This window comes from Lithobates pipiens, unplaced genomic scaffold, assembly GCF_037356315.1.
Source record: "Lithobates pipiens isolate NorthernLeopardFrog02 unplaced genomic scaffold, aLitPip1_a1.2 Scaffold_3, whole genome shotgun sequence".
Lineage (NCBI taxonomy): Eukaryota > Metazoa > Chordata > Amphibia > Anura > Ranidae > Lithobates > Lithobates pipiens.
In genome coordinates this window covers 133,834,240-133,978,418 of record NW_027507790.1, presented here as the reverse complement: position 1 = coordinate 133,978,418, position 144,179 = coordinate 133,834,240, and the positions used below count along the sequence as shown (strand labels likewise).

General features: G+C 43.2%; 1 protein-coding gene and 1 pseudogene across 4 annotated transcripts; one reads left to right on the top strand and one right to left on the bottom strand.

The window, feature by feature from the left end:
• Positions 1-18,964: 18,964 nt before the first annotated feature.
• On the top strand, positions 18,965-20,614 carry LOC143941245 (zinc finger BED domain-containing protein 4-like; annotated as a pseudogene).
• Positions 20,615-34,232: 13,618 nt separating this feature from the next.
• PJA2 (praja ring finger ubiquitin ligase 2) lies at positions 34,233-110,319 on the bottom strand. 4 transcript variants are annotated; one of them, XM_077462303.1, is made up of 9 exons: positions 110,185-110,319; positions 86,367-86,528; positions 71,991-73,020; positions 64,345-64,521; positions 53,070-53,255; positions 45,229-45,340; positions 42,566-42,680; positions 41,676-41,797; positions 34,233-35,000 (listed from the first exon to the last, which is right to left on the bottom strand). In XM_077462303.1, exons 2-9 carry the CDS (start codon positions 86,524-86,526, stop codon positions 34,875-34,877), a joined length of 2,028 nt encoding a protein of 675 aa, XP_077318429.1. In that variant the 5' UTR covers positions 86,527-86,528; positions 110,185-110,319; the 3' UTR covers positions 34,233-34,874. The 4 variants fall into 4 exon arrangements, with proteins under 4 accessions (XP_077318429.1, XP_077318428.1, XP_077318431.1 ...); XM_077462302.1 differs by having other exon boundaries at positions 86,322-86,528; positions 110,185-110,318; XM_077462305.1 differs by lacking the exon at positions 64,345-64,521 and having other exon boundaries at positions 86,322-86,528.
• Positions 110,320-144,179: the final 33,860 nt, after the last annotated feature.

Below are 144,179 nucleotides of genomic sequence, written 5' to 3'. Positions count from 1 at the left end.
ACACTCTACCCAAATGATTATCTCTTCCAAAATGTACCCGTAATAATCCATTCCTTTTATCTGGAATAGGGGACTATCTATAGTCAAGCACAAACTGCTTACACGCCCAAAACTACAGGGAGGCATGAGACTCCCTGAATATGAGCTTTACACAAAGGTACTCTCATGGCACACACTCTAGAGTGATTCCCATGTCCTTTTCAAAAGTCCTCAGTAATGGTCGAGCAGGACCTGGCTCCAGTCGACCTATGGGCTCTCCTCTGGGGTTACAAAGGTAGCTTTTCTTATCTATCCTGTGTCTCGCCTCTAACTACAGCTGTCCTTACACTTTGGTATCGGAGAGGGCTATACGAGGTTCTTTCCTCGGATCCCTCCCCTTATCCTCACTATTTGACAATCCAGCCTTTCCCCAGGGCATCGGGGCCCATACACTGGGCTCATCCCACCACTCCTCCTGGCCTTAGGCCCACAGTTTCATCCGCCTGGGACTCAGGACCCCGATCGTCCCTGAGGTGACACGCGATTGGCTCACATCCCTGCACCTGGCCTCCTTTGCAAGCACCTGTTCCTCTCATCTCAAATGCATTGTCCACTCTCTGAATTTGAACGTTTAAGCTCCCTCCAAGATATGCCCAGACATCTACTCTCAAACATTTATAGCTTAATCCAAGCCCTCATCCAGGATGACCTACCCACGTGTACCAGGATGTGGTCGGCAGACGTAGATAAAAACCTCTCAAGTAGATTGGCAGACTGCGTTCCACTTCACACACAAATCTTCTATCTCCTGTTACTCACAAGAGAAGAACTTCAAGATCCTTTCCAGGTGGTACAGGGACCACACTACACTACAAAAAATCTTCACATCTACCTTGTGCTCCTGTTGGCAATGCAATGCAGCCACGGGCACCTATCTTCATGTCCGGTGGCAGTGTGAACGGATACGACCCTTCTGGAAACAGGTATTTCAGGTATATAATGCTACATATGAGGAATCTTTACAGCTAACCCCTGAGATTGCACTTCTCTCCATGTTGCCGGGATCGATAGCCTCCCAGAAACGATGTCTCCTACGTTTCTTTCTGTCTGCGGCCCAACAACTTTTTTGAAAATCCACCACTACCCCCCCCCCCCCCCCCCCCACTATCTCTTTAGGTCTCCACAATGAATGACATCATGAGAATGGAGGAGATGCTGGCACTTGACAATAACACCTATGACAAACATAAACTTTTGTGGACTGTTTGGCTGCGCTTCTCCTCGCTAGATACCCTAGCTGGCATGCTCCCTGTCCCCTCAAGCTCAGCTCAACCTTTGCCATAATTCTCCCCCAAATGTATGACGATGATCCTCAACAGTTGAGTTATTGTCTTTCCAATCCAGGCTCTCCCAGCAGATCCCTTCCCTCCTCCCCCTTCACCCCTCCTCTCCCAATCTTTTCTTTGTCTATCTTTCTTTTTCCTTTCTTTCTTCCCCCTGTTCATTAATCGCTTGACATAATATGTATTTATGGATGTTTATGAAAATTTCAGGCACAAGCTCTGCTGTAGGCGATAGCCATTTGGCCCACTCGTTGCCGCTTTATTCTATTTGACGTATCAATAATATTTCTGTCATGCTGTTTATACTACCAATAAAAACATTTTCAACCATAACAAGACAAAAACATTTCATAATGGTCTGTCCAACTGCTATATACAGGTATATTTTCATTTTTGGACCTTATTTTAAAACCAGTAGTTACACAAGTTGTTATGCTTTAATCTACTGTAAGCAGAATTATTACTATAAGGTCCAATCATTCCAAAGAACATACATGATGTTCATTTGTGTTATGACTGCATATAGCTGTGCTGAGTATTTTCACTGCTATTCTAGCATATAGGTGTCTGAGTGCTTCATAGTGTTGCTCCTTCGTGGGCTGGATGAGCATGGCGTGGCCCCCATGCTGACAAAAATGCTCTAAAAATGACATCTCTCCTATTCAGCCAGCAAGACAGCAACTCTGGCCCGATGACAATTTTTTTTCCCTGTAAAGCTCTTGAATGCTTTCACAGTTCTTTTAATATCCAGATAAAACCTGTGACCAAGAAAATAAAATTTCAGGATGGTCTGTCCAACTGCTATATTTTATATAATCAATGTGGGTACAATTTAGCACTAATTACAGAACCGATGTAAATAGTGGTCACATCTAAAGATATGAGCTCAATTTTGGGCCTTACTCAGTCTAAGAACATTATGAACACAAGCACATTATTAAATTTTTGTCTGCTCAGAAGTAATACTGTAAGGTCCAACCATCCCGAAACAAGCAAATGATGTTCAGTCACATTTTAATTGCATGAGGCCGTGCAGAGTATCTTCACTGCTACGCCAATGTATATGAGTCTGAGCGCTTGAAACATCAGGCTTTAATTATAACTTTTCAGAAATATGTGTTGCTTTTACAATGCACTTTTCATATCTCATCAACAAGATTCCATACAGACTAGTGTGCATTCAAAATGATTCACAGTGCTTTTGGAAGAAATAAGCAGGAATATGTTACAGAAGCAGATGAAGCACTATATTATTCTCTGCTTCACAACTCTGATAGGCTGTTTGTTATTGTGAGCCTTTAAATGTGCTACTTCAGAAAATGTGCTTTATAGCCAGGCTTTCCCTTGAACAGGCATGTTAATTATTACAGCAATAAAGGACAGCTGATTATAAAAGTTTGGTATTGTAAATGTGTTTCCTGAGAAAAAGATCTTTGTGAAGAGTTCAGATGTTCATTTTCAAGGAGAATGGCATATAATGAATAATTCTGCTATATAGCATTGTAAATCCAAATGTGTGCTATCACAGTAATTCACATAATTAATATCTGAAAATAAAGCAGAAACTATACAGACATCAAAATAATAGTGCAGTCCACATTACAGTTTTATTAAACATATTTAGTTTTTATGCACAAAAAAGCACAAAATGGAAGGATGCTAAAAAGTTTGGGCTACAAAAGCATATTGACATTGATTTAGGCAATGCTTAACCAATTTACCTGCCATGTACCTGTACGTCCTCCCAGAACTGTTTCTCATTCGTGATCCTATGACCGCTGTGTCTACAGCATCATCGATCCAAGTACCAGGCAGCTGTACCATGTGATCGCTGTGACCAATCACAGTGATCACATGTCCAGTAGTAATGGCTGTAATTCATACAGCTTTTGAGAACTTTTGTGATCTCTGTACTTGGTCACAGTGATCACATGACACAGGGCCAATCCCAACAGCCCTGCACTATGTGAGAGCTGTGGCCAATCACAGCTATCATAGTAGTTTCCAATGGCTGCAGGAATGCAGGCGAGAACTGTCAGAGATTATTGCTTACAAAGTCATTATGGCTGTATAAGATACCACAATGGAAAGAAATCCCAATCAACTCCCTAGGGTAGTGCAGTTAAATATGGTAATGCTGCATTGGTCTGGTGACAGAATGTAAAATACAAAATTTTGAAAATTATAAAAAGAATCTTTAATGTAATAATCCACTTAAAAAAAATAAATGTTGTACATACTGTTACCAGGGTAAGTGTAGAGTGACTATGGCAGTGGTTCCTTGGTGTCAGTCTTGCATGGCTGGATGGCTTATCCAAGATGGCTGTCGATCCAGGTCCCAGGTACGGTGGCCTGACGTCAGCGTTTAGAGCTCCTCCCCACGTGTTTTGTGCACAAAAAATATAGGAAGCAGCACTACACACTGTCACGCCGCCATATCTGGGTTCAGGGCTGGACTGGGACAAAAATTTGGCCCTGGACTTCATCCAGACCGGCCCACTCCAATTTTGCAAACACGCACAAAAACAGTATGCTGCGCACATGCACGAGAGTGACGTCATCACGGCCCGGCTAGACACATAGCAGGAGTATGCAAACTCAGAAGCCGACAGCACACTGCTGGTGATCTTTTATTTTCCATGCTTATAATTAAAACCATTTTATCCAAACTATGTCCAAACTATGTCCTTGGTATTAAAGTGCAAAAAGAGTGCAAAAAGAGTGCAAAAAAGGGGGGGGGGGAATTTAATTATAAGCATGGTTTATATATTAATTTTTTGCTGAAAATATTTTTATGCACATTTTAATTTTAATTGACAGTTTTGGTGTTTAGCTATGTAGGATTTTGCATATTATTTTAACCATTATTTTCACCAAATGGATTTTTTATGTTATTTTATTTAGCACCACATCCTTTGCTATATACATATATATACATATATATATGTGTGTGTGTGTGTGTGTGTATATATATATATATATATATATATATATATATGTATGTATGTGTGTGTGTGTGTGTGTGTATATATATGTATGTGTGTGTGTGTGTGTGTATATACACAGCCATATTCTATATACAGCTATATACAGTATATATATATATATATATATATATATATATACACACACATACACAGCTATATACAGCCATATGCTATATACAGTGTATATATATATATATATATATATATATATATAGCCATATTCTATATACAGCTATATATATACACAATATATATATATATATATATATATATACACACACACAATATATATACTATATATATATATATATATATATATATATATATATGTGTATGTATATATATATATATATATATATATATATATCCATATGCTGTATTCAATGGCTGTGCTGGGACGGCCGGTTACCTGGATGGGTTCCTGCAGCATTGCAATCCTCCGGCCTCCCTCGTCTGCTCCGGGGACTTCTCAGCCTGTCGGCTGCTCTCAGGACATCACATGGCGGCCCCTGCTCATTTAACCTCACAGTGTCCGTTACCGCGGGGGCCGCCGGAGATAGCCGAGTTTTGTTTGCTGAAGAGCTGTCGGAGAGGAGCAGGGCGGGGGAAGCCGAGCGGTGGCGGAAAAGGACGACTGTGGGCCGGAGGTGGCCGAAGATGTGTGCAGTGCCAGTGTTCTGAGAGCGCCGAGTGGGGGCGGAAAGAGCTGAAGTGCGCTGCGCTGCGCTCAGAAGTACAGCGGTGCTCAAATGAATGGCTGCGCGAGTAGCACAGCCATTAATTTGGCAGGCTGTCACTGAAACCGGCCCACTGAGCCATCGGCCCACCGGGAATCTCCCGGTAGTCCCGATGGCCAGTACATGCCTGTCTGGGTTCTGGATCAGTAGCCATTTTGGATAAGCCATACAGCCATGCAGGATTGACAATGAGGAATGCATTGTGGGTATCAGGACAGAGATTCTATGAGATGGAAATGTTCAGGCTGATACTACTCATTGTTCTGGTGAGTGCATAGTGGTGGTGGAACCTGCACATTGTGGATGCACTTTGAGTTTAATTGCACTAAGAAGCACCCCTTCAGTGGAATATTCTGACGTGGATATCACTGTGGTCAATCTATGGATGATCTAACAAGCTTTAATAAGGGATTACTTTCTTAGAAACTTGATTATCATATTAACTGCTGCACTTTGCATTGCTTATATGTTGATGTTATTTTATGATATAATTTGTATGCACTGTGGCACTTTATAATTTTATATGAATTGGTGGAGAGCTGCAATATTTTGGATTTTGTGGTTTTGTGAGACTTGTCACCTTTCTGTGTGAGCAGCTCTTAAAGTGATTGTAAAATCTCATTTTTTATTCTATAAAAATATCAAACATGTTATACTTACCTCCTCTGTGTAATGGTTTTGCACAGAGCAGCCCAGACTGATCCTCCTCTTCTCGGGTCCCTCTTTGGCTCTCCTGGCCCCTTTCTTCTGCCGAGTGCCCCCACAGCAAGCAGCTTGCTATGGGGGAACCCAAGCCGAGTCACAGCTCCCTCTGTCCATACAGACATGGAGCCGTGGTTTGGTCTCACCTCCTCTCTCTCCTAATTGGCTAACTGCCAATGACAGCAGCGGGAACCAATGGTGCTACTGCTGTGTCTCAGCCAATCAGGAGAGAGAGTCCCAGACAGCCAAGGCACTCATGGAAATCACTGAGATGGGGCTCAGGTAAGTATTGGGGGGTTGCTACACACAGAAGGCTTTTTATCTTAATGCATAGAATGCATTAAGATAAAAAACCTTCTGCCTTTACAATCACTTTAACCTCATAGCGCTAATTTTCCTCTGCACTTAGATATATTACCTGACCACATGTAAAGAGGTGACCATTACAGTACATTTATTTTGATAGTATTGGTTGATTTGTGTGATACACAAAATACAATGTCCTGTATATTATTAGTACAAAAAGTCACATATGAGGTATCGTCATACGTGGGAAGTATGCAAATGCTGTTTGTGAGAAATATCTTATTCAAATTACAACTTTGTGTAAAAGAAAATAATTTTCATTTTCTTTCTGCATTTTCCAAAAACTTGTGGCAAAACAATAACTTCTTCAAAACATGCACTATGGCTCTTAAAAAAAATATCTTGGGCGTTTGCTTTCTAAAATGTTGTAATTGTGTGGGTGTTTCTACTGTCTTGGTGCTCCAGGGCCTCCAAAAAATGTGAAAGGTAGTCAAGAAGTTAGAATTGTAATTATTTTCCCTAGAATGCCTGAAGGTGCTCCTTGGATTTTGTACCCCCTAAGTGGCTAGGCCAGTGATGACGAACTACATTTCCCATGATTCTCATGCATGCTGCAGTGTAGTTCAGCATCATGGGAAATGTAGTTCCAAAACATCTGGGGCGCCAAGGTTCGCCATCACTGGGCTAGGCTGTAAAAAAGTTTCACATGTGATATTGCCATACTTGGAGGGAGTATCAGAATGCGTTTTGATGTGTAATTCTAAGTATGCCTATGATATGTGTTAGAACTATTTTGTTGAGGCTTTTGTATAAAAAATATAAATACAATTTAATTTTTTTTCCATTTTCCAAAAACTTGTGGCAAAAAAATAAAAATTTTAAAAGACACACTATGCCTTTCAGAAAATACCTTAGAGTGTTTGCCTTGCAAGATGGAGTCATATGAGGCCATTTTGGAGGCATTTCCACTGTCCTGGTTAGGGTTGCGTATCGGTGAAAATACCGAGCATTTACAGGAGTACATGTACTTGTGCAAATGCTCCCGATGCCTAGTCCGATACCTGGAAACTTAGGGATGATCGGTGCAGCAGCAGGGAAAGTTACAATCACCGATCTCCCTTTGTGACCTGCAATAAAACCTCTGACAGCTGCTTCTCCTCTTCTCCCCTTCACAGCTTTCAGCTGCTTTATTGAAAGCCACACGGGGAGATCAGGGATTATAACTTCCCCCACAGCCACACCAATCATTCCTGAGTGTCCCCTTTATTCTCCTCCGGCTCCCTTCTGTGTCCTCTTCTGTGCTCCTCTGGTCCACCCCGTCTTCCTCCAGTCCCCCTCCATGTTCTCCTCCGGTTCCCACCTGTCCTCCTCCAACCCCCCAGATCTTTCTGGATGGAGAGCGGAGGAAGGAGCCAGTAAATATTTCATTTACTGGCTCCTTCTTTTCCTGAATGGACAGAGTCATTGATTACTGGCTCTGTCCATTCATAACTGAGCATCGTAAATTGTGTTTACGATGTCTCAGTTTATGAATGGAGAGGAGCTGCTGTCTTCTGTCCATTCATGTTCAGTGCAGGGAGCTGAGGCTCCAGAGAAAGGGACTGGGGCATCTCTATCCTCAGTCCCTTTCCATGTCTCAAAGGGGAGATGTCAGGGGTCTGTTTTTTTATTACCCTTGAAATGTTTCTACAACTTGATTGGAGTCCGCCTATGGTAAATTCAGTTGATTGGACATAATTTGTAAAGGCACACATCTGTCTATATAATGTCCCACAGGTAACAGTGCATGTCAGAGCACAAACTAAGCAATGAAGTCCAAGGTATTGTCTGTAGCCCTATGAGACAGAATTGTATTGAGGCACAGATCTGGGGAAGGGAACAGAAAAATTCATGCAGCATTAAAGGTCCCAATGAGCACAGTAGCCTCCATGATCTGTAGATGAAAGAAGTTTGCAAGCACCAGGACTCTTCCTAGAGTGGGCCGCCCAGCAAACTGAGCAATCGGGGGAGAAGGGCCTTAGTCAGGGAGGTGACTAAGAACCCGATGGTCATTCTGACAGAGCTCCAGCATTTCTCTGTGAAGAGAGGAGAACACTGCAGAAAAATAACCATCTCTGTAGCACTCCACCAATTAGGCCTGTATGGTAGAGTGGCCAGGTAGAAGCCACTCCTCAGTAAAATGCATATGACAGCAAGCCTGGAGTTTTCCAAAAGGCACCCGAAGGACTCATAGACCATGAGAAACAAAATGTTCTGGTCTGATAAAACAAAGATTGAACTCTTTGGCCTGAATGGCAAGCATCATATCTAGAAGAAACCAAGCACTACTCATTACCTGGCCAATACCATCCCTACAGTGAACCTTATTCAGTGGGAATGATTTCCAGTGGCAGGAACTGGGAGTCTAGTCAGGAATGAGGGAAAGATGAATGCAGCAATGTGCTGAGAAAACCTTGATGAAAACCTGCTTCAGAGTGCTCTGGACTTCAGATTGGGACAAAGGTTCATCTTCCAACAGGACAATGACCCTAAGCACAAGGCCAAGATAACAAAGAAGTAGCTAGGGGACAACTCTGTGAATGTACTTGAGTGGTCCAACCAGAGCCAAGACTTGAATCAAATTGAACATCTCTGGAGAAATCTGAAAATGGCTGTGCACCGATGCTCCCCATCCAACCTTCTGGAGCTTGGGAGATCTTGCAAAGAAGAATGGGAGAAACTGTCCAAAAATAGGTGTGCAAAGCTTGTAACATCATACTCAAAAAGACTTGAGGCTGTAATTGGTGCCAAAGGTGCTTCAACAAAGTATTGAGCAAAGGCCGTGAATGTTTAGTATATTTAGTATATTTAATATAAGGCTGTAACATAACAAAATGTTGAAAAAGTGAAGCGCTGAAAATACTTTCCAGATACATTGTGTGTGTGTGTGTGTGTGTGTGTGTGTGTATGTATGTGTATATATATATATATATATATATATATATATATATATATAGTCATGCTCAAAAGTTTGCATGCCCTGGCAGAAATTGTGAAATGTTGGCATTAATATGAAAATATGACTGATCATTCCAAAAAACTGTCTTTTATTTAACCACTTCAGCCCCGGACCAATTGTCAGCCTAAGGACCAGAGGTCTTTTTACAATTTCGCACTGCACTGCTTTAACTGGTAATTGCGCGGTCATGCAATGTTGTACCCAAATGAAATTTGCGTCCTTTTCTTCCCAAAAATAGAGCTTTCTTTTGATGGTATTTGATTGCCTCTGCGATTTTTATTTTTTGCGATATAAATGGAAAAAGACCGAAAATTTAGAGAGAAAAAAATATATTTTCTTTTTGTTATAAGAAAAATCGAATAAACTCAATTTTAGTCATACATTTAGGGCAAAATGTATTCAGCCACATGTCTTCAGTAAAAAAAAATGTCAAGAAGCGTATATTTATTGGTTTGCGCAAAAGTTATAGCGTCTACAAACTAGAGTACATTTTCTGTTATTTACACAGCTTTTAATTTATGACTGCCTATCTCATTTCTTGAGGTGCTAAAATGGAAGGGCAGTACAAACCCCCCCAAATGACCCCATTTTGGAAAGTAGACACCCCAAGGAAATTGCTGAGAGGCATGTTGAGCCCATTGAATATTTTTTTTTGTCCCAAGTGATTGAATAATGATACAAAAAGAAAAAAAGTTTACAAAAAGTTGTCACTAAATGATATATTGCTCACACATGCCATAGTTATATGTGGAATTGCACCCCAAAATATATTCTGCTGCTTCTCCTGAGTACGGGGATACCACATATGTGGAACTTTTTGGGAGTCTAGGCGCATACGGCACCCCGAAAACCAATCACTGCCTTCAGGATTTCAAAGGGAGCAAATTTTTGATTTCACTCCTCACTACCTATCACAGTTTCGAAGGCCATAAAATGCCAAAATAGCACAAAACCCCCCCAAATGACCCCATTTTGGAAAGTAGACACCCCAAGCTATTTATTGAGAGGCATGTTGAGTCCATGAAATATTTTATATTTTGCCACAAGTTGCAGGAATATTACTTTTTTTTTTTTCCTGCACAAAGTTGTCACTAAATGATCTATTGCTCACACATGCTATGGGCATAAGTGAAATTACACCCCAAAATAAATTCTGCTGCTTCTCCCGAGTACAGGGATACCACATGTGGGGGACTTTTTGGGAGCCTAGCCACGTACAGGACCCCGAAAACCAAGCACTGCCTTCCGGATTTAAATATAAAACGCTACCAAAAAAAACTGTTAGCAATCGCAGGGATCAGGCCTGACTCTGCGATCGCTGCAGTTATGTGTTTAGTATTTTGTAAGTGACAGTGATCGATCGATACTGCACTTGGATGGGCTGGGCGGAGGGGCAAAACGCAGGTGCTAGCAGGTATCTGGGCTGATCCTGCTAACAATGTGTTTTTTTGGAACCCTAAACTGCTGGGGACGCTAGTATAGATCTGATCAGTCAGATATTGATCTGTTCAGATTCTATACCACTACGGGAGGTTTATGCTTTGTGCGTGGGTGTTGGCGGTACTGGCACTAACCTAGCGCTGCCTGGGGCAACGCAGACCCTGACCCTAAAACCTAATTGATATCCCCGCCGGGTGATCAGGGGGTTAAACCTTTATTGGGTAATAAATGGTGGGTGCCCTGATGCTATAAAAAGCAAACTAACTAACCAGAGTCACCCGTAACACTTATACAGTGATCACTGGTGAAAGGGTTAACTAGGGGCAATCAGGGGGTTAAAATCTTTATTAAGTAGTATATGGGGGTCCCTGGCGCTATATAAAAACCTGATGGGGAACCTAAATAACTAACTGGCTAACCAGCGTCACCAGTGACACTTATACGGTGATCGCTGGTGAAAGGGTTAACTAGGGGCAATCAGGGGGTTAAAACCATTATTGGGTAGTATATGGGGGTACCTAGCGCTATAAAAACCTGGCGGTGAACCTAAAAAAATAACTAGCTAGATGGGGGGGGGGGGGGTTTGGTTGCCTATGTGTGCCTACATGTCAGTGTAGTGTTGGTGCACACTTACTTTCACTGTTCTCCTCGTAGTCCGGTCAATAAGACCGCCCGAGGAGAATGACATCACTTCCTCCCTGCCTGTGTTTACTATACACAGCGGGGGAAGCTTCTCATTCGCCAGGAGCGATCGAGAGGGGATGGCCAGAAACCAACGGCCATCCCCTCATCCCGGATCACTCCTGAAGCTAAACGGACCGCCGCATCCGGCGGGAAGGGATCCGATAGGACCCCCCACCCGCTGGAAGGCGAGCACGTACATGTACATGCTTGTGCCTGTCGGTGCCCATGCACCGACGTACATTGCCATGCGGCGGTCCTTAAGTGGTTAAGGATAGCAATTACATGAAGCCATTTATTATCACATCATTTTTTGGATCCTTTTTAAATCATAATGATAACAGAAATCAAATGGCCCTGATCAAAAGTGTACATATCCTGGAATATTTGGCCTTGGTACAGACACAGAAGGTAGCACACACACAGGTTAAAATGGCAATTAAAGGTTAATTTCCCACATTTGTGGCTTTTTAAATCAGAAATAGTGTCTTTGTATAAATAGTCAATGGGTTTGTTAGCTCTCACATGGATGCACTAAGCAGACTAGACACTGAGCCATGAGGAGGTAGAAAAGAACAGTCAAAAGACCTGCGTAACAAGGTAATGAAACTTTACAAAGATGGAAAAGGATATAAAAAGATATCCAAAGCCTTGAATATGCCAGTGAGTACTGTTTAACCACTTATTAAGAAGTGGAAAATTAGGGGATCTTTTGATACCAAGCCAAGGTCAGGTAGACCAAGAAAGATTGCAGCCACAACTGGCTGAAGAATTGCTCAGGATACAAAGAAAAAAACACAGGTAACCGCAGGAGAAATACAGGCAGCTCTCCAAAAAGACGGTGTCGTTGTTTTTAAAGAGCACAATTCAATGATACCTTAACAAAAAAAGAGCTGCGTGGTTGAGCTGCCAGAAGGAAGCCTTTACTTTAGGGATGAGCCGAACAACCCCCCGGTTCGGTTCGCAGCAGAAAATGCAAACAAGCAAAAAATTTGTGCGAACACCGTTAAAGTCTATGTGACATGAACAATAAAAATTTAAAAGTGATAATTTTAAAGACTTACATGCAAGTTATTGCCATAAAAAGTGTATGGGGACCCAGGTACTGCCCCAGTGGAAATGTATCAATGCAAAAAAAAGTTTTAAAAATTGTGTTTTTTTCAGGAGCAGTGATTGTAATAATTGCCTAAAGTGAAACAATAAAAATGAAATATTCCTTTAAATATCGTGTATGGGGGTCCTCTTAGTCTGCCTGTAAAGTAGCACATCTTTCACATGTTCATAACTGTCCCACAGCAAAATGATATTTCTAAAGAATGTAATTTAAAATTGCCGTAATGAATGTACTGCAAGATCCCAGCAATATACATAAAAAAAATTGAAAAAAAACACGTGCCCTCCCAGCCAATTACCAGGCTCCTCGGGTCTAGTATGGACCCGAAGCCAAAATTTAAAAAAAATGGCATGGGGGGCCCCCAGGCACTATATACCCTGAACAGCAGTATATACACTATATGGTCTGCCCTATATACTCTGCAGAAAAATTGGGCCTTAGGTGTTGGTGGTGCCAGAACACTGTAATCCCTCGCAGTTACTCTTGTTGGATCCAGGAACGGGCCCTGCTGTTAAATATTATTTCAAAAATTGTAATTGCATGCCTCTGTTAAACAGGGGAAGAAAAATTGAACCTTTAGTTTTGATGGTGCCACAACACTGTAACCCTTCACAGTTACTCTTGTTGGGCACAGGAACAGACCCTGCTGTTAAATATTATATCAAAATTTTTAATTACATGCCCATGTTAAACAGGGGCAGAAAAATTGGGCCTTTGGTTTTGATGGTGCCACAAAACTGTAACCCCTTACAGTTACTCTTGTTGAGCACAGGAACAGGCCCCGCTGTTAAATATTATTTAAAAATTGTAATTACAGGCCCCTGGTAAACAAGGTCAGAAAAATTGGGCCTTGGGTGGTGGTGGTACCCTAAAACAAAAATATTGTTGGACGCTAGCATAATCATGATTGAGGGATAGGATAGGCAGCATAGCCATTCTTCAAGGGATCCCAGATCCATAGCAAATTCAGGGCCAGTTCACACCAGATGCAGTTACGTGCACTTTTTTTCTGCACTAAAAATGCCGCACAGTCTTTTCCATGTATTCCAATGGCTCTAGTTAACACCATGCAGTCAGCTTCTGGTGCAGAAACTGACCGTAAACTGACTGCATGGTGTGAACTAGAGCCATTGGAATACATGCAAAACACTGTGCATGCATTTTGTGCAGAAAAAGTGCATGGAACTGCATCTGGTGTGAGTTACATCAGCATCAGGTGCTTGATAGCTGCTGATCCAGGACTGATTCATTTTTATAAATGTGAGCCTATCAACAGAGTCTGTGGACATGTGCACTCTTTGATCTGTTACAAACCCTCTAGCAGCACTGAATGTGTGTTCAGAAAGCATGCTGAATGCAGGACAGATCAGTAGCTCAATTGCATATTGAGCAAGTTATGGTCAGTGGTCCATCCCCAAGACCCAGTAACTCAGTGAATGCTCTGTTGGAAAGGTCTCCAAGTCTGCTCTTGCCATACACCATATAATGCAGATGCTGGCAATGGTTGCTGGAACCTATCAGACCTTGGCGCTGAGGACTGCAAAACTGTAAGGCAAAAAAAGAGGCATCGGTAATCCGGCCACCTTCTCCACCGCTCTTCCTCTGACCAAACAAAGCCTCAGAAACACGTTGTCCAGCACCAGGAAATGATAACCTCCCAGGTTCTGGAAATGCATTACACAAACTTTTCTTCAAGGCCTCCTGTAGATGTTTCATCCTCTGCTCCCTCTGCGAAAGCAGGGTGGAGTTCTGCAACTTTACCCTTATCAAACACTATTAGATGAATGTATCTCACACAGAGTGGTGCTGTGGATACATGAAAATATAATATGTGCCACGTCCCAATTTCACATACCAACGAAAAGAGCTAGGGGCTTATGGACTTTTTAGGCACCATAGACAAAACAATAACCGTAAATAAAATTATAAACTTTATTTATTTAAAAAAATATATTATTTTCCATTGTAACATACAAAAAAGTTTTTTTAAAAACATAGTCACAGCAATACAAATAAACTCTATTCAACAGGTACAATATAAACTGCGACTAAACATTTTCAAAAATGTTTTTGAAAGTGAACAATAAACCTTGATACAATAATCATTATAAGTAAAGTTACTACTCGCGGTATAAGGTATGCTCATTGGAAAAGGAAGGCTCTACATGTTTCGTATGTATTCACATGCTTCTTCTGGAGCTTGTATAAATGTGACTAATAAAGCAATGAAAAGATAGAAACAATAATTAATTATACACATTAATAGCATAACAATTAGTACAAAAAATCAATTCAAAAGCATGGATCTACTAATAATATAATAACGTCTAGGCTTAGTAAAGCGTCAGGGGTCCATCAAACCAAAAAAAGGGAGGGGGGGGGTATGGGGCATAATGGTCACCATGGGGACATATATAACATAATACTTAAAGTATCAAGCATATAAAATTGATTAAGCGAACTTACTCTGAGAGATGCTTTCAAGAGGGGGCTTTCAAAAGCTGTATTAAACCACCAATAATTTAATAGTTGTTTACTTGTTTAGTTATGTACTTAGTTGTTAACTTTACCCTTATAACGTGGATCAAGAAGGGTTGCTGGCCAGTAATGATTCCTCTCCTTGATACCATGAATCCTAGGGTCCTTTCACAGGCTTTGCAGAATCAGGGAGGCCATACAGCGTAGTTCTGTAGAGGCATTCAATTCTGAGTGCTCTGGGTCACTAAGGATCACATTATCTGTAAATATCTCCTCCCAGCCACGTACAACTCTTTGGGTTTCTGAGGACTGAAAACCATCCCTTGACTACTGCATGTTATCCTCTACATCCATGCTAACACAATCCTCCTCCTCCTATAATTCCTGTGTATTTGGCAGGCTTGCAGGAGTGCTATCTGGATAAAGGGGGCCTTGAGAGGAAAGGACGTCCTCTTCTTCCTCTCGCTGTTCTGCCTCAAGTGCCCTGTCCATGATTCCACGAAGTGTGTGCTCCAGCAGGAAGACTAGAGGGACAGTGTCACTGCTGCATGCATTGTCACTGCTCACCATCCTTGTGGCCTCCTCAAATGGTAACTGGACAGTGTGTGCATCTTTTATCAGTAGCCACTGGCATGGCGAAAAGAAGCCCAGCTCCCCTGACCAAGTCCTGGTGCCATACTCGCACAGGTACTCATTGATGGCCATCTGCTGTGTGTGCAGCCACTGCAGCATTGCCAATGATGAGTTCAACCTGGTGGGCATGTCACAAAGGAGGTGTTTGGTGGGGAGGTTGTATTCCCTTTGAATGTCAGCCAGCCAAGCACTGGCATTGTATGACCAGTGCAGCCTCAGAGCAAGGATTGAAGTGCAAACAAGCACGTTTGAAGAGCGACTGCCCTCAGCTGCTATCAGCAAGGATGTATACGGCCCAGAACTTGGGAGCGTCATCTCGACATTTGTATACCATGCCTGTCACTTCCATCTAAATGTGAGTGCATCTATTATGAGATTAAAGCTGTTTCTTCAAAACGACTGCACCCAGAGGCGCTTCTCCACTTGTGTTTCTTTTTCTGTTTGCATTCTTTGGACGTTTTTACAACTTCCTCCAGCACTATTACATAGACTTTTTAGTCTGCGTATGCTATATTGACAATATAGACATTATAGAACATTTATTTTAATAACAGATTTGCATTGGGAGATGTATGAGTTGTTGTGCCTACACTTGTTACTCTGTATAAAAATGGTTGCAGTTCCTAAAATTTGTACTTGATATTATGTTCAACCCCTCAAATTAAAGTTGAAAGTCTGCACTTCAAATTCATTTGGATTGTTTCATTCTAATTTTATTCTAGTGGCATAGAGTCAAAAGCATGACAAAAACAGTGCGGTGATGCTGACGTGATACGTCAGAGGTAGGGGAGGGGCCTGACAATGACGACCGTGTGAGCAGATGGAGGCAACACAGGTGAACCAGCAGGAACAGTGCGGGGGTGAGAGACCGCACATGCCCCACCAGATGAGAGCCTCACAGCCCCCCCCCCCCAATAATTGATGATTTGAGTGGCCAGAGTAGGACAGTGCGGGAGGTCCGGCGTCAGAGGAAGGAGCTGCAGAGTGGCAGTCTGCAGCCTGCTCACTGAATTGCCGGGAACCTGCAGAGCCTGTTCAGCCCGTCCACCCATGATGTCCTCTCCTACTACCTCCTCCTCCTTATCTTAGGCTATTCCCATCTGATAACAGTGGGCAACAGTACAGCTGGCACTCTCTTAAGGAGTGCGAAGGTGAAGCAACAAGTGAACCAGGACGTCTCTGATGCTGAAGTATAATAAACACCACTTCATACCACCTTAAAGGACTGATAAGAGCAGTATCGTAGGACAGGAGTCAAAAGGTAGGAAGAGGATGTCGGGTTGGCCACCCCCTCCCCAGGTATGAACATTTGGTTTACTTAGTAAAGTTATTACAGATAAAAGAAAAAATTAGCCTGGAGGTGCTATAAAGGCTCCAAATCCTCACAGCGGCTTGCAGGACTTTTGGATGAAGCCTGAATGGACTGATTAACAACCAGAGGGAAGTGGAGACAAGTAGGGAGTGAAACAGGCTGTGATGTTGAGTGATAAATAAAGCTGCTTCCTCTGCTTTAAGTTTAAGTATATCATTTGATTTCTGAACTGTCTGCTGCATAATATATTGGGTCTGAAGATTGATGCAAACATTGAAAAGTATCACAGGATCAATACCTGAAAAAATATGATTATGGTGTAAAGTGAAGCAGCGGGGTATACTGTGGTCTATGGACTGAAATCAGAGACTCTAGTGAAATGTTTGTAGCCTAAAGGGAAGGAAAAAAATGGAAAAGTGTTCTGAGCTTCTCGAAGAACGATCTAAGTATTGGAACTGTTGTGCCTGTATTTTTCATTTTTTTTTCTTTTTTTTCCCCCTCAACGGTTTATCCTTTTTTTTTTTTTGATTGTGCAAGGGGTGCCCTTTCTCTGTCAGAGCTGGAGAAGAGAGAAAGAAGAGGAGAAAGGGAGCACAAAAGTGTAGTATTACCTGGGGAAGAAGTAATTTAAATAAATATGAGAGGGTGATCCCAGAGAGTGATGGAACATAAGACCCCAAAAGAGAGCTTAATAACAAGCGCAATCCAGAAATATCTTAAAGACGTCAGCCTAAAAAGCCCAGGAATGGAAAAAAAAGCAACAGGGGACTAAAGAGAAGAAGAAAGACCTGGAGAAACAAAAAGCAGAACGGGGATAAGTCTAGAGATTAAATTGACTTGGAGGGAGCGTACGGGACTTAAGTGAGACAGCAGAGCAAAGGAATATGGCGCAAATTCCAAAGAAAACGGAAATGTTTGCTAAATTAGAAAATTCGATTAAATCAAGGGGGGGGGGGGGGAGGAGATACGCCTTGCAGAAACTAGTAAAACACACGACCCAAAGGCAGCACCCATATACAAAGTCGCTTAGTTCCACTTGTGAATAATATAGAAGATGGAAATACATTTTTTTACATATAATGTTAAAGGTCTTAACTCTCTGGTTAAGAGACATAAGATATTAAGAGAACTTCAGCAGTACCAAGCAGAGGAGGTGTTCTTGCAAGAGACACACCTAACTCAGGAGACAAATATTAAAATATATTCTAAAGACTTCCCGACCTGGTATTATGGTGATTCTCCTACTAGGTGGGCTAAGGGGTGGCACTTGGGTTTGCAAAAAATATAAAATTTACGTTGCTAGATAGACTGATAGATTCTCAGGGGCGTTCCCTTTTTGTGACGGGTAGATTGGGAAAGAGGACATACACCTTGGCAAATCTTTATAGCCCCAATAAAAATCCGCCAAGATTCCTGAAGCAGGTGCTGGGCCAGTTAATGGATTTCAAGACAGGGGAGGTCATCCTAGCTGGAGATTTAAATTTTTGTATGGATCCTTCAGTTGATAGCACGTCACGATCACAGGGGATGAGTAAGGCTCAATTAAAAATGATAAAACTTAAGATGCATCAATGCCAAATTATAGACGTGTGGTGAGTACAACAGGCTAAATTCTAAGACTATACCTTTTTTTCCCCTGTGCATGGGACACATTCAAGATTAGATTATATATTGGTAAATCATAGACAGCTGGATCTTGTGAAGGTAACAAAGATAGAAATAACGACACTATCTGATCATGCCCATCTAATGCCCCATACACACGATCGGACTTTCCGTCAATAAAACCGTGGATTTTTGTTTGAAGGATGTTGGCTCAAACTTGTCTTGCATACACGCGGTCACATAAATATTGGCCAACAATCCCAAACATGGAAACGTGGTGATGTACGACAAAAAGGAAGTTCAATAGCCAGTATGGCTCCTTCTGCTGGATTCCAAGCATGCGTGAACTTTTGCGCGTCACACTTTTGTACACATGGTCGGAAATTCCGACAACAAAATTTTGTTAGCGGAAAATTTGAGAACATGCTAGCCAACATTTGTTGGCGGAAAGTCTGACAACAAATGTTCGATGGAGCATACACATGGTCGGACTTTCAGCCAACAAGCTCACATCCAACATTTGTTGTTGGAAAATCCGATCGTGTGTACGGGGCATAAGACTTCATCATGTTGAATTATATAATGAAGCACAGAGAAAAAAACTGAAACACAAAGTGAAATACCAATATCCCAGACAACAAAAAAAGATATGTTTCAGAAAAAAGCTAAGTGCCTAAATTTGGATGGAAGATCTCAACTGGTGGACAAAGCAATCACAGAGATGATGGTTACTGATATTCAGACATTTACCATGGTGTATGACTCTGGATTTAAGCTGTTGATGTCCATAGCTGAGCCAAGGTACACAATGAAGAGTGGAACATATTACAGAACCAAAATGCTGGGAAAGATTCACCAAAAGGTAGTTGAGAAAGTAAAGACTATGCTGCAACCAGAGAATGCTGGCAACTTACTCTCATTCAGGACCAACAGAGTCACTAATGAGTCTTACATGCCACTTCATTGACAGCGGATGGACAAAAAGGCAATTGGTGTTGAATACAAAAGTGATGCAAGGATACCACACTGGGGAGTACATTATGCCTTGTTTCCACTGAGCGGATCGTTTCGGTACGCTATTTTGAGTGTTTCCATTATGAAAGCGGCTCATACAACCAAACCATACCGCACCATTCAGGGTCCTGCTTCAGATGTGGGGCCATAGAAAATGGTCAGGTATGGTTAGGACGGAGCTACGATACATTCCACTGATTGGCGGATAGAAAAACATCTGCCAATCAGTGTTAAACCACACTAGGCATTTTTTCTAATCCCCGTATGGCCCCGGGTGGTCCGACTTGCAGTGGAAATGCTCACACCTGAATAGGCTGGACCATTCTAACCCTTCCAAATTGTACTGACCTGAACCGATCCACTCAGTGGAAATGAGGCATTCGAGAAATGTTTCTAGGAATGCTTGAAGACTGGAGAATAAACAAAGACAGAGTAATGCTTGTGCTTCAAGACAGTGGAGGAAACATGAAAGGAATGAGTCATGCTGAAGTGTCAGACTCCAGTTGCATGGCACACTTGTGTTAAATGATGGTCTGTCAAGCCAGAGAGCTTTGATTGATATAATTGGCATGCTGAAGAAGTGCACAGGCCATTTCCACCATTCAATCCTTGCCAAGCAGCAACTGAGGTGCATTCACCTTGGCCTACCCAAAAACAGCTTGATTCAGGCTGTTCCAACACAATGGAACTCAACGCTTTACATGCTGCAAAGAATGCTGGAACAGACGCGAGATCTTAACATCTATTTAGGTGAACATGGAGGATATTGTCCTACTGCTGATCAGTGGGATATTGTAGCCCAGTGATGGCAAACCTTGGCACCCCAGATGTTTTGGACTTACATTTCCCATGATGCTCAACTACACTGTAGAGTGCATGAGCATCATGGAAAATGTAGTTCCAAAACATCTGGGGTGCCAAGGTTTGCCATCACTGTTGCAGCCAATGTCATTGAGACCCTCCTCCCCATAGAGGAAGTGACACTAGAGGTGAGTCATTACGATTCATCCATCTTCTGTCATCCCATGTGTGAGAGTGCTAAAGATGCTTCTTCAAGAGAAGGAAGGACCCAACACATGTGGCATTAACACATTCAGGCAGGTCATAAGGGACAGCCTCACTAAATTCTTTGAAAAGCATAAAGGAGAATAAAAATGTGCTGGCATGTCATTTGGATCCTCAATACAAGAATCATGCTTTCTCTTTTGATGATGTACGACAGAAGATATTCAATAGGAGGTTCCTGCAGAAAGGTCAAGTCAGGAAGAGGATGTTACTAATCTAAACATCCAAAAAGACAATGGGCAGAAGAGAATCGTTGTGGTCAAATTGATGCCACATTCAGCATGTTATGGGGCCTCATGTGGAGGATTCTTCTAAATCTGCAATAATCAGCCTGGATGATGAACATCATCTCTATTTGAAGGAAACAGTAATTGACAGAAGTGGTGATCTTCTTCAGTGGTGGAAAGAAAATGAGGCATGCTACAAAAGACTTGCCTCTCATGCTAGAAGATACTCCTCCTTCCTCTGTACCAAGTGAGCTTTTAGTGAAGTGGCAGCAATATATGAAAAAAAACCCATTTAACAGGTGAACATGCTGAAATGTTATGGTTTCTGCACTATAATATTGTTCTACTTAACTGAGAGCATTGAAGAAAATGTAGTGTGTCCACTGTCTAGTACAATGCAGTTTATAAGTATGCAATGTTTCTATGTTTTGGGAAGCCATTTAATAAATTATTATTTTTCAAGCACTTTATTTTTCCTAGTTGTTTACTTTTAGGCCTCGTTCATCACACCATGGTGCAGACAGACATGGAGTTCCACCCAGAAATGGAACTTCCGCTTATCTGGTTCCCTCCCCACCCTCCGGTGTCACATTTGGCCCCTCTCAGGGGGAGGAGATACCTGTCACTCCCTGATTCCATTACTTGACCCCTTAGCGCTGACCGTACACACATATGCAGCCTCAGGTTTAAGGGGTTATACTGGAATGATGCCAGCAGCTGCAGGCATCATCCCGGCACGGTTTTTTAGAGCGGGCGGTCGGCTCTTCAGGGATAACAACCAATGTGGCTAAAAGCCACTCGGCTGTTATCCCAGAGGAGCGGGAGGGGACACCCCCCTCTTGCCACCTTCCTCCACTCTTCCCGTCCCACCGGGAGACTCAATCCACGATCCGGCACTTCCGCCGGCTACATTGAGACTGGCAGGGAGCTGCAAATGGCTTCCTGCCAGTTTCCTATGTGTAAACATGGAAGCGATTTCACAACGCCACTTCCAGTTTACTCGGCTACTAATTAAAAAAATAAATAAATTGACAGTATTCAGAATTGCTGTTTTTGGCGATCTGAATACTTTTGAAGTGCAAAGGAGGGATTTAGGTTCTTTTAGACCCCCGATCCCACCATAAAGAGTACCTGTCACCACCTATTACTGTCAAAAGGGATGTTTACATTCCTTGTGATAACAATAAAAGTGATCATGATCTTTTTTTTTTTTTTTTAAAGAGACATGGTGAAAAATATATATATATATTTTAAAGTGCCCACCGCGAGCTTGCACAGCAAAGAAAACGCACACGTAAGTTGCACCCACATATGTAAACGGTGTTCAAATCACACATGAGGTATTGCCACGATCATCAGAGTGAGAGCAATAATTCTAGCACTAGACCTCCTCTGTAGCTCTAACCTGGTAACCGTTTTTTTTTTTTTTTAAAGAATCGCCTATGGTGATTTTTAGGTACCGTAGTTTGTCGCCATTCCACAAGTGTGCACAATTTCAACGCGTGACATGTTAGGTATCTATTTACTCGGCGTAACATCATCTTTCACATTGTACAAAAAAATTGGGCTAACATAACTGACTATTTTTTTTTCTTTAATTCATGAAAGTGTATTTTTTCCCAAAAAATTGTGTTTGAAAGACCGCTGCGCAAATACAGTGTGACAAAATATTGCAATAATCACAATTTTATTCTCTAGATTCTCTGCTAAAAAATATATATATAATCTTTGGGGGTTCTACGTAATTTTCTAGCAAAAAATATTGATTTTAACTTGTAAGCAACAAATGTCAGAAATAGGCTTAGGCATGAAAGGGTTAAAATGCCGACGCCTCCACCTGGTCGGCTTCGGGTGAGGACATTGCGGGCGCCCTGGACAGGTAAGTGTCCTTATTTTAAAAGTCAGCAGATGCAGTATTTGTAGCTGCTGACTTATATATATATTTTTTTTTTGCAGGCAGAACGCCGCTTTAATGTTTAAAATGTGAATAAACATTAACATGTTCATGTCCAGATTTGTGTAGAAAATGTTGATTTTTCAAAACTTTAAATGTACAAAATATCGGCACCTGATATCGGCTATAGGCCAGAAAGGAGGCCGACAAAACGGCATTGGTACTGAAAAAAAACGGTATCGGTCGAGCCCTAATATATATACACATACATAAACAAGTGGCAATTACACACCGCCAAAGGAAAGCTCTAGCTGTCTAGAAAAAAAGACAATTAATTTGCGTACAGTGTTGCATGCCTGAGTAATTGATATTCAATGTGCGAGATAACTGAAAGATGAAAATTGGCCAGGGCAGGAAGGGGATGAAAGTGTCCAGTTTTGAGGTGGTTATACCAACTATGTATCCATTTCTAGTTAGGTAGTATTGCTCATGTTTCTTTTTCCACAAACTTTGAATTTTGACCTGCCAGTAAATCCTATATATCTTGGAGTACAGTAAAGAACAGGAAGTCATAGAACACAGGTTATATGCTGTTACATTAAGGGGACACTGGCAAAAGCTTTTCAGGTAATGCCCCTAGTGCACCTTCATATACCCACACCCAATCCATGGGACTCCAGTTTTGAAGGAAAAAGAGGAGAGGGACCTGTGTCCTGTACGCCAAGATATGGAATTTACTGGTCAAAACTCCCTTTATATTAATTGAACAGTACAAGGTCAGTGGACCCACCATATTGAAGCGTCTTGCATTTGAAATCAGAATCAATACCTACCTAGTAAAAAGTATGAACAGAAGGCCAGGTGTCGGCCTTGCAAACCAGATGGTTGATTCTGAAAGTCCCAAGAAACACTGGCAGATCTGCTGGAACAGGCCCCAATAGGGAAAGGAATCCATTCCTTGAGGGAGTTAAGTCTCATACACACGATCGGATTTTCCACAGACAAAACCGCTGACTTTTGTCCAAAGGATGTTGGCCAAAAACTTGTCTTGCATACAAATGGCACACAATTGTTGGCCAACAAACACAAATGTATTGATGTACTACCTGTTTTTTCAGATCTTTAGCGCCTGGGCTTCTTCTGCTAATCTCATGTTACTAGAAGTTTGGTGAGTGTTGATTTGCGCTTTTCATTTCACACTTTTCAGTTCGTTTCTGGAGAGAGGTTGGTTGGTATAGAAATGCCCGGGCAGCTGCTCACACTGACCCTCAAACACTTTTAACCAACAAGGCAACAGATTTGGACTATACCGGTAATAGGTAATTAACAAAACAAACTATTTAAAATAAATACAATTTAATAAAGGCAAAAAAGAACAATTACAGACAAAAGTACATTAAAACATTCTCATATGTACACCATAATTCATTAATTCCTAACAGGTCAGTCCCGAGAAAATTTCAGAGGAAAGGGGGTGCACGGAGTTTCCTCGACTAGTTTCACGGGGGAGCCCGCTTCATCGGGAGGAGGATGATCTATCCTCTATCATACCTCACTTTCCCCCTTCATTTTCCCTTGCCCCCCCCCTCTTTTCTTCCCATTCTCCCCCTTATCCCCTTGTTCCCCCCCCCTTTTTCAGTTTTGGTTCCTCCCCTTCTTTGTCATCACGTTCACTTATTGGTGTTGGGCCACTTAGTTCCATCATGTTGTAAATCTTTACCGACACAGCATGTGTATACTATTACTTTTAATAAAGAGTAATTTTTTTCAATTAGAGCTTGTCCAACTAATCCCCTGTGTCCGCCACCAGGGGAAATAATGGGTCCTCCTGCCTGCATCCTGTTTCTATTATGGGGGAAACTGATTTCCTTATCTTTCATAAAAATGTCTGTGTATTGTAAATGAACCTTTCCGATGATATTCTGCTCCGTTTTTTTGTATGATTTATTTATTTATTACTAGTCGAGGAAACTCCGTGCACCCCCTTTCCTCTGAAATTCTCGGGACTGACCCGTTAGGAATTCATGAATTGTGGTGTACATATGGAGTATATTTTAATGAATTTTTGTCTGTAAATTGTATTAATTTTAACTAGTTTGTTTTGTTAATTGCCTAGTACCAGTAGTCCAAATCTGTTGCCTTGTTGGTTAAAAGTGTTTGAGGGCCAGTGTGAGCAGCTGCCCGGGCATTTCTCTACCAACCAACCTCTCTCCATTATGAACTCAGGATGATGGTACCCGTATTTCATTTCTAATTACTGGTAACTTGAGGCTATACTCACCTATTGTCAGTTAGTTTCTGAATGGCCATTAGTCAACCAGCCATGTTGCGGAATCAGAAGAGATAACATTTTATTATTGGTCTTGGAGTTATTGCTTTGACCCAAGTCCAGTCCAGGAACAGGAGGAGGAGGAGGAGGATTACTTGGACCAAAAATTGGTTGCTTTATTAATTGTGACCAATTATGTAATATACCTTTGTTGCGGGAACTCCAAGAGAATAATCCAGATGATTTTCGGAATTATCTCTGGATGACAGACCCCTGATTTCACCAACTCTTGGCATTGTCAACCCCCTATATTAAGAAGCAGGACACATGCATGAGGCTTTGATTTTATTTTTTGGTTGAATAACGATTTTATTTCGTATATTTTCTATATTTTTGGATGCATAAATGCACTTTTTTGTTAAGTTCTATTGGCAGATAGCATGTCTAATTTTGTTTACTTTTTTAATGCACAATAAAAAAAACAATTGTGTAGAATGATACTTGGCTAGGTGTTTTACTTCAAAATGACAGTTTGGGAGTAGGCAGTTACATTTGTAAATGTAAAATTAACAAGGGACACCAACATAGTTGTATCTTTGATCTTAAAAACTATGGGATAATGGTGTTGTGGTAACTTGCACCAAAAAAAAAAAAAAAAATCAAGCATAATATTCTTGATATCACTAGAAAATAAAAAGCCTCTGAAAATTTGTTTGCAATAACTCCAGCAAAGCAGCTTCCTTATTATCCCATTAAAGAAGAGAATGTGCGCTGCATTTCGAAATTTCACAATTTGCAGCATCACAAATGTTAATTCTCTATTACGAACGATAGCTTACATAACCGACTGCTTCTGGATCATCATTGCTTCTAAGCATGCGTTTGTACCTTGGACAACATACATTTGTCCACGGAAAATCCAACAATTGTTCGATGGAGCATACAAATGGTTGGATTTTCCGCCAAAAGCCTGTCATCGCACAATTCCCTTGGGAAAATCTGAGTGTGTGTACGAGGCTTAAGTCCAGGAAATGAGCAGCCTGAACCAGCAACAAATAGTGGAAAAGGAAGCAAGACTGCCCCTTCCAGGGACCTTCAGGGAAGGGGGGGGGGAGGTAGAAGGAAAATACTGTGGCTAGGTCCTAAGCCAAAAGGAAGGGAGGGCAATATTTCCAGGGAGGTCAAAGGAGGAGACTACCTTGGGGGGCCTTATTCCAATGCAAGAAAAGGCTTATTACCAGAAAGAGCTACCAACTTGAAGATATGCCTGCCATAATGGCCACCTTACCTGTGAGATCCCCCAATGGGATAACCCAAATTAGTTCAAGGACATAATTTTGAAGAACCAGTAGTGGCAGATTCACTTCCCAATGAGACACAGGAAGTCAGAGTGGTGGATTAATAGGAACAACTTTTTATATAAAGGTCTTGACGAATGCAAAGTCAAAGATTTCTAGAATAGACTGGATAAGGCAGAAACTCCAGCAAACATAAGACCTACAGGTGTGATGGTAGATCCTATGCGAGGTCGATTTTCTCAACTCAAGCAATTCGGGAATGGCAGATTCAGCAATGCTGCTTTCCTTAAGGACCTGGGTTTCAACAGCCATGCAGGAGAACAGAGGTCTGACAGGAGGTCTGGCTTGTTTGGGAGGGGCCAAGGCTTGTCCACTGGGAGTCAATGCATGTCTATGTACAAAGTTCTCCTGGGCCAATCTGGAGCAATGAAGATCACCAGAATCCATTGTATCTCTATCTTGAAGTGTAGTAGAGGGAGAATCTTTACTTGAAGAATTGCATACACCAGTCTAAATGGAGACCAAGGAATCACCAGGGCATCAACCAATCCCAAGGGATCCCAGGATTTGGTCAATAACCTGCACGGTATTTTTTTTTGGAATATGGAGGGCCATGATGTTTACATCTAGCATTCCCCATTTCTGAAATCGGGAAGATCACAGTAAGTCCACTTGCCAATTTTCCACTCCCAGTATGAAGATAGCGGAGAGAGTCAGAATGAGGTTGTCTGCCAGGAGACTGACGACTTCTGGTTCCCCCTTGGGTTTATGTAGGCGATAGCAGCAGTGATGTTCAACTACACCCTGACTGAGCATAGGAGAGAGGTCTGGTGCAGAAGAATCAGCATTATGGCTCACAGTTCCAGAACATCCAGTGGAAGCCAGGTTCCCTGGATAGTCCAGGAACTGCAGACCCCATTAGGCTTGTGCCCATCTTTACCACATTCCAACCATGGAAAATCCACGACTGGGAGATTTTCGCCTGCCTGAACAGCAGTAGTGGGCAATCAAGAGAAATAATCTGCTTGTCTCATATCATTGGAATGTTGAGCTGCAAAATGTCTTACATAGAACTGAGCAAAGGGCAACACCTCAAAAAGGAGGCCACCATGAGGCCCAGGACATTTATAAAGGAGTTAAGCCCCATACACATCAGATTTTCAGTCGATTTTTTTTTTTTCCTTCAGATTTACCAAAACCTTATAATATGGAGGTCAAACCTTAAGAGTTTCAATTTGTTTGCTATCAGGCAGACCCTTGCACTACATGGTTTAGTATCCAATATTTGTATCCAATATCAGCACCAAATAAAAAACTGGGGGCAGGCTTTTTGAAGTCAATCAGTCATCTGAACATTTGAGGGAACCGCCTGGTCTTTTGGATGTTGAAAGACAAGCTTGTGGCTGAGGAATATTTCTAACAGAAGGTTGTCCAGGTACCCCATGACATGAATGGCCTATGATCATAGCAGAGCAAGTACTTGAAGACTTTTGGTGCAGAGGTAGGGCAGGTGGAAATATTGTGAGTGTTGGTGCACGGGAAAGATAGATGGATGGATGGATGTACAGATAGGACTTCTGGGTAGGCTTTGATGGTTTTAGCATTCAAGGCTTGCTACAAAAAGGAAGCAGCTGCATTTGACTTGGAGAAGGAGGCCTAGGTGGAACAAAAGGACCCCTTTTAGGCAAGGTAGGAGTAGATAGTAGGCTTAGGCTCTTTTGTGGGCTAAAAGTAACTTCCTTAAATTTATCAAGGAAGAGCAGTGCCATTCAAGAGTGCACTTCACCAGGGCATCAACATAAGATAACAGTGCCAAAGGCATGAGCTGCAATTGTTCCAGCAGAGTCCTGGGTCCTCAGAGACAGAATCATGTTCACTATTAATTTGTCCAGCCAAATTAGCAACAGTCAGATGAACAGATAGAGCCAAAATAATATTTTTAAAGGCAGGACCAAAGAGAATAAAAAGGTGGTCTTTGATAGGGTTTCAATCAACAGAATTGGAAAGCGCAAGAGGTCCCAATTGCCCTGGTGGAATGGGCCATGACAGGAAAGGGGAGCACCTGCCCCTTCAAGGCATAAGCCTGGATCATAATCTGTCTGTGCCACCTGGAAATGGTGGCCAATGAGACCGCCATCCCTTTTTTCAGACCAGCTACTGAAGCGAACCGCGAGCCTGACTTCTGGAAGGGAGCCGTGGCAGACAGATATACCCTTAGAGCCCAGACCATGTCCTCCTTAGGATGTGTCAGTTTAGGACACAGAGATGGCAACACAATGTCTTCATTGAGGTGAAAAGCCGAAACCACCTTCGGTAGAAAAGAAGGTTGCGGACGCAACACCACCTCATTACCTTGTGGATAATGAGATAGGGTGACTTGCAAGACAAGGACACCAGCTCCAAGACCCTCCTGGCCAATGTAATGGCCACTAGGAAGACCACTTTCTGGGAAAGAGTAAACAAGGGAATTTCCCTGATGTTCTCAAACGGTGGTTTCTGAAGCGCCGATAGCACCAGGTTCAGATCCCACGGAGGCAAGGGTGGACGCACTGGATGGACTACATGCCAGTCCCCCTGGACAAAGGTGCTCACTAGAGAATGAAACGCCAGGGGTCGTTGGAAAAAGTCAGCCAAAGCTGATATCTGTCCCTTGATAGTGCTTAAAGACAGTTTCTGGTCTACTCCTCACTATAGGAACAGCAGGATCCTGGAAACCGAATAGGTGAGCGGACGCCACCCCATCTCCTCACACATGGAGATAAAAGCCTTCCACGTACGATGGTAAATCTTCTGAGAAGAAGATTTCTGTGCCCTCAACATAGTAGAAATCACAGAGTCAGACAGGCCTCGGTTCCTTAGCACCTAGCTTTCAGGGGGTGTACTGACTGGGAGTGGGAGAGGTCAGAACTTGCGGCCAACGTATGCATCAGAATGAGTTTAGAACCAAACTATAACTTTCTCTTACACGTAGAAAGAGTGTAAATTCCAATGATTACACTGCCGCCTGCAAAACTTTGTGGCCAAAACAAGCATCTGAAGATGGGCTCACATCAACTTTGTGAAAGTGTAAATGGACTACCAAGTCCCTGCCCTGATGGAATGGGCCCTGACAGAAAAGGTGGGCACCGGCCCCTTCAAGGCGTAAGCATGGACCACAATCTTTCTGATCCACTCTGAAATGGTGGTTGACGAGACTGCCAGCCTTTTTTTTCGGACCAACCACCGTAAACAAACAGTCTGACTTCCGGAAGGGAGCCGTGGCAGACATATACCCTTAAGGCCCAGACCACGTCCAGGGAATGGAGGGCCACCTCCTTAGGGTGTGTCGGCTTAGGACACAGGGATGGTAACACAATGTCCTCATTGAGATGAAAAGCTGAAACCACCTTTGGAAGAAGAGAAGTTTTTTTGCGGATGCAACACCACCTTATTCTTATGGAAAATCAGAAATGGTGACTTGCAAGACAAGGCCGCCAATTCAGAAACCCTCCTGGCAGACGTAATAGCTACTAGAAAGACTACTTTATGAGAAAGTCAATAAGGGAATTCCCCGATGTTCTCAAACTGTGGTTTCTGAAGCGCCGATAGCACCAGATTCAGATCCCACGGAGGTAGGGGTGGTCGGGGGGGACTACATGGCAAACTCCTTGCACAAAGGTGCTTACCAATTAGTGAGATGCCAGGGGTCGTTGGAAAAAGACAGCAAAGGCCAATATCTGTCCCTTGATGGTGCTTAACGCCAGTTTCTGGTCCACTCCTCACTGCAAGAATAGTAGGATCCTGGAAATAGAATAGGTGCGCGGACGCCACCCATCTCCTCACACAGAGATACAAGCCTTCCACGTACCATGCTATATCTTCCAAGAAGAAGATTTTCGTGCCCTCAGCATAGTGGAGATTACCGAGTCCGACAGACCTCGGTGCCTTAGCACCTGGCTTTCAACAACCATGCCGTTAAAACCAGCGACAGTAAAGCAGGATGGAGTATCGGACCTTGTGACAGAAGGTCTACTTGTATCGGCAACCGCCAAGGAGCATCTGCCACCAGGCATAGTAGGGACATCGGGGCCAACCTGGGGCGATCAGTATCACTGAAAGCCCCTCTGCCTCCACCCTGCGAAGCAACAGTTTGAGCTGAGGGAAGGTGTAAATCAGCCAGTACTGTTCCCATGGAGCCAGCAAGGCTTCTGACGCGTCCGCACAAGGATCTCTTATCCTGGACACAAATCTCTAACCTTTTGATTGAGCAGAGGCACCAGGAGATCCACATATGGTGTGCCCCACCACAGGAAAAGAAGCCTGAACACCTCCGGATGAAACAACCAACCAACCAACCAACCATTCTCCTGGCTTTAGCATCTGGCGACTTAAGTAGGCCGCCTGCCAGTTTTATACTCCCAGGATGTATACGGCCGACAGGGTGGGTACATGTAGCTCTGCCCACCAGAGGATGCGCGTGACCTCTTGTGCTGCCGCTGAGCTCCTTGTTCCTCCTTGATTATAGACATATGCCACTGCCGTGGCGTTGTCTTACTGGATCCTGATCGGACGTCCTCGTAGCCTTATCGACCAGGTGGGGAGATATAGCCATTTATAGCCAGATCACTGGAAGCTTGAGCACACTGATTGGTAGCTGGGATTTCACCTGCGACCAGAGGCCCTGGGTCGACTGTACCCCCAGCACACCACCCCAGCCGGTCAGGCTGGTGTCCATTGTGATCACTGTCCAATTAAGAGGCAGGACAAATTTCCCAGACCAAAGGGCCGGAGACCTCAGCCACCAGAGAAGAGAGTCCCTGACTAACTTGGCTCTCCCAAATCTGCCTATCCAGGGATAACGGATTTGTCCCATTTGGACAGTATTTCCCTCTGCAAGACTCTGGTGTGAAATTGGGCATACGGTACGGCCTCTAAAGGAGGCTACCATGAGGCCCAGAACTCACATGCAGAAACGCAACAACCACCTGCGGTTCATCAACAACTTCACTGTGGCTCGGAGAGTCTGCAGTTTGTCTGAGGGGAGAAACTCTCGCTTCCACAGAGTCCAGCAGTAAGCCTAGGTACTCCAGGCGCCGAGTCGGCACAAGTACAGACTTCCTGTGGTTCAACACCCACCCAAACTCCTGTAGAGTTTGCATGGCGATTACCAAATCCTCCCTTAATCCTGATGCAGAAGCTGCCCTCAGGAGGAGGTCGTCTAGGTAACCCACGATTGCGATCTCATGTTAATCGCAACAATGCCAAAATAGGAGCCAATACTTCGGTAAAGACTTGGGGTGCTGATGCCAGATCAAAGGGGAGAGCCAAAAAACTGGTAGTGCTCTTCCTCCCCCTGCAAATCGCAGAAACCTCTGATGCCCGAGGCATATGGGTATAGGCATGTACACGTCCTGGATATCCAGAGACGCCAGGAAGTCCCCCTGATGGAGTGCACCGATTCCATTCTGAACCTTTGTACTTTCACAAGGCAGTTGAGGGCTTTTAGGTCCAGAATTGGACATACCCCTTCCTTTTTGGGGACTACAAACAGATTGGAGTAGAATACCCGAAACTTTTCCAACTTTGGAACAGGTACTATCACCCCGCGTCTGAGCAGGTTCCTTACTGTTCCAAACAGGGCCGCCCGGCGAGCTGGGAGTAAAGGTATGCTGGAGGGGGAAAAAAAAAATAAAAAATCAGTTGGGTGGCCAAGAGAGGAACTCCATCTTGTAGACCGATTAAATCAGTTCGCAGACCCATTGGTTGGACAGGCGAGGCCCACCGAGCTGAAAACTCCCGAGTGTCGGGCAGGGGCAAACCTTCACACAGGGGCAGGCTTGTGAGACCAGGGACGGTTTTGTCCCTCAGCAGTCACCCTGTCGGACTGGGAGTGCTTACTTGACGTCTGGGGCGGACTAAAAATCCTTTCGAGTGGAAAATAGGGCCTTTGCCTGCAGCGTGGCTCCTTACCCTTCTTGGACTGTGGGAGCAATGTGCTCTTCCCACCTGTGACATTCTTAATAATGTCATCCAGCGAAGCTTCAAATAGTCGCTCGCCAAGGAAGGGCAAATCTGTCAGTTTTTTTTGATGCCTGGTCCGCAGACCAGCATTTTAGCCAGATCAGGCACCGTAGCACCACTGTGGATACCGATGCTCTGGAGAGCAGGGAAAGTGAATACAGGGCTGCATCCCAGACATATTTAAGGCCGTGTACCAGCAGGTCTGCTAGTTCTACGCACACTGGAGACTGCTGCTTCTCAACAACCGGGGGAGTCGACCATTTTTAAAGGAGGCTCTCTTCAAAGGGGTAATGCACCACCATCCTTTTTGGAACTGAAAAGGTCCGCTGAGGGGTTCCCCATTCCTTGAATATGAACTTATCAAAATAAGTCAGATACGGAAACACCTTAGGTGTACGGGCTGGTTTATGGGGGACAAGGTATAGGAGGAGGTGGTCAGAGACTGGGGACAAGGTATAGGAGGTGGTCAGACTGGAGACATGGTACAGGAGGAGGTGGTCAGAGACTGGGGACATGGTACAGGAGGTGGTCAGAGACTGGGGACATGGTAAAAGAGATAAGTGCAGCCAGTGTGTCCCCAGTAGTGCAGCCAGTGAAGGGAAGAGAGAGGAGAGCCGCCTGGTTGAACAGAGCGCTGGGAACATCACAGCTTTAAATTTCAATAGCTGTGTGTTCCCCGTCACACACAGCCTCTCCTCTTTGTCCAGGCACTTTGATAGACAGATCACCTGTCCAATCCTGGGATGGGTGATCGGTCTATCAAAGTTCCCTGGACAAGGGGCTGTATGTGACGGCACGCAACAGGGAACACACAGCTATTGAAATTAAAGCTGTGATGTTCCCGATGCTCTATTCAACCAGGCGGAGGATGGCTTTCCTGTGTTATACACCCCCTCATGATGGGCAGCAACAGTGGGGGGGGGGGCGAGTACCAAGTATCTGCTCACGCTTGATGGCTGGGATCTATATTTATCCAGCCAGCTGTTGATAGCAGATCAATATCTTGCGCAAAAGGCAAAAATCCCAGAAAAAAAATTCCCAGGACCAATTGTCCCAGCAGAGAGCCTAGGTCCTTCACTCAGCAGAAAAAAAAAACTGAGCTGCAGGAAGCAGGCTGAGGGGTTATAGCCAGAGGGATCACCACCTGGGCGGAACTGTACAGTTCTTTTGTTTTCACATGTATTACATGTTCTGCCTAGTTCTCTCCTGAAGGTGGCGTGATAACCTACGGTCAAGATTTAATGGAGCAGTGTTCGTCAATGAAAGAAATAAACGTTTCTTGGTTCCCTCCTAAAAAATTGTAGAGCCTTTTTGCTTAGGCACACTAGTGCCACAAGTCTCAGATCTCACGCTTCAGATATTCAGCTATAAAAAGGTATTGCTGTTTATCACTGCTAGGTTATTTGGAGTGAGAACCGTTGTCATTACTGTGCTCATCACTGTTCTGGCTGGAGATAGTTGTACCCAAGGTCCTGCGTCATTCAAATTGTAGATCTGTGCTTTCTACACCTCTTCTATTGTTGATTATTCCCTTCATCAGATCACCAGTCAGGGAAGCAGCTTTAGTATGTGGAAACAAAGCCCTACCTCTACCAAGATGGCCACCGCTACTCAAACGGTGTGGAAAAAGCCATAATAAATTCTGCAATAGAGAAATATCAGCCATAGAAAGACCATAGGCAAAACTGGTGACTAGTCACTTGCTCTCTACTTGCCTGTTATGTCACATCCTGTACATTTGAGGTCTACTTTAAATCAAGGATATCCTTCATTACAACCTTGACAGAAATCAGATCACATTTTAGAAGAAACTCAGATTTCTAGGACATTACAATCTTTTCCTCACTATATTCGCCATTGTTATATGGTAATGGTTTCCTACTAGAATGTTTATAAAAAACATTTTTGATTTTTTGCTAGCACATGGTGTTTAAATACTTGCAGTAATAAATCTCATTCAAGGGGATAAATTGAACATAAGAATGTTTTGCACACAGGCTGATACTTTTTGATGCAAGGCATCTTGACAGTCATTGTAATTACGTGCGGACATTGTGCACTGCTTCATAGTATCAGGTCAGCAGTTATTCTAATTTCTAATTGTGTTATAAAGCAAATATGAAAGTCGCCCCCCAAAAAAAAAAAAAAAAAAGTTTTAGTAATGTTTTAATTATGCACTTTATTTTTAGTGGAATAAACTATTGTTTTGCTTAAAGAACATCTTCACATTTGATGCAAACATGAAAGATCAGTTGATCAGTTACAAAAGTCAGTGGCACAGCAGCAACCTTTCATCATTAGAGGGCACTAGAACAAATTGCTCTGCAAGAAGTCTTTGACCCTATGTGAAGAAAATAAACAACTCAAAAATAAAACAAAAACAAGATTGTGTAGCTTCTGTAAAAGCACCTAACTGCATTGCAGTTGAGAAAGAAAGAAAGAAAGAAATAAAAAAAAAAAAAAAAAAAAAAAAAAAAAAACACAGAAAAAAATAAAACAAACAAACACACACAAAATATGCTGTGCCACAAAAAAAGGCAAGCTGAACACAAGTTAGAGCACATTGCATGACAATATCTTTTGCTGCAATTTTTTTTCAGATACTATTAGGCATTAGTTTAAAATACTCAACCAATGCCATAAACTAAACACGGCTTATAAATATTCTAGTCTCTTATAAACTAATACAGATCAGATTTCTTTTATTACTGTGTACAGATGTATGGTTACACTTTTGTTTTCTTACATATAGGTTACAAGGAAAACAAGCAACAGGAATCGCCATTGAAATTTTATCTTGTCCCTGCTGCATTGTGAATAGATGGAGGGCTGTCATGGTCAGACAGAAAGGAAGTGGCTGCTGCAGTTTCAGGAAACACAGATGTGAGGACATGACGGCACACGGGACATGTTCCGGACTGGAAAGAAGAAAGAAAACGTATAGTAAAACTTCTGTATAAAAAAGAAACACTTTTTATTTATGCAATTATTTTGGTATTTGAAATGTATTGCTTTATTTCAACACCATATAGTAACACTTCTATTGCAGTTTTTCTCGCTTTTTAATACATGCTGTATTAAAGGCTAAGTTCACCTTTAAAATAAAATGCACAGATTTGTAGAAAAATAAATAAATACAAAATAAAAAGTATTGTGGGGTTAGGGTTAGGATTGTCAGGTCCTGCAAACACTGGTTGATTTACTAAAGGAAAATAGACTGTGACCTTTGCAACTGCACTCCTTTTCCCAGCTTTGTGAATTTGGTGAAGCTTCGCTTTGCAAAAAATAACCAATGTAAAGGGCAAAAAAAAAAAGAGCAATTTTGCTTGCACATGATTAGATGAACTTCACCACATTCACAAAGCTTTGAGGAAAAGGAGTGTAACTGCACCTGCAAAGTGCACAGTCCATTTTCATTTAGCAAACCAACCCCATTGCCTTCCGCTTTTTTTCTCTCATAAACACCTTTGCAGTCCATTGGGAACTTGAAGCCATCTATTGCGGTGGCAGAAGTCTTGTAGCTTCTTAATTCACAGAATCCTGTAAATAAATAACGTGGCTGCGTGTCACATAGATAAGTGTTACAGCTGCTATGGGGAAGAACCACACCCCACCTGCTGTCAAATGACTGAGGGTGGTAGGAGAAAAGGGGGGATGTGGCTCCTGCTGTCAAAGGACTGAGGGTGGTAGGAGGAAAAACAGGTTACACCCTAAATATGGATGCAACATTAACAGATTCAAAAGGTGAACATCTTTTAAGATTCATTTTTTTCACTAGTGCCACAATAGACACTCCTGCTTCTGCGGTGGCTCCAGTTTGGATATGAGAACACATTCCGCTGCAGAGTATATTTTTGTGGGTAAACAGTAACCCATAACAATATGAACCACATAGCGTTTTAATAATTTAAATGCTCTTTAGGAAGGTGTGTCCTGCTTTTTCTTGCATACAGTATTAATGAGCATACAAACAACAAGCTACAAACTGGAATTGGAAGACTAAAAAAAAAACAAAAAAAAAAAAAAACACAACCACATGGATTATCTTGATTCACAAGTATCAAAAAAGGTGGATTTATAAACAGGTCACTTATCCATCTGAAGGAATACAGTAAGAAGAGGCAAGTCACCTGGACCTGACCTCATGCTTAACCACCTCGCACCCGCCCTATAGCCGAATGACGGCCGTAGAGAAGGCGCGTTCGTCCGGGTGGTCGTCCCTGGACGTCCTGATGTTTACTTCCGCAATGCTCGCCGCCGCGGGCGCGCATCGCGGAAGTTCTGTGTTCGCCGTGTCCCCCGGGGACGGGCAAACACAGATCGCTGTAAACGGCCAATCACAGCGGCCGTTTAGAGCGTGATCGGCGTGTCCAATGGGAGATGATCTCATATGTAAATATATGAGATCATCTCTCAGCGCCGCTCTCCCTCCTCGCACAGACAGTGTGAGAGGGGAGAGATGAACGGCTGCAGCGGCAGCCGTTCTGCCTCTAGTAAAAAAATAAAAAGTGCCACCCTCCCCCAGCAGTGCCATCCGCCCCAGTGCCATCTGCCCCAGTGCTACCTGCCCCCAGTGCCATCCACCCCAGTGCTACCTGCCCCCAGTGCCACCTGTCATCAGTGCCACGTATCAGTGCCATTTGTCATCAGTGCCACCTGTCAGTGTCACGTGCCATCTGTTGTCAGTGTCACGTGTCATCAATGCCACGTATTAGTGCCATCTGTCATCAGTGTCACGTGTCATCAATGCCACGTATTAGTGCCATCTGTCATCGGTGGCACGTATTAGTGCCACGTGTCATCAGTGCCACGTGTCATCAGTGCCACATTAGTGCCATCTGTCATCAGTGCCACATATTAGTGCCATCTGTCATCAGTGTCACATGTCATTGTCCTGGTGCTTCAAAAGTGTAATAAATAGTCAACAAGTTAGATGTGTAATTTATGTTCCTAGAACACATGATGGCGCTACCTGCATGTTGGGCCTCTCTATGTGGCCAGGCTGTGAAAAAGTCCCACACATGTGGTATTGTAATACTCAGGAGGAGTAGCAGAATTTTTTGGGGGGGGTGTCATTTGTGGTATACACATGCCACGTGAGAGAAATAACCTATTACAATGACAATTTTGTGGAGAAAAAAAAAAATAATGAAAAATCTTAATTTTGCAAAGAATTGTGGGAGAAAAATGACAACATCAAAAAGCTCACTATGCCTCTTACTAAATACCTTGGAATGTCTACTTTCCAAAAAGGGGTCATTTGGGGGGTATTTGTACTTTCCTGACTTGTTCGGGTCACAAGAAGCGAGATAGGCCACCAGTACATCAGATGTGATCAATTTTGTGCGATTCGCACCACACCTTGTAGACTCTCTAACTTTCACAAAGACCAAATATCCACTAATTTTGGTTATTTTTACCAAAGATATGGAGCAGTATAAATTGTGGCCAAAATTTATGAAGAAAAATTAATAATTTGCATAATTCTGTCACAGAAACAAAAAAATATGCGTTTTTTTCAAAATTTTCGGCCTTTTTTCATTTATAGCGCAAAAAATAAAAACCCCAGAGGTGATCAAATACCACCAAAAGAAAGCTCTATTTGTGGGAAAAAAAAGGACAAAAAATTCATTTGGGTACAGTGTTGCATGACTGAGTAATTGTCATTCAAATTGTGAGCACCGAAAGCTGAAAATTGGTCTGGGCAGGAAGGGTGTTTAAGTGCCCAGTAAGCAAGTGGTTAAAGTACATCTGTCAAATGAAAACAAAAATAATCCTCCAATTCTGGCCTCTCTAGCTGCTTACCTACCATGTTGATGTGTTGGCATCAATGATTTGAGTGACAGACCTAGGACAAATATAGAGATATGGAATGCCAACACTTTTGTGACATGCGTGTGTTGTAAGCATATTGCAGGTCTGACGCAAAAGTGTAAAAAAAAAAAAATAAAAAAAAAAAAAAAAAAAGACACAGCCAGGCAATTCGTAATTTAGGAACATGGCCAGAAATTGCAGCCTAAACACCAGTGCTCTCACTCTCTACAAGCTGAACTAAATGGTGTTATATACTTGGCTGTACTCTCTAAAAAAGGGGCTATGTGAATTTAAGGACCTGATGAGTAGAAATACAAATCTTTTAGCAGTTATAAGGGAGGTAACATCTCCCTTACCTGTATGTCATCTGTATATTTAGCGGTTTGCCTGGAGTTTAGCTTTAAAGATGAAAGGATATATAGGTATTGTACATCTACATATTCTAGATCAGGGGGTACTCTCAATCACAAAATGGATTTTTTTATAAAGTAAATACTGTAAACTACTTTAGTAGTGAGAAATTAACATCCTGCACTTTCACGCCTCAGATTAGGGGTGCACCAAATGGGTTTTTTGGTGCCGAAACATATACCGAAAATGAAAAATACACTAGGCCAAAAACGATACCGAAACCTATTTAAAAAAAATATATTTTTATACAGGAGATGGTCAGAGACTGGGGACGTGGTACAGGAGATGGTCAGAGACTGGGGACGTGGTACAGGAGATGGTCAGAGACTGGGGACGTGGTACAGGAGATGGTCAGAGACTGGGGACGTGGTACAGGAGATGGTCAGAGACTGGGGACGTGGTACAGGAGATGGTCAGAGACTGGGGACGTGGTACAGGAGATGGTCAGAGACTGGGGACGTGGTACAGGAGATGGTCAGAGACTGGGGACGTGGTACAGGAGATGGTCAGAGACTGGGGACGTGGTACAGGAGATGGTCAGAGACTGGGGACGTGGTACAGGAGATGGTCAGAGACTGGGGACGTGGTACAGGAGATGGTCAGAGACTGGGGACGTGGTACAGGAGATGGTCAGAGAGAGGACGGGGTACAGGAGGTGTCCCCCATTGCAGCCAGTGTGTGCCCCATTGCAGGCCAGTGTGCGTGTGCCCCATTGCAGGCCAGTGTGCGTGTGCCCCATTTTGCAGCCAGCCTGTGCAGGGAAGAGGAGAGCCGCCTGTTTGATCACAGCACCGGGAACCTCACAGCTTTCATTTCAATAGCTGTGTGTTCCCAGCTGCGCGCTGTCACACACAGCCCCTCCCCCTTGTCCGGGCACTTTGATAGACAGATCATCCGTCCAATCCTGTGGGTGATCTGTCCATCAAAGTGCCTGGACAAGGGGGAGGGGCTGTGTGTGACGGCACGGCCGGGAAAACACACAGCTATTGAAATGAAAGCTGTGATGTTCCCGGCACTGTGATTAAACAGGCGGCGGAGGCGGCTATCCTGCGCTATAGGACACCCCCATGATGGGTGGCACCAGGGGCCACGCCCCATTTTCGGCTCCATTATCGGCCGTTTTTCTCTTTCGGCAAATTTGCCGAAAAGGGCATTTTTGGCCGATATGTTTCGGCGGCCGAAATTTCGGTGCATCCCTACCTCAGATCAGCCCAAATTCCTGCACCTTCACACCTCAGATCACTGCGCCCCCCCTGCAAATCTGCCCCACCATTGTAACCCCCTGCACATCTGCCCCACCACTGTACCACCCTGCTCTTCTGTCCAACCACTGTACCGCCATGCACACCTGCTCCACCACTGAACCATTTTCTCATCTGTCCTAACACTGAACTTATGTGCTCATCTGCCACACCACTGTAACCCCCCTTTCTCATCTGCCGCACGACCATACCTCCTGCACATTTGCCCCACCTCTGTTCCCCCCGTTCTTCTGCCCCACCACTGTAACCCCCTGCTCATGTGCGCCACCAACGTACCTTCTTTCTCCTCTGCGCCACCACTGTAACCCCCTGCTCATCTGTCCCCCCAATTTACCTCCCTTTTCTTCTGCACCAACACTTAAACCCCCCCCCGCTCATCTGTCCCACCATTGCAAACCCCTATTCATCTGCACCATCCCTGTACTCCCCTGCTTTTATCTCACCGCTGAACCCCCTTTCTCATACTTCCCCTTGCTCTTCTGTTTCACCACTTTAACCCCCCTGCTCATCTGGTCAATCAATGTACGCCTTTTCTCATCTGTCCTATCAATGTACCCATTTCTCATCTGCCCCACCACTGTACCTCCCTGCATATCTGCTCCACCACCATATCCCCATGCTCTTCTGTCTCACTACTGAATCACCTTCTCATCTGCCCCAACACTGAACCCATCTGCCCCACCACTATAACCCGCTTTCTCAACTGCTCCACCAATTTACTTCCTGCGCACGTCTCACCTCTGTACCCACTTGTTCTTCTGCCCCACAAATACATCTCCTTTCACATCTGCCCCACTGCTCTACCCCTGCTTTTCTGCCCAAACATTGAACCCCCTGCTCATCTGGCCCATCACTGTACACCCCCTGCACAACTGGCCCACTTACTAAACTAAACCCCATTCTCTTCCAATACCGTGCCTCCCTGCACATCTCTGAACCCCTTCTGGTTATTTTCCCCACCGCTGTACCCTCCTGCTCATCTGCTCCACCACTGTACCCTCTTCTTAATGATATGCAGTGGTGAAAGTAAGCAGAGATAATACATCTACCTGTCATGGCACACGCCTGCTGATCCATCTCTCGCATCCAGCCCATGTGCTTGTATGTGATGTCACAAACAAGCATCTGGAATGGATGTGCAATAAGCTCAGGTCAAGGGCATTTTCTGAAAGCAGTGGGCCTGTGCAGGATCATAATTTGGGCCCCTGCAGCTGAGAAAAGTGGTTGGATGTGATTTTCATTGCGCTGAATACTGGCTGTGGCTTAATACTGGCGATGGCTTAAAGGGACACAGAGTGCAGGGGGTTCAGTATAATTGGCGCAAAGGCTCAGGAATAATTTCAAAGTTCCCAGTAATGCCACAAACGGTCAGCTGTTTGTGGTTCTCAATCACAGTGAAATCCCTTCTTTCTGAGATTGGTAGTAGTGACCAAGCGAGTCATCTTCCTCCAGATGGTGGACAGGGCTAGGAGGACTGTGAATGGCTTTAGAAGTAGCCAAGACAGTCCTCCTCCTGGAAACAGGGGCCGCCACCCCCCCCCCCCCAGCAGAACTGCACCCATTCCCACCCCCCCCACCATCACCAAAGCCAACGATTGAAGGTACAGCAAAGTTAGAGAACCAATGTTTACCATCTTTTACAATGTGTGTGGGCACAGTGCCTCCCCCTCGGTCTAAGTGCGGCATGGGGAACTCAAATTGTAATTCATTGGTATCTTACTAACACTACCTTGTGCTGCCCTGCTGATGGGGGAGGGAGTAGAGTGCAAGCAAGAGGCTTCAAGTGCCGCTTGTGGCACCAGCGACGGGGGTTGCCTTTCCCCTAGAACTGTAATTAGAAAACTGCAGTAAGGGACTGGCATGTACTGTAGAATGAGACTGCAAGGCAGGGTCGGTGTCTGTCTGTGTCCACTCCTTCAAAATAAGTTACAATCCCTGAAGCTTTTGATTGCTAAAGGATTACAATATGTAAAGTGGCAGAGGACTGCACCATGAAAACAGTTTTCGGTACCAAGCTGTAATACCCCTCTGGTGCATAGACATCAAAATGTTTACAGATATGACATAGGAGTAAACATAGGAGTATATTCATTTAAAGACACTTACTTTTTGTAGCCAAAGTGTAACACAAGACTTATGGAATATGTGATGACAAGGAAGTTCTGTTAATATTTCCTCTTTGATATACTCACTACAGCATATGGCACAGCATTGCTCTTGACCTACAACTTAAAAAAAAAAAAAAAAAGTTAGGGCATGGCATGTTCATGACAGGACTAATACACTTTCCCATCTCCAAAACAGAGTGGAAAGTTTTTGGTATACAGAGATCATTTGGCACCATAGAACTGACAAAGGTGCAGCACTGGATGAAGATTTCTGGGAAGATCAACAGGTATTTTCTTTTGCATTTATCACACAGATATTACAAAACACGGTCAATAAAGTGAGTTTAAATGATCACATTGTAAAACAACCCATTCAGTTTACAGTGAAAGGCAAAACATTTTCCCAGTGAATGGCTGTGGGGGGGGGGGGTGACAGGACAAGTCTGATCATTGGAGGAGAGCACAGAGTTCCCAGCATGGCTAGAGAACTGACCAGTGTGTTCTCCTGCTTAGTGTGGTCAGTTTCAGGGATTTCACATAAACAAAGCAATACAAAGAATAGGATATTTTCTCATACAAGTACATGGTATAGCAGGCACATATCAGGAATATGAAGTGTTGAGGTAACAAATGCTTTAACAGCTCAAAAGGGAGCAAATAAAACATTTAGGCCGGGTTCACATATATGCAGCCGCAGGTTTGTGCCTGGGGTCTGCTGTGTCTTTTCACAGGTTTCAATTGTAGACTGAACTCGCACCTGAATCGGACAGGACCCTTTTTGAACATGGACCAATAGGGTAGGTCTCTAAGAATTCAGCTACATTAACAGAGGTCAACCAGCATATGACCTGCCTAACACATAGAAACAATTTAAATTCAATAACTTACTTATGTGGTCATCTGTAAGAATTATCTGAGGAAGACAGTCAATGCTTTCTTTGGTAGCTGGAGGGTGAGCCTGTTCCACGTCTACAGCCAATGATTCCAAGTGAGCCAAAGCAGTCTGTTTAAAAGTAAAAGATTCACAAATTAAAAAACAAAATGCCACTTGATTTGAATCACAGTCTACATCCAGTGCATAGGAGGAAAAGTTCCCTAATTAAACACCTTGCCGCCGACCGTACACCTATATGCAGGCTCACTGAAGTTAATCTATTTTGTGAGGCTACATATATGTGTACATGTATTTGCGCTGGTGGCACACTGCATGGAGACTGGGATCTCACTGAGCACCAGGTCTCAATCTAACCATTGGGAACTGGGAAGTCTGGTTCCCGGTCACCTGATAGCGTGCATTTTTCCCTCTTGAATGTAGAGAAAGATGCATTGTACCTTTTTTCTACTCGCTAAAGAAAAATGTAAACTAAGTGTTTTTGGGCCAGTTTTCCTTTGGCAATATATAAAAATAAAAAATAAAACACACACCACACAAGAGATGCATTACCACCAAATAAAGGTCCAGTTTGCCCTTAAAAATAAAAAAAGTTATAATTCACCTGGATATGCCAAGTAATTGTGATGATATGTACAATTTTACTTACGCATGTCAAAGTTGCTAAATTTTTTTCAGGCGTTAGGATTTGTTTTACCCTCTCATCAAGGAGTTACATAGTTACACATAGTTATTATGTAATTATGGTCACTTTATAAGTATTCATTTATAATAGCCATTTGTGCTGTCGCATCAACTTAATAAAACAGGCAAAAGTGAAACCTTGCAGCTTCACTTTCTGGTTCCCACTGGTCCCTGCTGTAAGTGATGTAGATACCCGCAGGTGGCACGGTATCTATGCCCCGAAGTGGGAGCAAGATACCTGTATTAGAAAGGTATATGCTCCCGCCCCCCCCCGAAAGATGTCAACTGTGACACCGGAGGAGGGGGGGGTGGGAGGATTCCATTTTGTGTGGAACTCCGCTTTAACATGATTTAAAGCAGATGCTTTTTATTTTAAAAAAATTTTTTAGGGTTACAAACGCTTTGATAATCAAGACCAGTAAGGACCAAGAGAAACATTTTTGTTTTCATACCAGAAGATTGGGAATATTAACATTTCCAGCACAAAATGGCTCCCCTGTACAGCCACAGCCCGGCCTCCAAACAGTACCATCTTCCTGTAAAACACAAGCTCCCTGTGCACCTACTCCGCAGAGCCCCACACTATTCAAGCCCCCTCATGATGTTGTATTCCTAAATTAGAATAATGACCCTTTGGCAGGACACTCCCTGGCCTGCTGACAATGCACTGCAGCTTCTTATGTGGTACGCACAAAAGTCAGTCTGAGAAATGCTGGGCACAGTGCAAACACACACACACACACACACACACACACACTGCAGGAATTGAAAGTCAGTTCAGAGAGTATTCCATACAACTCCTGGGCAAGTATCAATTTCTAAAAGCAGCCTGGATTGTGATAATGACTTCCATCAGGTGACACAGTCTGCTGTAATGCCCATCTTAAAATTTGCTTGGTGCAAACAGGAGTATTATATGACCTTATAAAATGGGAAAGTCTATGCACGTGCAACCAGCTCCAATGAGATTTACGCAGCTGCTGTGATTCACTCATAAAATTCCTCTTGAATAACATTAATATAGAATCCAAGCTACCAAAATATTTTTGCAAATCAACAATGCAACCATCAGTTCCTCCCCTCGCTCCATGGTACTAAGTGTAATCCTAGACTCTGATTTGAGGCTGAAACAACAAGTCAATCGTTGTCCCCTTTTTAACAAATGAAACCACCAAGCTCCTCATTCACTCCCTCATTATCTCTTGCCTTGACTATTGCAACTCCTTTCTCATTGGCCTGCCTCTCCATAGGCTATTCCCTCTTCAGTCTATCATGAATGCTGCTGTCAGACTTATCCACCTTACCAACCACTCAGTGTCTACCAACCCTCTCCTCCAATCCCTACACTGGCTACCAATCGCCCAGTGAATTAAATTTAAAATACAAACCACAACATACAAAGCCATTCACAACTCTGCTCCGAGCTACATCACCAATCTGGTCTCCAAATATCACCCAAACTGTCCTCGCCACTCTTCTCAAGACCTCCTACTCTCAAGCTCCCTTGTCTCCTCCTCCTATGGTCGCCTCCAGAATTTCTCCAGAGCCTCTCCCATCCTCTGGAACTCGCTACCTCAACCTGTCCAGCTATCCCTACTCTTGCTACCTTCAGGCAAATCCCTGAAAATGCATCTCTTCAGAGAAGCCCATCATTGTTTCAACTAAACTTTTACCACTTCCATGAACTCATTCCCCACAGTTACAACCTTTTATACTACCTGCCCCATCCTATTAGATTGTAAGCTCTTCTGAGCAGGGCCCTCTTAATCCTCTTGTAATTTATTGCACTATAACTGTATTGTCTCCCTTTTTAGATTGTAAAGTGCTGCGTAAACTGTTGCCGCTATATAAATACTATAAATTTGCAGAACCATGTCAGTATATCTATGCATATTCCATTCAATTTGCAATTACTTGATTACAATTTAAAAAAAAGCAAAAAATAAAAAAAATAAAAGCAACAAACAAACACTACCTCCATTGCCTGAGCAAGACGCTCTTCAAGAGCCATATATGTAAGAAGGTGAGGATCCATGAAGGACATAGCTTGTGCTACACCAATACCTTCACCAAAGTCATCCAGCAATCTGTTAAAGGAAAAAAAAAATAAAAAAAAAGTTAAGTTTCATATTTTGGGAGTACAGTACAATACAGGAAGACCCTGGATTATAAGCTTGTACCTTCAGGCGATTGTCTTGAAAGCTTACCTGTGTCCAGCTAGAACCCTACCCCACTCTGAGCTCTCAGTTTTGCAGCAAGCAATGCAGAGTAACCATTTATCTTAATTGTACAGTACACATGCCGAGTATTCACAGACCCAGGGATGTCCAAAAGCAATGAATGTGAGGGGTGGGCAACTAGGCAAACAAAACTGTACCAACAGGCCCAGCAACAAGGGTCAAAAGGATCCAATTTGTGCCGCAGAAAGAACCTTGTGGTTGAAAGTTGCATCTGTAGTAGAAAAACTGAACATCCACCTGGCAGAACTTAGAAAAGGTATGAACAGAGGAACAGGTAGTGCCCTCACAAAGCTGGGCTACTAATACCTGGTGCCGGAATGCCTAGGAAACTCCCACTGATCTGGTGGCGTGGTAACATAAAAAGGGCAGGAGGAGATTTATCCTTGAGTGTAAAGCTCCAGCGATCAGATATTATATCCATTGAATGATGGTAGACCTGGAGTCCCTTGCGAGGTTCTAAGTATAGACAAATAGAGAATCTGTCTTTTGGATCAAAGCTGTTGCTTTGGAGGTAGATTTCTATGGCTTTGACTACGTCCAGCCAATGGAGAGCCATTTTCTTTAAGCGCTTTGGAGCAGTGCATAAGGATGGTAGGACTAGGTCTTTACTTATGTGGAACACTGACATCAGTGTGGGAAGGAAGGAGGGTCTTAGGTGTGGGTGTAAGATTACCTTGTCATTGTGAAGAAAGAGGAATAGTTCCTTACAAGAGATGCCAACACAGATACAGATACATCGGACAGACATGATAGCAAACAAAAAGACCACTTTGAACAAGAGGTCAACTAAGTAGATATCCCTGATGGGTTCAAAGGGTAGTTCCTGGTAGAGAACCAAGTTGAGTTCCCAAAAGGAAGCAAAGGGTGCTGCAAGGTGGACTTTATGAAAGATACACCTTGAATAAAAGGTTTTTTTACAATAGAGAACAAAGTCAGAGGTGTTTGAAATAGAATACATTGCCTTCAAAAGGGCAAACATGTGAGGCCTTTTTTTTTTTTTTTTTTTTTTAAACACACGCAGGAAGCTTCAGCAGTCCAGACTTTGAGCCAAAACATTCTGTGAATGAGGATTAGGGACAGTCCGGAAATTTCTATTATCCCATGTTCTAGGCATCCAAACAAAAGAGCAGAGCAGAGCAGAGCAGAAGGCGACTGCTGTAATTGCTCAGTTAAGGCATGGTCCTGGAATACAGGATTGTGTTGGTTGTGCTTTGTCCTAGTCCAGTTTCCTTCAGTAGGACATACTGAAATTGCTGCAAGAGCTGGCTGCATAATTGAGCCTGCCCCTGTAAAGAGCCTTTAAAGGCAAAACCCAGCTTTTGGTCACTTTAAAATAGTTGTTTTTGAAAGTAATTATTTGGATAAACTTGGTCCAAACAGATGTGTCTGCTGTGAGTTCTGTATGAACTGCCTGTAGCGTCAGCCACTTACAATATACAGCACTGTGTTCTGCCAGAGCTATGGGGAAATCCTGTCCCACTCCTGAAACAAAATCCAAGTTGGGCTGAGCACCGATAAGCTCTGTATTTTTTGAATGAGTACAAGGCTTCATCTGATTTTCTGGAGGTAGAGATTGTGACATCATCCGCCCACCTCAGCCAATCAGAGAAAGCCTTTTACTCGTTCAGAAAACACAAAAGCATCCTTTTTTTGTTCCAGGAGCAGAAGGCCAGTGTACTGCTCATGGAATACAGCGGTCTACTGTATTTAGCTGATGATGCATACAATTTATACAGCACTCATAGTAGGTGCATCGGTTTGTGAAGGCAAAATTTAATTTGGACCAGCTTGGTCCAAATAAACGATTTTAGAAAAGTGACAGAAAGAGTTAGAAAAGTTTGACATGCCCAATAGTTGATATTTATATTTGTAAGGATATTTCTCTAAATGTACCTGCTATTAGGACCTACAGAACATTTGTTCTGCTCAGACCAGGGATCTTATTTATTTAAAAGGCCTATAAATTAGGAAGTAATTTTAAAAAAGCTTTGTTGCTTGGTGCATGTAAACAGATAAGCCAATTGTACTCCATAAAGGTGACCCCACTGAGAACAGATGATATGTCACAACATATTGCAACAGTATTTTTATTTTTTGTGAAATATATATATTACAATACCTTTTAGCAAAAAAAAAAAAAAAAAAGTCAGACTGTGGCTACAAAGCATTTCATCAGCCTCCCCATTTTCAGTTACTGGGACTGTTGTAGCATTTTAACATTGTTGGTGCTCACAAGGTCAGTGGCAGCAGCCGGGAGCTTCCATGACAATATAGGACTACAATTCAGATACTGACATTTCCTGAACTGTGTAACGTATGGACTGGCTGCTTGTCTAGAAAGATGCCAACTTTGGATGCCTGAACAAATGTGACAAGGGCCTTCTCAAGAAAAAAGAATATAAAGGCATTCCCTGGATCAGCAAAATCTAACAGATAAGTAGTATTGCAAGCGTTACACTTAGGCTTCATTCACATGGGCATACTAAAGCATATAACCGTTTGAGGGCCATGTTTGCACACAAAGGCTACACGAGTGTTTTGTACATTTGCATGCAGGCAGTCCCATTTATGTCAACTGGGTCAGGTTTCCCAATTCGACATCTGTGTTGGTGCATATCCCCAAATAAAGACAGACAGTCGGATTGCCTGCACGCCAATGCACAAAAGCCTGTGCATCCTGTGCAGGCAAACATGGCTCTTACGCATATGTGTAAGGCTTTGTTCACACAGGTGCACTAAAATGCACATCATCAAGCAACCACTTATCTTGTTGGGTCATATTAAATTTTTTTATATACGTGTATGAGCTGTTCTACCTACCTAAAGATTTTGTACTCCTGTATATGCAGTCCTGAGATTTACATAAAACTCTGCTACACAGCATAGCCCTGGCTGTTAGTCAAGTAACACTTACAGGTCGTCTCCCTCCCCCAGCCTGTGATTGCATAGTACAGAAGAAGCTGACTGATGAATTTATCCCTCTGTTAGTGGGCACTATACCAGGCCAAATTCAAGTACTAACGATGCTTAGAGAAAAAGGGGGGGGGGGGGGGGGACAAAACACAGCACATAATTTCATGATGTATTAAAGCCGTAGTAAGCTCTCCCCCTCAGATGCAATTTTTTAACTATGCCATTATATTAAGTTATTCTAACACATTCTGCATCCTTATTCAGCCCCAATCACATTACTTTGTTCAAGAAGTTTACAAATGTGTGCCCCCTAGTATAAGCCAGCACCATCTTAAAGGGGTTGTAAAGGTAAATGTTTTTTCACCTTAATGCATTCTATGCATTAAAATGAAAAAAAAAAAACATCATCTCACAGTGCCGGCGCCCCCAGTCCCCCCGTTTTACTTACCTCACCCCTCGAAAGTCCCGCGCTCGCCCCCGTCGTCCTCTTAACCAATCAGCCTGGCCGCTGATTGGCTGGAGTGGATGGATGGAAGGCAGCGCATCCATTGGCTCATGCTGCTGTCAATCATATCCAATGACGCCACGTGTTGGGTGGGCGGGCCCGTGTGATACAGCGAGTGGCTATAGCTGCCAGCTGTATCACGGGAGCGCGCCCGCAGGTGATCTCACCATGCGAGGGAGCTCGCATGAACGTGAGAAGTACCTGCGGGAAGAAGCAGAGACAGCTGCCGAGGGACCCTAGAAGAGCAGGTTCGGGGCCACTCTGTGCAAAACGAGCTGCACAGTGGAGGCAAGTATAAAATGTTTGTAAAAAAAAAAAAAAAAAAAAAAAAAAAAAAGTACTTTACAATCCCTTTAACTATTGTGTTTTGAGTTTAGTCCAATACACTTCCACCCTTTCCTGTAGCCTGTTCTACAAGCTCACATATGTGCGATATTTCTTTGCAATGCCTGTATGCGGTGGCCGATTGCCGCTACAGTATGCTGTCCTATGCCGATGTTTAAGGTTTAAGGTCAAACTGTGTGTAGAAGGAAGGACAAGCTAATCAGCATTTTTTTCTCCAGGGAGCGGATATTATGTACACTTCTCGATGGACTGATGGCACAAAGAGCGTGCCATGAATCGGGAGAGAGATGTGCATGCGCCGATGTCAATACAAAGAATGGGACGGGTTACAAGGCAACAGAGCAAGTAAGGTGACATCTAATTACAGCAACGAGTAGCGTTTATGTTTATATGTGCAAAATGTAAAGTGAAAGTCCATGCAAAATCTAAAGTTCCAGCATCTAAAGACACCAGGGATCTAACACTAACCTCTCTAGCCCTGTAAAAAAAAAAAAAAAAAAAAAAAAAAAAAAAAAAAAATTGGAGTTACTGGTAACATCTTTTCCAGGAGTCTTTCAGGACAGACACCTATGAGACCTTGGCTCCTCCCTTCTGAGGAAACACCACCCAGCCTAGATTTAAAAAAGGCATGCTTCCCCACCGGCTCCTCAGTTCTTTAAGAGCAACTCCGGCCAGCTGGGGAGACAAGAACACATCATAAATTACTTTTTGATGGTTCCCAAGTCAGGAACCCAAAAGGAAAACAAGGGTGGATATACGGTGCTGTCCTGAAGGTCTCCTGGAAAAGACGTTATCCAGTAAGTAACTCTAATTTTCCCATATCGTCTTTCAGGACAGCCACCTTTGAGAGGATAAGCAAGCGCTTACCCTTAGGGTGGGACTACGGCTTACAGGACTCTGTGTCCAAAGAGCCTGATCCCTTTGCAGACAAGATCAGCCTCTAGTGTCAGGTAAAAGGTGGGAGAGCTGAATCAGGTTGTCGCTGCACAGATCTGACGCTGAGATCTCTCTACATTAAGGCTTGTTCGATTGTTAGGTAATGCCATCTTGCCCAGGTACTGCTAAAGATTTTAACTTTTACTTTAGTGCCTGCAAAACAACAAGGAAGGAAACCCCTTATTGGCACATGAACCGAAGTTCAAAAGGAATATCCCACTAGGGCCTACAAAAAGTAAAGTTTGGTCCTACTTGGGAGACTACAGACCTAAAACTGGTCCAGCTGCCGCAATGCCTCCAAATCTCAGGTAAGTGGAAAAATATAATCTTGAGGGATCCCTCTTAGTAGCCAGATCACCAGGTTCCCAGAGCCCTCAGGACAGAGAACTGTGGTCCCTATCAGAAGAGATTTCATTCTCCTGAGCATAGAATCCAACAATACCCCTCCGTCTCCCACGACTAGCCCTCCGAGTCTGGATCTCTGGGGGAAAAAAAACAAAACACCAGCCTCCTGTGCGACCTTTCTGGGTCCCCATCAGCAAAGCCTGGCCCGCCTTCAGCATCCGCGGCTGGAACTGGAAACCGTGGATCAAGGAGAGGTGCACACACTCCGTCAGAAGTCACCCAATTATTCTAATTTGGAAAAAGGGGCAGCCTAGAATAAGTTTGCAAACCTTGCAGCTGCCGCCTAAAGAGGGGGGTATCGCGGTTCCGCACCAGAGGTTGTATTTTTTGGCATCCCAGCTATAGCACTTAGCGGGATATACAACATCTAGTGGCAGCAACTCTAGTGGTAGGATGATGTTGAGGGGTACTCCGCTTAATACTTTGAGGCCCTAGAGGCAGACTCATTTACCTTGAGATCTCAAACGATAAAATTAATCATGAAAACACGGCAGACATCGAAGGCCATACTGGGATAGCAGGGAATATCAGAATTGGCACCCCTGTGGAACAATAAAAAGCTTCCAGAGTTAAGTAATATAACGAGATCCCAGGAATGGGAGAACCAGGGTATTAACCGAGTAAGTCAACTATACGTGGGCAACACCATGAAAACTTTTAGATTTGAAACAAATTAAATTTATCTAATAATTCCTTCTATAAATATCTCCAAATTAGACATGCTATCCAGACGCTGATCAGATCGCAAACAGTTGAATGGTCCCAGATCTCCACACTGGCACAGATAATGAATCTGGATTCAACTAAAGGGTTGATATCCCGACTATATACTAGATTACAAGCTAGAACTATAGATGGTGCAGGGCCCATCAAAAGTAAGGAGAGATGGGAGGGGGATGTTGGGCCATTGACTTATAGGAGAATGGGATCGGATCCTTACACAAGGGACATTGGTCTCAATCTCCCCTTCACAGAAGGTGTCCCATCTGTTCCTAATCCATAGAATATATCATACTCCCAAAAAAAAATTTTTTCAATTGGGTTGGCGGATGAATGACCAATGTCCCAGATGTGGAGCATCTGGTGATTTTATTCACATGATATGAAAATGCCCAAAATTATTCAGGTACTGGGTAGAGATTATTGAGATTTTAAATAAAATCTTTAACACTGAAAGAGACGACGGTTAAGACCTGCATACTGGGTCTCAGAGGGGAGAAATGCATCTACAGATACCGTCGAAGCAGTGTTAAGATGTCTATTTCAGGCAAGGAAACCGATTGCTTAACACTGGCAAGCACATAATCCCCCATCGGTAGAGAACTGGATCGCGAATTGTTAATTTAACAGTAGGAAACAAACGTGTGTTCTCTATCAGACAAGGTAATCAAAGTAAATTCAAGAAAATGTGGAGGCCTTGGTCAGACAAATTGGGGCTACCCTTATAAGATGGGAGGGATATTGAGCCCCCCCCTCCTCCGATGTTCTATATATTTGCCTTATGGGCCTCATACAATTTTCTCTCTTTACCTTGCTACGTCCCTTTTCGCCCCGCTTGTCCGTCTTAGATATAACATCAATACAGTGGCAATAAAAATGCTTGGTGTCCAATTGTAGCTCAGGTGGTATGGGGATAGAGGGGGTGGTGGGAGGGCAGGGGCAGCGAGTACATCAAGCTGGAAGTAGCAGTGAGTATGGTTTTATATTTTATACCATTGTTCATTATGATATATACTCTGATACTGTTTTCTTACTTGGACAATGTTAATCTTATTCACTAAGAAAAAATTAAAAAATAAAAAAGGTATATGGACATTTTGATCTAGCAAATATATTCATTACATTATGGCCAATTTCAGGACATTTTGTTAGTTTTTACCCTAGGTTGAAATCTTTGCATACTGTGTGGGCTGCATTTGCATGGGCATGGTAGCCCATTCAAATGACTGGGCTGCCATGCCTGCGTTTTTGCAAAAATAAAAAAAAGGCAGCCACAGGAAAAGGGCTTGGTCTTTTTGCACTGCGATTTTACTTGTGTGGGGATGTCATTTACAATGTATTTAGAATAGAGTGTCATTTAGAATAGAGTATCGATGTGGTTCCCGCACCCGAAGAGGTTTGAACATCCGTCATTGTTGATAGGGGATACCTTTTAGTTTTCAAGGATTGCACTTCAAATTACACTTTGTGTGGCCTGAAAAACCAAAACCGTTTTTAAAATCTTAGCAGCACAACAGCTGAATAAATGAAATATTTCTGCCCTTATATTTTACAGAGCAGATGCAGTAACTGTGGGGGAGGCTTAGCAAAGTACGCAACAACTAATTTGGTATGCTTCCAGATATACCAAATTTCTTGTCTCCGCCATCTAGAACTTATGCATCAGTCTGATATAAAACTACATGAATGTTAGACAGACCCAGAAGCCTATAATAATAATAAATAATAAGTAGGGAAATAGTAATGCTTTACCTCCATTCAACTTCTAAATCTTCACTCATACTTGAATCATCTTCTAAATTATTATTGCCGTCTAAAATAAAAAATCCTGGTGGTAAATGAGTGTTTCCAAGTTCATTTTCTTCATCTGTGCTGCTCTCTATGTCCTCGTGATAGTGTAACCAAGGAATTTCACCATCTTCTAAAGAGGTTTGTTCCCTATGGCAGGAGAAAAAAAATTAAAATAATATACTGCACAATGACAAACATTGGATGTAGCCATATACTGTATTTATAAACGCAAAGCAAGACAAAAATATAGAGAGACAGACACCTCCGTCTTAGGCCTCATTTACACTTGTGATTAAGGCCTTCAATTAATTTCTGCAGTTGGAACCACAGATGGCTGTGAACATCTGACTGGGAAGCCTTTACACAGCTATGACTGGCAACTGTCTGCTATGTCCCAACACATTCAGCGGTTACCTGTGGTTAGGAACTGAACAGTCCTAAATATCTGTGTCCAGGACCGATCGCCTGTATCACTGTAGGCGACAGCTGAATTATAGATACACATGAACAGCTGCAGCTCCTGTCAGCCTATAATTGCTTGGTAACAGCAGCCTGGCTGAAACTATTCACAACCAGTGATTCCAGTGGCAGGAATTTTCTGCCAGCCCAAAGTGTAAATCGTGTTTTTTTAAAACAATACTAGAATTATGTATAGTAATAGACCATACATATTAACATTATAAACATAAAAATACTGCATATTGTAAAAAGCGTTTCAACCTTTTAGGATCCAGATAGTTAAATAGTTAATAAGGTTGAATAAAGACCCCAGTCCATCTGGTTCAACCTGTGTGAGTGTTTACAATTGTCCCTATCCCTGTACATTGCACACTCGCAACGATCCCTACCCCCGCATGTCTTTGGAATGTGGGGGGAGGCCGGAGTGCCCAGGGGAGGCCCGTGCGGGCACAGGGAGAACATGCAAACTCTAGGCAGGTAGTGTCGTGGTTGGGATTTGAACCAGCGACCCTTTTTACTGCTAGGAGAGAGTGCTAACCACTACACCACTGTGCCAACCCCCTTCATTGAAACTAGAACTATTGGCAAAACTTATTTTCCCCCCCCCCATTATGGATAGAGTAAGGGAGAGTTAAAACCTCTGTCAGATTTTTTTTCCTGTCATTTGTGTGCAATTGCTGAGATTTTACTTTACTTCCTGTACCAGAACCAAACAGGAAGTGAGAGGAAATAACTGCAAATTAAGGGAATTCTTAGGGGCCCCTTGGTCATCAGAACTATTGTGACCATTGGAAGATTTCCCCACTAATACTTTTCTGAGGACAAGTCAAAATGTTGTATTTTCTTTTACCTTCACTGATAATGTTAAATCGGACAACTAGAGGGTGAATCTCCTGAACAGGAACACAGACAGCATTAAAAACTGACAAGCATTCTAAACCTTCACTATCCCCAAAAAAAAAAAAAAAAAAAAAAAATGTTTTGCCTTTAGTTATATTTTAAAGCGGACCAGGTCCGCTCATCTGATCTCCCCCCCCCCCCCCCCCCCGGTGCCACAATTGGCACCTTTCGGGGGGGGGGGTGGAGATACCTAGATAATCCCCGTATCTGCACCCACTTCTGGGACAAGCTAGCCACAGATGCCCCCGCCCCCCCCGTTGTGTTCTGGAAAACGCACAGTTGTCAGGACACAGCGGGGACCAGTGGGGAGGCGCAACGCGACTCGCGCATGCGCAGTAGGGAACCGGGCAGTGAAGCCGCAATGCTTCACTTCCCGATTCCCTGACAGAGGATGGCGGTGGAGACAGCCGTCATCTGCCGCCGACATCGCTGGACCCTGGGACAGGTAGGTGTCCATTTATTAAAAGTCAGCAGCTGCAATATTTGTAGCTGCTGGCTTTTAATATTTTTTTTTTTTTTTTTAAAAGGTGCAGCTCCTCTTTAAGAGTACTTTTTTCGTGGAGCACTGGATACAATAGCGGGCTGTTTTTGTATTCTCTATGGGCAATACTGCTCCAGCACTAACTAAAAGGATAATTTCTTCACCTTTAGAGGCAGCTATATATATATATATATATATATATATATATATATATATATATATATATATATATATATATATATACACACACACACACACACACACACACACACACATATCTCTCTTCTGCTGTAGACACTGGACTAAAAGTTTAATGATAAAAATGTAAAATAATAAACTGTAGATCCCCATATTTCTCCACGGTCGCGTTCCATATAAAATTTGATACCCTTATAAGTCAAGTATGCAAGAAAAAAAAAAAAAAAAAAAAAAAAAAAAAAAAAAAAAAAAAAAAAAAAAAAGGGTAATATTACATTATACAGGTTTTCATACCCATTTCAAATCTAAAAATAACATTTTACATAATCTTAGAAGGAATTCGGTCCTCGTTCACACTATGGTCCTGCTCCTGATTTTCTCAGCGCGATTCTCATGTGGAAACGTGTGCTGTGCCCTTTGCAATACTGTCACTCCAAGAAAGCACAAGGACCAAAATTTGGACCTGAGCTAGGAGCCATTTTGCATATGCGTTTTACTGCGATTATTGCAGGTTTCATCGCCTGACAATTGTGTCAAAATTTCCCTGCAATTGGAGTGGCATTCAAGATGAATTATTGTATTAACAGGGGCCCTCAGAAGAAAAATGTTATCAATTTTCAAAATACATCTAAAAGAGATCTTTACTTTACTAAAGTAGAGATCTGTTATCTCATAGGAACATCTATAAAATGTTAATAGTGCCCAAGAAAAAATAAAAAACGGCATATAGCTGTGTGTCACTACTGTGCCAATTACTGTTCTACTTTCTGGAGAAAAATATGCGATGCATGCATCTCCCTGGTTCTTCTTCATCCATTCTGTGTTTATTACATTTGATAGTGACCAAACACAGATCTGTAACATAAAATATAACAAGATTATTCCTTTTATTTATTTTTTTACTGGGTTGAATTTATGAATATAGACCTGTACTACCCTTGTATACCGCATTAAGGCTGGGTTCACACTGCTGCGGGGGGAGAACCGGATGTGATTCGCACAGCAAATCACATCCGATCTCCGTAGCGCTGCGAGTTCAGCCATACAGATAGTATGGCTGAACTCGCAGCGGTCCCGCAGCAAACTCGCACGGGACCCTTTTTTGGGTCCGCAACGGAATCGGATCGCATGGGGGTTCACACCATGCGATCCGATTCCTGTGCGAGTCGGCAGATCGCACTGCGATATGCCGACGGATCTGGGGGTGTCATTAACATAACATTGACACCCCCAGCCGTCCGCATAGGGCAGTGTGAACTGCTGGCGGGAGGTATGCGATGCGGGAAAACGCCGCGGATTCGCGGCGTTCCCGCATCGCAGCAATGTGAACCTAGCCTAAAGCGGAATTCCGAGAGAGAGAGAGAGAGAGAGAGAGAGAGAGAGAGAGAGAGAGAGAGAGAGAGAGAGAGAGAGAGAGAGAGAGAGAGAGAGAGAGAGAGAGAGAGAGAGAGAGAGAGAGAGAGAGAGAGAGAGAGAGAGAGAGAGAGAGAGAGAGAGAGAGAGAGAGAGAGAGAGAGAGAGAGAGAGAGAGAGAGAGAGAGAGAGAGAGAGAGAGAGAGAGAGAGAGAGAGAGAGAGAGAGAAATAATGTAGCTGCTGACGCAACCACTTAAGCCCCGGACCAATTTGCAGCCAAAAGAAGCAGGTCCTTTTTTGCGATTCGGCACTGCGTTGATTTAACTGACAATTGCGCGGTCGTGCGACATGGCTCCCAAATACAAAAATGTTTTCCCCCCACAAATAGAGCTATCTTTTGGTGGCATTTGATCACCTCTGGTTTTTATTTTTTGTGCTATAAACAAAAATAGAGCAACAATTTTGAAAGAAAAAATTCAAATATCTTTTACTTTTTGCTATAATAAATATTCCCCCCCCCAAATTTATATATATATATATATATATATATATATATATATATATATATATATATATATATATATATATATATATATATATATACACACACACACACACACACACACACACACATATACAGTGGTGTGAAAAAGTGTTTGCCCCCTTCCTCATTTCCTGTTCCTTTGCATGTTTGTCACACTTAAGTGTTTCGGAACATCAAACCAATTTAAACAATAGTCAAGGACAACACAAGTAAACAGAAAATGCAATTTGTAAATGAAGGTGTTTATTATTAAAGGTGAAAAAAAATCCAAACCATCATGGCCCTGTGTGAAAAAGTGATTGCCCCCTAAACCTAATAACTAGTTGGGCCACCCTTAGCAGCAACAACTGCAACCAAGCGTTTGCGATAACGTGCAATGAGGCTTTTACAGCGTCCTGGAGGAGTTTTGGCCCACTCATCTTTGCAGAATTGTCCTAATTCAGTTACATTAGAGGGTTTTCGAGCATGAACGGCCTTTTTAAGGTCATACCACAACATCTCAATAGGATTCAGGTCAGGACTTTGGCTAGGCCACTCCAAAGTCTTCATTTTGTTTTTCTTCAGCCATTCGGTGGTGGACTTGCTGGTGTGTTTAGGATCATTGTCCTGCTGCAGAACCCAAGTTCGTTTCAGCTTGAGTACACGAACAGATTGTCGGACATTCTCCTTCAGGATCTCTTGGTAGACAGCAGAATTCATAGTTCCTTTTATCACGGCAAGTCTTCCAGGTCCTAAAGCAGCAAAACAGCCCCAGACCAGCACACTACCACCACCATATTTTACTGTTGGTATAATGTTCTTTTTCTGAAGTGCAGTGTTCCTTCTACGCCAGATATACTTGGACACACACCTTCCAAAGAGTTCCACTTTTGTCTCATCGGTCCACATCGGTCCACATGTTGTCCCAAAAGTCTTGGGGGATCATCAAGATGTGTTGTGGAGAAATTGAGACGAGCTTTGATGTTCTTTTTGCTCAGCAGTGGTTTTCTCCTTGGAACTCTGCCATGCAGGCCATTTTTGCCCAGTCTTTTCCTGATGGTGGAGGCATGAACGCTGACCTTAACTGAGGCAAGTGAGGCCTGCAGTTCCTTGGACGTTGTTGTGGGGTCTTTTGTGACCTCTTGGATGAGTCGTCGCTGCGCTCTTGGGGTAATTTTGGGCGGCCGGCCACTCCTGGGAAGGTTCACCACTGTTCCATGTCTTCGCCATTTGTGGATAATGGCTCTCACTGTGGTTCGCTGGATTCCCAAGCTTTGGAAATGGCTTTATAACCCTTTCCAGACTGATAGATCTCAATTACTTTCTTTCTCAATTGTTCCTGAATTTCTTTGGGTCTCGGCATGATGTGTAGCTTTTAAGGATCTTCTGGTGGACCTTACTGTGTCAAGCAGCTCCTATTTAAGTGATGCCTTGATTGTGAACAGGTGTGGCAATAATCAGGCCTGGGTGTGGCTAGAGAAATTGAACTCAGGTGTGGACAACCACAGTTATAGTATGTTTTAACAAGGGGGGCAATCACTTTTTCACACAGGGCCATGATGGTTTGGTTTTTATTTCACCTTTAATAATAAACACCTTCATTTACAAATTGCATTTTGTGTTTACTTGTGTTGTCCTTGACTATTGTTTAAATTAGTTTGATGTTCCGAAACACTTAAGTGTGACAAACATGCAAAGGAACAGGAAATGAGGAAGGGGGCAAACACTTTTTCACACCACTGTATATATAGCTCAGTTTAGGCCGATACGTATTCTTCTACATTTTTTTTTAACCAAAAATAAATCGCGATTATCGATTGTTTGCGCAAAAGTAGCATTTACAAAATAGGGGTAGTTTTATAGCATTTTTTGTATTTTTTTTTTTTTACACTAGTAATGGCGGTGATCAGCAATTTTTACTGTGACTGCGACATTATGGCGGACACAGACATTTTTGACACATTTTTGGGACCATTGTCGTTTATACAGCAATCAGTGTTTTTTAAATGAACGGATTCCTGTGTAAATTACATTGGCAGTGAAGGAGTTAACCACTAGGGGGTGCGGAGTGGCTATGTGTAACATTGTGTGTTTTTTTTTTTATTGTAAGGGGGTGTGGCCTGGCATGTGACGTCACTGATCGTCTGTTCCCTGTTATAGAGAAAAACTCGGTGACAGCCACAGTAGGAAGCACAAGGAGAGGTTTGTTTACACTTACCTCTCCTCGTTCTTCAGCTCTGTGACCCAATCGTGGGACACCAACGGCAATCGGGTCTGTGGGTCCCACGGCCACGGAGTTCAGGGCCTACTTTCCATGCATTTTTGATGCAGAAAAAAAAAAAAAAAAAAAAAGGAAGAACAGGCTGCATGTTGTGTGAACTGGCCCTCAAGGTGAAATACATTTAGCACACTTAATCTCTTCATACAGCTGAAGTCTTCCAGGCCCTTATTAAAGTCCAGCTCCAGACAAAGCTAGTTTTAAGTTAATGTTCACAAATAAAACCCCCTTTTTTTTAACCACTTACTTTACTGACTTCCTGCTGCATCGGATTGGCGTCTACGAATGGTACCAATTTTGATGTGGTTCCTCCACCCCCTCCCTTGGCTGTGCCATTCGTAAAGCACAGCGATGACATTGTGGCTATGCTTTGTGAAAGGCACAACAGAGGGAAGAAGTGGAGGCACAAGGCTGGAAGTAGCTTTTTAAAAAGGTAAAATCCTGCATTATAGGGGACTATAAAGGACTAGCTCACATAAAGACGTTTGCAAAAAAAATAAAATAAAAAATAAAAAGATTCCTCAATATATTAAACAGGAAGTCTTCCATGCTGTAAAATTTTGCTTACTTTTCAAGCTGCTTTTTCCATCAAGCTCCCCTCTCTGTCCTGCCTAGATGGCAGAATGCGCTGACTGTAGGCTTTATATAGCGCCAATAGTTTGCGCAGCACTTCACAACACGAGGGCAGACAGTACAGTTACAATACAAGAGGAATCAGAGGGCCGTTCTGGTTAGAGCTTACATAACTTTATGTCACCATCTATATTGCATCCTGGTGGTGAGCATCACGGTTTCTCTTTATTTTCACTTGTGAAATGTCAATAGACAGTTAATGAAGAAAATATACTGCGGTACCTGCTGGAATGTAGTTGCCCTTCTCTGTACTCTGGTTTCATTCTGTTTTTTTGTTTTGTGTGAACTGGTGCCCAAAACTGAATTGCATATTCAAGATGAAATTTTATCAAGGCTTTGTATAAAGGGCAACATTACATCCCTTGAGTATTTGTTTTCAGCAGTAGGCACAAGGAGGCTTTTTTTTTTTTTTTTATTTGATGTAAAAATTTGTCTGAAAATAAGCTTGATTCTTAACTCATTTGTGGAGTGATGGAACAATGAATCGCATGTGTACTACTGTTCCTCAGGAAATACCTGCCTGCCAATGATTGTTGCCCGTTAAGAATATAAGTCAAAAGTCTACTGTGCCACAGTATGGTTTAAAGTGGAAAGTGAAGATTTAGGAGATTATTTTGAAACGAAGAAATAATCTGTAAATTAGCCCTGAAATGTTCACAGAGCGTTGCTGATTGCAATTGGGAGACACTGCAGTGCAGAATCACATCAATGCAATAAGAGTGCAGCTACTACAGGAACATTCAAGAATAAAAAATAAATCACTTTCAGTAGAGCTACTAAGCAGTCAAACCCACCTAGATAAGTCAAGTCATTAACTTTCTTTACAACAATAATAAAAGGCAAACATAATCAATCACATTACTCATACAGGAAATCTCAATAAAAAGCACATTTCCAAATGCTTCACTTTTAAAATGCAGTCATTTTAATAGATTATACTTCCATTTCCTCCTCGTTTTAAATTTAAATGTTTCCTAGTTTGGGAGGGGGAAATATTACCCCACTCAGATATAAAAGAGGCATTCTGTTTAAAAGCTCTGGCCATCTCACCAACCCTCCAAATAAATTATACATACACACAGCTGTTAGATATACCCAGAAATGTATGAGGTCACATGCACATTGACTTTTCTGTAAGTCACTGCATAAAATGAACATTGACCCTGCAGAGTTTGGCAAAAGAAAATGATGCCCTTCTTTTCTTCCAGAAATCTTAGTGTTCCTTCTCAGCAGGACAAAATATCCCCTCACTAGACGCTGGGATGATAGGAGGTGTACTCATCTTCGTTTTATTTCCTCTCTGCCTCAATCTTTTTTCTCCTCTCAAGCAGGCTCACAATGATAACTTCAATTGCACATCTCTATCTTTGTGATGACAAAACTACCCACAAAGAGCAAATGCCTGGGGTAAAACATTCAGCAAGGAATTTAGTACTGTGGGAGGGGGGGGGTCTGAAAACGCTGGTGCACCTGGACGCCCGTAATCACATTTACGAGAAACAATTAACTGCAGGAACCATTTCAACTTTTTAAAGTGCAGATGACTGGCATTTAGCTGCTGTCAGATACAAACATCCGTGTGAATGTAGCCCAAGAAACAGGCTTGTATAGGTATGTATTCATGCTGGTGAAGGCATAGGTCTACAGACACATCAGCTGGGGTGCATTTGCAAGGGCACAGCAGCCCCATCATTTGAATAGGCTGTACCCATTAAAAAAAAAAAAAAAAAAAAAAAAAAAAAAAAAAACACACACAGCCGCACAGAACCTAAACGTGTGCCATGTTTGCCAATGCGTGGGGGTGCCATTAAGAATTATTGGAACGCTGCATGTCTGCAATAAAGTGCTGCGTTTTTAGTTTAAATACAAAAAAAAAAAAAAACGCACACCACATATCACTATAAGTGACAAATACTAGAAGATGACCAAATAATATAGCTGCAATTGTGTATGAACTGATATCACAAAAAAATAAAAAAATAAAGTGTTTATATTTAGAATGTATAATGCGCCAATATTAACCTCCCACTATAACACGGTGTAACCTCCTAATGGTGAATCATGTGTAAAATAAGCAAATGGAGCCCAATATAAATAACATAACATCCTTTACCATAACAAAATCCTAATATGAAATATTAATGTGATGATAAATTATTAAAAACACAAAAAAAAAAAGGAAAATTAGATATAATATGTGATGAACTACAGTGCACAAATATCTCAATAGGACAGAATACCGCTGTGTAGAAGTGTAAGGTCTTTAGTGATTGATGAGTTTAGACAGGTTTCAATGAGTAACCCCAATGATAGAAATGCCTTGCTCATATATTCAGCTGCTCTTTAGCATGAACACTGAAGAAATCAGTTGTTTGGATGCTCTTTAGCATGTACTGGCTTCTAGCTTTTAAAGAACTTCCACAGTATGAAACAAAAGAAAACGACCATTGTGCAGATAGTTTACAGGGAATATTCAATATACTAAGAGTAAACTTCACACACTTTCCAGCAGAATGAATCACATATGGCAAGGTCAGTTGCCAACAGCTGGGATCTCCTTACACACCAACAGTGCACACAGCACTGCTCGTCACTGGCTCCTCACGGCTGGTTTCATCACTAGACACGTGGGCTTTTTCCCTTGCAGCACGCTGTGAGCCAGGGGATAGAGCAGCTGCGAGGATACTGCCAGTTGCGGTTGTCGCCCGGCTTTTCAGAGGAAGCGTTATTGCCAGGTCGTTGGCAAGAGGCCCTTGCAGTCATCATCTGTGGCTGTCACCAATTGCAGTGTTACAAAATGATTTGATTTTGTGTTGCAGTTTGGGCACTAGACCTCAAAAAAGGTTCGCCATCACTGTCATCTTCTCCTGAGGATTCAATTTTGTTTTCTTTTTACAGGTTGGGGAGTATTCACTTTTTATCTTTTTGTAATTAAGCTTAGTTGAAACCTACGACACCAAAGTTTGCGTTGATGAAGGCTCTATAGCTGAAACGTGTCAGGATTTACCCTCTATGTAGCAAATAAAGTACTTTTAAGAGCATGTTGAGTCGGCAGCCTGTCTGATTATTGCTACTACTTCAGAGTACTACTTCAGACTATTTCCCCCTTCCAAGCTAGTGAATAGCTGAATTGCACAGCAATTGTTGGGGTATTCCAGTGGATGAAAAGTAAAAGTTCCATACCATTTTTGCTTCATATCCCATTTGTATGCACTGAACAGGAAAAAATAGTTTTTTTTTCTTTTTTGCTTTTTTTTTTTTTAACCACTTTCAGACCGGACCAATTTGCTGGTCAAAGACCAGACCACTTTTTGCGATTTGGCACTGCGTCGCTTTAACTGACAATTGCGCGGTCGTGCGACGTGGCTCCCAAACAAAATTTACGTCCCTTTTTCCCCACAAATAGCGCTTTCTTTTGGTGGTATTTGATCACCCCTGCGGTTTTTATTTTTTGCGCTATAAACAAGAATAGAGCGACAATTTTGAAAAAAAACGCATTATTTTTTACTTTTTGTTATAATAAATATCCCCCAAAAATATATATAAAAAAAAAAAAAAAGTCAGTTTAGGCCGATACGTATTCTTCTACATATTTTTGGAAAAATAAAAAATAAAAAAATCGCAATAAGCGATTATTGATTGGTTTGCGCAAAAGTTATAGCATTTACAAAATAGGGATAGTTTTATAGCATTTTTATTAATAATTTTTTTATTATTTTTTTTTTACTAGTAATGGCGGCGATCAGCGATTTTTATTGTGACTGCGACATTGTGGGGGACCCATCAGACATTTTTGACACATTTTTGGGACCATTGTCATTTATACAGTAATCACTGCTATATAAATGCAGTGATTCCTGTGTAAATGACACTGGCAGTGAAGGGATTAACCAGTGGGTGGCAGTGTAGGGGTTAAGTGTTCCTAGGGGTGTGTTACTAACTGTAGGGGGGTTGGGCTTTCATTTAGTGAACACTGATCTCTGCTCCAATCACATGGAGCAGAGATCAGCGTCACTAGTTGCTAGGCAGAATGGAGAAATGCTGTTTACTTAGCATTTCCTCCATTCGGCCGCTCCGTGAGACGATCGCGGGGATGCCCACGGCGATCGAGTCCGCGGGTCCCGCGACCGGACTCACGGGGGTCCCGAACCAGCACGGGAGCGCTCCCGATGGCAGGGCGGCATTGAATATTGGACGTACCTGTACGCCAATATGCCTGCCCGTGCCATTCTGTCGACATACATCGTCGTGCGCTGGTCGGGAAGTGGTTAAATAAAAACACCATGCACAAACCATACCCACTTAATAGGATAAAAAAAAAAAAAAAAAAACACTTGAACGATACAATCAGTATTATTATTAAATATCTGCATAAATAGCAGAAAAAAAAAAAAAAAACAAACACTTACTCAACCTGGAAGCAAAAGTCAGAATTCTCCTCTTCCAAGCTGCTGCTATTACTCTGTACATCATGCTCTTCTTTTCCAGGCAAAGTCTCCCAGCTTTCATCACTAGAGGAATGATCTTTATCAGCAGAGAAATATGAGGGTAAACAGGTAGACCATTCCCCATCACTGCACTCAGAGCTGCAAAAAGGCATTACAAAAAAATAAAAAAAGTAAATACAAAAAAAGTAAATACAAAAAAAATTATATATATATACACACACACACACACACACACACACACAAACCTGAAAGATGCACTCTGGAACCTTATCACAGCATGTTTTGCAAAAGATAGGGATCGGCAAAGAAAAAGAAAAAATCCCCATTAGTACACCCCCCTAGCCCCTACATAAAACACTAAAAACAGTAATTACATTTGTGAAATTCCTTACCACTGAAGAGAAAAGTCTAATTGAATTTGCAGAAAGTCCTCTCTCTAAAAAAAAAAAAAATGCAGCATCTATTCTGCCAAGGAGGAGCTGTTAGAAGAACAGTGATCATATCTCCTCTCTCTACACTATAATCAAACTACACTTCCCATCATGCTTTCGGAATTGCAGTGAATGTAGGAGGGTACACAAGGCCTGTACATTTACATGAACAAACACACTTTAAAATAAATCACAGCCCTCATTCTGCAGCCAGCCACACTACTCAGTAACACACAGCAGGATAGGTAGATTACAGCCTTATAAAATGCAAAGCATGTTTGTCCTCCCCCCTCCAGCCACAACAGGAGATAAACATATTGCTCTTATTTTCTTTATGTAATCATTACCGAACTGTAGATACATGCCCAGAATTACACACACTGTACTCTGCTGTAATTCAGTTCCTCCTCCTCCTGCTGTAGCTTTGAGATCTTTCCAAAAGCAATCAGTGCTTGTATGCTGTATGTGAGCATATCTCTAGACGCAACACAGAAAGACAGCCACCTTGCGGCCGTCATATTACTATACGTGGCATGGGAAGTGGTTCAACTCTCTTCCGCAGAAAAGTTTTATGTCTACTGTGGAGTCACCAGTATAGTATTTGTAAACTAAAATCTTATCCCCTCTCAAGCATCTCTTTTCCAGAGAGAAATAGTTCAGTACTCGCAACCTTTCATAACCAATATCCTCCAGACCCTTTATTAGCTTTGTTGGCCTTCTCTGTACTCGCTCCATTTCCAGTACATCCTTCCTGAGGACTGGTGCCCAGAACTGGACAGCATACTCCAGGAGAGGCTGGACCAGAGTCTTGTAGAGCGGGAGAATTTTATCTCTGGAATTAATCCCCTTTTTAATGGATGCCAATATTCAGTTTGCTTTGTTAGCAGCAGCTTGGCATTGCATTCCATTGTTGAGCCTACCATCTACTAGGACCCTCAGCACCTTTTCCATCCTAGATTCCCCCAGAGGTACTCCCCCCAGTGTATAGATTGCGTTAATTTTTTTGCCACCCAAATGCATTATTTTAAATTTTTCCACATTAAACCTCATTTGCCATGTAGTTGCCCAACCCATTAATTTTGTTCAGATCTTCTTGCAAGGTTTCCACATCCCGTGGAGAAGTTATTGCCCTGCTTAGCTTAGTATCGTCTGCAAATAGAGATTGAACTGTTTATCCCATCCTCCAGGTCGTTTAGGAACAAATTAAATAGGATTGGTCCCAGCACAGAACCCTGGGGGACACCACTACCCACCCCTGACCATTCCGAGTACTCCCCATTTATCACCACCCTCTGAACTCGCTCTTGTAGCCAGTTCTCAAACCACGTACTCAATGGTCCATTCCAACGGACCTTACTTTGTACAGTAAACATTTATGGGGAACTGTGTCAAATGCTTTTGCAAAATCCAGATACACCACATCTACGGGCCTTCCTTTATCTAGATGGCAACTCACCTGCTAATAGAAGGTTAATAGATTGGTTTGGCAAGAATAATTCTTCATGAATCCATGCTGGACTACTGCTAATGATACGTTATTACTAAAATCTTGTAGATAGTCCTTATCCCCTCCAGGAGCTTGCATAGTATTGATGTTGGGCCAACTGGTCTAATTTCCAGGGATGCATTTTGGCCCTTTTTAAAAAATTGGTGCTACATTGGCTTTTCTGCAATCAGCTGGTACCATTCCCGTTAGTAGACTGCCAGTAAAAAATTTGGAACAATTGTCTGGCAATTACTTCGAGTTCCCTAAAGACCTTCGAGTGCAAGCCATCTGGCCCCGTTGACTTATTGATATTAAGTTTTCCAAGTCTATCTCAAATTATGTCCTCTGTTAGCCATGAGGGTGCTTCCTGTGGTATGCCATGAGGATAAACACTGCAGTTATAGTTACACACACCCCCGCCCCCCCCCCCCCCCACAGATCTTTTGTAGCCAGATTTCTTTCCTCATTCTTTATGGGGCAAATATGGCCTGTCCTCCCTTTTTTACCGTTTACATAAAGAATTTCTTGGGATTTTTATTTATTTTTAATTTTTTTTATGCTTTTCTCTGCCATGTGTCTTGTGTTACATCTTAGCCACCCTAATTGCAACCTTACATTTCTTGTTGCATTCCTTGTAAAGTCTGATATAAGTCTCGTCTTGTATCTTCTAGCAAGGTTCGTCGTTTAGGGAAGTTGGCTCTTTTGAAATTCAGTGTCTTTGTATTCCCCTTATGTTTCCTATTTGTGTGATTTATACTGAAGCTTTGTGACAGATTGCCCTCTCTGTCCTAAGAATTGAGTCCCCTACCACCAGAATCTTTCCTTTGCCTTCGCTCGCCACCGATCAACCCACGATAACATTATTTTGTAAAAGTAACATAAAAAGGTTCTATCACTAACCCCTCTTTTTAAAAATGCCAGTTGCCTGGCTGTCAAGCTGGCCTTGTGCTTCAATACTTTCACTCATTGATCCACAGCAACTTTGGGCTATTCTCTTACTTGAGCTGCATACTTGTTCTTGGTTAGAAATTTTTGTTCACCTTTGGAACAGGTTACAACAGGGGTAGGCAACCCCCAGCACTGGTGCCACAAGCGCCAGGACAGGTAGATGTGTCTCAGGTCTACTTCCTTGCACCACTCATTTTTTGCATATCATAGATAAGAGGATACAGCAGTGGAGCAGATGAGATTACAGGAGGTGCGGCAGATGTGCAGGGGGGTTAGCGGTGGGACAGAAGAGAGGTTAAAGTGATGGGGGCAAATGAGCCGGGGGGGGGGGGGGGGGGGGGGGGGGGTTCAGTGATGGGCCAGATAAGAAAGGGGATACACTGGTGGGGCAGAAAAGCAGAGGGGTACAGAGATGGGGGGGGGGGGGTACAGTGGCACGGCAGAGGAGAAAGGAGGTACGTTGGTGGAAAAGATGAGCAGGGTTACAGAGGTGGGACAGAAGCACGGGGGGGGGTACAGGGATCTGAGGTGTGAAGGTGCAAAAATTGAGGCCAATTTGAGGACTGAAGGTACAGGAATTGGGGCGGATTTAAGGCATGAGTGTGCAGGATGTTACCATTAGGCCCCTTTCACACTAACGTCCCGTTCAGGCCCGCCTGTCAGTTTTTCAGGCGGACCTGAACGGGTGCTCCATAGAGCTCTATGGAGCGTCGGATGTCAGCGGTGACATGTCCGCTGACATCCGACCCGCTCCGATCCGAAAAAGTGTGACGGAGGAAAAAGCTATTTTTCCATCCGTCTGCGGATCGGATCGGATGACGACGGGCACTGCGGTCCGTCGTCATCCGATCTCCCATAGGGGAGAGCGGCGCTGTGACAGGTCCGTCCTGCACAGTGTGCGGAGACAGACCTGTCATCTCCCTGCTCAGCGGGGATCGGCGGAGTGATCCCCGCTGAGCAAACGGACATCCACGGGGCGGATCAGAACTGATCCGCCCCGTGTGAAAGGACCCTTAGTCTAGTTTACAGCATTTACCTTATAAAAAAGGGAAGAAGAAGGTTGCCCTGGGTTATAATGTAATCATATTATTCCTGTATTTTAGATGGAATATGTTCCAAAACCCCCCCCCCCCCCCCCCCTGTGGCAGCAGGTGAGAGTTCCTAAACCCGTAGCCACATTTCAAAATTGCCACAGCTTTATGAGCGGAGCAGCTGCGTCATTCATTCACAGGGATTTGTGAATGAACAAACTGCAAGTCCCCTTTGCCACTGTGGCACAGAGCTTGTAGTTCTTAAATGGACTGCAAGAACATTGATTCCTTCCTGAATAAATGACCAGCTCCATTTATTCTATGGCTGACAAGACTGCAGGTGAGCACTGGATAGATACTGGCAACCAAAGAAGTACTGTTCTATTCATTTTATGGCCACCAACGTCCTTAATTGCATCAACTTAGGCTGTGTCTAATTGTTAGATTCAGACATCTTTAGTTACCATCAATAAAGTTGCATTTTTTGCCACTATGATGGAAACCCCGGTTTAGTAAATAACTATCAAATATTGCACTCTGTTAACGTAGTTAAAAGTTAAAGTGGTGGTAAAGGCTTTCTACAAACAAACACACATGCACACACACAAAACACACACCCCCCTCATACTTACCCGAGCCCATCTCTATCCAGCACGAGACTCTTTCACTGGCCGACACAATGGGGGGTGGGGGCAGGAGAGCTGAAGTGGGACCTGAGAAGCGGAGGATCTGGACTACTCTGTGCAAAAATCACTGCACATAGGAAGGAAGTTTAAACTGTTTTTTACCTAAAAATAACACAAAACTTTAGTATCACTTTACCTAGTTCAGGATTCTGGACATGCTACACATGGCCCAAAAAACACAATACACGGGGTGTGTGTAGAACAGCCCTCCTGCACTGTTGGTGTGACCCCCCCCCCCAAATTCTTGGCTCTAAATGATGAGATATCTATATATTATACACACACACACACACACACCTTTCAATAGCTGTCCTCCCCAAGCCCTCTCATGATCCAGTGCTGTGCCTGTCTGCAGCAACTCTTCTCCTCTCTTTTCACATAGAAGACTTGGCAACAGCAGGAGCAATTGGCTTCTGCTGCTGTCAGTCAAAGCCGGAGTGGAGTGGGGAGCTGAGCTGTGCATGTCTATGGATGCACACAGCCTGGCTCAAGAATGAGCCTGCATGTGCACCCGCATAACAAGTGGCTTGTTATGGTGGCACACACAGAAGAGGAGCCGAAAGTGCTGGCGGGATATGTCCGAAAAGGAGGTTCAGGCCACACTGTACAAACCCACGGCACAGAACAGGCAAGTATAAGATGTTTATTATTTTAATAGAACAAAAAAATAAGCTTTACAAACACTTTGTGTTAAAGACTTTAAAAATTGCTCTTGGCCATAGGGGGGGGGGGGGGGGGGGGGGGGGGGGGGGCATAGAGGTGTGAGGTGGTAAAGTAGTTAACTTATAAAATCATAATCAACACACCTCTATAAAATTTTTCTCTCTACATTTATATGCAGAAGTGCAATGCTACAGGTTGAAACTTCCATTGTAGGAGTGCCAACAGTAGTTACATATTTTATTATTATGTGAAGTCCCATTTCAAAAACACAGGACTAATAAAGTGGTTCTAAAGCCTAAGCATTCCTTGCATGAAGGTAAAGGTGGGGGTCGGTGGGTGCCTATACTTATCTATTCTGAAAAATCGCTCAGACCTTGTCACGCGATTTTCACCCCAGATTCAAACTTATCTGAACAAAAATATTACACATTCCAGTCAGTAAGTGCCAGTTCACAATTGTCAACCTGACAAGTCACGCTCCATTCAGTACAATGGAACCGATCTAATAGGAGCGACTCAAGTTCCTGTACTACTTACTTGGGGGGGCGACTTCAAAGCAGCTTACATTGACGTCTATACAGAAGTCGTTTTGAAAGTCACGCTGTACGGGGAAGCTTCAGAGGAGTCAGATGAGTGTAGGGCGACTTTAAAGCCGCCCCAGTGTGAACAAGCACTAATACACTCAAAAGATGGCAAAAAAGATGGCAAGCAAAGAATTTGAAAGCACTTGTTTAGTAACAAAATATGTTAATGTTTAGCATATTCAAATAAAATATAACCCCTGCATAACAGGCTAAGAAAACTATGCTTAAGACCTACAGGCAATAATGGAGTTTCAGGTTTAGAAAAGCTTTGCTCATTCTGGAAGTTGCTTATCCTAGAACAGTCATCCAACTTTAACTCCCACTAACCATGTTCAATAACATTTGAGAAAAGGAAATGCAAAACACATTCCAACTCCACACGATAGTTGGTGAATTGCTATGCTGTACAATCAGCTACTCACGCCAATAGCGGACAAGTATTGTGACATTCAAGCTTTTGTTAGTGTGAAAAATGATATGCACACAAAAAAAAAAAAATCAATCAAACATTATACCACACACAGCTTTTTTCCACTCGCTGTGATTTCTGAAAAGTGATCCACATTAGAGTCACTCTTCAGAGAACATTTGAGAAGCAGTGAGGTGGCATTGTATCGCCTTCTCATTGCCCGTTTTAGCCCCATAAACCTTGGGCTACCACTACATGCATTGTGCACAGATGCAGGAAGGTTACAGTGTGGCCCCATTCACTTAAATAGGTCAGACTTGGCAAGCAGCAGTGCCCACTAAGCGCAACAGAGGGTATAACTCCTGCTGTGGCATGTGTACACCCCCCACTGCTGCTTTCCCAGCTAAAGGAGCAGTTGATGGTGGTAAAAACTAAGCTCAACCACTGGGTTTTACTGCTCCTAAATGTAATCGAGCCCTTCCTGCAATATGGTTAAATTATTTTTAAATATTTTGTGAAACTTGACATTGGTTTCTGAATGATTCCATACTTAAAAGGTCTCTTCATCCTCAGGCCTGTGCATGCACTATTCAGCATATCAGACAAGTAATACACTTTGTCCCTTCAACATACAACAGCACGGATAGTTCACTAACGGCCATTACAGAAAACATTTTCAGTCAGTTTTTTTTTTTTTTTTACAAAAGTGAAGGCATACTTGGAGTTAATTCCAACAAGATACTTCATGGACTTATCCCCATTTACAACTGACAGATTACTAAAAACCCCTGAAGACAGACATCACTATTTCTGGGACCCCGATGTTGAACCTTCTGATCTCTGCATCTTCAACTGTAGAGCTGCTGCAGCTGCTATGCCCAACCCTCCCCTCCTATTGCCCAATCACAGAAGCCCTTGTAATATATGTGAGAGCATTCACAAAAATATACCGGCTTCTGTACTGCATAGGGGAGGGGCGGGCATAGCTGCTCTGTGTGTGCTCCTCTCCTCTCACAGCCCAGCGTGAGACCTCAGCAGAGCCGTAAACCTGACGGAATGTAAAACAATAAAGTCCACAATGTAGAAGTCCACTCATGCATCTCATTGGACTTAATTTATAGTGGGCCTGCACTTTTAACAAAGCGTCCGATTTCCTAGAATTCGGGTTAAAAGGGGTTTTTTCAGGGGCACCAGGAGCCGTATTTTTTTTTTTTTATTAATAATATATTTCATGCGCACCTTTAGTTATACCAAATCTGCATTTTAAAAACCGAGAAAAAAATAAATAAAACCACAAACACATGTGCACTTAAAAAAATAAAAAAAATCTTGCATTAGAGAAATAAAATGACAAAAACAGGAATCCTACCTGTCTTCCTCTTTCGCAGAGTCCATCATCTTCAAACCATAGACTTCAAAATCATCCCAAAATGTGTCATCCACCAATGGTTTACTGTCTGATGGAGTTAAAGTATCCTTGCTAGCACCCTTGATTTTCTTTTGTACTCCCTCAGCGCACACAGAGCCAGGCTCCGCTGCCGTGTTAACCTTTTCAGCTTTACTACATTTTTGTACATTGGCATGCAATTCCCTCTTTTCTCTTCTAGAGCTCCTGGCTTCCTTTCCATTCTCATCCGTTATTAGTGGGTCCTTTCCAGAAACTGTAGGATGCGTTTTTCGAATTTTAGGTCGGACAACTGGCTCGTTTGTTGGGTCAGTTTTAGCACCTCCTGTATTGTTTTCATTACAAATTCCAAGGCTATATTTCCCAATTAAGTCAGTTTTACTTTTGTTTTGTTGGGATTCATAAAGGTCTACACTTCCAACACCCGTACCTTCATCCTCTGATACAGAGCTAGCAGAAAAACTCCATGGTGCAGTGTATAGGTCCAGGGTCGAATGCTGGGATAATGAGGCGATACGCCCCGGAGATAAACTGTCCTGTGCACACGTGCGATTGTTGGTGAAGTCTGAAATTATTTCATTGGGAGAATCTTTTTGGAGTTCACATATTGTATTGCTAAGGAGATGTGGGTTTCCATCTGCCTCAGTTTTTAAAGAAACATCTTCATAAAGACTAACATTTTCTTCTCCATCACTGCTGTCTGGCTCAAACGAGTCTATAGTAACAAAACAGACATCATTTTGATGAGCGTGGTGTGGGTGATCCACTGGAGCATGCATGAAAGTTTTAGAGCTTTCCTCGAGGTCACTGTTATTTAATTTCTGCCAGCCTCTAGCATGTTCAGACATTGGCAAGGGGGGCAAAGCATGTTCCTCAGAGTCAGTAAACAGAGACAAACCAGCATTAGTATTCAGTGTTTTGCTCCCTTCTTGCAAATCAGTCGACAAAGCGCTACACATGCTGGAAAGTGACGAATCATGGCTTTCACTGGAAGCTAAAAATGAAAAAAAAAAATTTACATTGGAAAACCTGCTAAAAACAGTTAACAGCAATAAATGTTAAAAATACAAAAACGATCCAAATACCGTATATACTCGAGTATAAGCCGAGATTTTCAGCCTCTTTTTTGAGGCTGAAAGTGCCCCCCTCGGCTTATACTCGAGTCATCGCTGTCTGCCCGCTCGATCAGCGTGTCGAGCAGACAGACAGCGGCCATTCTATTCAAAAGCCGCGCCTCCGGCTCCGCCTTCGCCTGTGATAGGCGGAACACTGAATTTCCCAGCAGCCTGTGTTCCGCCTATCACGGACATCGTATCATCCTCGTACTACGGACGAGGATGATACGACGTCTGTGATAGGCGGAACACAGGCTGCTGGGAAATTCAGTGTTCCGCCTATCACAGGCGAAGGCGGCGGCGCAGCTTTTGAACTTTACAATGGCCGCCGACGAAGAGGGCACGGGACGGAGGCAAGGCAAGGCACGGCACGGCACGGGACGGGACGGGGGCAAGGCAAGGCACGACACGGGACGGAGGCAAGGAGGCAAGGCACGGCACGGGACGGAGGCAAGGAGGCAAGGCACGGGACGGAGGCTCGGGACAAAGGTAGGCTGGACACACACACACACACACACACACACACACACACACACACACACACACACAGGGATGGATGGATGGATGGAGACACACACACACAGGGATGGATGGATGGATGGAGACACACACACACAGGGATGGATGGATGGATGGAGACACACACACACAGGGATGGATGGATGGATGGATGGAGACACACACACACAGGGATGGATGGATGGACACACACACACACACAGGGATGGATGGACGGACACACAGGGATGGACGGACACACAGGGATGGACGGACACACAGGGATGGACGGACACACACACAGGGATGGACAGGCATGTCTCACCCTCGGCTTATACACGAGTCAATAAGTTTGCCAGTTTTTTGGGGGGTAAATTGGGGGCCTCGGCTTATATTCGGGTCGGCCTATACTCGAGTATATACGGTATTATATATTACTTTGGAACAATGAAATACTTCTAACAGAAAATTATCATAATATTTAGCTATTCTTTGGCAAATCTGTGCTAAATCTCTAAATCTAAACATACCAAAGCAGATCTTGCCCCAATAATGGAAGGCCTGTGTATTTTGTTCCTACAGTTAAAGTGTTACTAAACCAAGGACCCTGCATTCCCTATACCTGGTCTCTCACAGTACACAGAATGTGGAAATGCAATAGTTTTAGTAAATATAAACTGCTAAATACCTTTTTACATCAGCAGTTGGAGCATTCTTGCGACTTGTATCAGTGTCTGCTTAAAACTTGTAAGGAGGAGGAGGCATTTTTATTTCCCCTGACCTGCTGTCTGGACAGTGTCGATTAGCCCTGTACTGATCACATGCACTCTCTAGCAATATACAAACTGAGCATGTGCAGCCTGACTCAATGCTCTGTTCTACCAGTAGATGGGTTGGAGTCAGTTAAAGAAAAGGAGGATCAAAGAGAAAAAGATGACACAGCCTTTATACAGAATACTGACGATTAACCCCTTATGTTCCACAATGAGTATAAGTATGCTTTACTGCATATACAGACTTTGTTTCGGTTATAAAAATTAGAAAATAATTGTTCAGATTTAGGCCAAAATGTATTCTGCTACATTAGGAAAACAACCCAAATCAGTGTATATTAAACATTTTACTACTCTGGAGAAGTGATCAGGAACATTGATTGCTTATAGCAGGCATTTTGCTGAACAAAACTGATTTAGTTTGTTTTGTGGTGATTAGCTAGAGCTAACCACATGGTACAGATGGGCTGTGATTGACCAATCACAGCTAGCAACACAATTGTACACAATCGATGGCATGAAAGGAAGCCATCCATTGTTTACAAACGGATATGTGAGCTGCTGTCATTGGTCACAGAGGTCACATGGTACCAGCAGTGAGCCGGTACACCAGGGGACTCCAAACTATGGCCCTCCAGTTCGGGAGCTACAATTCCCATCATGCCTAGTCATGTCTGTGAATGTCAGTTTTACAATGCCTCATGGGACGTGTAGCTCCACCACAACTAGAGGGCCATAGTTTGGATACAGGCGCTAAATCAACAGCTGTATCCAGTGGACGCAACTGGTGACAGATCGTGCTGCTGCACCTACTGAGAGGACGTCCAGTCAGAAGGAGGAAGGGCTTATTCATATACCTACCATATCTCTTTCACATATACACAAGTATTCATAGCTTTTGCTCAATACTTTGGCACCAATTACAGCCTCAAGACTTTGAGTATGATGCTACCTACACACTTGGCACACCTATTTTTTTTGGCAGTTGCTCTCATTCTTCTTTGCAGGACCTCTCCGACTCCATCAGGTGGGATGGGGAGTGTTGTTGAACAGCCATTTTCAGATCTCTCCAGAGATGTTCATTTGGGTTCAAGTCTGGGCTACTCAAGGACATTCACAGAGTTGTCCCATATCCACTCCTTTGTTATCTTGGCTGTGTGCTCAGGGTCGTTGTCCTGTTGGAAGATAAACCTTTGCCCAGGAGCTCTCTAGAGCAGGGTTTCATCAAATGGGTCTCTGTACAATGCTGCATTCATCTTTCCCTTGATCCCGACTACCCCTGCCACTTGAAAACATCAACAGCAGGATGCTGCCACCACGCTTCACTGCAGGAATGTTATTGGCTAGGTGATGAGTGGTGCCTGGTTTCCTCCAGAAATGATGCTTGCCATTCAGGCCAAAGAGTTCAATCTGTTTCATCAGACCGGAGAATTTTGTTTCTCATGGTCTGAGAATCCCTGCCTTTTGGCAAACTCCAGGCGGGCTGTCATGTGCCTTTTACGAAGGAGCATCTTCCGTCTGGTGGCTAGCTGGAGAGATTGTTGTTCTTCTGGAAGGTTCGCCTCTCCAGAGAAAACGCTGGAGCTCTGAGTGACCATCTGGATCTTGGTCACCTCCCAGACCAAGGCCCTTCTTCCCTGATCGCTCAGTTTGGTCAGACAGCATGCTCTTGGAAGAGTTCTGGTGGTTTCAAACTTCTATTTAGGAATGATGGAGGTCACTGTGCTCATTGGGCACAGAAATGTTTTTGTACCCTTCCCCAGTTCAGTGTCACGATAAAATCCTATTTTGGAGGTCAGACAATTCCTTGGACTTCATGCTTGGTTTGTGCTCTGACATGGGCTGTTAACTGTGGGACCTTCCAAACCATCTCCAATCAACTGAATTTACCACAGGTGGCCTCCAATCAAGTTGTAAAAACATCTCAAGGATGATCAGTGGAAACAGGATGCACCTGAGCTTAATTTTAAGTGTCATGGCAAAGACTGTGAATACTTATGTACATGTGATTTTTTTTTTTTTGCAAAGATTTCAAAACAAACTTCTTTCTTGTTGTCATTATGGGGTATTGTTGGTAAATGTTGAAGTAAATAAATTTAATCCGTTTTGGAGTAAGGCTAAAATAACAAAAAATGTGGAAAAACTGAAGCACTGAATACTTTCCAAATGCATTGTATGTTAACTTTGATTCTACAGTGTTTTTTTTGTTTTTGTTTTTTTATTCTTTGCTGCAGTTGGGTATGGGTAAGCATAGTTAATAAGCAGCAGACCTTGTTTGAAACTTATAGACAGGCACCTTGAAGGATGCTAGAGATTAAACTGGACCTTGCACAAAGTTTAGGGTGCCTCAGGATATAAAAAACCCATAGTAATCAACCGTGCAAACTTAAAGCTGAACTCCAGGAATTCAGACACTTTTTAAAATGTACCAGACTACTATGGGTTAACACCAACGAGGTGCTTTATATGGCGCTTTAATTTACATTACTGTGTACTGGGAGCACAGCTATTGCTTCACTTCCAGCATTCCAATGCTGGACCTTCTGGTGTTCATTCCAGCAAATGCAGCTGCTCTGCCTGTCTTTTCCCTTTCCTCATGCCCAGTCACAGAGTTCTTGCGTTTTGTGTATGGGTTCATATAAAATACAAAGTCTTCTGTGAATGGAAACTGGAGAGGAGGGGCAGACAGAGCCACTGCTGTGTAAGAAAGCAGCATCTCTTTTAAAGTGCTGGGAGTATAGGGATAGCTGTACTCCACAAAATTGTCTGCTGTAAATAAAAATAAAAGCGATAAGTCCAAGAGGTGGCATGCGCCTTGTTGGACTTAACCACTTTCTAAAATATTCTTCCTTACTATGGGTTGACTGTCTGGAGTTCAGCTTTACCTCAAGCTAGGTGGAGGTGTAAAGGGGGTCCCAGCCTGACTTTTCCCAATATTAGAATCAATGTAACAGTTTACTTAGTGTTTTGGTGTCTCCACAGTCTTGTTTAGTAAATGTACACCAACAACCCACTGTCAACTGATGCGCACATATTAACACACATGGAACAGCATTCAATTTCTGCAGGCTGTTAATGAGCATCCAAACAACTAACATTTACCCAACTCTCTCCCCCTCTAACACCAGCAACATGTTTTGTTTCACATTTATAGGTTGTTGCCCAATAAAATAAAACACCCATATGCATAAATGTGACCAACATGCATTCTAACATGCGTGCATAGATTTGAAACTGGCCTAAGCGTTTCACCTTTAGACCCTAGGGATTTTATTCAAGGCAAACAAAATCTTTATGAAGTTGCTGAAAAGGTGAAATGTGACTAGTGCACCGTGTTTCTTTCTTCACGTTATAAGACCTAGGGCAGGGCAGCCAACCTTGGCACTCTAGTTGTGACTCTACAAATCCCATGAGGTATTGCAGGTCTCCAGCAATCAACAGGCATGACTCCCACAAGCAGGGGTATGATGAGATTTGTTTCACCACACCTGGAATGCGATCGATACCCATCCTGTACCTAGGTTTTCCAGGAACTTAAAGCTAACAAATAGTATAGTTAAAAAGGACCCCCTCAGAGAATGCAGATCGGGCTTGTTATTTTCTGAGCCACTGACAGAAAACAGGCATGCAACCACCAGATTGAAGTCATCTACTGATCCAAACGCTTATTTTGGGTCACTAACCTACAGAAGCCAGAGTCAGAATGACCATAAAGGGAATCAATTTTGGGAAGAGCATTGGCAGGCTGTTTTTTTTCTACACGACTAAGTGGAGAATGGTTTAGCCTGTCAAGTCTTGTCATCAAGGTCCCTACTGGGGCAATTTCCCCTCAGTTCCTCTTAGAATAGGAAGAAATTTAAAACCACTCCACTCGTTCATCAAAAAAAGAAAAAAGGAAGAAGTAGTAGGAAAGTGTTACAACTTCTGACAAAGGACCTTCCTATTAGTGTCAACCACATGCTCAATATCTTCTACGGGTGTCACAGGCACAGGTGATTAAGCAGCTTTCCCCAACAAAAGGTCAAAGACAGAAATAACAAACCTGACAAATGTAACTGTTCCCAATGCAATCAAAAACTAAAAAACAAACACACGCACACACCCTTTGGGTTATCCATGTACAATACAAGGATTTTTAAACGTAGCAGATCCCTACCTTTTGTTATTCTGAAGAGATCAGTGTTTCTTTGTGCCCATGTACTAATTGAGGCTAATGGGAGTGGTTTCATAATTATCAACCAGCTGCTGCACCTGCAGGGCTGTAATGAGGAAAATTGCAGGGTGTGCTTCCCTTTAGACGCGATTTCCTGATGTATGTTACCAAAAATTACATTTTTGTTGCAGGGGATGCCAAAAATCCAACTTGTACCTTAGTGCAGAGTTCTGGGAAAAAAACAGTGAGCCAAATCACACAAGCAGGAAATTATGTTTTTTGGGGGGGCGTACAGTACACCATCAGTGTACAGAACACCTCCAGGTATTGCATATTACAGAGCTGCAGATTGGGGAAAAAAAAAAAAAAGGGAATTTTTTAATAACATCCACTTTCAATATGACTGTCGCACATTGTATATTATGAGAGAAAAAAAAAAAATGTATATATGTATATATATATATATATATATATATATATATATATATATATATATATAATTTTATTATATACACATATGCAGACACACATGCAGGGCAGTGATGCAGTGCCGTAGCGCCAAAAGTGGCCTGGTCATTAAGGGAGGAAAATGTCCTGGTCTGCAAGTGGTTACGGCGATCAACTTGTCAACCAGACAACAAATCACAACACCACACACACTGGGGTGGATTTACTAAAACCGGGGAGTGCCAAATCTAGTGCAGCTCTGCATGGTAGCCAATCAGCTTTTAACTTCAATTTGTTAAAATTAAGCCTTGTCAAAAGACAGTGAAAGCTAAATGGTTTCTACGCAGAGATACCCAGATCAGGCACACCTCAGTTTTTAGCAAATTTGAGTTACTACCATTAGTAACCAAATCAAGTTTTATTATTTTACAGAAACCTTCATTGCTATGGACAATAAGTCTGTTCTCCATTTTATGTTATCAGTTCTATTCACTATAAATGAACATATGCACAACCCAAATTTCAAAAAAGTTGGAGGGTGTATAAAATCCATGCGACAATTTCCAAATCTCACTTTTCACCGGCCGAACACATTTAGACGGCCCTGTGTAAATAAAATTACCATGCAGACAGCATGCTCCCAGTACAGTAAACGGTGGGTACTGGAAAGCTCCCGATGCATACTTGAGATTGGGAGCTATCCGATTAAGTGATCTGAATGTTCATCTCCACCTTCCGCCATTTAGAACCTCTTAAAGGGCTGGGAAGTGTTGACGGGAGGTGGGTTAAGCCATATTTTATTTACAACAGCAGAAAACAAAATGTTTAAAAGGGCAACTCCACTTACATGGGAGTATGTATGAGAATTTTTTATATTATATATATATATATATATATATATATATATATATATATATATATATATATATATATATATACACACACACATACATACACATATATATATATATATATATATACACATACATATATATATATATATATATATATATATATATATATACACACACACACACACACACACACACACACACATATACATATATACACACATATATACATATACACACACATATATACATATATACACACATATATACATATACACACACATATATACACATATACACACACACACACACACACGTTATATTTTAACTGAATCTTAAAAAAAAAAAAAAAAACACCTTTCCTTTTCAATCTGCAGCTCTGTAATTCTCCCCCCCAGAAAGATAGTTTTATTGTAATTGTAATTTTTGGTGAGATACTGCCAAGGGTAATCTCTTAAAAAAAAAAAAGTATACAAATCCTGCAGCAGCTGACTGATAATTATGAGACTGCTACCATTCATTCACTTTGCACATGGACACAGGCCAACAAACAGCTCTATCTTAACCACTTCAGCTCCGGACCAATAAATACCTTAAGGACCAGAGGTCTTTTTGCAATTTCGCACTGCGCTGCTTTAACTGGTAATTGCGCGGTCATGCAATATTGCACCCAAACGAAATTTGCGTCCTTTTCTTCCCACAAATAGAGCTTTCTTTTGATGGTATTTGATCGCCTCTGCGATTTTTTTTTTTTTGCGATATAAATGGAAAAAGAGCGAAAATTTTGAAAAAAAAAGATATTTTCTTCTTTTTGTTATAAGAAAAATCGAATAAACTAAATTTTAGTCATACATTGAGGGCAAAATTTATTCAGCCACATGTCTTTAGTAAAAAAAATGTCAATAAGCGTATATTTTTTGGTTTGCGCAAAAGTTATAGCGTCTACAAACTAGAGTACATTTTCTGGAATTTACACAGCTTTTAATTTATGACTGCCGATCTCATTTCTTGAGGTGCTAAAATGGCAGGGCAGTACAAATCCCCCCCAAATGACCCCATTTTGGAAAGTAGACACCCCAAGGAAATTGCTGATGGGTATGTTGAGCCCATTGAATATTTATTTTTTTTGTCCTAAGGGATTGAATAATGACAAAAAAAAATAAAAAAATTTTTTTACAAAAAGTTGTCACTAAATGATATATTGCTCACACATGCCATGGTTATATGTGGAATTGCACCCCAAAATATATTCCGCTACTTCTCCCGAGTATGGGGATACCACATGTGTGGGACTTTTTGGGAGTCTAGTCGCGCACGGCACCCCGAAAACCAATCACCACCTTCAGGATTTCTAAGGGTGCAAATTTTTGATTTAACTCCTCACTACCTATCACAGTGTCGAAGGCCATAAAATGCCAAAATAGCACAAAACCCCCCAAAATGACCCCATTTTGGAAAGTAGACACCCCAAGCCATTTACTGAGAGGCATGTTGAGTCCATGGAATATTTTATATTTTGCCACAAGTTGCGGGAATATTACAAACTTTTTTTTTTTTGGCACCAAGTTGTCACTAAATGATATATTGCTCACACATGCTATGGGCATATGTGAAATGACACCCCAAAATACATTCTGCTGCTTCTCCTGAGTACGGGGATACCACATGTGTGGGACTTTTTGGGAGTCTAGTCGCGCACGGCACCCCGAAAACCAATCACCACCTTCAGGATTTCTAAGGGTGCAAATTTTTGATTTAACTCCTCACTACCTATCACAGTTTCGAAGTCCATAAAATGCCAAAATAGCACAAAACCCCCCCAAATGACCCCATTTTGGAAAGTAGACACCCCAAGCTATTTACTGAGAGGCATGTTGAGTCCATGGAATATTTTATATTTTGCCAAAAGTTGCGGGAATATTACAAACTTTTTTTTTTTTTGCACAAAGTTGTCACTAAATGATATATTGCTCACACATGCTATGGGCAGAAGTCAAATTACACCCCAAAATAAATTCTGCTGCTTCTTCCGAGTACGGGGATACCACATGTGGGGGACTTTTTGGGAGCCTAGCCACGTACGGGACCCCGAAAACCAAGCACTGCCTTCCGGATTTGAATATAAAATGCTACCAAAAAACCTGTTAGCGATGGCAGGGATCAGGCCTGACTCTGCGATCGCTGCAGTTATGCGTTTAGTGTTTTGTAAGTGACAGTGATCGATCGATACTGCACTTGGGTGGGCTGGGCAGAGGGGCAAAACGCAGGTGCCAGCAGGTATTTGGGCTGATCCCGCTAACAATGCGTTTTTTTGGAACCCTAAACTGCTGGGGACGCTAGTATAGATCTGATCAGATCAGATATTGATCTGTTCAGATTCTATACCACTACGGGAGGTGTATGCTTTGTGTGTGGGTGTTAGCGGTACTGGCACTAACCTAGCGCTGCCTGGGGCGACGCAGACCCTGACCCTAAAACCTAGTTGATATCACCCGCCGGGTGATCAGGGGGTTAAACCTTTATTGGGTAATAAATGGTGGGTGCCCTGATGCTATAAAAAACAAACTAACCAGAGTCACCCGTAACACTTATACGGTGATCAGTGGTGAAAGGGTTAACTAGGAGCAATCAGGGGGTTCAAATTTTTATTAGGTAGTATATGGGGGTCCCCGGCGCTATATAAAAACCTGACGGGGAACCTAAATAACTAACTGGCTAACCAGCGTCACCAGTGACACTTATACTGTGATCGCTGGTGAAAGGGGGTGAAAGGGTTAACTAGCAGCAATCAGGGGGTTAAAACCATTATTGGGTAGTATATCGGGGTACCTAGCGCTATAAAAACCTGGCGGTGAACCTAAAAAAATAACTAGCTACCTAGCGACACTAGCGACACTGATGCAGCGTTCAGAAAAATTATCGCTTAGTGACACTGGCAAAAGGGGGTGAAAGGGTTAACTAGCGGAAATCAGGGGGTTAAAACCATTATTGGGTAGTATATCGGGGTACCTAGCGATATAAAAACCTGGCGGTGAACCTAAAAAAATAACTAGCTACCTAGCGACACATGCAGCGATCAGAAAAATGATCGCTTAGTGACACTGGCAAAAGGGGGTGAAAGGGTTAACTCTAGGGGCAATCAGGGGGTTAAATCTTTATTGGGGGGTGATAGGGGGCTACCCTGGACCTAACACTAACTGTCCTGACAGTTTTTACTGTCACAACTGACACTGAATGCATTGATCAGTAAAGAAATGATCAATGCAATCAGTGACACTGACTGGGGGGGGAGGGGGGGCGGGGGGCGATCGGGGGGGTTTGTGTGCCTGTGTGTACCTACATGTCAGTGTAGTGTTGGTGCACACTTACTTTTACTCTTCTCCTCGTAGTCCGGTCAAAAAGACCGCCCCGAGGAGAATGACATCACTTCCTCCTTCCTGTGTAAACAATACACAGGGGAGGAAGCTTCTCATTGGCCAGGAGCGATCCAGAGGGGGTGGCCGAAAACCAACGGCCATCCCCTCATCACGGAGCGCTCCTGGACCGAATCGGACCGCCGTAACCAGCGGGAGGGGGTCCGACCGGACCCCCCACCCGCTGGAAGGCAATCACGTAGATGTACGTGATTGTGCCTGCCTGTGCCATTGTGCTGACGTACATTGGCAATACGGCGGTCCTGAAGTGGTTAAGAACAAAAAGGTAAGAATCTACAGCAATGTGTTAAAATCTCTGCAATGTACATAGATCACTCAGAGAATAATGTCCCCCCCACCCCCCCCCCCCCCAACAAAAGTGAAGAAAATTCACAATTTTAAGAAAAAAAAATAATGCAATTTTGAAAATCGAAGGCAGCAACATGCCTCAAAGTTATTTGAAATTGGGGGGTTGTATTAGCTCAGCTAAGTCTTCTAAACAAATATTCAGTCAGTCATTCACAGATCACGATTAAACACAAAAAAAAAAAAAGAAGATGCATTTGAAGAATTACTTTACAATCTATCAAATGATAATTAGATCCCAGTACAGATTTTTTGGAAGCAGCGTACAAGAAATGAATTAGATTAATGCTTATAAGCTTTCTCCCTGAAGAGCAATAACACAGTTTGCTTGATCTCAATGAGCAGGAAGGTGCTCTTGTTCATCTAAAATCTCAACCAGAGATACTTGTCCCCCACAGATTTCTACTCAAGGGTTTATGGGGGTACTGCTTGTTAAAGTACAATTTATCATACTTTCTTCACCGTGTTGCAGCCCATGGGAAGCCCTTGCCCCACTGAAAAGCACAACTGTTTACAAATTAACCAATAAATCATAGAAAAAGAAAAAATATTTTACTTTAATGCAATGTTATTTAATTTATTTTTACACATGGTATACTGCCAATAATGCACAAATGCCAAAGGGTTAACAAAAAGCCATACTTTGTAAATATTGGCTTTTTCTAAAAAGGGGTACATAGAGTGACCAAAAAAAAAAAAAAACTCATCAGATCCCCTACAGATTGTTAGTTTGCCCACTTACAAAGAAATGGAGGGTGTATAATTTATCATAGGTATATTTTAAATGATAAAAACATAATATCAACCAAGAATCCAGAAAAAAAAAAAAAAAACATGTTATATTTACCTCTATGCAAGGGTTTTGCACAGAGCAGCCCCGATCCTTCTCTTCTGGGGCCTCCTGGCAGGGCTGCCTACTCCTCATCAAGTGCCCCCATGGTGAGCCGCATTGTGTGGGGACACTCCAGTCCTGCTGTGTGTTAATTGAGCAGCAGCAGGACTCGGCCCCACCGCCCGTGTCACTGGATTTGACTGACAGCAGTGGGAGCCAATAACTCCTGCTGCCATCAATCTATCCAAAGAGGTCCTGAGACAGCGGCTGGAGCTGCTGGGCTCTGTCTCAGTGCTGGAAAGATTGGGTTCAGGTAAAGGGGGCAGAATGCATTAAGGTGAAAAATCAAGACTTCAACTCCTTTAAGGTCTAGAAACTGGCTAGGCCACACCATGACCTTAATATGCTTCTTCCTAAGGCACGCCTTTGTTGCCTTAGAGGTATGTTTTCAGTCATTGTTATGCTGGAAGACCCATCTTCCGTGTTCTGGCTGAAGGAAGAAGTTTCTCATCCAAGATTTTACAATACATGGCCCCTCCATGCGGCAAAGTCTGCCTGTACCTTTAGCAGAAAAACAGCTCCAAAGTATAATGTTTCCACTTCCACAGCACTTTCTCCCATTCATTTAGATGTTCATTAGCAAACTTCAGATGGGCCTGTACATGTGCCTTCTTGAGGGGGACCTTGCGGGCACTGGAGGATTTCAATCCATGGTGGCATATTGGGTTACTAATGGTTTGTTTGGTGACTGTAGTCCCAACTGCCTTGAGATCATTCACAAGCGCCTCTCGTGTAGTTCTGGTCTGATCCCTCACTTTCTCATGATCATCCTTACCCCACGAGGCGAAATCTTGCATGGAGCTCCAGACCGAGGGCTATTGATGGTTATTTTGTATTAGTTCCATTTTCGGATAATTGCTCCAACGGTTGTCTCCTCACCAAGTTTCTTGCTGATGGTCTTGTAGCCCATTCCAGCCCGTGTGCAGGTCTACACAGTCTTGTCCCCGACATCCTTTGACAGCTCTTTGATCTTGTATTTGTATTTTATACACCTAACGAGTTGTTGTTAGAGCACCTTCTTAAATTGTCAGGACTAATCTGTGTAGCACATACTGTAGCGAATGCCCCCCCCCTCCCCCACACACAGCGTCACGTCCAGCTATATAATGACGCTGCCCGTCACACTGTCAGGATGACGTATTAGACGATGCCCAGGCTGAGCTCAGCACTGAAGTTTCTCAACACTGACATGGTCACTGGAACGGATCCTGGTCGGTAAGTGAGGAGTACCTGTATTTAGTGACCATATCCACCCCTTAATCTCCTCTTTTACCACTACAATATTTCTCCAATCTTAAATAAAAAAAGCCTTCAAAAGAAGTGACACCACCAAAAATACACATTTTTCTCTTTTGATATGTAGACATAAGAAATTATGAAGTAGAACATGAGTACTAGTTTTCACACAAATTATTTTTTCCACTATTTTTCCACTTTCAAAAAGAGGAACTCTTCTACCATGAGAATGTTTATTAGCTTGGGCTCTTTCTGACTCACTGCCTTTAAAACCGGGAATGAACTAATCTTTGACGTTAGCCATGCAGTCACTTGATTCCTGGGGTAACAGATGTACTGCAAAGCCTTCCAGCCTCCCTAAAGGAGCTGATAAGGACACACTCATTGCACACCTTGCCATTACTTCCATATAGAGGAACTTTTCCCTTTTCCACATGTATTGAAAAATGTTTTTTTTTTTTTTCTTGGCAAAGGCTGCTCTCTTATGCTTCCCCATATTCATTGTAGCAATAAATATGTTACATTCATAAGAAGAATAACATATCACACACTTAAATTGTTTTCCTTCTGCACACTGCCCAATTCCAGGCCTTCACCTTCACTCTCACTCTTCTGCCGAGCTGAAGATCTGTTAGGACTCTCTAGAGAGGGTCGGAAACTAATATATGCGTGTCTTCTTCCATATCTCCTCCCAGTGAGCGTCTGATATCCCCCAGAAGGTTTAGGCCAGGCAGTCTTACCAGCTTCCTGACCCATTCCTGCAATAAAATAATCATAATTAAATTGCAATTCCAAACAAGTAAAAGCAACAAAAGTCATTCAGCTAGCCAATAATGATATCCAGTAAAACAGCGGATGTGTTTATGGTCGTCTTCACTCAATTTACCTTAATCCATGTTCTGAGCAAGTAGTAAGTAACTCAATCCATAGTGAGTCAGTAAGAAAATTCTTCCTGGAGCCTGTGTCATGTACCTTACTTTTTCCCTCTGCTTTCAGCATCACAAATTACATTTACATTTTCAAGGCAGGTGTGAATCTAAGCGATCATTTCTTGTTTTTTTAAATATATATCAGGCTAGGAATTCCATAGATGTCTTAAAGTATAGCTAAAGCCAAAACGTTTTTGTTTAAAATTTAGATGAAATAGAAAATGGCAAAAATATTTTAGTGGAAATTGTGACGATTTCCCCTCATTTAGCAGAGAGGAAATTTCTTCAGATAGTACCCTTCCTAAAGCGTTGTCAACAGAACAAGTGTCTCAATTATATCCCTTTATTCTTGCTCTGGCGACAGCTCATTTTGAATATCCTCCTCACTTTCAGGTGTTCGTGACAGAGGTCACTAAAACAAAAGAGTAAATCTTCAAGATGGATGCAGACAGTGATCAAAGTAGTTGTAAACTGTTACACCACTTGTATGTACAGGTAAGCCTATAACAAGGCTTACCTGTAGGTACTGTGAATATCTCCTAAACTTGTACAGTGTAGGAGATATTCAGATAGCATAGAGCCGATGACATTGGCGCATGCACTCTGAAGGGCTGGCTTACAGTGCCGAACCTTGTGCGCATGAGTGACGTCATCGTGGCTCCGGAGCCTGCAAACCCAGAAGAAACACGGGGGGCTAACGTCAGCCATCTAAGCGGTGGACAGGCGCGCTAGAAGGGCTTCGGTCCAAGGTTTTTTTTTTTTAACATATATACACATACAGTGGGGCAAAAAAGTTCTCCCACTTAAAAAAAAAAAAAAAAAAAAAAGGAGGAGAAGCCTGTAATTATCATAGGTATACCTCAACTATGAGACAAAATGTGGAAACAAATCCATACAGACGACAATTACATTCTCTGATTTTTGAAAGAATTTGCAAATTATGGTGGAATATAAGTATTTTGTCAATATCAAAAGTTCATCTCAATACTTTGTTATATATCCTTTGTTGGCAATGACAGAGGTCAAACGTTTTCTGTAAGTCTTCACAAGGTTGTCAAACTGTTGCTGGCATGTTGGCCCATTCCTCCATGCAGATCTCCTCTAGAGCAGGGATGTTGTTTCGGGGCTGTCGCTGGGCAACACGGACTTTCAACTCCCTCCAAAAGGTTTTCTATGGGGTTGAGATCTAGAGACTGGCTAGGCCACTGCAGGACTTTGAAATGCTTCTTACAAAGCCATTCCTTCATTGCCCGGCCGATGTGTTTGGGATCATCGTCATGCTGAAACACCCAGCCACGTTTCATCTTCAATGCCCTTGCTGATGGGAGGAGGTTTGCATTCAAAATCTACACGGATCAGTCGTCATGTTCCCTTTGCAGAGAAACAGCCCTAAAGCATGATGTTGCCACCCCCATGCTTCAAAGTAGGTATGGTGTTCTTTGGTTGTAACTCAGCATCATCTCTCCTCCAAAACACGACGAGTGGTGTTTCTACCAAACAGTTCTACTTTGGTTTTATCGGACCATAACATTCTCCCAATCCTCTTCTGTATCATCCAAATGCTCTCTAGCAAACCTCAGACGGGCCCGTCTGTACTGTCTTAAGCAGGGGGGCACGTCTGGCACTGCAGGATCTGAGTCCCTGGTGGCGTAGTGTGTTTCTGGGATTTTTGCTCACCGTTCTTGTGATCATTTTGACCCCACTGGGTGAGCTCTTGCATGGAGCCCCAGATCGAGGAAGATCAATGGTCTTGTATGTCTTCCATTTTCTAATTATTGCTCCCATAGTCGATTTCTTCACACCAAGCTGTTTGCCTATTGCAGGTCTACAATTTTGTTTCTGGTGTCCTTCGAAAGCTCTTTGGTCTTCACAATAGTGGAGTTTGCAGTGTGACTGTTTGAGGTTGTGAACAGGTGTCTTTTATACTGATAACAAGTGCCATTAATACAGGTGATGAGTGGAGGACAGAGGAGCCTCTTAAATATGATACAGGTCTGTGAGGGCCAGAAATCTTGTTTGTAGGTGACCAAATACTTAAATTTTCCACCATAATTTGCAAAAAAAATAAATCAGACAGACAATGTGATTGTCTGGATTTGCTTCCACATTTTGTTGCTCATAGTTGAGGTATACCTATGATGACAATTACAGGCCTCTCTCATCTTTTAAGTGCGAGAACTTGCACAATTGGTGCCTGACTAAATACTTTTTTGTCCCAGAGTGCGTGTGTAAAATTATATATTTTACACACACAAAAAACATTAAAGTTAACCCAATTTTTTTTGTATAATGTGAAACATGTTACATCTTGATCTTTATTCCAAGCAAAAAAAAAAAAAAAAAAAAAAATTGTCATTCTCATTTTATCCAGAATCGTGCAGCTCTCTAGAACAGATAGCTGACTTTGGTATTCTAAATGAGTCTAATTTCCCCTGAGGAAGATACATTATACAGTGGTGTGAAAAAGTGTTTGCCCCCTTCCTCATTTCCTGTTCCTTTGCATGTTTGTCACACTTTAGTGTTCCTGAACATCAAACCAATTTAAACAATAGTCAAGGACAACACAAGTAAACACAAAATGCAATTTGTAAATGAAGGTGTTTATTATTAAAGGTGAAAAAAAATCCAAACCATCATGGCCCTGTGTGAAAAAGTGATTGCCCCCTAAACCCAATAACTGGTTGGGCCACCCTTAGCAGCAACAACTGCAACCAAGCGTTTGCGATAACGTGCAATGAGGCTTTTACAGCGTCCTGGAAGAATTTTGGCCCACTCATCTTTGCAGAATTGTCCTAATTCAGTTACATTAGAGGGTTTTCGAGCATGAACGGCCTTTTTAAAGGTCATACCACAACATCGCAATAGGATTCAGGTCAGGACTTTGGCTAGGCCACTCCAAAGTCTTCATTTTGTTTTTCTTCAGCCATTCGGTGGTGGACTTGCTGGTGTGTTTAGGATCATTGTCCTGCTGCAGAACCCAAGTTCGTTTCAGCTTGAGTACACGAACAGATGGTCGGACATTAGAGGTCGACCGATATGGGTTTTTCTCTGGCCGATGCCGATATTTAGAAATCATGGCGGCCGATAGCCGATATATGATGCCGATTTTTTTGGGCCGATATGTTAGGCCGATTTTATTTTATTTCTTTATTTTTTTCCTTTTTTTATATATATATATATTATTATTATTTTTTAAATCCCCCTTGATCTAACACACCTTTCCCACTGGGGCGTTTTTCAGGCGCTTTTGGGCTAAAAATAGCGCCTGTAAAGTGCCTGCAAAATGGCTCCCCTGCAGTCTGTGTGAAAGACAGAGTGCTTTCACACTGAGGCGATGCGCTGGCAGGATCTTAAAAAAAGTCCTGCAAGCAGCACGTTTGGAGTGGTGTATACCGCTCCTCCACCACTCCTGCCCATTGATATGAATGGGCACCACTGCCGAAGCGCATGCAATGCGTTTTGGCAGCAGTGCTTCATGGGCGCATTTAACCTCTTCCTTGGCCGCTAGCTGGGTTATATGTGCCCCACTAGCAGCCAAATAGCGCCGCTAAAATGATGGTAAAGAGCCGCTAAAACTTGCGTTTTACCATCAACACCTGCCCGCTCCAGTGTGAAAGCAGCCTTCATAAGTGATACAGAAAATTTCTTACATTTAAACATTTATTAAACAAAACAAACCTCCAATCAGTTTACTTGTATGTATGATTTAGATAAAAAAAAAAAAAAACCTATGTATTAAATAAAAACAGGTAGTCAAAACTTTTTTTTTTTTTTTTTGTCCAAAAAAGGGCTAACTTTACTGTTTTTATTTTATTTTTATTTTTTAAATAGTGTATTTTTCCCCCAAAAAATGCATTTGAAAGACCTCTGTGCAAATGCCGTGTGACATAAAATATTGCAACAACCGCTATTTTATTCCCTAGGATCTCTGCTAAAAAAATATATTATAATAATTTTTGGGGGGTCTAAGTGATTTTCTGGCAGAAAATACTGGATTTTTACTTGTAAGCAACAAGTGTCAGAAAAGATTTAGTCTTTAAATGGTTAAACTGAGAACTTCTACACACTGAGATGACTTCATTCATTCACATGTAAACATTGTATCATTTAGTTCTTTTCTTGGCAGCCTGCCCAGAGAGGAGGAAGACGTTTCTATGGCAACTTACACTGACTTCTATACAGAAGTCATTTCAAAGTCCCGCTGCAGTTCTATATCGGCTTTTTACCAGCACAATCGGCCGATGCCGATTAATTAAAAAACGGCAAATATCAGCCGATATATCGGCCGGCCGATATATCGGTCGACCTCTATCGGACATTCTCCTTCAGGATCTCTTGGTAGACAGCAGAATTCATAGTTCCTTTTATCACGGCAAGTCTTCCAGGTCCTGAAGCAGCAAAACAGCCCCAGACCATCACACTACCACCACCATATATTTTACTGTTGGTATAATGTTCTTTTTATGAAATGCAGTGTTCCTTCTACGCCAGATATACTTGGACACACACCTTCCAAAGAGTTCCACTTTTGTCTCATCGGTCCACAGAATGTTGTCCCAAAAGTCTTGGGGATCATCAAGATGTGTTGTGGAGAAATTGAGACGAGCTTTGATGTTCTTTTTGCTCAGCAGTGGTTTTCTCCATGGAACTCTGCCATGCAGGCCATTTTTGCCCAGTCTTTTCCTGATGGTGGAGGCATGAACGCTGACCTTAACTGAGGCAAGTGAGGCCTGCAGTTCCTTGGACGTTGTTGTGGGGTCTTTTGTGACCTCTTGGATGAGTAGTCGCTGCGCTCTTGGGGTAATTTTGGGCGGCCGGCCACTCCTGGGAAGGTTCACCACTGTTCCATGTCTTCGCCATTTGTGGATAATGGCTCTCACTGTGGTTCGCTGGATTCCCAAAACTTTGGAAATGGCTTTATAACCCTTTCCAGACTGATAGATCTCAATTACTTTCTTTCTTTCTTTCTCAATTGTTTCTGAATTTCTTTGGGTCTCAGCATGATGTGTAGCTTTTAAGGATCTTCTGGTGGACCTTACTGTGTCAAGCAGCTCCTATTTAAGTGATGCCTTGATTGTGAACAGGTGTGGCAATAATCAGGCCTGGGTGTGGCTAGAGAAATTGAACTCAGGTGTGGACAACCACAGTTATAGTATGTTTTAACAAGGTGGGGAATCACTTTTTCACACAGGGCCATGATGGTTTGGATTTTTTTTCACCTTTAATAATAAACACCTTCATTTACAAATTGCATTTTGTGTTTACTTGTGTTGTCCTTGACTATTGTTTAAATTGGTTTGATGTTCCGAAACACTTAAGTGTGACAAACATGCAAAGGAACAGGAAATGAGGAAGGGGGCAAACACTTTTTCACACCACTGTATTCTCGGTATCGAGACGCATTGGGGAGGGGACAGGATGGTGTGGGAGACAGAAAAAGGGTCTCAGCGCGGAAAGGACACATCAGCTCAGCAATGAATAATGGCTTCCAGCAGTTGGCTAGAGTAGTGCACTGTAGCACCCACTAAATTCCAATGAATTGCCTGTTTGTGCTGCTTGAAGGTGGCTGAAAATTTGTCTGTTCATCCAGTAGGTAGAAAACCGGACAGAATTATATGATCCCAGCATTCCAAGCTACTGTGATGCATACAGAAAGCGTGAGGCATGGATTGAAATATGTGAACTGGTCTGTGCAAACAGTTGGTAAATTTAATCTCCCCCTCTTTTGGAGAAGATTCACAAGAAGCCACACCTTACTTTTGTTTTGTTTCCTGTAATATCATTTGCCTTTAAAAAAAACACAAAAGAACAAACAGGATTTTTATAACCGCTTACCTGTAAAATCCTTTTCTTTGATGTACATCAGGGGACACAGAGCCATAGTAGTTACTATGTGGGTTATAGGGCCACTGATATGGACACTGGCAAGAAGCGTATTCCCTATATAACCCACTACTTGGAGTCCTCAGTTTTGTAGCCAAGCAATACAAGTGTATACCAAGAAGGGAAGGGACCTCTGTGTCCCCTGATGTACAAAGAAAAGGATTTTTCTTTGATCAGGGGACACAGAGCCATAGTAGTTACTATGTGGGATGTCCCATAGCAATGGCCACTGAAGGGAGGGAGATACAACAAAAAAGTAGGGCAAAAAGGTGGCCAGAGGACTCCTACTGCAGCATATGGCTCTTTACAAGACAGAGCCGCTAGTTCAGATACTTTTCTAGCAGAAGAAACGGCAACCAGAAAGATTAGCTTTCTTGTCAAAAGAACCAAGGGAATTTCTCGTAAAGGTTTAAATGGCTGATTCAGCAAAGGCAAGAAGACCAAAAAATTTTAATTCCAAGGATTTAGAGGTGCCTTGATAAGGGGATAAGCTACGCACCAAGATTTGGAAGCAAGAGGCCACTGAAAAAAAATACTGACAAGGCCGGGATCTGGCCCTTGATAGAAGTCAAGGCCAACTTCATTTCAGATCCCATTTGCAGGAAGTCAGGGATCCTGCCTATGACATACTTCCTGGGGTGCCAACCCTTGGATCCACACCAAGAAACATATGCCTTCCAGACTCTATAGTAAATTATTCTGGAAGCCGGCTTCCTGGCATTAATCAAAGTAGACACTACCGAAGGGGATCACGCACGATCCTTTATAAACCAGGAATTCAACAGTCAAACCTGTTAAATTTTTCGTCCATAAGGTAGGATGGAATACCAGACCTTGAGGCAAGAAGGTCTGGCTATAATGGCAGACTCCTACTGCCATCTTTATGATCTCGGTAAATCAAAAATCTTCTGGGACCCGCCAGAATCACCTCTTATTCCTGCGGAGAATGCACGGAAGTAGAACTGGAGGAAACGCATAGATCAGTAAAAAACTGATCCCGTGGGAATACTAATGCGTCTGTTCCGCCTGCTAGGGGATCCCTTGTTTTTTTACACAAAGTTGTCGACTTTGTTGTTGAATCTGGATGCGAATAGGTCCATGTCCGGAATACCCCATCTCTGACATATCACTAGGAAGATGTCGGGGTCCCGGAAATAATTGTTGGCGACACAAGTAGTCCGCCTGCCAATTCTCTATTCCTGGAATGAAAATTGCCGATGGGCAGAACACAACATTCCTTGCCTAAGCTAGAACATTATTCACCTCTTTTTGGGCTGCATGACTTCTCGTACCCCCCTGATTGATGCAAGCCACAGCCGTGGCCATGTCAGACTAAAACCTGACAGGACAGTCCCGTAATCTGAACGTCCAAGATTCTAGGGCCAGACGTACTGCCCGAATCTTACAAAATGTTGATAGGCAAGGTCCTCTAACCTGGACCATCTGCCCTGGACAGAATCTTCTTCTAGGGCTGCTCCTCAACCTAGAAGGCTGGCATATGTTGTTAACACTTTCCAGGATACAGGTAGAAAAGATTTTCCCTTTTGCTGGATAACCACCAATTTAGGCTCCGACTACGTCAGAAGGCAAGGGTATTTGGAAAAGGCCTGAATATTTTTAATCCAGACCGACAGGATGGTGTTTTGATGCAGTCTTGAGTAAAAACTACACATAAGGGACAGCCTCGAAGGAGGCCACCATTTCCCCTAATGATCTCATGCACAGCCGAACGGAAGGATTTTTCTTTGTTTTGATAAGCTGAATTAGTCCTACAATGGAACCGATTCTTGTTTGGGGTAAGAATACCTTCTTCTGTACGGTATGTATAACCAGCTCCAAGTACTGTAAGGACCGTTATACCTTGAGCCCTTAATCTGGGTAAGAGGTGCCAGAATCTTTCAGAACACCCGGGGTGCTGTGGTTAAACCGAATGGCAGGGCCCCAACTGAAAATTATGATTTTCTATTTCAAAGTGCAGAAATTTCTGGTGAGTGGGAAATATTGGCACATGGAGATATGCATCTTTGATATCGACCAAAGCCAAAAACTCCCGTCCTTGCAGGATGGGCACAACCAATCGAGGAGACGGAAACTTTTGGAACGCTAGTTGTAACCTAGAGAAAACTTCAGAAGCCTCCCATCTGTCTTGACATCGTTCCTCTGAGAATTGCAGGAGCCTACCTCCCCCCCCCCCCCGACCGAGCAGGAGGTGCCCCTTCATGAGGCGGCTTTAGCATCCTGCTTTGTGGTCTTTTTGCCCCAAGATCTCTTCTAACCCTGGTGCTGACCTTGGGGTCTTCCCCTTGAACCTGATGATTGAGGCCGTCGAGAGGCTGATGCCCCTGGCACAGGAAAGGCAGCACGATAAAAAAATAAAAAAAAGAAATATTTGAACTTCTTTACTGGTAAAAGAGAGCTTTTCCCATTAGAGGTCCTTTGGATGTATTTTATCCAGATTGTTTCCAAATAGCCATTCACCATGAAAAGGGAAATCTGGCTAGGAGCTTTTTACAGGGTGCTTCGGCTGACCAATTTTTTCAGCCATAGAACTCTGCGAGAATGCGCTAGTCCAAGCATAAGCCGCGAGGCTTAAAATGATAGAATCTTTCATAGCATCTGAAATTAAGGCTTCTGCGCTGTTTCCAGATGACACATTGGCATTACAGCATTATACACAGGAGAAATTCCTGAGAAAATCTCCCTTACCGTTCCTCGCAGCAGGATTATCTGAGATAAAACACAATCTTCACCCTTCACGGTGGGCTCCAAAACCTTCAGGAAACCTTCAGGAACAGGAGAACCTCAAGTTACCCATAATCCTGAACCTGCGACAGCACCCTGCCAGAAAAAAAAATCCTACACTTTATGGTCTTACTACCAAAAAGTACTGGATCCCAGGGTCCAGCTCTCTAAAAAAAAAAAAAAAAAAAAAAAAGAAGCGTTCGCAAGCAAAACCTTGTTTCTTCGGACACGAGGCCCGGGTACCATTCATTTAGCCCCTCAAAGGACATCAGAACGGATCCGGTCAGCATGGCTAGCCCCAGGAGGGAAGCTTCCAGTGGAGCTCAGCACAGCACATCTTTACTCATGACCAACACCTTAGACACTGGTGAAAAAACTGAGGACTTCCAGTAGCGGGAGGGGTTATATAGGGAGTACACTTCTTGCCTTAGGGCGTGCCAGTGTCCATCACCTATCAGTGGCCCTATAACCCACATAGTAACTACTATGGCTCTGTGTCTCCTGATGTAAGAAAAGAAAACAGCGTTTGTGGGGCAGTTTTAATGTGCAAACACATCAAAACAAAAGCGAGCGTTTTTAACTCCTCATTAATGCTTGTAAAATGCCAGTCTAACACCCATATTAAAGCTCATTGACGCCAATCGAATGCCCATACTAAAGTGTGTTAACACCGTAGGAGCGTTTGTTAAACATTAGAAATTTAGTCAAGTGTAAACAATCCCTTACATGTGTACCAGGCTTAAAGAGGAAGTAAACCCTGATGAGTTTACTTCCTCTTTCATTCCCTGCAAAGGCAAAGCATAATGGACTACTATGCATCGCATAGTAGCCCATTATGTGTCACTTACCTGACACAGGAGCCAGCGAAGTTGCGCTGTCCCCTGTAGTCCGCCGCATCCATCTTGCTGGTGGCGTCTCGCAGCTCCGCCGCTGTCATTCGGCGGAGCCGCGTTGACGTCACTCCCGCGCATGCGCACGGGAGCCGACACGCGCGGCAGATCCATTGTTGGAAATGCCGCGCTCAGTGCGCCTGTGCGTCGCTGTCTACAGCGCATGCGCCGTAGACAGCGGTGCCTGTCTTCAGGCAAATATCTCCTAAACCGTATAGGTTTAGGACATATTTCTTGGACCTACAGGTAAGCCTTAATCTAGGCTTACCTGTAGGTCAAAGTGGTTTGTAAGGGTTTACAACCACTTTAAAGCGTGCACCCGCAATAGACAAGAGGGTTGCATCCCTAGAAGCCCAAGTGATCTAAAGATTAACTGTCAATGTTAAAGTGCTTGTAAAGTTAGAAGGCGTTTTATCTTAATGAATTCTATGCATGAAGATAAAAAGCCTTCTGTATGCCGCAGCCCTTCTCAGTCCCCCCTAATACTTACATGAGGTACCTCTGTCCATGAGTGAACTGGCCATCCGGGACTCTCCTCCTGATTGGCTGAGATACAGCAGCGGTGCCATTCGCTTATGACTGACAGCAGGGGGAGCCAATCAGGAGAGGGGGCCGCAGCTAGAATGAACCCGGCCTAAAAGGCAAATTGTTTTGTTGCTCATCGTACCTGGTTAGATAGAAGCCAGGAGACATACAGTTAAAATTCCTATAAAGTAAACGCTCTTAGCAGACTTAAAAAAAACAGAATGCAGAGCAGGTTTCTCAAAGAGCCCTTTCACACTGGGGAGTTGGCGGTAAAGTGCTATTTTTTTAGCAGTGCCTTACCGTTGTTTTAGTGGTGCTTTAACCCACCCGGTGGCCGAAAAAAAAAAAAAAAAAAAAAAAAAAAAAAAAAAAGGTTAAAAGAGCATTGATTTCAATGGACAAGGGCACTTTAGGAGCGGTGTATACACCGCTCCTAAAGCACCTCAAAGTTGCTGCTTACAGACTTTTTTACGTCCTGCCAGAAAGCACTTGTGCTTTCACATTGGAGTGAGAGGAGAGGCGCTTTACAGGTGCTATAGAGCCTGAAAAGTGCCTCAGTGTGAAAGGGGTCTTAATAAACTCATTACATATGACCTCAAAAAAAAAAAAAATAAAAAAAAAAAAAAATTGAAAACTGCAAGCGAGTTTTTAGAACCTAAAGAAACCTAGATAATGCCTGACATAACCTCCAACACACAAAGGCCAGATAATTCTCATGTTCGGAAGACAGCTTAAAATTAAAATTCTGGGGTAGCCGTCTTATTATTTAATTTACTTATATAGCGCCGTCAATTTACGCAGCGCTTTACATATACATTGCACATTCACATCAGTCCCTACCCTCAAAGAGCTTACAATCTAAGCTATTTATACTTAGTTTCTGTACTTCCCTCTTTGGTCACATCACCACAAACTCCTCTCTGAAGCAGAGATCATGTCAGCAATACTTGGATCCTGTACACTTTGAATAAAGGGCATCACGGTTCACGGATGTTAAAATAAATGAATAAAACTGCAGCAGGTATAAGGCCCTAATATCATGGCCGGATCTCTCCCCTCAATCTTCTGTAACATGTCACAGGTCCCAGAAGATTGCCCGGCCACTAGAAGAGTGCAGCATGACTCGCACATGCGCAGAGTGAGCCTGGCTGTTACGCTGCAAGCTGTAACAGCTGGGCGCCCACAATTATAATGACGGCGCTGTGGAGGGGGGGGGGGGGCGCAAAGGCTTTGGGCAGCCACATGCAGGACAGGCAAGTGTCTGTTTAGTAAAAAAAAGTCAGCAGCTACACTTTTTGTAGCTGCTGACTTAAACTGAAAAGAAGACTGGAACTCCGCTTTAAACTCAGATTTAAGAAAGCCCAAACACCACTTTTCAGCCAGTAAAATGGCCTTTGCCAGATTTAAAAAAAAAATTTTTTGGCACTGGTTTCGGTAGATTTGTCAATACGTGTGGCTGATTTACAAAGTTCTTTTACAAAGTGGTGCTATTACTGCACCAGATTTAAAAATAATTACCTCCAGTTTGTAGAGGACCAAACTGGAGGTAATTAAGGCCAACTGTACGTTGGCATACCGAGACAGCAAAGGGCCCGTTTCGGTATGCTTCCACCTCTACCTGTCACAGGTATCTATTGGCTATGGATCCACCCACTGCTTGCTATAAATCATGATGGAAGTGGGAATGCGTTGAAAACTAGTGTCTCAGCTTCCTCCTCAGGCTCTGTAAAGGTTGTTTTTTTGTTTGTTTTTTAAATAAACAAAAGTGTCATACTTACCTCCTCTGTGCAAGGATTTTGCACAAAGTGGCCCCAATCCTCCTCTTCTGGGGTCCCTCAGCAGTGCGCCTGGCTCCTTCCAATGACCCGGAGAGCTGCATTCCATGGAGGCACTCGTGCGGGCACGCTCCCGAGTCCTGCTGCTGTGTCTATTGACACCCCCTATTGGCTCTGCCCCCGTGTCACTGGATTTGATTGACAGCAGTGGGAGCCAATGGCTCCTGCTGCTATCTATCCAATGATGACCCAAGACAGCGTCCAGAGGTGCTGTGCTCGTCCCCGTCAATGGAACGATCAGGCTCAGGTAAGTAAAAGGGTGGCTGCGGCATTACAGAAGATTTTACAACCCCTTTAAGTTTGACGTCAAATTTCGATTTCATTTTAGTCAGTTTTTCTACTAAAATGCCATTTTAGTTTTAGTTGTGTTTTAGTCATCTGAGTTGTTTTATTTGTACTTTAGTCAACTAAAATGTAATAGGTTTAGTTAACCGCTTGCTTACTGGGCAAAAAAAAAAAAAAAAGTTAGCAAAATTTTATAACAATGGGAGGAGGTAATTTTTCACCTTCATTGATGTGCACTAAATAGGCTGCAATGAGGAAGTTGCACTGGTGAGCATTGATAGGTGGCTCTGCTTAGCAGCAGTGGGTGTAGAGTGTGCGGGATTGATGTCCTGTTTATACAAGCTAGCAATCAGCTTTTTTTTCCCCCTCTCTTCGCACTGTCGGCATGAGGGTGAGAGTTTGAGACACAAGGGCAGGATGGATATAGATATAAAAAAACTAAAATAAAAATAAGGGAGAAGGATTTTTAGATTTAAATCAATTTTTTATTTAAATTCGATTTTTGTTCAATTTTAATAAAATGCTTTTGGGGTAAAAATCTATCCAAAGACAGTTTTCTATTGAAGATGCATTCATAAATTGTTTATTCACCATAAAATGGCTCTTCGTTATGTAGCAGAAGGCTGTATATTCTGCAATATTTACATTTCTGGTAAACTCATTCAATGAATCCAAGCTCTGCAAACTGAAATATGCACATGCACTGGATTGATGCATTGACACAATTTCACAGTAACTATGAGATAAAACAAAGTTCAGGAATATTCCTTTATCCCATTGTTTTGCACATGTACACTACAAAATGTATGATTGCTTGAAAAGACATGCATCTGTACCAGGCTCCAAGTGTGAGGAGGAAGGGCAAGCAGTAAACATGAAAGTGAAACCTAAGCAGCTTGTAAACCTTGTGATCTTTCTGCACGTAGCTTGAAGTGCTTTATTCCTCCCTTGAGGAGCAAAATGGCAGCAGAAAGTAAAAAAGACCCAGTTTGGGAATATTTTGAAGTTCCTCCATCCATTATGGGTAAAGCAGGTAATACAAGGTTATCGTTTTAATTAAATAAAATTTTAGGGCGCATGCGCGGCTTCCGTGGGTTCGGCCGCATGTCAGTGTAGCTCCGCGCTACACGCTCCATCTAGCCGGCTTCCTGGGGTCATATCACGGCAATCGTGACACCAACTACCGACAACACCCCCAGGATCAAGTTATGCGTGCCGAAGAGGAGAAAGAAAAAATAAATAAAAAAATAAAAAAGCATCGGGGACAGAGCAGAGATCGCTCACTAACCTTCTGCTGAAAGCACAGGAGAAATCCAGCATGGATCAAGATGGCGCCGGCAGCCCTCCCTCACAGCCTGCACAGGCTGATGCTGCACAACTACAGGACAGTGAGTACTCTGCCCCCCCTCACCAAACAGGATTTAGCCTTGAAACAATATATAGTAAAACAGCCACCAGATTTCAGACAGAGCTGAACAAAAGTACAAACACCCTGACTGAGGAGATAGCTGCACTTGGAGCCCGCACCGATCATTTAGAAACAAAACATGACGAGCTTAGCATGGCACAGAACGATCTTTCCAGGGAATATGAAGCCCTCACATCAACGTTTACTCAGCTACAGTCACAAGTCGAAGACCTCAACAACTAACTGCAGGAATAATCTTAGATTCAGAGAGATCCCTGAAACAAACACAGAATTGCTCCCCGCAGTATGCAAACTGTTTCAATCCCTATTGTCCGACCACGAGAAGGAGGCAGCTAGTGTTAGTGATCACCAGCTAGTGTTCTGAATTGCAATTCCCTCCGCATGGAGTTTTTTTTACTGGGTCCACTTTATAGCATACCCTGCATGGAATCCTTCCCAATATATTTCAGCTCTACGTCACATCCACGCAGAACACGGTTTGGATCTCTTCAGACATATTTGGGATCATTGACTCCTTATATGATGTACAAGGAACATTTAAAAAATAAATAAAAAAAAATGTTTCCCCCCCCTTCTTCAACTAGTGGGCATATCTCCTTGTAAGACATATACCAAGAGGGAATTGTATCTACCTCCAAATTTCACGTGGAGCCCTGCCTTTGTGCTCTGGATATGAACACTGACTGTAATTAGCTGCCATCAGTCCTTGGTTACACTCAATGGCAGCATGCACATATTACACCCATTTTTTATTCTTTAGTGGCTGGTTCGACGGATGTCGCCACCATGCTACCCCACTCCTCTTGCTTGGCGACTTCTATTCGAGGTTGCGGGGTGACTTCTGGAGTTAGGGGCGCTTTTGCCCCTTACTTAACCAATTTTCTCTGTTTCAGGTTTATGCTTTCCGCATCCTGACCCAATAATGTTTTACATGAGTATAGTTAAGCTGGTTAGCTTTTTTGTGGTTTCTTTGTTTGTGTTTTCCCGTTAATTTTTTTTTTCTTCCAGCACTGAAGCATCTTGTCCGAAATAAGCTCTGAAATATACCCAACACTGTGTATAATGAAGGGTACCCCCTGCCTGGCTTTCCTTTTGTGGTGGAGAATTCTGATGCGGAACAGCGACTCCTACAATTTTTCTCAGGAGAGCCCAAATGGTTGCTACTTGACCAATGGTAATTATGTGTATAACGCACAATGTGCAGGGCCTTAATTCTAACCACAAACGTAAAAAGGCCTTCACAACCTACAAAAAAACTGGGCGCCAAGATTGTGCTGCTGCAGGAGACCCATTTTGCTGCTAACAGACATCCTACTTTCTTTCTTAGAGAGTATAGGCAAGCATTTTTTACCCCGTATGATACAAAATCTAGAGGTGTTGCCATATTACTGCATAATACACTCCCATTAGAGGTTCAACATGTCTATAGAGACCCCGATAGTCAATTTTTAATAATCAAAAGGAGTGTCGACAGGGTGGGAGATAACCATTGCAAACGTGTATGCCCCCAATGTAGCACAAGCCGCCTTTTTTACCAATTTCTTTAAAACTCTAGAATGATACCAATCCCCTCATATGAATGCAAGTGGCGATTTTAACCTTGTAGCAAAACCTCAATTTGGTAGAAGCACAGCCACCCACGCCTCAGCTGCTTTCCCTAAATCTGTGTCCAATAGAAAAAAAACAAAAAAAAAAAAAACGAGGAGCTCAAAAGAGGGCATCTATGAGCAACCAAGGGGGGAAGAGGGGGGACTATTGCGGTACCAAAGGAATAGAATAATTTGAATAAATCTGTGTCCAAGTTGCTTCAAGCATTCCAATTAGCAGATGCATGGAGCTCACATAACATGGGGGCTAGGGATTATACATTTTATTCTCACCCCATAACTTTTGCCAGACTGGATTATATTTTTTTTGCACCCCTGTCATCTTAGCCAATTCAACCTCATCCGAAATCCTCACCTGCCCTTGGTCGGATCACGATATGGTGACCTTCACTACAACCCTGATAGGACTTGCCGATACCCCCTACTCATGGCACTTGAATGATTCCCTATTAGCACACCCTATTACACGACAGGAAATCTCCACATTTATACAAGAATACTTCACCCTAATACCCCCAAAATATCTCCCAGCTCGTTGTCAATGGCTCATAAAAGCAGTCTTGCGTGGCCACCTTATTAACATAGCAGCAAGGAAGAACAAGGTACGATGGCAATAAATCTACACTTTGACCACGGAATTAGACGATTTGCACAAAACACAAATAGGCAACCCAACATTGTCCAATGCCCAACTAGTTGCCCAGAAACGGCTTGAATTAGATACTCTATCCTCCAAAACAGAATAAGCCCTTTGCTGGTCTAAAGCCAAATTCCTTCTACATAGTAATTCGGCCTCCTCTATGATTGCCTGTAAATTGAAACAGTCCCTACATCCCCCTCACATTTATAAACTTCGCAACAGCTTCGGACACATGGTCTCGCACCCTAAAGAAGTCACGCAGGTGCTTGAAAACTTTTACTCTAACCTACTCTCCCACCCAACCCCTTTCCCATCCCAAGTAGCACAGGAATGGCTATCCTTTTTACCACTACCATCTTTAACATCCACTCAAATTGGGTCTCTAAATGCACCATTTACAGAAAATTAGCTCCTTAATGTAATTAAAACCCTTAAGAAAAATCGGTTGCCCCAGGCCCAGACGGTTTCACGGCTGGGTACTATAAAACACTATGCCTCACAGTTGACACCATATCTAACTGCCATGTTTAAAAATCTTCAAGGGAGAACATTTTCCGAAAGAACTAACATAGGCGAACATTTCCCTATTACCAAAGGCCACTCACTCCCGCAGAATTATAGACCGATATCAGTCAAAAATAATGACTTAAAAATCTTTAGTCGAGCCCTAGCTGATAGATTGGCTAACGTTATAGAAACCCTGACCTCCCCTGATCAATCTGGCTTCATCCCACACAGACTCATCACTGATAATATTTGCCTGGTCCTGAACATTCTACAAGATGCTAACAAAAAAGAGGTCCTACTACTGACCCTTGATGTCAATAAGGCCTTTGATAGTGTACTCTGGTCATATTTACTATCAGTCCTGCAACACCTAGGCTTTAAAGATGTGTTTTTACAGGCTACACAGGCTCTATACTATCATCCCAAAACAAGAATCAGGCTGCCAGGATGCAACTCAGACTTTTTCATACTGGGTAGAGGCACATGGCAGGGATGTCCTCTATCCCCTTTATTATTCACCTTAGCGTTGGAACCCCTCGCAATCAAACACCCAGATATAGCTGGCTACTCAATCGATTCGTCCCAATTCAAGCTCTGCATGTATGCAGATGACGTCATGATTTTCATGACTCATCCCCAGGTCTCCCTTCCCAACTTGTGTTCAATGCTGGCCAGATTTGCTTAGATCTCTGGCCTTACAGTGAATATTACTAAATCAACGGCGTTGCCGGTCAATTTTACCTCTGCCCAGTGTGATATACTCCGTAGTACATCCCCAATCAAATGGTCAAATGACAAGATCCCCTACCTCGGTATCTAGATTACACAACTTTCTCATCCATTTTTGAGGCTAACTACCCAACATATAAATACAGAAAAAATCAGCGCAGTACAACCCCTTTACGAAAAGCTGCTGGACACCAAGGATCAATTACCAAATCCCAAAATACAATATATCAAACAGATGGTACAGCGCTCTAACTAAAATAAAATGATTACTAACATATTAAAATTAATAAAAAGTCCAAAGATAGCTTTTGAGTCAAAAAGTCCACGTGAGGAATCTTCAGTGGTATACAGTCAGTTCATGCATAAAGTGACTTAGTGCCAAGGGGGGGGACCACCACCAATGGTAAAATTGGCTGCTCACCTCATCGTATGGACCCTTTAAATTACAGAGGGTCGTATGCACTTAAATATCAACTCATCCAATCGCTGTACTCCTCTCCGACAATATCCGACCAATTCACAAACGAGAACACAGCTTTCTCCTATTCAGAGTCAAATGAACTGACACGTTCGTGGAATACCCACACTGGATCGGTATATAGCAGTATTCAGAATTCCTCAGACCATGTGGATAGAAAGACAGGCCATAGTGCTCTCCATAGAAAAACGTTTTAATGATGAATATACATAAAAAACACACTTACAATAACGAAGCTTCATACGATCTTTAAAATGATCAATGACCGCGGGTGACGGACGGACGGAGATCACGTGACGTCACCCGCGGTCATTGATCATTTTAAAGATCTATGAAGCTTCGTTATTGTGTGTTTTTTATGTATATTCATCATTAAAACGTTTTTCTATGGAGAGCACTATGGCCTGTCTTTCTATCCACATGGTCTGAGGAATTGTGAATACTGCTATATACCGATCCAGTGTGGGTATTCCACGAACGTGTCAGTTCATTTGACTCTGAATAGGAGAAAGCTGTGTTCTCGTTTGTGAATTGGTCGGATATTGTCGGAGAGGAGTACAGCGATTGGATGAGTTGATATTTAAGTGCATACGACCCTCTGTAATTTAAAGGGTCCATACGATGAGGTGAGCAGCCAATTTTACCATTGGTGGTGGTCCCCCCCCTTGGCACTAAGTCACTTTATGCATGAACTGACTGTATACCACTGAAGATTCCTCACGTGGACTTTTTGACTCAAAAGCTATCTTTGGACTTTTTATTAATTTTAATATGTTAGTAATCATTTTATTTTAGTTAGAGCGCTGTACCATCTGTTTGATATAACTACCCAACATGCTTGTCTAAATTACGTATACTACTTAAAAGCTGGAAATCATATAGAATATCTTTTTTAGGAAGAGTCGCAGCTGTGAAAATGACCTTGCTACCAAAGCTCTTATTTATTCCGATCCCTCCCCGTCAATATGCCTAAAGCCTGTAATCGACAAACTTCAGAAAGACATCAATAAATTTATATGGGACAATAAACGCCCTAGACTTCCCAAACAGGTCCTCTGCAAATCACAGAATGCCGAAGGTCTAGGTCTCCCCAAACTTTGGGTCTACTTTCTAGCTGCACGAGTCTCTCAGATAGCACACTTGAACATTCCCGACTCTGCAGTTCCCTGGGTCAAATTTGAGGCCAATTCTATCAAACCCTATTGCCTTCTATCCATGTTCTGGTCACCCTCCAACTATACACACACACACACACACACACACACAAGCTTTCCTCCCTGAACTCCATAGTCTCCCACTCTCTCACACTTTGGCATCGCTATAAACATAAGCTCGGCCTAATTTCGCGCCCCCCCCCCCCCGGGCTCATCCTTCATGGGGGGGTCCTTTATTCACTATGGCATTTAAGCACCCTGAAAGTTTTGCATGGTGGAAATCCGATTCCCTGCTTACATTAGCAAGTCTGCAAATTAATAATATATTTGCCACACTCGATGACCTTCGTGTACAAAAACAAATACCACTTTGTCAACACTTTCACTACCTACAGATTAAGCACTTTTATATAACCTCACTCCCACAACCCAAGTGTATCTGCCATGAAGCCCCTAGAGGTAAGGGCCTCATGTCAGCCCTTTACAGAGTGGCACTGGCTGCGCATTTTCCCCCATATAGAAACAAATGGGAGACAGATTGTGAAGAACAGTTTACCCCAGAAGATTGGGATACCATGCTGGCAAATCTCCGTAAGGCCACCAAATCACTAGCAGTTAGAGAAACCACCTACAAAGTACTAACCAGGTGGTATTACACCCCCTCTAGAATCCAGGTAATGTTTCCAGGAGCATCTGGACTGTGTTTCAGAGGCTGTCAACAGCTGGGCTCATTTAGACACATTTTGGGACTGTGCTCTTTTAGCCCCAGCATGGGAAAAGGTTTCCGCGCTAGCCACAGCTATAGCTGGTACTCCCCTACATCTCACGTTACCAATGTGTCTACTTGGGGCAACAATTCCAGGGATCCCTGGCAAAGTGGCATGCCTGATACATACCATTTGTATATCCACCTTATGGGCCATCACCCTCCACTGGAAATCTCCCATTGTATTGTTCCCCTTGTCTCCATACTTAATAGAATGGATATGGTGATGATCATGGAAAGGATCTTATACGCCTTACAGGACAGATTACATCTATTTGACCGCAGATGGGAGGCTTGGAAAACCCGACATATCCTATAACACAGGAATAAAAGGCACAGGAGGGAAATGGTTCCCTTTTATGACTTTCATTTTTTGGTATATGCCCTATTTGTGATTCCCTTATAGTATGCTTCAGATTGTTCATGATACTCTGTCTGTATAGATGCATTTCATCTTGGATATCACTTGTCTGATGTATGACTTTTTTTTTTTTTTTTTTACTTTCTTAGGGTCCTTTCACACGGGGCGGATCAGTTCTGATCCGCCCCGTGGATGTCCGTTTGCTCAGCGGGGATCACTCTGCCGATCCCCGCTGAGCAGGGAGATGACAGGTCTGTCTCCGCACACTGTGCAGGGACGGACCTGTCACAGCGCCGCTCTCCCCTATGGGAGATCGGATGACGACGGACCGCAGTGCCCGTCGTCACCCAATCCGATCCGCAGACGGATGGAAAAATAGCTTTTTACTCCGTCACACTTTTTCGGATCGGAGCGGGTCGGATGTCAGCGGACATGTCACCGCTGACATCTGACGCTCCATAGAGCTCTATGGAGCACCCGTTCAGGTCCGCCTGAAAAACTGACAGGCGGGCCTGAACGGGACGTTAGTGTGAAAGGGGCCTTAGTGTACTGTTTTTGCAAACAATAAAAACATTTGTAAACAAAATACAATTATTTTAGTTCGCCAACTATGTGTGACTAACATCGGTTCCGATATTGCCATTTTGTTTACTAACCTGACAGCTTACTAGTCTAAATTAGAAACCTTAATTTCATTTGCATATATTAAAGATTCTAACTACCAGCAAGAATAAGTCCTTATATTTAAAGAGAACCTGTCATTCCAGATCCATCACGACGGTGCCTCTTAGTGGGCATCCACTCACCTGCTGCCGCCTTGACCCTCACCTTGTTGTGTCACTGCCGCATCACCAGCCGTCCCATTAAAGTGAATGGGACTGTCGGGGAGTCAGCAGCGGGTCAGAGGAGGAGCCGCTGCAGGACAGAGATGGCAATTTCTGTTTAAAAGTTAAGATTTAGATCGAGTTGCTTTAAATCAAGCTTTACTAGTGATTTAAACAGCTTTAGCAAATCCACCCTGCACAAGGGGGCGATTTGCTAAAGTTGGAATCACGTGGCGTAGCTCTGCATAGAAAGCAAATAGCTTCCAGGTTTTTGGTTTTGTCAAAGCTTACTGCAGCGTTTCTCAACTCCAGTCCTCAAGGTTCCCCAACAAGTCAAGCTTCCCATGATTTTACACAGGCGATTTGATCAGTTTCACTGCTTTAGTAATTACAACAGCTGTTTCATGTGAGGGAAATCCTGAAAACATGACCTGTTGGGGTGCCTTGAGGAACACAGGCTTATTTGAACAAGCTAAGGTTAGAAGCCGGTTTGCTACCATGGACAGCTGTATCAGATTTTCCTTACACTTCTTGTCTAGTAAAAACATTGCCTCCATGAGAGGAAGTAAAGGGAAGTCTCCCTCAGGAGGTCTGGATCAAAAACTAGGGATTTCAGGAATTTCCCCAAGACAAAAAATAAAAATAACACCACACAAACACTTTAAAAAGGTATAACTAAAAAGGCACCACTGTCATGTTTTTATTGCGGCCTCTGAACCCACTAGGGAGATTCTCTCTAATTGCCCTGACCCAGTGTCCCTGGGAAAGGAAAGAAGTTCAAACTGTTTGAGGTGCCACCTGAACAGACATAGAGGGAAAACCTAAAGGGGGAATTGCTACACATTGAAAAGTTATCCTCTTGTTTCTTCTTTGTGTGATTAATCCTCTGCTTCCACTGAAACTCACCACGAGGTACCTCATGTCCGCATGCCCATTGGCTCCTGGGATACGAGGAAAACCAAATCCCAGGAGTCAATGGGCATCCGACGCATCACAATGAGCGCAGCGCACTTTGTACTATATGTGCATACAAGAGATCCGAAGGTCTAGCTGGGAAGCCAGCAGTGCTGCATCTCAGGAAGAGGAACAAGTGCGCTTCAGATGCCCACACTAAAGATGGAAGCGCACGCGTTGGGAGCTACAAAGCGAGTTTTTTTTTTGTTTTTTAAAGAACATGATTTAAAAAATTACCTACATTTAATACAAGTTACATAATGGACAGCATTAAGTGAGAATATAGGGGTTATAAAAAAAACAAAAAACAAAAACAAAACAAAAAACAAAACAAAAAAACTCAGTTTTAACCACTTGCCAGCCGCCTAACTGGGAATTTGCGTCATTAATTTGATGTTAAATACCAGGTTTAAAGGCTGCAATTAGATGCCATAAGCCTGGTATTTTGTTTTCCCTCAGACAACTAGCTTTCAGATAAAAGTGGTCAGCATGGCAGATTCGCTGTGGCATCACTTTTATGCCATGTACACACGGTCAGACTTTCCAGGAAAAGGAAAAGTCTGACAAAATCATTTCACTGGCTATTCCGATCATGTGAAGGGTGGGCTTCAGCAGACTTTTTGAAAATTCTGAGGGACCTAAAAATAGAACATGTTTTAAATCTGACGGACTCAATTCCTATCGGGAAAACCGTTCGTCTGTATGCTATTCCGACAGACCAAAAATTACGCAAGGGCAGCTATTGGCTACTGAACTTCCTTTTCTAGTCCCGTCGTACATAAACACGTTCTAAATGATCGGACTTGTGTGATCGTGTGTAGGCAAGTCCGTTTCAGCGGAACTCCAAACGGAAAAACCTTCAGTTTATTCTGACAGAAAAACTGATGGTGTGTACGCGGCATTAGAAGCAGCGGGAGAGGTGCCCCCTCCCCGTTGGTTCCCAGGCTTACGTTACCAATCGGTGAGCACAGGAACCATCCAGCGTAGACAGAGTTTTCCCATAGAGATGAGCGATGGCAAGCTGGCCACCACTCATCTCCATGTCCTTGGAGGACTGGAGTGACATGATGAAACTTCGGGCTAACAGGCCATGTGAACTGATGTCTCTGCAAGTGAAATCTGGGTGCTTTTCCCATCAGTTTTCATGCATGTATGGTGCAAAATAACCTAAAGCTTGTAGGTGGCGTTTTCATTCTCCTCTGATTGTCCTTTAAGACTGCAGGACCCTCTATCTAGACAGTGCTGATCACATGCACCCTCCCAAGAAAAAAAGTTTTTGCAATACACAAACTGAGCATGTGCAGAGTGTCCTCAAGGCTGTCTTATCAGGAGATGGAACGGGACAGTAAAAGAAGGGGATGATCAGAAGACATGATCAAACAGCCTTTTTGCACAAGATTAACCCATTGGGTTACACAGTGAGTATAACAAGCATGCTGTACTGCATATACAGGCTGATTTTACTTTTGTGGGTTTAGTAACACTGTACACACTGATTGCATCTAGCACAGCTACAATAACACTATGGTCATGGCATCACTGGCTGTACATCCCCCACAACAACCTTTCGGCACTATGACTAAGAGAAGCCCGAGTATGGCTCCCCCTGACACTGCAGGCTGAGGAGAGGCCACTGTCTGAGGAGAGGCCACTGTCTGAGGAGAGGCCTCCAGCTGCGGCATGCATGGCCCTCTGCCTGCTTGTTTATGTTGTGTCAGCAGAATGATGCTGCCTCTGGAGCCCCGCCCCCTCTCCCCGAAGGCCTCAACACTGTCCTCCAGCCAACCTCGTCCACACACATTGAGCGAAGGCACCAGTCCGCCTCCCCCTCCCCTGTACTGTCCTGTCAGGCCTCCAGCCCCCGGCTATTCTGTACCTGCCGCTCTGTATTCCGCTGCAGCCCGGAGCCTCCACCACCTCCGAGTCCAGCAGCTCCGTCACCCGCAATGCACGTCACCGTGCAGCCTGCGTCATTCCCCGTCACCAATCAACTCACCGAGCATGTCCGGAAATAGCCAATAGGTGAGTGGCAGGAGGCGAGGGGGGCGGGCCTGCGCGCAGGTAAAGGGAGGATGCGGGCCAATGGGAGGCTGTGACCTGTGTGCTGGAAGTCAGGTGCAGTCAGGTGCTGGTCTCCAGGCAAACACAAGAGAAGAGTTGTAGTCAGGATACAGAGCCATAGACAGAGGGCGGCCCTTCACCTATTCCACAAGCCAGGAAATGCTTCTACTGCCATCAATAAATGAGTTTCTGGGTGTTAGTAACCACTTTCCTACTGGGTGCTTTTACCCCTTCCTGCCCAGGCCATCTTTCAGCGCTGTCACTCTTTTGTCTGCCACACTGTACCCAAATTAGGTTTTCACAATATTTTTTACACACATAGAGCTTTACGTTGGTGGTATTTAATCACCGCTGGGGTTTTTAATTTTTTGCTGAACAAACGAAAAAAAACTGAAAAGTAAAAAAAAAAACGTTTTCATAGTTTGTTATAAAATTTTGCAAAATTAAATTTTCTCCTTCATTTATGTGTGCTGATGAGGCTGCACTGTCGGGCACTGATAGGCAGAACTGATGAGGTGGCACTGGTGGGCACCGATAGGTGTCAATGATAGGTGACACTGCAATGATAGGTGACACTGATAGGACGGCACTGATGAGGAGGCACTGATGGGTGACAATGATGGGTACTGGTAGGCAGCACTGATAGGTGACATTGACGAGGAGGCACTGATAGGTGGCAATGATGGGCACTGGTAGGTGGCACTGATGGGCACTGGTAGGCGGCAATGATGGGTACTGGTAGGCAGCACTGATAGTTGACGCTGATGAGGAGGCACTGATAGGTGGCAATGATGGGTACTGGTAGGCAGCACTGATAGGTGGCAATGATGGGCACTGATAGGTGGTAATGATGGGCACTGGTAGGTGGCACTGATAGCTGACACTGATGAGGAGGCACTGATGGACACTGATAGGTGGCAATTATGGGCACTGATAGGCGGCACTGATGGGAGGCACTGGTGGGCACTAACAAGTGGCAAGGATAGGTTCCACTGATAAGGTGGCTCTGATGGGCACTGGTAGGTGGCACTGATGGGCACTGGTAGGTGGCACAGACGAGGAGGCATTGATAGGTGGCAATGATGGGCACTGGTAGGCAGCACTGAAAGGTGACACAGATGAGGAGGCACTAATAGGCATTGATAGGAGGCAATGATGGGCACTGGTAGGCAGCACTGATAGGTGACAATGATGGGCACTGGTAGGCGGCAATAATAGGTGACACTGATGGGCAATGATAGGTGGCAATGATGGGCACTGATAGGTGGCACTGGTAGGTGGCACTGATGAGCATTGATGGACACTGGTAGGAGGCACTGGTGGGCAAAGATTAGCAGCACTGGTGGAACTGCACTGATAATGAGGACACTAATAATCAGTGTCCTGATTATGAGTGTATATGTCTCTTTTAGAGAAGCCCATTATTGGCTCTCTTCTCCTCTCCTCATGCTGTCAGCAGGAGGAAAGTAGAGCCGATAACCAGCATCTGTTTAACTTCGTGATCAGCTGCGATTGGACGCAGCTGATCATGTGGTAAATAGCCGCTGATTGTCTCTTTACCTCAATCTGTGATCAGCAGTGTGCGATCACAGAGCATGCTGCCCACGCCCCAATCACGAGAAGCCATCATATGATGGCATCCCATAACTAGACATTCGGCTATAGCCCGGTCGGCAAGTGTTTTTATTTTAACCTTATTGCATTCCCGCCATGAAGACAAAAAACTTTACAATATCTCCCCCCACCCCCCTCACAAATACAACCCCCTTTACAAAAAATGTTAGGAACCTGTGTAAAATCTACATAAAAACAGAATGCAATGATTTCCAAATCTCATTGTCACAGTCTCCCCTCCCTGCTTGCCACTACCCCCCAGCTGAATTCTGTCCCTCTGGCCGATCTCCGGGCAGTCACCTTCCCCGCTGTGCCTGCATGTGGATTCCCCAGATGCAGGCTGCACTCCTGTCACCACGCATCCCCTCTCCTCTGTCTCTAGCAGGCACAGCGAAATCCTTCTTTTCCCGCACTCTGTGCCCACTAGAGACCTAGGCTGCGCTCCCTGTGTTCAGCCGGGGTTCTGTCTGAATAGCCAATTCATCAAGATCTCCAATCACATCATTTCCAGTTACTGTAAACTGTCAGTAATTGGAGATGTAGATAAATTACTGTTTTTACACAACACAGGCAAGCGTGTACACGCTATTATGAGCGGACATTGTTAGTCTGCTCTGATACAAACCAACAAAATGGCTGACCCCGAGGCGGCGACAACTTTTCTCTCCTCACCCACTGTTCTGTCAAAGATGGTAAATCTTTGTGTACTGGAGTGTACACGGTTGCCCGTATTGTGTTTAAAACAGCGATTCATCTAAATCTCCAATCACTGATGGTTTACACTTTACAGTAACCGGAAATGACTTGATTGGAGATCTCGATTAATTGGCTATTTTGATAGAACATCGACGCAGACGGAGCAGGGCATGTTCCCGAGGTAACCCGGCAGCAAGTCTCGGGTTGCCTAGACAACGAGATGTGCCCCACTCCGATAAATGCCAAAGCAGGGCTCAGGCACCAGAGTACCCCCAGCTGTGCTGTGGCCAGACCCCTTCAGCCCCAGGACCTGTGGACCGTGGAAGTCCCCTTCCTGGTCTGCTTCTGCTACTGGCCCCTAGCTCTCTCTGCCCCAGGCTCTCAACTGCTGGCTGGTGAGTCCCTTAACCCTCAAGCTGCCAGAGTTCTGCCATCCCTGCTGTGTTTTCTGTCCTGTGCTGGACATAACCCTGGCCTGCCTAGATCTCTGCCCTGTGAGCTGGACTTAACCCTGGCCTGCCTGGATCTCTGCCCTGTGAGCTAGACTTAACCCTGGTCTGCCTAGATCTTTGCCCTGTGAGCTGGACTTAACCCTGGCCTGCTTGGATCTCTGCCCTGTGAGCTAGACTTAACCCTGGAATTTGTGAAATTTTGCCCTGTGAGCTAGACTTAACCCTGGCCTGCCTGGACCTCTTCCCTGTGAGCTGGACTTAACCCTGGCCTTCCTGAAATTCTGCCCTGTGAGCTGCACTTAACCCTGGCCTTCCTGAAATTCTGCCCTGTGAGCTGGACTTAACCCTGGCCTTACTGAAATTCTGCCCTGTGAGCTGCACTTAACCCTGGCCTTCCTGAAATTCTGCCCTGTGAGCTGGACTTAACCCTGGCCTTACTGAAATTCTGCCCTGTGAGCTGCACTTAACCCTGGCCTTACTGAAATTCTGCCCTGTGAGCTGCACTTAACCCTGGCCTTACTGAAATTCTGCCCTTTGAGTTGCACTTAAAGGGGTTGTAAAGGTAAATGTTTTTTCACCTTAATGCATTCTATGCATTAAGGTGAAAAAACATCTGACAGTGCCTGCGCCCCCAGTCCCCCCGTTTTACTTACCTCACCCCTCGAAAGTCCCGCGCTCGTCCCCGGACGTCCTTTCCATCGTTCAGCCTGGCCGCTGATTGGCTGGAGTGGATGGATGGAAAGCAGCGCAGACATTGGCTCGTGCTGCTGTCAATCACATCCACTGACGCGGAGCGCCGGGGGGCGGGGCCGTGTGATACAGCGAGTGGCTATAGCCACCGGCTGTATCACGGGAGCGCGCCCACAGATGCTTCTCACCATGCGAGGGAGCTCGCATGAACGTGAGAAGCACCTGTGGGAGGAAGCCGAGACAGCCGCCGAGGGACCCCAAAAGACCAGGTTCGGGGCCACTCTGTGCAAAACGAGCTGCACAGTGGAGGTAAGTATAACATGTTTCTTATTTAAAAAAAATAAAATAAATTCACTTTACAATCCTTTTAACCCTGGCCTTCCTGAAATTCTGCCCTGTGAGCTGCACTTAACCCTGACCTTCCAGGATATCATCAACAGCTGAGTAACTGTGGAGAGATAGGAGCTAGCAATTAGCCGACAGCTGAGCAGCCAGCTCTGCGAAGGAAGGGATAAGCCCAGCCCTGACACCTGTACAGGCTGAGGATGAGGCAGCGAGGTGCTAAAGCGGTTGCAGACCAAAGGTTTTAATAAGGAGACATGAACTACATTCAAAATATGCATATTAGAAGGAAGGTCTAATGTGTAATTCACTGGGTTAATCCTGTGAAGAATACGGAAAGGACCAATAAACTGAGGTGCGAACTTCAAAGAGGGAATACGAAGTCGGAGGTTGCGAGATTACAGCCAGATCCGGTCTCCAACCTGATAGGATGGCGCAGGCAGGCATCTGCAGTCAGCATGGAGTCTGTACCTATCATTAGCATGTCGCAAAGCCTCCTGGACTTGTGCCCAAGTGGAACGAAGACCACAGAGATGCTCTTCTAACGTAGGAATCATCTGCGGAACAAATGAGTCAGGCAACATGGAAGGTTGGAAACCATAGTTCACCATAAAAGGGAACAATCGGGAAGCAGAATCAAGGCACTATTATGAGCAAACTCCGCCCACAGGAAAAGGTCTGACCAGTTGTTATGATGGTCAGAAATATAGCAACGTAGGAATTGCTCCATGGACTGATTGACTCGTTCTGTGGCCCCATTAGACGGCAGATGATACCCAGAGGAGAAAGCAAGCTGATTTCCCAACTGTGCACAAAATGTTTGCCAGAACCATGACACAAACTGACTACCCCTGTCCAAGACAATTACCTTGGGTAGCCCATGTAAACAAAAGATCTCCAGAGCAAAAATGGAAGCCAGTTCCTTAGAAGTGGGCAACATCTTAAGTGGAATACAGTGAGACATTTTCAAGAACTGGTCAACCACCATAAGGATAACTGTGTTACCCTGGGAGTTGGGTAACTCCACAATGAAATCCAGTCAGGTGGGTCCAGGGCCTCTCTCCTTTGGGTATGGATTGTAGGAGGCCTACTGGAAGGTGTTGTGGAGTCTTACTCTGAGCATACACGTAACAGGCAGCTACAAAGGCGGTTACATCAACACGTAGATTAGGCCACCAGAATTTTTGGGAAATGGCCCAAAAGAGTTGATTCTTCCCAGGGTAGCCAGCAGCCTTGTCTGGAACACAGCAGTACAGAGACTCTCTGGGACAAAGCACACAAGGTTTCTCAGGAGGAGCATGGACCTGAGCAGAAAGAATTTTGTCACCCAAAGGAGAAGTGAGACTGGTGCGAACCGTAGCCAGAATACAATCAGGAGAAATGACAGGAACCAGAACCGACTCCATCATTGAAGTGAAGGAAAATTGTTGTGACAAAGCGTCAGCCCTTACATTCTTAGTACCGGGTAAGAATGAGACAATGTAATTTAAACTAGACAAGAAAAGAGCCCATCGTGCCCTTCTGGTTGAGAGGCTATTAGCCTCAGACAAGAATGGGAGATTCTTATGGTCAGTAAAAATGAGAACCAGCACAGTGGTACCTTCGAGGAGATGTCTCCATTCTTTCAGGGCTAAAATGATCACTAACAGCTCTCTGTCACCAATCTCGTAATTTCACTCCGCAGGTGACAATTTCTTGGAAATGTAGCCATAAGGATACATAGCGCCCTCAGAGGAAGGGCATTGAGACAGAAGGGCGCCAGCTCCAATCTTAGAAGCATCAATGTCTCATATATAAAAGGTAATGTAGGATCAGGATGTGCCAACACAGGAGCAGAAAGAAAGGCAGCCTTGAGACTCTCAAAGGCCTTAATGGACTCCAGAGACTAACTCTGTGGGTTACTGTCCTTTCTGGTCATATCAGTCAGGGGCTTGACCAGAGATGAGAACTTACGGATAAACCTCAGGTAATAGTTGGCAAAGCCAAGAAAACGCTGCAGAGGACATAAACCCACAGGTCGGGGCCACTGTAGGACTGCTGAAAGTTTCTCTGGGTCCATCGAAAGACCAGCAGTGGAAATGACATAACCCAGGAATTTAACCTGTTCACGATGGAACTCGCACTTCTCCAATTTACCACTGACATAGACATATATATAGGCAATTGATTACTGGTTCCAAATTAATAATAACTTCTGAAGTAGGGAACAGACACAAAAGATACACTCCATATCTTTCCAAATACTGTTCTGCTTTATTATGACGCAATTGAAGGTTTTTATATACATGATTATGCAGGTATCACATTAATATTACAATTGTACTTTTATGGTAACAAGGCGTAACATAGGCAGGCTAAAGCCCCATACACACGAGAGGACTTATGTCCGACAGACTTCCGAAGGAGTTCTGCCGGAGTTCCCACAGAGTTCTGACGGACTTTTCGACTGAGCGGACTTGGCCACACACAATCACACCAAACTCCGACGGATTCGAACGTGATGACGTACGACTGGACTTGAATAAGGAAGTTCATAGCCAGTAGCCAATAGCTGCCCTAGCGTCGGTTTTAGTCCGTCGGAATAGCATACACACGAGCGAATTTTTCGGTAGGAACTGGGTCCGGCGGAGTTCCGTCGGAAAAATTTGAAGCATGTTCCATTTTCTAAAGTCCGTCAGACTTTTGCGATTCAAAAGTCCGTTGCAGCCCACACACGATCGAATAGTCTGACGGAATCATTCCGTCGGACTTTGGATGTTGAAAAGTCCGCTCGTGTGTACGGGGCTTTATTCTAATCAGGACTCAAAAGAATGCAAATATGTACTGAAAATATTATTAGTGCTGTGTGCATAGTGAGGGCAGTGTGCAATACATATAAAATATAATACAATTATATACAGAACTTACATATATCTTTTACAGTCTCCTCTCTTTTGATCACTAACCATACCTGCTATCACCTTTAACCTGGAACCTCCACACACTTAGGTGGAGGTAGTCCTGTCCAAAGAGTCAAAAACTCCATTGTGGAGAATATAATAGCTGAGCAGCCTTTTCATTATAAAATGACTTTTCATTGTGAAAAACAAATGATTGATGAAACATATTTACCTAGTACTGGCTGTACACTCCTGTGGCCAGAATGGTCTTCTAGCCTAATTGTTGGCATGTTGACATATCAGCACATGTAAACACAGACAATTCTACATAAAATGGAAGATGTACAAAAGACAAATATGACTTCAACATGGCTAAACAACTTTTCAAATCACATTATATATACAGTATATATATCCCTTACAATTAAAGTATTTGAATAAATAGTACCCTAGACTGTGATTCCAAGAGGGAAACAAATCAAACACAGAGGTTTCTTTAATTTAGTAATTTTTGCAGTGTCTGGTATGGATCCAGGGGACTTTTGCACAACTGTACATGAAATAGATGCTGTATTGAGTCCTCAAACATTTCCTTATATATAAATGTCTCTTAATGATCCAAAGGTCACCTGACTTTTGTTTTCGATCCTTCCAAACTTTTAGGATCTGTTATTGGGGAGAAAACACATAAATGAGTTTGTCAAAAACCTTAAAAGATCTGCAACATTCTCTGTGAGATACAAATGGAGGACTTCAGCTGCTGAGACAAAATATAAGCAAGTGAGTAACACACTCTCAAACAAAATCCCATAGGGAGAGAGTCCAACATCCCCTTAGGGGCTTGATAAAATATAAGAAAACATTCAGGCAAAGGTTTTCTAGTTTCATACTCTACTTTTTCCGCTACATTGTAGACAGTAGAGGGTATAAAAATAAAACCTCAAAACTTCTAGTAAGGACTCTCCTATAGAAAATAGTTCCTCTGTTACTCTCTAGATTCTGGCACTGCCAGTTTAACACCATATAGTTTTGTGTGTTACTGCCAGTTTAACGCCATATAGTTTTGTATGCGTTACTGCTAGTTTAACGCCATATGGTTTTGTGTGTTACTGCAAGTTTAACCACTTCAGCTCCGGACCAATAAACACCTTAAGGACCAGAGGTCTTTTTGCAATTTCGCACTGCGCTGCTTTAACTGGTAATTGCGCAGTCATGCAATATTGCACCCAAACGAAATTTGCGTCCTTTTCTTCCCACAAATAGAGCTTTCTTTTGATGGTATTTGATTGCCTCTGCGTTTTTTTTTTTTTTGCGATATAAATGGAAAAAGAGCGAAAATTTTGAAATTTATTTTGGGGTGTAATTTGACTTCTGCCCATAGCATGTGTGAGCAATATAAAGATATTTTCTTCTTTTTGTTATAAGAAAAATCGAATAAACTAAATTTTAGTCATACATTGAGGGCAAAATTTATTCAGCCACATGTCTTTAGTAAAAAAAATGTCAATAAGCGTATATTTTTTGGTTTGCGCAAAAGTTATAGCGTCTACAAACTAGAGTACATTTTCTGGAATTTACACAGCTTTTAATTTATGACTGCCGATCTCATTTTTTGAGGTGCTAAAATGGCAGGGCAGTACAAATCCCCCCCAAATGACCCCATTTTGGAAAGTAGACACCCCAAGGAAATTGCTGATGGGTATGTTGAGCCCATTGAATATTTATTTTTTTTGTCCTAAGGGATTGAATAATGACAAAAAAAAAATAAAAAAATTTTTACAAAAAGTTGTCACTAAATGATATATTGCTCACACATGCCATGGTTATATGTGGAATTGCACCCCAAAATATATTCCGCTACTTCTCCCGAGTATGGGGATACCACATGTGTGGGACTTTTTGGGAGTCTAGTCGCGCACGGCACCCCGAAAACCAATCACCACCTTCAGGATTTCTAAGGGTGCAAATTTTTGATTTAACTCCTCACTACCTATCACAGTTTCGAAGGCCATAAAATGCCAAAATAGCACAAAACCCCCCAAATGACCCCATTTTGGAAAGTAGACACCCCAAGCTATTTACTGAGAGGCATGTTGAGTCCATGGAATATTTTATATTTTGCCACAAGTTGCGGGAATATTACAAACTTTTTTTTTTTTGCACCAAGTTGTAACTAAATGATATATTGCTCACACATGCTATGGGCATATGTGAAATGACACCCCAAAATACATTCTGCTGCTTCTCCTGAGTACGGGGATACCACATGTGTGGGACTTTTTGGGAGTCTAGTCGCGCACGGCACCCCGAAAACCAATCACCACCTTCAGGATTTCTAAGGGTGCAAATTTTTGATTTAACTCCTCACTACCTATCACAGTTTCGAAGGCCATAAAATGCCAAAATAGCACAAAACCCCCCCAAATGACCCTATTTTGGAAAGTAGACACCTCAAGCTATTTACTGAGAGGCATGTTGAGTCCATGGAATATTTTATATTTTGCCAAAAGTTGCGGGAATATTACAAACTTTTTTTTTTTTTGCACAAAGTTGTCACTAAATGATATATTGCTCACACATGCTATGGGCAGAAGTCAAATTACACCCCAAAATAAATTCTGCTGCTTCTCCCGAGTACGGGGATACCACATGTGGGGGACTTTTTGGGAGCCTAGCCACGTACGGGACCCCGAAAACCAAGCACTGCCTTCCGGATTTGAATATAAAATGCTACCAAAAAACCTGTTAGCGATGGCAGGGATCAGGCCTGACTCTGCGATCGCTGCAGTTATGTGTTTAGTGTTTTGTAAGTGACAGTGATCGATCGATACTGCACTTGGGTGGGCTGGGCAGAGGGGCAAAACGCAGGTGCTAGCAGGTATCTGGGCTGATCCCGCTAACAATGCGTTTTTTTGGAACCCTAAACTGCTGGGGACGCTAGTATAGATCTGATCAGATCAGATATTGATCTGTTCAGATTCTATAGCACTACGGGAGGTGTATGCTTTGCGTGTGGGTGTTAGCGGTACTGGCACTAACCTAGCGCTGCCTGGGGCGACGCAGACCCTGACCCTAAAACCTAATTGATATCACCCGCCGGGTGATCAGGGGGTTAAACCTTTATTGGGTAATAAATGGTGGGTGCCCTGATGCTATAAAAAACAAACTAACCAGAGTCACCCGTAACACTTATACGGTGATCAGTGGTGAAAGGGTTAACTAGGGGCAATCAGGGGGTTCAAATTTTTATTAGGTAGTATATGGGGGTCCCTGGCGCTATATAAAAACCTGACGGGGAACCTAAATAACTAACTGGCTAACCAGCGTCACCAGTGACACTTATACTATGATCGCTGGTGAAAGGGGGTGAAAGGGTTAACTAGCAGCAATCAGGGGGTTAAAACCATTATTGGGTAGTATATCGGGGTACCTAGCGCTATAAAAACCTGGCGGTGAACCTAAAAAAATAACTAGCTACCTAGCGACACTAGCGACACTGATGCAGCGATCAGAAAAATTATCGCTTAGTGACACTGGCAAAAGGGGGTGAAAGGGTTAACTAGCGGAAATCAGGGGGTTAAAACCATTATTGGGTAGTATATCGGGGTACCTAGCGCTATAAAAACCTGGCGGTGAACCTAAAAAAATAACTAGCTACCTAGCGACTGTAGTGACACTAATGCAGCGATCAGAAAAACGATCGCTTAGTGACACTGGCAAAAGGGGTAAAAGGGTTAACTAGCGGAAATCAGGGGGTTAAAACCATTATTGGGTAGTATATCGGGGTACCTAGCGATATAAAAACCTGGCGGTGAACCTAAAAAAATAACTAGCTACCTAGCGACACTAGCGACACTGATGCAGCGATCAGAAAAATGATCGCTTAGTGACACTGGCAAAAGGGGGTGAAAGGGTTAACTAGCGGCAATCAGGGGGTTAAAACCATTATTGGGTAGTATATCGGGGTACCTAGCGCTATAAAAACCTGGCGGTGAACCTAAAAAAATAACTAGCTACCTAGCGACTGTAGCGACACTAATGCAGCGATCAGAAAAACGATCGCTTAGTGACACTGGCAAAAGGGGGTGAAAGGGTTAACTAGCGGCAATCAGGGGGTTAAAACCATTATTGGGTAGTATATCGGGGTACCTAGCGATATAAAAACCTGGTGGTGAACCTAAAAAAATAACTAGCTACCTAGCGACACATGCAGCGATCAGAAAAATGATCGCTTAGTGACACTGGCAAAAGGGGGTGAAAGGGTTAACTCTAGGGGCAATCAGGGGGTTAAATCTTTATTGGGGGGTGATAGGGGGCTACCCTGGACCTAACACTAACTGTCCTGACAGTTTTTACTGTCACAACTGACACTGAATGCATTGATCAGTAAAGAAATGATCAATGCAATCAGTGACACTGTGACTGGGGGGGGAGGGGGGCGGGGGGGATCGGGGGGGGGGGGGGGGTTTGTGTGCCTGTGTGTACCTACATGTCAGTGTAGTGTTGGTGCACACTTACTATTAGTCTTCTCCTCGTAGTCCGGTCAAAAAGACCGCCCCGAGGAGAATGACATCACTTCCTCCTTCCTGTGTAAACAATACACAGTGGGAGGAAGCTTCTCATTGGCCAGGAGCGATCCAGAGGGGGTGGCCGAAAACCAACGGCCATCCCCTCATCACGGAGCGCTCCTGGAGCGAACCGGACCGCCGTATCCAGCGGGAGGGGGTCCGATCGGACCCCCCACCCGCTGGAAGGCAGGCACGTACATCTACGTGATTGTGCCTGCCTGTGCCATTGTGTTGACGTACATTGGCAATACGGCGGTCCTGAAGTGGTTAACGCCATTTACTTCTGTGTGCGTTACTGCAAGTTTAACGCCATTTACTTTTGTGTGTGTTACTGCAAGTTTAATGCCCTACAGTTCTGTGCGTCACTGTACGTTTGGTGCATTATATTGTAGTATATTATAGTGTATCTGTGGAGTGTGTGTGTTTAGTGTGAGTACTCAAATTAAAGTGCACCAAACACCACTTTACATTGATTAAAGTGCATCTACGTACAGATTTTCACTTCTTTACATTTGCTTAAGCACAGCCCCCTCCCTCCCAATAATGTCTGGGAGGACAAAAAGGAGAGACAGACGTTCCCTTGGCACATTAAGTGGGCCAGCAACAAATGCGTCCACAGGCAAAGGTGGACGTGGTGGTCAGTCCTCAGGCGGGGTGGTGGGCTGGCTTACTAAACCTTCCTCATCCTCCTCATCATCTGTCACAAAAGTAGAGACAAGTGTGCAGTCCCCTGCAGTTGCCATAGTGCATAAACCTGCCTCATTGTCCACATTATTGTTATTATTATTATTATACACGATATATATTGCACCATCAGTTTATGTAGTGCTTTACAATGTATAGGGGGGACAACACAATTACAGTACAGTTCAATACAAAAGGTACAGGAGGGCCCTGCTCGTAGAGCTTACATTCTAAAGGTGGGGGGGCGGTGGTGGTACAAAAGATAATAGCTACAGAGAATGGTTTGATGGGGGTGGCTCAGGGACAGTTGTTATGTGGATGTGGGTAGGCTTCCCTGAAAAAATGAGCTTTCAGGACTCTCCTAAAGGTGGACAGGGTAGGGGCTGATCGGATATACCAGGGCAGGGAGTTCCAGAGGATAGGAGAGGCTCTGGAGAAGTCCTGAAGGCGAGCATGGGAGGAGGTAACAAGGGAGCTAGAGAGCAGGAGGTCCTGGGAGGAGTGGAGGGGACGATTTGGGCGATATTCCACATTAATTAAGTCCACATTAATTCCTGCCATAGCCCCAACATCAGGAGGAGTCAGCTGAGTTATTTGACCACAGTGCCAGCCACTTGCTCCTTTATGATGCGCAGCCATTACTAGATTTAGATGTTGGTTCTTAGGTTGAGGATTTCAGGAACATGAGCCCAGAGAGAGGGTAGAACACTGATAGACAAATTGGCATTCATGTTCCCTCAGCCACAGCGTATTGCCAAGTAATGTTGATGATGAAGATGGAGGAGATGGAGAAGATGATGATGAGGTCTCTGATGCAACTCGGGTGCCAAATAGAGCAGAGGAGGAAACTGAAGGTGAGGCGGCACAACCCCAAGGAGGCCAACATCAAGAAAGAGTAGAGAGCAGCCACCCTATTCCATCACATTCCGCCGCTGATATCTCCTGGCCCACTCCCCAAAGCTCGGCTGTCTGGGCCTTTTTTAGCACATCTGCAGCAGATCGCACTGTTGCTAGCAAACTGTGTCTCAGGCACATCAAACGTGGCAAAAACACCAGCCATTTAGGTATCAAAAGCTTAACATGGCCTACAACGTCCAGCCACTCAGCCAGTTGGCAAGAGCACCTAAAAGCCACTCAAAAGGGGCACAAATCTGTCCCTCCTCCTCCTTACCCACTTCAGTCTCCCCCTGCTATACTGAGTCATTACCTCTCAGCAGCCTCCACTGACAGGGATTATGGTATAGGACATGGTGTACCAGGACCTAGCAGCACATCTGCCAGCAGCAAACCACCACCTGTAGACTGTAGCCATCAAATTTCTCTGCCCCATCTGCTGCAGCGGAAAAAAAATACAGTCCCTTCCACCCACATGCCCAGCGTCTAAATGCAAGCTTGTCAAAGCTGTTGGCTCTCCAACTTCTGCCTTTCAGCCTGGTGGATTCTGCACCCTACAGCACATTGTGAAATCAAACAATGTGCTATACCACAATGGCAGGGTCCCAGTCGCTACTACTTTTCACATAAGGCTGTTTCATCTCTCTACCATCACGTGGAAGGGAATGTTCTGGCATAGTTGGGCAAGGCAGTCAGCCATAAAATCCACCGTACTGTTGACATGTGGTCCAGTAAGCATGGACAGGGACGATATATTTAGTTCACAGCAAACTGGGTGACGCTGCTTGCAACTCAAAAGGATGCAGGACAGGGCTCGGTGCTGCAGCCTGTTTTGGCCCCCAGGTCATCATACAGTTGGTGGTGATGATGCCAGATCTGTGAGCTCTACCCCCTCTCCTCCTACTCCACCACCTCCATGCCCTCCTCTGCAGAATTGTCCTATGAACATCAGGGACCCCCTAAGCGTTCAAAGGGCTATTCCATGAGTCAGGCTAAAAGGTGTCATGCAGTGCTTCAGCTGGTGTGTTTAGGGGACAGGTACCACACTGGAGCAGAGGTTCTTGCAGCTTTACAAGGACAGACCCAGAGGTGGATCACACCATGCCAGCTGGAGTCAGGAATGGTGGTGTGTGATAATGGCTCAAACCTCCTGTCCGTCTGTAGACAGGAAACTTGACACATGTGCCATGTCCTTAATTTGGTGGTGCAGCATTTCCTTAATACGTGCCCAGGGTTGCAAAATGTGCTAAAGTTGGCCAGAAGAGTCTGCAGCCATTTCAGGTGGTCATACACAGGCAATGCTCGGTTAGCTGAAATTCAGCGGTAATTCCACCTTGCACGTAAACCGCCTGATTTGTGACATGCTCACTAGGTGGAACTGGACTGGCAATTCTGCAGTGGCTATACATACAGCCGAGGGCCGTCAATGAGTACCTGTGGGGTGTCTATAGTATGCCTGTGAAGGGGCGCATGTTTCCTGTGCTTAGAACTGTCCCTGCACAAAGTGTCATTTCTGCAGAAATAAAAATCCTTTAAAATCACTCGCGGCTATAATGAATTGTCGGCTCCCGTAATACAGAGAACACTCATTGAAAGTCATTGATTAAAAAAAAAAAAGTGGGGTTCCCCCAAATTCAATTACCAGGCCCCTCAGGTCTGGTATGGATATTAAGGGGAACCCCGCGTCAAATAAAAAAAAATTGACGTGGGGTTCCCCCTAAATATCCATACCAGACCCTTTATCCGAGCACGCAACCTGGCAGGCCGCAGGAAAAGAGGGGGGGACGAGAGAGCGCCCCCCTCATGAACCATACCAGGCCACATGCCCTCAACATTGGGAGGATGCTTTGGGGGTCTGTGACCCCTCAAAGCACCATGTCCCCATGTTGATGGGGACATGGGCCTCATCCCCACAACCCTGGCCGGTGGTTGTGGGTGTCTGCGGGCGGGGGGCTTATCAGAATCTGGAAGCCCCCTTTAACAAGGGGACCCCCAGATTCCAGCCCCCCTGTTTGAAATGGTAAGGGGGTACAAAAGTACCCCTACCATTTCACAAAGAAAGTATAAAAAATTGTTAAATAAGACAAACACACTTTTGAAAAATTCCTTTATTAAAAATAAAAAAAAAATAAAAAGATTCCAGCGGTGGTAATCCACTCTTGCTATCCAGCGACGGAAGATCATCTCTCTGGGGTCCAGCGATGGCTGATCTGATCCAGCGAGGGGTGATTTCTCAGTCCAGCGCAGTCCATCCATGCATCCATCTTCTGTCTCCACTGTCGGAGACACTGCGGGAAGCCCACGCCTGACGTTTCTTATATGAGGAGGGTGAGGGGGTGGGGTCAGGTGACGGGTGGCCCCGCCCTCCCCTTGTTAAATTCTAGATTCTAGGAATTTTAAATTTTTATGCTTTCATTTTAAAAATCAAAATATCACTGCTCATTTACAAACTGTTTTTTTATTGATACATGTCCTCCATGGCAGGACCCAGACCCCTATCACCATTGTTTGCCCAATTACTTGCATATAAGCCTTCAAAATTGGCACTTTTGATTTTTGACGTTCGAGTCCCAATGACTTTAATGGTGTTCTTTATTCAGGTCTGAACTTTCACGTGCGAACTGAACTGGGGTTCATTCTAACCAGCCCTAGTAATGAAGTGCAGAGCTCCTCTGACAGATGTTTTGCATCAGGAGGGATGCGCTGAGCCTGCACCCACTCCACCAGTCCAGTGTCCTCTGTTATATGGGACCTCAGACATGCTCATTAACTCCTTCCTTCCTGTACTTCGTGATCAAGCCTTGTATCTACATAACCCTATGTTGGCTTGCGGTTACCATGGGAGATGGACTGCTAGGTAGGTAGGGAGCCAGAGCACTGACACATTTGCTACCAGAGGACCTGTCACCTTACCAGGCACTGTGCCTAATGACTGGTTGCTTTTAGCGTGTTTTTCCCTTAGGTAACTGGCAACTACCTCTTCTTCCTTGTCTTGCCAAGATAACCTCTTGTAGTTGTGTCACTCATACCTCATAGTGCTGCGACAGGCCCAGGATCTTTAGAATACGTCATAACCCAACATGCACCCCTTTGAATAACTTCAGACCAAGCTCAAAGCTCAAGGATCATGCCCATGCCTGTGCCCCCCATAGCAAATGGCTAAATGTCCGAGCCTGCTCATCTTTGCCTTCTAAGATCTGCTTTTCTTGGCTGCATGAGATGTTCTAAAGAATTTAAATTACTCCTGTCACTTCATGGTAAAAATTAAAATAAAGGCTGCCTGTAAATGTTATTATATTTCTGTGTATTAAAACTCATCAGCATTTACTGATCTCTGGCCGCAGCACATATCTAACACTTCTGGGAATGTGAAATACCTGTTTCCCTACTGTATGCTGTGGTTGCTCCTTCCAGCTTGTACGTCCAGTGGTGACATACAACCAGCAGGAGGAACCAATAATGTGGAGGGGGGGAGCAGGTAATCACCACAATCAAATAGACAGAAAACGGCAACAGCCAGGGATCATCAACATGGTTAACCTTTCCAGGCCACCAGAAAGGCAAATATACATCACCTTCTTTCACATGCTGCCTTTAATTTACTTTCAACCGTGTAGTGACAGGGTCACTATATGTAAACTCTAAATCCATGTTTTCATATGCCAAATCACGGTTACCATCGGTTTTACCATCTTGGAGCAATTTTGACATGCAACTTTTCCGCAGGCATTTCACCAACCAGGAATCCCCTGTGTGTGCCAATTGTCAGTCATCAGTCCAACTTGGATTTTCATTAGGCTTTCACACGGCCTCATCCCTCTCCCATCAGAGTCTTTTGAATCTAGTAATTGGGCTTCAGTTGTCAGTCATGCTTCCATTGTCAATGAGTTGCTGAAGGCCAGAAGTTTCCAAGGGGTTTGTGATTGGTCCAGTTCTTTCTCCATGTGGAGGGTCAGGCCCATCAGGGTGGTCAGTGGCTATTTTTCAACCAATATCGGTCATTTTGCGATTTGTCTGCGCCTCATTCATCTTATATTCCTAGTCTCAATTCCTCATTCCCTCGGTAGAATGTTCGTTGAAGTATTTGTCTGTGGGTCTGGCTGTCCAGCACATTCTAAAGTTAGGCTGGAGTTCTTTGCTACCCAAGCTGTTATTACCAATGCATTCAAACTACTTCCTATCAGTCATGCCCTCTGGCAAGTTTGCGCATACTTCGGCATTGTTTGTTATTTTCCCAATACTGGCAGCAACTGTATTGTTTCTTTTCGGATGGTTGGCCACAGCCAGTTATTAAGGTAGATCGAGTTCCCTTCTTGTCATGTTCCTCATGCGTAGGTGGACATGGCTAGGCCTGACGTTCAAGTTTCACATCCTGGGACAGTTCATCAGTAGGAATTACAAGGAGGAGCCGAAGATTCTCGACTCAATCTCACAAATTTTTCTTACCTTACCCAAAAGAAGAGCTGGTGGGCAAGCAGGTTCCTCCTTGCTCACTGTTGGTCATGCATTAGGCACATCCTCTCACAGGTGATCAATCTGGCTAATGGTCCCTTATCCAGAATAATCTGAGGGTTTATACCAAGGATTGGAAGGTTTTATTAGGTTCAATGACTGTGGCTTTCGCTGCATATTGCCTCAGTGATTTGGCCTTATCCACCAACACCATCAAGTATCTATCAGGTGATCAGCATTTCAGGCCCCTACAAACTCGTGACAATCCATCCATTTTCTGCAGCTCATCTTCTCAAAGCCATGTTAAGGGGTATTCAGAGAAGTCAGAGATGTTCTCATTTGGCACGGCTACCAGTTACCGGCCAGATTTTCATGGTGTTTCAGACTTGCCGTCTCCTACCCCTTGATGAAGGGTCCCAGTTTACTGCTCAAGGCAGTTCCCTCTTCACTACGCTTACAACTTCCCAATATTTGTAATAGATAGACAAGCCAGGGGTTCATGGTAATTTTACAGTGCAACAGTAACTGTGCTGGATTGAAGTATTTGACCTTCTTGCAAATTATTCCTCTTGACAGCTCCCTTTTCTCATGCATCCTCTCACTACAAGCAGTCTGTTCTCATGTCCAAGTTTTACTTGCCAAATTAAGCTTAAGTGCAAAACCATTTTCTGGACATTCATTAGGATTGGGGGCAACTTTCATAAGTTCCAAACAGGGGGTCCCTTCTTATGTCATCAAGTACATGGGACGCTGGAGATCCTCTTGTTATAGCAGTTACGTACGTGAACTCTATACTGATATCATCTGGGCATTCGCTATTTTACTGGACTGATTTCATTTACATCTTGCACATTTCATATATATTCATTCAGGGTATGCCCTCTTTTAGGCATACTGACCAGATAGACCATGGCACACCTCAGGTCAGGGTAGTTAGGGTCAGGGCCGTCTTTAATATTGACTGGACCCGGGGCAAACATTTTCTTGAGCCCCCTCTTTCATTACTGGGAGTGAGGTAGATGTGGTACTCTGGACAGGTGGATTTGGACAAGGCTCAGTGTGTCCCTAAATGCAAGTTTAGGTGTACATTTTCATGGGGACCCAAGAGTTGACCGGAAAACAGTTACATTGCAAGTGTACACAGTGTACGTTTATCTCTTAAAGGCAGAGGCCTGCCTTAAGGTCGAGCAAAGAGGGACTCCTTATTGACTGGCATAGTACCACTGAATTGGCATAAGGCCAATGTGGTGCCTATATTTAAAAAAGTATTAAAGTCATTACCAAGTACAATAGACCTGTCAGTGCCAGTTCACACTACAGCAACTTGGGATCTGACTTGTCAGACCTCAAATTTCCCCAAGTCGCTGGACATAAGAAATTCCATTGAAGTGAATGAGAGCCGCCTTAATGTACACTACTGAAGTTGCTTTGACTTCAGAAAAGGTTCCTGTACTACTTCAAGGCCACCTCTAGGTAACTTGTACACATAGATTTCAGTGGAAGTTGCCTCCAAGTCGGATCTCCATCTATATTGAAGCGACATTACAGGAAAAAGAAAATAATTTACCCAGATACTTCCCACCTTTACCCAGGCAACCCCCTCTCTCAGACAGAGCTGATTATTCTGTGATAGGCCACAGCCAAAGTCACCTGTCCTGGAGGCAACTTTAAGTCGCATTGTAAGTTTCTGAAGTCACCTCCAAATCGCCTTACAAAGTCGCGCTTTAAGTCAGGTTGCCCCTGTGTGAACCGAGCCTCAGTTTAACTTCTATAGTCGGGAAGATACCGGAGAGTTTAATAAAAGACTACATAGACGAGTTCTTGCTGGATAAAAGTATTTTAAGTAACAGACAGCATGAATTCATCAAAGATAGAAGTTGCCAGACAAATCTGTTTTCTTTTTACGAGGAGGTGAGCAAAACCTTGAACAGAGGGGTGACTATGGACATAGCATACTTGGATTTTGTAAACGCATTTGACACAGTTCCCCACACACAGCTAATGTGTAAGATAAAGTCTACAGAGAGTAGTGGTTAATGATTCTTAGGCCGCGTACACACTGGCGGACTGTTCGCCCAACTTTGTCCGCTGAACAGTGTTTCAGCGGACAGTCCGCTCGTGTGTGGGCTTCAGCGGACAGTTTCAGCGGACAGTCTGTCGAACAAAGTTTTTCGGAATTTCCGTAAGACAGTCCGCTGAAACTTGGTTTCAGCGGATAGTCCGCTCGTGTGTAGGCTTGTTCGACAAACTAAGTTTCGCGCATGCTCAGAAAGGATTTACACGGCGAAGGTTGCATTGCAGTGTATTGGACGTCGAATTTCTCGTCCCGTCGTACGTGCCGTTCACGTCATCGCGCACGCTTTCAGCGGACTGTTCGTTCATCGTGTGTGGTCAAGTCCGTTCATGCAAATTTTGAGCGGACTGTTTGTCGGATTGTTTGACGAACAAAGTTGGGCGAACAGTCCGCCCGTGTGTACGCGGCCTAACTCTGTGGTCCAAGATTATTAGTGGTGTGCCCCAAAGTTCAGTGTTGGGACCCTTACTTTTTAATATATTTATAAATGATATAGGTTCTGGGATTAAAAGTGTAAATTATAAGGCTGTGGCGCTAAACCCTTTAAGTGAAGTGATGAATTAACCTATCATCCAGACCTGGTGTTTGTTATTTAAAAGATTTTCTGTGATCAAATGTGGAGTTAATTGTCGTGTTCCATCATAATTAAAATTAAAATTAAAATTAAAGTTGAAACCAAAGTGGGTATTAAATTATCTTATACGTGTCAGCCTATTATAGGTAAATGCTAAAAACATGTAAACTTTCAGTTAAGTGTACAAAAATGTTAAAGTTGTTGCTTATGTTCAGCGATGTGCTAATTTGAAGTAGACTGTGCAAACATGTGCAAAGAAATGTGCAAAAAATTAATGTGCAAAAAACAACTACCGATCAAGACAGCTAAGGGTCATAAATAATTCAACCAGTAATCGTATAATGACGCAACATATATACAGAAGCAACTAAGGATCAGAAGTATTTTCAGCCAATAATCGCATGAAGACGCATTTATGTCCAATATAAGTCCAAAAATAAAATATTTGGCTTAATAATACTGCCTCTGCAGATTGTTGTTTATTATTGGTGCATAGAATCAATAGCTACGACAACCCGCCCCCTGCCTGCCATTGGCCGACGGGTTTCCGCGACGTCACGATCAGCTGTTTGCAAACTGAGTTGTAGAACAACAAAAGCTTCAGTTGGGAGGTGAGAAGAGAACCGAACGAGACGGGAGAGCTTCGCCCTTCTATCCGAAACCCTCACACCGTCCCCGCTAGTCACCTCCGGCCGGAACTAACTCATTTACTACAACGGAGACTACTGGAGCGGGATGTGCTGAACTTCACCCGGATACCATACGGACGGAACAACGAAGCTTCACCCAGTGCACCAGCAACAGCCAGAGAGCGGCACAGTGGCTTACATTGTGAAGGTCCATCCAGCCCCATTGTGGGGCATTAACTCTGGTGAGAGCATTCACATATTATAGCACTGAGTGGCGCACCGGGGATGAAGTTCTCTTATTGAAAACCTACACCATTTGCACGAGTGAACCAATTATTCCCTATTGATTCTATGCACCAATAATAAACAACAATCTGCAGAGGCAGTATTATTAAGCCAAATATTTTATTTTTGGACTTATATTGGACATAAATGCGTCTTCATGCGATTATTGGCTGAAAATACTTCTGATCCTTAGTTGCTTCTGTATATATGTTGCGTCATTATACGATTACTGGTTGAATTATTTATGACCCTTAGCTGTCTTGATCGGTAGTTGTTTTTTGCACATTAATTTTTTGCACATTTCTTTGCACATGTTTGCACAGTCTACTTCAAATTAGCACATCGCTGAACATAAGCAACAACTTTAACATTTTTGTACACTTAACTGAAAGTTTACATGTTTTTAGCATTTACCTATAATAGGCTGACACGTATAAGATAATTTAATACCCACTTTGGTTTCAACTTTAATTTTAATTTTAATTTTAATTATGATGGAACACGACAATTAACTCCACATTTGATCACAGAAAATCTTTTAAATAACAAACACCAGGTCTGGATGATAGGTTAATTCATCACTTCACTTAAAGGGTTTAGCGCCACAGCCTTATAATTTACACTTCTTATTTCCCTCCCCTCCTTACTAAGGAAGTGAGGGCTCCAGGCATAGGCAGCTCTAACCCAATATATTCATTTAATTTTTTTCTCCTTCACTAATATTCCCTTTTTTACATTTTTATCACAGTGGAGATCTGGTTTTTTCCATAGCGCGACTTTATTTATTTATTTATCTGGGATTAAAAGTACCATTTTAGTCTTTACAGATGGCACCAAGCTATGCAGTGGAATAAAGTCCTTACATGATGTCTCCAATTTATAAGCCAACCTCAGTGCATTGTTTAATTGAGCAACTGTGTGGCAAATGAGGTTTAATGTTGATAAATGTAACGTTTTGCACTTGGCAACTATGAATATGCATGTATCATACATACTAGGGGGAGTAAAACTGGGGGAGTCAATGGTGGAGAACGATCTGCAAGTTTTGGTTGATCATAAGCTTAATAATAGCATGCGATGCCAAGCTGCGGTTTCCAAAGCAAGCAAAATCCTTTCTTGTATTAAGAGAGGTATGGACTCCAGAGAGAGAGAGATAATTTTACCCATGTACACATCGTTAATAAGACCTCATCTGGAATATGCAGTTCATTTTTGGACACCAGTTCACAAAAGGATATCAAGAAACTGGAGAAAGTGCATAGAAGGGCAACCAAACTGATAAGAGGCATGGAGGAGCTCAGCTATGAGGATAGTTTATAGTAACTGAATTTATTCTCTCTTGAGAAGAGGAGATTAAGGGGGGATATTGTCAACATGTATAAATACATAAGTTGTCTATATAGTGAACTTGTTGATGAGTTATTCACTTTAATTTCATCACAGAGGACAAGGGGGCACTCTTTACGTTTAGAGAAAAAGAGATTTAATCTCCCAACGCAGAAAGGTTTCTTCACAGTAAGAGCTGTGACAATGTGGAATAGGCTCCCTCAAGAGCTGACTCTGTCCAGCTCAGTAGATGGCTTTAAAAAAGACCTGGATTATTTTCTAATTGTACATAATATAACCGTGAACTAACAATTATAGGTAACGTTTATCCAGGAAATATCCAATTGCTTCTCAGGGGATCAGGAAAGAATTTTTTTCCTTGCTGGAGCAAATTGGATCATACTTTGCTGGGTTTTTTGCCTTCCTCTGGATCAACCATGGGTATAGGATTGGGTATAAGGGATTGTATGATATATATTTTTTCCCTTTTATTAGTTGAACTAGATGGTCTTTTTTCAACCTGATTAACTATGTAACTATATATTTTCCCACAGCGGCCTTCGCCTTGACCCAGGGCATTGTATGTGTATGTGTGTGTATTGGACTGTCAGATACTTTTTAATGTGTGTAAATCCATTGTAGTGGTGTATGAGCTTTGTCAGTCTTCTAATGGAATGTTTTTTATACCCTATATACAATATACATGTTCATTTTGCATGTGTTTCCTATGCTATTGCCTTACATTAAATTTTTATTTGGTTTTGTCAGATTGCATGAAATGTTTGAATTCATTTTCAATCATGTTATTTGTCTATGGTTTGTAATAGGTACATAAAGATCTGCATTTTGCTATAAGCTCCATACAGTATACTATTGCATGTGCACATATACCTTATATAGTCCCTTTTGACCTGTGATAGATATTATTATTATACAGAATTTATATAGCGCCAACAGTTTGCTTAGTGCTGTACAACATGAGGGCAGACAGTACAGTCACAATACAATTCAGTACAACAGGAATCAGAGGTCCCTTTGTTAAAGCTTACCAATGGCAATTAAATAATCATCAGACCAAATTTCTTCTCTATTGATGTCACTGATGCATGTGCAATTATCTTTTTTCCACGCCATGATCAGTGTGCCATCAGTCCTATTGTCATGAGCACTCGTGGCATTGCAGCTCAATATAACTAGAGTGCTGATGTTTGGCCGACTTCCTGAAGCTTTGCTAAATCTTACTGCACTTGTGCGAGATTACAGGCCAGCAACTTTGAAAGAGGGCAGAAGTGATAGCGTGCTGGATGCAGAGACAGGAGCCAATATGGTGCCAGCTTCTGCAGGCATCTGAAGAAATCAAAGTAAGACAAAAAATATATGATAACTTTATTATAAGGAGCTGATATAGCAACGTATATTGTGTTTATCTACATACAGGGCGACTGAGTTTATTACCGCTTTAAGGTATAGAGGTTGGGATTATTATATGAGGTGATGTAATCATTCTAACAGGTGCCAGCTTTAAAACCACTTGCCGACCACCGAACGCCGATATACGTCCTCAATTTGAGGACGGATATCGTTGTTATGGCAACAGCTAGCTGCCATAACTCCGGTATCCCCATGTTCAGCCGGCTACAAGATAAAAGTGGTCTCTGTGGCGGATTTTGCCCTTTAAGGGATGAGAGCAAGAGCGCTGAAACACCAAATTTATGTTCTGCATACAGTGTGAGAAATCTCGTTATAGGACTTATCTCCAGATAGAAACCCTGGGAAAATACATGTCCACAATTATGCTACTATATTCAGGTGACATTGACATACAATTGTATTAGCACAGGAAGTTAGATAAATACGTTGGGAGAGTTTTGCATGTAGATCTTTCACGCATCTTAATCTGTGGAGGACTTGCTATATGATACATCATACTGTAAGTGCTTCCAGTTATACTATAATAAACTTCCTACTGACTTTTAGATCCTTTGCGACTTGATACAAACTGGCAGTGTGTGATAGCACCAATATAAGCTAAGCAGACATTGAACTTTTCTAAACTTTGCACACATATGCACTGTGATCAGGGTGCAATTGTCTGGTGAGGGTAGGTTGGTTAGGGTCTTGTTAGGGTCCTGTGAATATTCCTATCGCACACGTTCCTGGAAAGTATGGGTCTTAAAATGGTGAATGGTGCTGTAGCAAATACCAGTTGGGTCCTGGAAACATCAAGCAAGTGAACATATTCGCCAGCACACCATGGATCAACACTTCCGTCCAAGGATTTATTTTATTTAGAGAGATCACATCACAATGCTTCGGAGCCGCGCAGGGCCCCTTCGTTAGGCATGTGACGAAGGGGCCCTGTGTGACTCCGAAACGTTGCACTTATTTCTGTGATGTGATCTCACTCAATAAAAGAAATCCTTGGACGGAAGTATTGATCCATGGTATGCTGGTGAATATGTTCACTAGGTTGGTTAGGGTGACACCCTTCAAGCCATATATGCTGGTTGTATTATGTTGGGAAGGGGTCACGGGTTGAATAGTTTCTACCGGCCGTTGCTGTGACAGAACAGCTGGTGAAGCCCTAGAATACCACACTTTCTATTAGTGAGAGAAAGCCACAGATCTGAGTTGGAGTCCTGCTGACTAGAGATTGATCACCTCTAGATACCTCACTAGATGATCTTTTGAGAGAGGGTACCTGAACTTAGATAAACAGGTATGAGATTAAATAAATTTAGGGAAAGAATAGGTAAAGTTATATAATTCTTGCATTTATTTGGTGTCTGTCTTTTGTTTCATACTGAGAATTAGAAGTAGTAGGCTGGCTGTGGTAGAGACCTTGCTTACCATCCTTGAAGAAGGAGTAATATCTTGAATCAGTAACGATTAGGGACATATGATGTGTGAATATACACTAAGGCCGCGTACACACGGGCGGACTGTTCGTCCAACTTTGTCCGCTGAACAGTGTTTCAGCGGACAGTCCGCTCGTGTGTGGGCTTCAGCGGACAGTTTCAGCGGACAGTCTGACGAACAAAGTTTTTCGGAATTTCCGTAAGACTGTCCACTGAAACTTGGTTTGAGCGGACAGTCCGCTCGTGTGTAGGCTTGTTCGGCAAACTAAGTCCCGCGCATGCTCAGAAAGAATTTACACGGCGAAGGTTGCATTGCAGTGTATCGGACGCCGAATTTCTCGTCCCGTCGTACGTGCCGTTCACGTCATCGCGCACGCTTTCAGCGGACTGTTCGTTCGTCGTGTGTGGTCAAGTCCGTTCATGCTAATTTTGAACGGACTGTTTGTCAAACTGTTTGACGAACCTAGTTGGGCGGACAGTCCGCCCGTGTGTACGCGGCCTTACTGGTCTGCAGGCTGGAGAGTTGAAGCAATACATATCTAGAAGCAGTTGAAGAAGGTTTTGTCGTATTACGCTGTAATGAATGACTTTCCAGTAGTAGACTATAGCTACCCTGTTGCAAGTTTTACATGCTAATAATCTAATAGGTAAAAGGAATCGAATTCAGTGGTATGAAACGTGGAATAAAGGAGATTCAATATACTGTATATATAGAAGCAAGCAGAAGTTGTTGCAGGAACAGAAAGTGTTAAAACTCCATCCTTTTTCCAGACACTTTATCTCCATCTGAACCAAAAGTCTGTGACTGAGACAGTTTTTTTGTCTCCTTACAATGAACCTGCATAGGATCAGACTGGCTATGCTAGATTTTAGGAGTGACAAAGAAGGAAAAGATACACAGGATCCTTCTTCCTGCAGAGGGCTTTGAAAATCACCCGGTTGGTGATCTGATGTGAGGGTCATGTCTTGTGTTATCAGACAATAAGGAAACTTTCCCAACTGAATTGCAGAAGAAGTTATATCAGGTTTTGACGTTAGAAAAAAAAATGGTCTGAAATTCAAGCACACATAGTTCACTACAAAGGGCAGTTTAAGGAATCAGAAAAGGATACACTAAAAAAGAGGGAAAGAACAGGTTGACACGTAAATGCAACAGTTTTTTTCATAAGGCTGCCCCAGAGCAACTTCAAATACACTAGTCCCCAAAAATATGTTGATTAGCTGGTGTTTATGAAAAAAGGGTATGAAAAAGCTAGGGAAGAGCTCCTTAAAGTGGGGTACCCCCTAAAAAAAAAAAATTTAAAGTCAGCAGCTACAAATACTGCAGTTGCTGACTTAACCACTTACCTGTCCCAGGGTCCAGTGATGCGGGGGAACAAAGCCCCCCTCGTTCCCAGCTCCGCTTGCGGCGCCATGGCTTCACAGCTGGGCACCCACTGCGCATGCGCGAGCGGTGCAGGCCGCCGTGATACGCCGTACAGTGAATGTGCGGTGTGAGAGGAAGTGATGTCACCAGCCCAGGCAAGGAAGAAGGCAGACTACGAGGGACCCCCTAGCAACAGGTATTTAGAGGTGAGTAAAAGTACAGCGCAGAAGAGGCTTTCCAGATACTCCAGAGTATGTCGGATGAGAGTAGCGGGGAACTCTCTCCGTCAGACTTGGATAGCGATTATGAGCCAGTGGAAAGCAGTGGCTCAGAGATGGAAACCGAGGAAGATAGAATCCTAACAAGGAGAAACGGGAGAAATGAGCAGGCGCAGACATCCACCAGCAGCGCAGCACTCCAGGATGATATGCAGGCATCCACCAGCAGCGCAGCACTCCGGGATAGGCAGGCATCCACCATCAGTTCTGCAATCTTCCTAGAAGATAGGCCAGATGCTAGCAACGGAGCATCCCATCAATGAGGCAGTGCCCATACTAGCCTTCCAGATGTTCTACTGTATCCAACATGGCTGCCCGATACGTCAGTAGAACCTGTAATTCCCCTTTTTACATCCCAGCCAGGCCCTCAGATACAGACGGAAAATGTAACCCCACTTTATTATTTTCATTTATTTTTTACCAATGATCTCCTAACCGACATTGTGGAGCAATGTAATCTATATGCCAGCCAACATATAGCCAACACTATGCCCATACTTTTGTTTGGAAACCCCTCACCGTGGAAGAATTTAAAATTTTCCTTGGCCTAACCCTCAACATGGGGCTGACAAAAAAAAAGTCCATTCCTACTGGTCTACCAAACCTATCCACCACATGCCGGTCTATTCGTCAATGATGCCCATAACCCGTTATGAGATGATCATGAGATTTTTACATTTCAATAACAATGCCCAATGATCCCAGTTACGATAAATTATTCAAAATTCGGCCCCTAATAAAAAAAATTTCCGCCAGTTTCAAGCAGATGTTTACCCCTGATAGAAATATTTGTGTAGATGAATCCCTATTACACTTCACTGGACGACTTGGAATACAACAATACATGCCCAGTAAAAGAGCCAGACGTGGGGTAAAATTTTATAAGGCGTGTGACAGGGCCATATGTTACACATATGACTTTATAATTTATGAGGGAAAAGACCGACAGCTAAACCCCCCTGGATGCCCTACCTACATGGGAACAAGTGTCAAAATTGTCTTGCAGCTGATCCAACCATTGCTTGGGAAAGGTTACCACCTATATGTAGACAATTTCTACACAAGTCTCCCACTTTTCCGCCATCTGTACCTAAAGCAGACTGTGGCCTGTGGGACAGCACAGACCAACTGCAAATGCTCCCCACAGACATTGGTCGCCAAGAAATTAAAACAGGGTGAAATGGCCAGGATGCGGACTGAAGAGGTACTAGTGCTGAAGTGGAGAGATAAAAAAAGAGATGTCTACATCCTTTCCACAATACACAATGACACCTTGGTGGAACTGCAGAGAAGAAAAGGCCCCATCCAGAAGCCAAAATGTATCCATGAGTATAACTTATACATGGGGGGGGGGGGTGGATATGAATGACCAGATGATGCAGCCCTACTTGGCCACCAGGAGATCACTGTTTTGGTACAAGAAAGTCGCCATTTATTTGATGCAACTAGCCATGTTCAATTCATATATTATTTTTTCTAAGAGCACCCAAAGTTCCCTGACCTATCTAAAATTCCAAGAAGATGTTATCACAGCCTTTTTCTATCCCCATGGCTAACCCACTCAACTAATTCGCTCTGATGCAGTAGCCAGACTCCATGAAAGGCACTTTCCCGAAATCCTCCCTCCTACCCAAACAGGCCCCAAAAAAATGTTGTGTGTGTTCAAGTAGAGGAATTCGCAGCGACACCCGATACTACTGTCCAGATTGTCCCTCCCAGCCAGGCCTCTGCATTGGAACTTCCTATCGAAGCTATCATACTTCACTACACTATTAGTAAAGTGAAGATGATTTCTTTGCAGTTTCCACTTTCTGCCATTTCTGTGTATGACCCGGAATGTTAAACGACTATGCCTCTGCCAAACATGTTTCTGCCTTTAACGTGAATTGACCTCGGCCTGTTAAATGACCATGCTTTTTGCCTGCCTCCTGAACTGATCATTTGCCCTGCCACTATACAGCACAGGGGTCTCACATGTGAGGGGCTCCAGACAAAGTTTTCCGAGTGGAGAAAACATTTTTCTCCAGGTTTTTTGGTTTTCTCGGATTAGGGTCTGGAGACTCGGAGGCTTCGTAGAGATTTGGGTGGGAAGAAGCCTCTACCCCTGTCCTCAGGTCTTACCTGACCAAGGCCCAATGTACAAAGTGCCACCTGCTGCCATCTGAACTGGCCTTGCCTTTGCCTGCCACCTGAACTGGCCATGCCTTTGCCTGCCACCTGAACTGGCCATGCCTTTGCCTGCCACCTGAACTGGCCATGCCTTTGCCTGCCACCTGAACTGGCCATGCCTTTGCCTGCCACCTGAACTGGCCATGCCTGTGCCTGCCACCTGAACTGGCCATGCCTTTGCCTGCCACCTGAACTGGCCATGCCTATGCCTGAACTGCCTGCTAAACCTTGGACTGTACTGAACCATGTTCATAATTTTCCATATCTGTCTGCTGCCTGGACAATTCCTGGACATTTCCTTTGGCTGTCTAGTAAAAGGCTTTGACTGCTCTGGAACGGTGTCCCTGCCTGCTAAAACCACAGGTGAGCCTTTTTTTTACCCTTTGCTCAGCAGAATGTATTTTGGGGTGTAATTCTTGGTGTGTACATGCTATATGTTAGAAGCCTGAAGGTGCTACTTGCATGTTGGGCTTCTGTATGTGGCCAGGCTGTGGAAAAGTCTGACACATGGGGTATCGCCATACTCAGGACGAGTAGCAGAATGTATTTTGGGGTGTCAATTTGGCTATTTACATGCTATGTGTTAGAAAGATGTTCTAAATTGACAACTTTGTGAAAAAATATAGGTTTTCATTTTCTTTCCACATTTTCCAAAAACTTGTGGAAAGTAATTACATGTTCAAAAGACTCATTATGCCTCATAGAATATACATTGGGTTGTTTTCTTTCCAAAATGGGGTAACTTTGTGGGTAATTCCATTGTCCTGGTGCTTCAGGGCCTTCAAAAATGTGATAGGTATTCAGGAAATGAAATGTGTAATTTATGCCTTTAGAGCACCTGATGGTGCTACATGGATGTTGGGCCTCTGTATGTTGCTAGGCTGTGGAAAAGTCTGACACATGGGGTATCGCCATACTCAGGACGAGTAGTAGAATGTATTTTGGGGTGTCATTTTGGCTATGTACATTTTATGTGTTAGAAAGATCTTCTAAATTGACAACTTTGTGAGAAAAAAATAGGTTTTCATTTTCTTTCCACATTTTCCAAAAACTTGTGGAAAGAAATTATATGTTCAAAAGACTCATTATGCCTCATAGAATGTACATTGGGTTGTTTTCTTTCCAAAATGGGGTTACCATGTGGGTAATTCCATTGTCCTGGTGCTCCAGGGCCTTCAAAAATGTGATAGGTACTCAGGAAATGAAATGTGTAATTTATGCCTTTAGAACGCCTGATGGTCCTATATGGATGTTGGGCCTCTGTATGTGGCCAGACTATGGAAAAGTATGACACATGGGGTATCTCCATACTCAGGATGAATAGCAGAATGTATTTTGGGGTGTAATTGCAATTATGCCTGCACCATCTGTGAGAAATAACTAGTAAATATGATAATTTAGAGAAGAAAAAAAATATATATATATTTCTTAATTTTCCAAAGCATTGTGGGGGAAAATTTGCAACTTCAAAAAAAATCACTATGCCTCTTACTAAATACCGCAGACTGTCTTCTTTCCAAAAAGGGGTCATTTTGGGGGTTATTGTACTGTCCTGACATTTTAGGGCCTCAAGAAATGAGATAGGCCATCAGTGCATTAGGATTGATACATTTTCAATAATGCATAGCATGGCTTGTAGGCTCTATAACTTTCACACAAACCAATGATCATACACTTATCAGGATTTTTTTTTACCAAAGACATGTAGTAGAATATATTTTGGCCTAAATTTTCGCCAAAATTCGATTTGTTTGGTTTCTTTTAAAAGAGAAAGTAGAATTTTTTTTCAAAATATTCGCTCTTTTTTCTCTTATATTACAAAAAATAATAAATGAAGTGGTGAATAAATACCACTAAAAGAAAGCTCTATTTGTGTGAACAAAATGATAAAAATTTCATTTGGTTACAGTGTAGCATGACTGAGTAATTGTCATTCAAAGTGAGAGAGCACTGAAAGCTGAAAATTGGTCTGGGAAGGAAGGGGGTTTAAGTGTCCTGTATTGAGGTAGTTAAAAGCCAAATTTGGAAGATGCACACAGTGTGTCAACATGTGCTATCTGCCATCAGGGGATTTCAGTGTACGTATTTTGTGGGTGCAACCCCCTCCTCCCAACTTTAGTAGGTGAGAGGAAGTGGTTGCACCCCCAAAACACGTCCATTGATCCCCCATGATGGGAGATAGCACATGTTGACATGAGGTATGGGATCAGAAAGGAAATCCCTATTTTGACTCATAATTTGCATCTTCTAAATTTGGCTTTTAGAGGGGTGACTTCACCCCATCTGATTTTTTACACTATAATGTCTGATATTGCCTTCATTTTAGAAAATGTTGAACTTTGTAAGTTCCAGAGTTGTGTATGTTATTTTTATAAACATGCCTGTTTCTGTACTTTCAAAAATTTCAAGGTAAATCTTTATAAAAAAAAAATTGTTTTTTTTTACCAGAAAATGTTTTAGAATGCACATGTGAATGCACGGAGTAAAAGGCTTTCTAATAAACAATGTGTGGCTTCTTTTTTCAATGCTCAATAACACTTTTGGTATTACGTTGGTGTTTACAGTGACAATGGGTGTTATTTAAATAATGTTAAAACCACTGGGCACTACAAGTGCACTAGGAGACAGATAAAAGAAACACAAGCATAAATCAAAATCAAGATTTTATCATATCATTGTTTTTTATTTTAAATATATTTAAAAATGTTCTGGCATAGCAATGGCCCCTCTACCCGTAAAATATTGAACATATTTCTGCCACACTTCACGGGCACTTTGGAAGGGGCAAGCCAGGACGGCCAGCTTCCTGCGCCGTCAGTGTTGGTTCACAAAGTCCGGCCTCAGGCCCAACTGAGACTACATAACTTGGAGCATTTCTTTTTAAAATGTTGTGCAGGATGCTGCAGCATAAAACAATGTGGTTCAGTTAGTACTTTTCCAGGTTTATTGCCATTAGAAATAGACAGAACCGGCTGGCCATTATCTGGAAGGTATTCTCCATGACTCTTCTGGCTCTGGAAGTAATTAAAAACCCTCTTCTCTGGGGTGAGGGTCCTCTGGGGGAATGGCCTCATCGTATGCTCACCCAGACCAAATACTTCATCAGCAATAAAAACAAATGGGAGTCCTTCCACGTTCTTTTCTGCAGGTGGCAATCCCAAGCCACCACTCTGGAGACGTCAGTAGAACTCCGTCTGTGCAAAGTCTCCACCATCCAACATTCGGCCATTCTTCCCCACGTCCATATAGAGGAACTCATCAACAGGATACTATGAAACCCCTTATAGTTAAAATAGTATGACCCCGAATGGGGTGGTGGGAGGATGTTGACGTGTTTCCCATGCATTGCCCCTCCACAGTTGGGAAAGTTCCAACAGTTGGCAAAGTGGGAAGCCACAGTCTGACATTCCTGTGGCGTTGAAGGAAACTGGGGAGTCAAAACATAAAAAAAAAAAAATTGTAATTTTGCACATAACATTGCAAGCAGATTAGACACAAACATTCTTGGCCAACATCAGTATAACATTTATTTGAAGGAGTCTTTAAAGACAAAAATATAAGGTCCACTTATCAGATTCCTCACTCCCTCTGATGGCCCATTTAAAATTTTTAGGGGGAAGAGATGTTTTGGACAGGTAACCCTCTCCACTTCATTGCGAGATGAATACATACATAATGTGTTACTTTGGCCAGCCCCTCCTTACTTACACTATTGGTAGCCCACTGGACAGTTAAGAAGTGTCATAATACAAAATAAAAATTACACCCTGTATAAATGGAAGCACATTTTTACATTCTGCAATTACCTATCAAGATAATAGGAGAACAAACCATTAAACAGTAGCATTTGAAAGTGTTCAGGCAGGCCCTTGCAGTACATGCTTTGGGGAATTCATCCAGAAATCTGACCACTAAAGAGGTAGGTATAGTATGTGTGGGTTTAGCAAAGTCAGCAGATATAGGATTGGTATCGGTTAACATAGCGGTTGGGGGGGTGGGAGGGTTCCAAATAATTTTGGGACCCCCAAAAAAAGCCTCTGGCACTCTGTGTGAATTTAAGCACACACATAACATTTGTACACATTTTAGGGGGTGTTTTGGGTAAAGCACTACTATGGAGCTGAGAAAATACAATGTTAAGTGACTAGGCTAGGTGTATATGGGCCCAGGATAGCATGCTGGGGAGGTTAGTGAAGGCAAATATTCATGTAGGCCAAAAAAGGAGCGTTAAAATATTACAGCATGCGTGAGGACAAAGGGGACATTCACAGCATATTACAATCATGGTAATTAGGGAATGATGAAATAAATACAAATCATTAGCAAACATTAAATACATAGAATGTGATGTTAAAGGAGAAAAGTTACCCTAATATAGTCCTTCTGCAGGGCCTGAATGATGGCAGAACAAGTCTCTGGAATAATGATCCCCTGTCAGAAACCATGAATCAGACCGAGACAGAAGTACAATTAAATCAAACTTGTTTATTAAATAAAAATAAAAAGGTAAATAGGAAAAGCGTAGTCAAAGCATAGCCAGTAGTAGTCAGCCAGGCCAAAGTTCAATAACCAGATTGGGTAATCAGCCAGGCCAGAAGCCAGGGATCCAAGTAGAGCAACAGCAAGCAGGATAAGGAGCCAGAAGGGATGTCAGCAAGCCAGTCTTTAAACAGAACCGCAGGAGATGGTTTCTTGTGATGTGACCAAGGCGAAGGCAAAGGTGAAGTGAGCTGGACAGCTTTAAGTAGGCAGGTCAGGCAAGCATGATCAGGAACAGCTGGTAACTGTGTTGCTGAGTAGTAAGCCCAGAGAAGGAAGGGCTAAGCCAGCTCTGACATCCCCAGAGCCTGGGGGAGATGCCTGTCGAAAACTTGATGTCCTGCAGACTTCCCCCAGTTGCAAAGTAACGCAATGTGGTGACTAGCCTCTGCTCCAGAGTGATGGATTGCCACTTGCAGGTGTCCTGCTTCATAATATAAG

Coding starts and splice junctions, on each gene's coding strand:
- PJA2 (XM_077462302.1), bottom strand. CDS start 86,526: ATGGGTCAGGAAGCTGGTAAGACTGCCTGGCCTAAACCTTCTGGGGGA. Junction 45,341..53,069: donor GATTTAGAAGTTGAATGGAG/GTAAAGCATTAC, acceptor TTCCTTTAACAG/ATTGCTGGATGACTTTGGTG. Junction 35,001..41,675: donor TTACACTTTGGCTACAAAAA/GTAAGTGTCTTT, acceptor TCTTCTTTCCAG/TCCGGAACATGTCCCGTGTG.